Source organism: Staurois parvus, unplaced genomic scaffold (assembly GCF_062004578.1).
Source record: "Staurois parvus isolate SC_StPar_1 unplaced genomic scaffold, SC_StPar_1.0 ptg000513l, whole genome shotgun sequence".
In the NCBI taxonomy this organism is placed as follows: domain Eukaryota; kingdom Metazoa; phylum Chordata; class Amphibia; order Anura; family Ranidae; genus Staurois; species Staurois parvus.
Window position 1 is genome coordinate 3,085,683 of NW_028318309.1, and position 144,179 is coordinate 3,229,861.

Here is a 144,179-nt window from a genome sequence, read left to right on the forward strand (position 1 = left end):
CCCCCCCCATGTATTGTTCCTAGAGTCACCACTGACCAGGACCATCTTTATTCCCCCTTCATTACTTGGACCTGAAATGTGTCAGGTGCTGCAGATGTGGCACCCTCCCGGACAGGTGCTAGGTTTAGATAGATAGATTTAGTTGGCATTTTGCTTGGTACATTTAGTTGTCACACTGTAGTCAGTGTGGTTGTGATTGTTTTTAGGTAAAAGCATAGTTGTGCTCTGTAATCAGAGTGCTAGTCAGGTCTGTTCTGTGTGTAGTGCTACCCCATTAAGAGCTGCTGAGTATTTTGGGTCCCCTGTCTTTTCTGAGCCTGTTTTGGAAGTACTGTCCCTGCCTGCTGACACCACTGTGAAACCTTGGCCAGGAGGACTCCCTGGTTTTGAACCATAAAATAAACACAGCTTAAGGTGAACAAATGTTCTGATTGTATTGAGGTCAGAGTTTAGGGAGTGCAAGCACAACAAGAGTGACAATAGAAGGGCATAGAAATGAAACACTCTAACAAGTTTAACAAAATACTGACGCACAGTACCACTTTAAGTAAAACTAAATGCCCTGCAAAATCAGAATTTAAATATCAATTCCAGCTTCTAAGATATCTCTCCCCAAGTGAGCTTAAGTGGATTATCAAGATGCTAAACTAACTTTTAGATTCTTAGTTGCTGAAAACTGGGTTTAACTCTTGAGATGAATTTTTATAAGCAATAATTTCCTCTTTAATATGTCATATAGGAATGGTGACAAACCTGTGTGCTTGATGGGGCCCTAGTTGGTGCACATTAAGGTTAAGATCCTTTTTTGTGTAAAAGCAAGATTTCCTCAGGATAGTACAGCAAGAGAAAGATTCCCATTAGAGTGGTGTTGGAACTGGATAAGGTCTCTTTAACTATTGAACTAAGCCCTAATTGTAAATCATCATCTTTGGCAAATAACAAATCTATACTGGACGAGGGTATGTATCCCTATGCACCATCTGGCCAACTGATGAATCTAAAATATAAAACCTTTATTCAAATATAAAAAATGTATGCTCAGCTGTAATTATTGCCTATTGGAGTTGAATAAAGGTTATATATTTTAGATTCATCAATTGGCCAGATGGTGCGTAGGGAAATGCATCCTCGTCCAGTATAGATTTAAGGTCTCTTTAACACAGAAGATAAATACAAGAACTTGCTAAAGTTGAAGGAAAGGGCGGAAGCAGACTTCAGCAGAGTTTAAACCCCTAAGGATGGTGAACTAGTCTGATGAAGCAGGTTCCTTTGGAGCTAGAAGAGGCTTGAAATGAGATACTAAGTGTATTCCTGTGTGCAGGGGGCACGTGGTGTAGCCAGATTCCTGCGGTTTCAGGATATTAGGGAGACACTAAAGCAGTAGGCCGCAGCACTGAATGGGCTAGCAAGTCTGTGTCTCAATGTGATAAACCGTGGTGTAAGATCTACTGAACTGAACCGCTGAAAATAACACAGTCACTTGCAACTTGTGATGATCTGCGTTACGGAACCCTCTCACCCAGTCTGTAGTATTGGCAGCGCCAGCGTTGGTCTCTTCTGGGGGACCCCGTGTTCTCTTGATCTCTCTGTCAAGGAAGTGATGCCGATGGCAGCACTACAATCCACTTGTCTGCAGGATTGACTGTCCAGCTCGTCAGCGATACCAGCGTTCTGCAGTCTCTCTTTCCCTCTATGCGATGCGACCCAATCCAGCCTAGATCTCCTGAGTCCCGCATGGTCTTCCCCACACTTTCATCCTCCGCCTCTCACCATCCTGTAAGTTTCCTTGGCTTTGGAATATATACGCCCCGCCCCTTTGCCAGCTCTTCTGGGAAATGTAGTCTCTTTACTCTTTATCTGACTACAGAAGTCCTTCTATCAGCATACAACTCCAACAAGGCTTTGCTTCAATAAAGTCTGAATAACTGAACACTGCTGCCGCTTGTGGTTGATTTCCATCCTGCTCCTTTGAATCTTCTCATCACTACGGTGAAAAACAACTGTCGATTTGTCCCCACTAACCATTAATAGAACCAACATTCCTGAAAATTTGCATTTTTGAGCAAAATTCTACCGATGTATGTGAAGCTTTAATCCCCAGTGGCAAAGCACCAGGATTGTACAAAGACGATGTGTGACCAAAACCTCGTTGACATCTGCATGTATTACATTTCCCAGCCGAGAGAAGCAACAAGTTCTGCAGCTTTGTAACGTGATATTTATATTATCTTCAGTAATTAGCACCATGCTAATCTGATAAATAGAAATAATGCTCCCATTGTTCCCGTCATCCCACAATTATGTGCTGTAAAGCCAGGCTGTATAAACAAACACAGCGTACAAGCTGCCTACAAGTAATGCTGAGTGCTCGGTGCAGAACTGCAATGGACAGAATACACACAGGAGGGACCGGCTATGTGTGTGTTTAGTGAAGACACACCTTGATTTGTGACCTGCGGGATGTTGAAATCGCCTCTTGTTTCCATTCCAGAGATCTCTAGTAAACACAAGCACATATGTTATATTTAATCAACTGATGGCTGACAGTTACAGTAACCCTAACACTAACCCCCTGTGACCCTACAACTAACTCTCACTGTAGCCCTAACACTAACCCCCTGTGACCCTAGAACTAACTCTCACTGTAACCCTAACACTAACCCCCTGTGATCCTAGAACTAACTCACTGTAACCCTAACACTAACCCCCTGTGACCCTACAACTAACTCACTGTAACCCTAACACTAACCCCTTGTGACCCTAGAACTAACTCACTGTAACCCTAACACTAACCCCCTGTGATCCTAGAACTAACTCTCACTGTAACCCTAACACTAACCCCCTGTGACCCTACAACTAACTCTCACTGTAACCCTAACACTAACCCCCTGTGACCCTACAACTAACTCTCACTGTAACCCTAACACTAACCCCCTGTGACCCTACAACTAACTCTCACTGTAACCCTAACACTAACCCCCTGTGACCCTACAACTAACTCTCACTGTAACCCTAACACTAACCCCCTGTGACCCTACAACTAACTCTCACTGTAACCCTAACACTAACCCCCTGTGATCCTACAACTAACTCTCACTGTAATCCTAACACTAACCCCCTGTGACCCTAGAACTAACTCTCACTGTAATCCTAACACTAACCCCCTGTGATCCTAGAACTAACTCTCACTGTAGCCCTAACACTAACCCCCTGTGACCCTACAACTAACTCTCACTGTAACCCTAACACTAACCCCCTGTGATCCTAGAACTAATTCTCACTGTAACCCTAACACTAACCCCCTGTGACCCTAGAACTAACTCTCACTGTAACCCTAACACTAACCCCCTGTGACCCTACAACTAACTCTCACTGTAACCCTTACACTAACCCCCTGTGATCCTAGAACTAACTCTCACTGTAACCCTAACACTAACCCCCTGTGACCCTACAACTAACTCTCACTGTAACCCTAACACTAACCCCCTGTGACCCTAGAACTAACTCTCACTGTAACCCTAACACTAACCCCCTGTGACCCTACAACTAACTCTCACTGTAACCCTAACACTAACCCCCTGTGATCCTAGAACTAATTCTCACTGTAACCCTAACACTAACCCCGTGTGACCCTAGAACTAACTCTCACTGTAACCCTAACACTAACCCCCTGTGATCCTAGAACTAATTCTCACTGTAACCCTAACACTAACCCCCTGTGATCCTAGAACTAATTCTCACTGTAACCCTAACACTAACCCCCTGTGATCCTAGAACTAACTCTCACTGTAACCCTAACACTAACCCCTGTGATCCTAGAACTAACTCTCACTGTAACCCTAACACTAACCCCCTGTGACCCTACAACTAACTCTCACTGTAACCCTAACACTAACCCCTTGTGATCCTAGAACTAACTCTCACTGTAACCCTAACACTAACCCCCTGTGATCCTAGAACTAATTCTCACTGTAACCCTAACACTAACCCCCTGTGATCCTAGAACTAATTCTCACTGTAATCCTAACACGAACCCCCTGTGACCCTAGAACTAACTCTCACTGTAACCCTAACACTAACCCCCTGTGACCCTAGAACTAACTCTCACTGTAACCCTAACACTAACCCCCAGTGACCCTAGAATTAACTCTCACTGTAACCCTAACACTAACCCCCTGTGACCCTACAAATAACTCTCACTGTAACCCTAACACTAACCCCCTGTGATCCTAGAACTAATTCTCACTGTAACCCTAACACTAACCCCCTGTGACCCTAGAACTGACTCTCACTGTAACCCTAACACTAACCCCCAGTGACCCTAGAATTAACTCTCACTGTAACCCTAACACTAACCCCCTGTGACCCTAGAACTAACTCTCACTGTAACCCTAACACTAACCCCCTGTGATCCTAGAACTAACTCTCACTGTAACCCTAACACTAACCCCGTGTGACCCTAGAACTAACTCTCACTGTAACCCTAACACTAACCCCCTGTGATCCTAGAACTAACTCTTACTGTAACCCTAACACTAACCCCGTGTGACCCTAGAACTAACTCTCACTGTAACCCTAACACTAACCCCATGTGACCCTAGAACTAATTCTCACTGTAACCCTAACACTAACCCCCTGTGATCCTAGAACTAACTCTCACTGTAACCCTAACACTAACCCCCTGTGATCCTAGAACTAACTCTCACTGTAATCCTAACACTAACCCCCTGTGATCCTAGAACTAACTCTCATTGTAATCCTAACACTAACCCCCTGTGACCCTACAACTAACTCTCACTGTAATCCTAACACTAACCCCCTGTGATCCTAGAACTAACTCTCACTGTTAACCTAACACTAACCCCCTGTGATCCTAGAACTAATTTTCACTGTAACCCTAACACTACCCCCTGTGATCCTAGAACTAATTCTCACTGTAATCCTAACACTAATCCCCTGTGACCCTAGAACTAATTCTCACTGTAATCCTAACACTAATCACCTGTGATCCTAGAACTAACTCTCACTGTAACCCTAACACTAACCCCCTGTGATCCTAGAACTCTCACTGTAACCCTAACACTAACCCCCTGTGATCCTAGAACTCTCACTGTAACCCTAACACTACCCCCTGTGATCCTAGAACTAACTCTCACTGTAACCCTAACACTAATCCCCTGTGATCCTACAACTAACTCTCACTGTAACCCTAACACTAACCCCCTGTGATCCTAGAACTAACTCTCACTGTAATCCTAACACTAACCCCGTGTGATCCTAGAACTAACTCCCACTGTAACCCTAACACTAACCCCCTGTGACCCTACAACTAATTCTCACTGTAACCCTAACACTAACCCCCTGTGATCCTAGAACTAACTCTCACTGTAATCCTAACACTAACCCCCTGTGACCCTACAACTAATTCTCACTGTAACCCTAACACTAACCCCCTGTGATCCTAGAACTAACTCTCACTGTAACCCTAACACTAACCCCCTGTGATCCTAGAACTAACTCTCACTGTAACACTAACCCCGTGTGACCCTAGAACTAACTCTCATTGTAACCCTAACACTTACCCTCTCTCCACCATTCCTTGTAACCATTATTACAGGTACTTTTAGAGCTTAATCAATTTAGGAAGCATTTTACATATATATTGTACATTCACACCAGTCCCTGTACTCAAGGAGCTTATACTCTAAGGTCCCTAACTCACATTCATACATACACATACTAGGGCCAATTTAGACAGGAGGCAATTAACCTACCAGCCTGTCTTTGGAGTGTGGGAGGAAACTGGAGTACCCGGAGGAAACCCACACAAGCAAAGGGAGAACATGCAAACTCCAGGCAGGTAGGTTGGGGTTCAAACCAACAACCCTAGTGCTGCTAGGTGCAAGTGCAAACCACTTAGCCACTGTGCTGCCCCAACCATAAAGTTTTGTGAAAAGGTGACCTAATCCTTTAACCCTTACCTTATTTCACACTCACCTTCTTGATAACCCTAACACTAATTCTCACACTTGCTCCCCCTGTAACCCTAACGCCAATCCTTACACTAAGTTAACCCCATTCACACACTAACCTCTTCTATAACCCTAACACTAATCCTCACAGTAACCCTCCCTGTAATAGTAAAGCCAACCCTGACGCTAACCTTCTCTGTAGCTACATTGCTAAGTTTATACTTGCATCCACTTTTTGGAAGAATAAAGGATTTTTACTTTTTAGTAAGTCTCTGGTGTGCAGCCCCTATCTCTTTTTTTGGCATCCAAACTGTCATGTATCTGAAAAGCAATCTGTGTTTGGATCACTTGTCTGAGGAGTTTGACAGGAGGTAAAGTGGTGATGTTGCACCTCCTCACCACCTGTTTTAACTCTGTAATTGCTACACCAACATGCCACAACCTTGTGCCCTGCACATAGTTGCAGGGCATTTGCACCGTTTCCCTATTCGCTTGAATGGGTCTCACTCAACAGGGTTACTGCCTGCTGAACGCAAAAGGAGCTTAAGGGGGAGCAGTTGCGGGGGTACTAAAAATTCAGCTCAATCATGCATTTTTAACATCCCTCAACCGCAAGTCTAAATGAGTCCTTAGGGTTCATTCAAGCCAGATAAGCTGGTGTGCTGTTCAGGGTTGCTGTTAGAAAACATGGGGCCCCATACAGCCAACCTGACAGCCCCCCCCCAAAAAAAAACTGTTTACAATGCTTCATCTATGAATGAACACAGTGAGTGATTGGTACTGATCACTCATTATGTTCATTCCAGAAAGAAGCTGGTAAATGTGACATATTTGCCGAAACCTTCCCCCATTCTCTATCCTGAAGGATCCTATTGTGTGTTTGCAGCTGCCAATAGAAGAGAGAGGAGGGAAGCTGGCAGCACTGTGGGGGCACACAGGTGGGCCTGGACAGCAGGGGGAATTGTACAGTGCACAGGGAGGGTGATGGGTGTGGCAGGAGGCAATTACTGGAACCGATCCCCTGTATGGCTCTCTCTGCAGCAGCTGAAAGCCAGCAGGATGGAGAGGAGAAGAAACCAGATTTCAGCTGCAGCAGAGAGAGTGGGAGTGGTTCCAGTAATTGCCCCTCCCCCCATCCCCAGCAATCCGATCACCCTCCTTGCCCACATCCAATTCACCCAGCTACCTGGGCCCTCTCTGCTAGCCTGGGCCCCGTACAGGAGGACAGGCGGTTCCCCCTTATCCACAGCCCCGGATGCATTGATCAGTGCATTTGAATGCATGTACAAAGCAATAAAATAAATAGATAACAAAAAAAAATACAAAAATAATAAATAAATTAATATGCAACAAATAAAAGTAAAACAGGAGCAGTTAATACCAGTGTGTTGTGCTGATGTGCGCTGCCCTGTGCTGAAAAAAAAAATAGTAGAACATGCCATACTTTTTTTTAGTGCAATGCGAGGCACCATGTGCAAACGGATACACACAAGACAGGAAATAAAGTGCAGCGCTATAAATAGGTATATATAAAAAATATTGCAGTCTATATTATTATACAGGATTTATATGGCGCCAACAGTTTGCTCAGCGCTTTGTATATAAATAAATCTTCATGAAGTGACAATCCGTGTGTAGAGTGCCCACTATGGCAATACTTCAGTGCTTGTGCTTTTAAAAGTGGGGTAGGAATACGCACTCACCAGATGCGTAAAGATAATATGCATATAAATCAATCATCAGAGGTCCTCTTTAAGGTAGCAGATTAAGCCAGGTACGGAGATATCCTCCTTCTGGATAGGTGGTACGTCTAGGCACTTCTGGGTGGTATGAGGATCCAATAAACCAGAGGTCCCCTTTAAGGGATGAGTGGGTGCAGCAACCTGTGTAGCAGGAACTCCCTCCTCTGTGTAATATGGTGGATCTTGATTCTAGGAGATTAATGACTCCATTCGGGAGACATAAAGGGTGCCATAGTGTAGTAATTTGAAACTCTTTATTCCAGAAGTAGTATGACAAAAATTTCAATTAAAAATGAGTATTTATTATTATTATACAGGATTTATATAGCACCAACAGTTTGCTCAGCGCTGTACATTACAATGGGAGACAGTACACGAGACAGTACAGTAACAATACAATACAATACACGAGGGGTTCGAGGGCCCTGCTCCATGGAGCTTACAATCTAGGAGGGAGGGGATAGTGGTACAGAAGGAAATAGCTGTGGGGGATGGAGTGGTAGGAAGAGTGGAGGAGATCGGCAATTAGCTGAGGGCGGGGTAGGCTTCCCTGAAGAGATGGGTTTTCAGGGTGTGCCTAAAGGAGAGGAGAGTAGGTGATAGTCTGATGGATTGGGGTAGGGAGTTCCAGAAGATGGGGGAAGCCCTGGAGAAGTCCTAGAGACGGGCATGGGAGGAGGAGACCAGAGACCTAGAGAGTAGGAGGTCTTGTGAGGAGTGGAGGGTACGTTTTGGGTGGTATTTGGATACCAGATCGGTGATGTAGTTTGGGGCAGTATTATGAACAGCTTTGTACGTCAGTGTTAGTATTTTGAATTTTATCCTTTGGGCAATCGGAAGCCAGTGGAGGGATTGGCAGAGGGGGGTGGCGGAAACGGAGCGGTTAGTAAGGTGGATGAGTCTGGCCGCAGTATTCAGGATAGACTGAAGCGGGGATAGCCTGCGGTGGGGTAAGCCGATGAGGAGGGAGTTACAGTAGTCGAGGCGTGATAAAATAAGGGAGTGAATGAGTTGCTTAGTGGTTTCCGGTGTTAGGAACGGACGTATTTTGGAGATGTTACAGAGGTGAAGTCTGCATGAGGTTGTCAGCGAATGGACCTGAGGCTGGAAGGACAGATTGGAGTCTAGGAATGCACATAGTACTCTGGCTTGAGGGGAGGGACTGATGGTGGTGTTGTTGGTCTTGATGGAGAAGTCAGGGGGGGGGGGGGCACGGGCTGGACGGGAAAACTAGGAGCTCAGTTTTGGAAAGATTTAGTTTGAGGAAGATATAACAACAAGTGCACTTTGACAAGTAAAAATGGACTAACCGTCCTGTAGTAAGATGCTAGATTGAGGAGGAGCCAATACGCCGTGACGTCACGCCGCCAGAGCCTCATGAAGGTTAAGCGGCGTGACGTTACGGTGTATTGGCTCCTCCTTAATACACACCAAGTCAAAATAATCCAAGTTTCCTTCACAACCAAAACTCAGTGAAGTGTAGAAAAAAAAAAGTATTTCAGCGCATTTTAAAACGTATGTGAATGCAAGTCAACGCATCGACCCTAAACCGAACACTAATTTATGTAAATGTAACCTGTTGTTTGCATACCTACCAGTCCCGCACACCACGATTTTAACTCTTCCTGTGCAGAAAGATACTGCAGCCAACGTTGCAGCCCCAGAATCTGATTTGGTCTGTACAGTATACGCTGCCTGTCTATTTAGCGGAATCCACATTCCCTGACATACACGCTCAGATGACACATGACTATGAAGAATGAATGACTCCAGTACAACTGACGAGTTCCTGGAAAGCCCAAGCCATCCATCAGGAAGTAACACATTGCAGCGAAAGCTATTTGGATGACAAGTCACATAATCGTGCGGTCACCACTCACACACCCTGACTATAACGCATCATATTAATGGCTTTATATGTTCCTGTCAATAGTCATCGGATGGGGTTGTAACATGTAAATTGGGCTGATAAAAAGATTGGTGCAATCTGTGACATTCAATTAGTCACAAAAGGTTGAAAACAGTCACTAAGTGCCTCGGGTGGTTGCTAATTGCAGTGTATTAAGATGCGTCTATCTTTCCTGCGTTACCATGGAGACCTTCTAGTCGCAAGGTTAAACTCGCCATAAACAACAACAGCAGCATTGTCACCTCAGGGCTAAAAAACTTAAAATGTTATCTAAAGCATGAGAAACTTATCTAGAATTTGACCCCCTTCCCTTCTGGGAGACCCATTCCTTCTGCTGCATTCTCCTTAACCACTTCCAGTCCAGACACTTTCACTCCCTTGCTGTCCAGGCCCATTTTCAGCTTTCGGCGCTATCACACTTTGAATTGCGCGGTCATGCAACACTGTACCCATAGGAATTTTTTAGCATTTTTTTGAGACAGATAAAACTTTATTTTGGTGATATTTATTAACCACTGGGATTTTTATTTTTTTTTTGCTATATAAATGAAAAATACATTTTGAAAAAAAGTGTTTTTCTTATAAACGTTTGCAAATAAATTATCCTTCTTCATAAATCTTTTTTTTTTTTTTTTTTTTTTTTTTTTCCAAAAAGTTTTATTGAAGTAAGAAAGACAAAACAGATCATAGACAGATACGGATCGCAGTCCGTGCACAACTTCGTATATGTTCTCCCGTATCGCAGACGGGAATAGGACGTTAGAATAGATTTTAGAGCAACATGCATCCAATTCCCACAATAAAGCATATGCAAAAAGTATAACCATAGTAATAATAATTACCATCTGTAATGTTCGATAAATAAGGTATACAGTAGTCTCTATGTAGAGAGAGCTCAAGCAGCAAGACTATGAGGTGCAAGACAAACGAATTATCTCAAGGCACGTATGTCTGCTATAACCGTATCCAAAAATCGTGGGTTAATTTTCTAAAGTATTATCACACTTGTACATCTAGAAGTGTTCTGATCCTTGTAAATAATATTGCTATTTAGAATATGAGAAAAAGGGTAGCTAAAACGAGAAAGAAAAGAAAAGAAAGAGACTCGAGTGGAGATGGAAAAGGAGTATGGGAAGTAAAATCAGAGTGAGGAGGAGTGGGATAAGGAAGACATATAAATAGGGGGGGAGAAAAAAAAAAAAAAAAAAAAAAAAAAGGGGGGGGGGGGGGGGGGAGTTGGGGATTAGAATTAAATAAGTATAACTAAACCAATCACATCACATAGTATCGGCCTGGTTATAACAGATGCTGTCTTAAATTAAGGTTATAATCTCTTTAAAGTCCAGTAAAGGAATTATTCCTGGGGTGAAAGATCCAGAGGTTCTCCAGTTTACCAAATCTGCTCGCTCATTCCTTCATTAAGCCATGATAAGTCTCAGTAGATAGGAAGTGAGTCCAACATGCCCATGTCTTCCTGAATCGCTCGGGGTGTTCTTTCGCCACTGAGATCAGCTCCTCCATTTCCGCGATCTTATTGATCCTAAGAATCCACTCTCGCATGGTGGGAATATGGTCTGATCGCCAATGAACAGGAATACACTGTTTAGCCGCATTTATCATGTGTAAAGCAAGCGACTTACGATAGGTCTTCACAGGAAGAGAGGAATGATGGAGTAGACATTGTGCTGGGGTAAAGTCTAGGGCGTATGTAGTGACTTGTGCGATTATGTCCAAAACATTTCTCCAGAAGGGCTGCAGTTGCGGGCACTCCCACCATATATGCAAAAGAGTGCCTGCTGCCTGGCAACCTCTCCAGCATAAGTTAGGAACACTAGGATCAAATTTATGAAGCACAGATGGAACTCTGTACCACCTGGAAAATACTTTGTAGTTGCCTTCTTGTGTAGAAACACACATGGAACCTTTATGTATGTGATCATAAATCCGGTCCCAGTCCTCTGGAGAGAGTGGGATTTGTAGATCACGTTGCCAGGCTATACAAGCCCTCTGCAAATGAGAGGTATTGGAACTTTCCAAAAAAGAATATATCTTAGATATTACATGCCGCTGAGGGGAGTCCGTAAAGCAGAGCTTCTCAAATGCAGTAAGCGATCTTGACAAATCCTGTAAATGTGGGGAGTTACGCAAAAAGTGGTGTAATTGTCTATACATCCAAGGCGTTAGAGTGATGGAGGGCCACGCCCGAGTAATGTCTTCACTAGATAAGAGCTTAGAATCTTTGAAGAGTTGACGTACTGTCAGGTTATCATCACGGTTATACCCAGCGAGAAATGTTGGAGACATCCCTGGAACAAAGTCTGGATTCATTTTGATCGGAGTGAAAGGGCTCGGAGAGGAAGAAAGTTCTTTTTTCTGGAATAATTGTGAGCTACAGCGTAATGTGGGACCTATAAGTGGATGACTCCGAAACTCAGAAGGGACGTGGGAAGTTTTCAGCCATGGGGAGGTAGAAAGAGGTGTCTGAGAAAAATCAGCCTCCAAACCAACCCAGACCTTAGGAATGTGATTCGTGGTCCAGTCTACTAACCTGGCTAGGTGGCAAGCTCTGTAATAACGGTTATTATCTGGTAATCCAATACCTCCATTCTGCTTGGGCATAGTGAGTTGGGCATAGCTAATTCTTGGACGTTTATTATACCACAAAAAGGAGGAGCAGAGCGTTTTATACGATTGAAAGAACGAATTTGGCAATTGAATTGGTATTGTCTGTAGTAAATATAATATTCTGGGGAGCACGTTCATCTTAAGAATTGCTGCTCTACCAAACCACGAGAACCAAGGTTTGTTCCATGTCTGGAGGTCTTTGGAGATGTTACGTAAGAGGGGAAGAAAATTTTTTGTATACAGTTCTGTAAGATGGGATGGTAGTTGGATACCTAAGTAAGTGATAGCTTCACGTTGCCAGGTAAAGGGAAAATTTAGTGTCGCCTGTCTAATCACATCTGGAGTCAATGATATATTAAGCGCTTGGGATTTAGAAAAGTTGATTTTAAAATTAGTCAAATACTGAAATAATTTGAAATCTTGTAACAGATTAGGTATCGTGATATGTGGGTCAGTCAAGAAAAGTAACACGTCATCAGCAAAGGCTGCCACTTTATGCATTTTGCCATTGATCAAAATCCCCTTAATGTTATCATTATCTTTTATGCAGTTCAAGAAAGGTTCCAGAGTAAGAATGAATAAGAGTGGTGATAGTGGGCATCCCTGTCTAGTCCCATTGCTGATTGAAAAGGAATCCGAAAGGCAGCCATTCACTCGCACTCGTGCTGTGGGGGCATTATATAAAGACAGAATAAATGACAAAAAACGCAAAGGCAGTCCAATGCCAATCAGAACTGCCTCTAGGTAATCCCATGCTAGTCTGTCAAACGCCTTTTCGGCGTCTAACGAGAGAAAGAATCCAGATCGTTGATTTTGGGTTAACCAATGATGTATATTCACGGCCCTTATAGTGTTATCTCTGGCCTCTCTCCCTGGAACAAAGCCCACCTGGTCCGGTGATATGATGGAATCTATTACCTGTTGCAAACGGGTAGCCAGAATCTTGGCAAAAATCTTTAGATCAACATTCAACAGAGAGATCGGACGATAATTTGCAGGTGATGTATGGTCCTTATTCTCTTTGGGTATAACCGTGATGTGAGCCTCGGAAAGATGGCGCATAGACTGCCCTGGCGTGTCTAGTGAGTTGAAGGCCTGTAGAAATGGAAGCCCCAAGACGTCAAGAAAAGACTTGTAGTAAGAATTGGTAAAACCGTCAGGTCCTGGACTTTTACCCGGTTTCAATTGCGCAATAGCTTGTTGAAGTTCATGCGACGTCAGAGCTCCCTCTAAATCCTTCACTTGTGATCTAGATATCGATTTAGGAAGATATTGTTTAAGGAATTGCTGTATAATGGTCTTACGTGGCCTAGTATCACCGGTTGGTTTGGATGGTAGGGGTAAGTTATAAAGGTTAAAATAATACTCCTCAAATTCCTTCGCAATATCCGACGACAATTTCAGTGAGTTACCAAATTTAGAATGGAGCAGATATACGTGCCGAGCAGCTTTTTTAGATTGTAAAGCCCGGGCAAGAAATTTTCCACTCTTATTGCCATGTTCATAGAAAAGTTTTTGTTGTAGAGTAAAATTGCGTTTCGTTTTCTTTTCCACTAACTCGCGGAGTTGTTTACGTGCGTGCTCTAGCTCAGTAGCGCATCTCAAGGCCATTGATCGTTTATGAGAGCACTCAAGTGTACGAACTTTATGCAATAAAGAGTTGAACGATGCTAGAGCCTGACGTTTTCGTGTTGCTGAGATAGACATTAGAAGACCACGTATCACACATTTGTGTGCTTCCCACCGTATGAGAGGGGACGTTTCCATGGATGTGTTTTCCTGAAAATAGTTTTTCAGGGCATCACGGATCTGGGGGACAACCGATGCATCCGTAAGGAGAAATGGGTCCAGTCTCCATATTTTGGAAATACCTGGTGTATCCGGAAATTGCAAGGTTATCATAATTGGATGATGATCCGAAAGGATCTTTGGTTCGATCGAGGCAGACGTCAGGGTATATAGATCGTTTTGCGAGATGAAGAAATAGTCTATTCTAGAATAGCGGTCGTGAGGAGCAGAGTAAAATGTATAGTCTTTGCCCGATGGGTGAAGAGTACGCCAGGTATCATGTAGGAGAAGATCTTTCAGTTCAATTTTTATTTGTTTAAGTGCTTTGAATGGAATGGATGAGACCCCTGAGGAGGTATCTTCCAATGGATTCAGCGCTACATTAAAATCGCCACCAAAAATCAAGATACCTGATTGAAACGTAGCAAGTAACTTGGCGATTTTACGAAAAAAACATACCTGTGCTGTATTGGGACTGTAAATGTTGACTAAGGTAAGTGGTTTATTAAAGAGGGTGCCTTTGAGAAAAAGGAACCTCCCCTCAGGATCCTCGAGCGATTCAGTAAGTTCAAACGGGAGCGTTTTAGAGAATAAAATGGATACCCCTTTGGCCTTCACCTCCGCATTAGCTGAATGATATGCCGTGGGATAGTGAATATTTGAGAATCTAGGGACTTGGTCTGCCCGAAAATGAGTTTCTTGGATAAAGAGCACATCTGCATGAAGGCTTTTCATATAAGTGAGAAGTTGCGAACGTTTTTCAGGTATATTTAGGCCCCTCGCATTAAGAGAGGCCACGGAGAGTGTACGAGTCGACCGATTAGATACGTGGTTAGTAGTCATCATGTCATTTACCCAAAAGGGTTGCTTAAGGGCTATAAGTATACCAGATGAGTCTCACAGCAGCAGGGAGAGAAAAAAAAAAGGGGGGGGGGGGAAGGGAGGGGGGTATAGAGGGGGGTGGGTTAAGGGAGGACAGGGAAGGTGATGAGGAGGGGAAAGAGACTAGTATACAGAATAGAAAAAGGCTAGTAGAAAGTTTCAGAATGTTGGAGAAGAGGAGAAGTTATTACGGGAAAGAGTCAAGGAATGTGGCAAAGAAGAAGAGAAGTGTCAGGTGTATGTCATATAAACCCATATACATGTATTGAGCTATCTTCTTTCAATTTCCTGTAAAGACTAGAATCCAGAGGCAGAATAGTCCAGCTATTCTTTCTCATAATACAACTCCCAATACTTAGTTGTTAGCAATATGATAGCTGGGAGTCTGAAATTACAGTCGGAGAAGTGTCAAACCCAGAGACGGCCGAATTGGCAATGTTAAGTACAATCTGAAAGAGGCCAAACTCTCCTGAATAAAAAGGTGTAGAGGGGAAATAATCCAACATGAGGCGTCCTTGACACATATACGTAGGTGGGAAGTAGCTAATTTGTATCGAGAGATGAGAGGTGTGTAACAGGGGGAGTATGCAGACTAGAAGTAAAAGAAGTAACAGCCTATTAAGCAAAATATTATAGGTAAGCACCTAGACCACATCAAGGCTCATAAACAAAGACGTGTAATGTTAGGTACGGTAGAGAGTGCATATCTAAGGAGAAGACCTGTACGTTATGGATATACATCAGAAAATTTTGGCCAGCTCCAGAAAATGGAAAGTTCAGTTACGTGAACCATAAATTTAAGTATTGATAAGTTATGTCATCAGTTAACCATAAAGTAATCTCTAAACTGTCTTAACCTGAAAGGTACATTAAACCGTGCCTATTAAGTAAGTGAGTCACTTGAAAGTGGTCATCCTAGGCCATATGCATTTCAACTACTAATATTTACGTTACATGAAACAGTGCATAACAGTAGCAATAACATCACTTATGATTGTTCTAGGAAGTCGGTCACCGACCAAACATTGTCAGTCACCCTTTCCCAGATACAATGTAGATCTTAGTTCCAAACGAGGAAACTTGTTTAGTGCCTCACTCTCCACCACCCACGAAACATAGATAGGTTAGTAGAGGGGAAGAGTCCACGATCCGTGACCCAACACAAGCTCCCAGTCAAAACAGGTAACTGTGTAGGGCCAAGTTAGACCCGTCTACATAGTGAACTATAAACGAGAATATCAAATAGAACGATCCCAAATTTCAAATCTAAAACACCATCATAATCATAGCTAGATAGAGGGTATGTAACCTGTCAGAAACCACATTGGCAATTAAGGTATTCCAAATGCTATGTAGGGAGAGAACAATTTAGGAAGAGCGAAGGAATAGTGCGAGTATCAAACGAATACTTTGTCTACAGTGATCCAACTATAAGAGAAGGGTCAGGGGAAGGTTTGTATAATGGTACAAAAAAAAAAAAAAAAAAAAATGGCATTGAGTCCTATGAATCAACCCCATTATATCATCTCTCAAGGCACAGCTGGAGCGAGAGACACAACATATTACGAGAATGATCTGCGTAAGCCAATATCCCCTGCCACCTTAAGGATAGGTAAAATAAATGTAAAGGCTAGTCCGGAAATCTCAATGCTCCCATAGAATCTGTTTCCAAGATCATGACAAGGAACATTGCGGAACCATGATCCTAAGAAACATAAAACCTAGGATCCCAGAGACTCCCCATCCAAGTGCACCATGTACCCCTACAATGGGACTTGGAGAGGAAGGCAACAATCCAAAAGAGGGCCTAGCCCATGTCCCCGGAACTCAAGCCTAACTTCACTCCTGTAACCGGCAGGGTTCGTAAGGAAATGTGGTAGACCCTTACCGACCAAGCAGATAATCGTTAACACCCCTAGGTGCACAATCAAGGCCACCAGAAAACTTATCCCCACCTCGTTCTTTTTTATCACACAATAGGATACCTTAGCTGATATATGCCAACAAAACCAACATTTACCACAGATAGACAGCATACATATAAAAGTTGACAATGTGATGCGATACACATACCCTTAAGTCCAGGCTTCAGAAGTATGAATGATGTCAAATAAAGCGTATAATGGAACCTTGGCTAAAATCAACAGAAATGAGAAAGAAAGAGAAAACAACTAAAAAAAAAACAACAAGTCTTTCTTTTCTCCTTTTTCTTTCCCCTAAACGCATACGATCCACCAGTAGAGCAGCTTCAGGGTACGGGGGAGTGTTTACTCAGAAGCATTGAGAAGTGATAACAAGGAGAAGTCATTCATGACGTGCCTTGCGGTGCGCAGGTGAAGATGGTAGACTGTCGCCGGTAATGAGCCTTCTACATACCGGAGAAGTTGAGGTTTGGTGAGATGATTTGCGTCGTCTGTCTCCGGTAGAGAGGCCATTAGACTGTGCCTCCATGGGGCCTTCATCTAGTTGCACTTGTCGAATAGGGTCATTGGACCAATTAGGTATGACCGGTAGTGGGATATTCATGGTTTCACAGAATGGTGCAAGATCTTCCGGAAATCTCATGAGAGCAGATCTCCCTAAATGTGTTGCAGAGAGGCCAAACGGGAACTTCCAACGGTAGGCAATACCTTTAGAGCGAAGTATATCTAGAAGCGGGCGCAGGTCTTTCCTGCGTTGCAGGGTGAGATGGGAGAGATCTTGAAACAATTTGATTTCAACGTCTTGGTAGAGCAAGCGTTGTTTGTCTCGAGCTCTGCGTAAAATATCCTCTTTAAGGCGGAAGTCGACGAGACAGCAAACTATATCTCTCGGTGGGTCAAAATCCCTGCCTTTAGGCCGCAAAGCCCTGTGTAGGCGCTCGAACTCAATTGGAGATTCATGCGGCCTTTCTAAAAGATCATTAAAGATAGATAAAATAGCTTGGGTTACTTGGCTAGGCTCGATTGCTTCAGGCACACCGCGCACTCTTAAGTTATGTCGTCTACCCCTATTGTCCAGGTCTTCAATGTGACGATCGAGCTCCCTTAAGTGCGAGGTGTGCGAGTCAACCTGCGTGCGCATATCATGAAAAGCAAGACCTTGCATATGAACTGTGTCTTCTACTGCGTCCAGTCTGTGAGCCACTGCCTGCATGTCGATATGTAACTCAGCTATCGCCGCAGAAAGGGTCCCTTTAATATCTGATGCAATCGCTTTCAAATCCCCCATGGTGAGAGGGGGAGGATCAGAGCGTCCAGGTGCAGTAGCTGTTGACAAGCTCATTGGCTGCGAGGGAATTTCTTTTGCAGGCGAATGTAGTGGGGAGGCAAGGGTGGAAGAATCTGTTTGATCCGGAGTGAGAGAACGGAATAATTCCGGGATGCCTCGATTAGCAGGACCACCTGTACGGCGTGGGGATCTGGAGCGAGGAGCGTTAGCTTTCCTGTCTGCTTTCCCCATTTTAGCAGCGATTCCTTGTCATGTACGCGTAGCCCCACCTACGTGTGTCAAGGCTCAGGGTATTAAGTTGCCATTTTCTTTGGGGTCATGCTGGAACCCCCAAAACAGGAAAATGAAGATGTGGGTAGGTAGATGCAAACACGCCCTAATTCGCACTGAAAACCTCCACGGGCTGGGGAGGATAGGCAAAGCAGGAGAGACACTGAAAATTGCTGTGTGGATATAGTGATTATCACTGTCGTCTCTCTATATGAATCTACAGGGGAAGAATCTTCAGTAGGCCTAACCTCAGCACAGCTCCCTGCTGTGTGGGCTATAGCAAGGCCTCTACCATGTGCCGGTGGTCCCTGGGTTTGTGTGGGGGCTGCCCCGATGGGCCCTGGACTAGTGACAGAAGACTTTGGGAGGAGGTATAGGTGCCTGGGTAGTGCGCTGACCGTGATTGGGATCACCTTCAATCTGTGCTCTGGTGGTGAAGGATCTGTGCTCACTGGGCCGCACTAGGCCTCACCACCCCTGTGTCACTGATGGGGGGGAGGGAGGAAGATGATGATGCCCCTCCGGCGCGGATCGCCAGAACCAGAGGGGAGACAAGTAAGCTGCTCCCTGCACGCGCGGAAGGGGGGGTGACCAGCCGTCCCCCTTCCCGCTCCCGACTCACCACCACCAGCTGATCCGAAGGAGGATGCCGCGGCTGCACCTAGCCGCAGCAGGCCGCACCGGGTCGTCACCGCAGGACGGCGCCCGAAGCGCTCAAGACTTCTCAACCGCACTGCAGCAGGGACGGGTGAGTAACCCGCTCGCCCCCGCCCTCCTATACGACCTGGATGCCTGATGATGGAGAGGAATCCCGCCGGAGCTCCCTGTCATGCGACTCGTCCGGTCGCCATCTTGGACACGCCCCCTTCTTCATAAATCTTGGCCAAAATGTATTCAGTTATCTTTTTAGTAAAAAAAAAAATAACCCAAATTAGTTTATAACCAAAAATTATAATTTTTCTAAATTTTCTTTTACATTTTTATTTTATTTTTTTATATTATTATTTATTTATTTTTATTTTTTTACATACTTTCACCCTAGCAGTACAGTGTCACCATAGTGACCAAAGTGACACTGTACTACTTGTGGGGGGTTATAAAGATTTTTTTTTTTTTTACACTGATTGCTTTTACACCCGGAAAGGCTGTAAAAGCAATCATTTCTCCTTCTCTCTGGTTGCATTCTTGCAGCCATTGAGAAATACTGTTATTAGCTGTGATTGGTCACAGCTTGTCACATGGCACACGGCTGTTGTGAATAGCCTTGTACCTTGTGACCTCTGTGATCATTCACAGATTTCACACGTAGTAAGCAATGATGCCAGAAGTGACATCTTGTTTACTACTATTCATGTGATCACTGATTGGCCAATCAGTGATCACATGATCGGGACCTCATGCAGAGGTCCCATACAACAATCGGTGTTCCACTGTGTCCCGAGCACACAGCGGGCACCGGATCGCGGTGCTGCGCGCTCCCAGGGAGCGCACACAAGCAGAGAGTGGGGAGGCCGTTTATAAATGGCCACCTGCCCCTGCACTGCTCCTGTCTGGCCGTTTATATACATGGGCCGGACGGGAAGTGGTTAAAAGAAGAAAAATACAAATTTTGCAATAAATATTTATATAGTATATACAGTGTGTGTGTATATAAATATACAGTGGGGATCGAAAGTTTGGGCACCCCAGCTAAAAATTTGTATTAAATGTGCATAAAGAAGCCAAGGAAAGATGTAAAAATCTCCAAAAGGCATCAAATTACAGATTAGACATTCTTATAATATGTCAACAAAAGTTAGATTTTATTTCCATCATTTACACTTTCAAAATAACAGAAAACAAAAAAATGGCGTCTGCAAAAGTTTGGGCACCCGGCAGAGTTAATATCTTGTACTGCCCCCTTTGGCAAGTATCACAGCTTGTAAACGCTTTTTGTAGCCAGCCAAGAGTCTTTCAATTCTTGTTTGAGGTATCTTTGCCCATTCTTCCTTACAAAAGTCTTCCAGTTCTTTGAGATTTCTGGGCTGTCTGTCACGCACTGCTCTTTTAAGGTCTATCCATAGATTTTCAATTATGTTGAGGTCAGGAGATTGTGAAGGCCATGGCAAAACCTTCAGTTTACGCCTCTTGATGTAATCCCCCGTGGATTTCGAGGTGTGTTTAGGATCATTATCCATTTGTAGAAGCCATCCTCTCTTTAACTTCAGCTTTTTCACAGATGGCATCAAGTTACCATCCAAAATTTGCTGAAATTTTATTGAATCCATTTTTCCTTCTACTCGTGAGATGTTCCCTGTGCCACTGGCTGCAACACAACCCCAAAGCATGATTGATCCAACCCCATGCTTAACAGTTGGACAGAGGTTCTTTTCATTAAATTCTGTGCCCCTTCTTCTCCAAACGTACCTTTGCTCATTCCGGCCAAAAAGTTTAATTTTAACCTCATCGGTCCACAGAACTTGTTTCCAAAATGCATCAGGCTTGTCTATATGTTCATTTGCAAAGTTCAAACGATGATTTTTGTGGTGAGGACGTAGAAGAGGTTTTCTTCTGATGACTCTTCCATGAAGACCATATTTGTACAAGTATCTCTTTATAGTGGAATAGTGTACCACAACTCCAGTGTCTGCCAGATCTTTCTGGAGGGATCGTGCAGTCAAACGTGGGTTTTGAATTGTTTTTCTCACAATCCTGCGAGCTGTTCTGTCTGATATTTTTCTTGGTCTTCCAGATCTTGCTTTAACTTCCACTGTTCCTGATGACTGCTATTTCTTAATTACATTCCGAACAGAGGATATTGACATCTGAAAACGCTTTGCTATCTTCTTATAGCCTTCTCCAGCTTTGTGAGCGTCAACTATTTTCAGTTTCAGTTTTCTAGACAACTGCTTAGAAGAACCCATGGTGCTGATTGTTGGGGCAAGGTCAGATGAGTCTGGGCATTTAAAACCTTTGAGATTGACATCACCTGGTCTTCCCAGACGATGATTGAGAACAATCCATGACACTGGCAGGTCTCAGCTTTGCAAAGGGGGCAGTGCATGCTATAAATTCTGCAGGGTGCCCAAACTTTTGCAGACGCCATTTTTTTGTTTTCTGTTATTTTGAAAGTGTAAATGATGGAAATAAAATCGAACTTTTGTTGACATATTATAAGAATGTCTAATCTGTAATTTGATGCCTTTTGGAGATTTTTCCATCTTTCCTTGGCTTCTTTATGCACATTAATACTAATTTTTAACTGGGGTGCCCAAACTTTCGATCCCCACTGTATATATATATATATATATATATATATATATATATATATATATACGTAGCACAACCTCCCCTAGGAGTTGCCAAGTCCTGCGTTCTCCCCCATAGTTTTAGGCAATACGCATTTTTCCACACTGACTTGCACCCAGGAGACCAGTCTTTGAGCTTGTTTTTTGGGGATTTTATTAAGGGTATTGAACTTAGATGGGGTAAGGGATGTATGAGATGCCCAAAGGCAATGGCAACCGAGGAAAATCTCCCTGGAACTATGTACGTCTTTTTGGACAGCAAAAATTCTCTTCTGGAGAGCTAGCCAGCATCTCCTGATGTACCAACCCAGACCCCAGATACTCCTTTATCCAGCTGTACTGGATGAATCCTTGGGCAGGGGATCCAGTGCCTGTCACTTTGAATAAAAGACAGTCCCGGGTAGTAAGCTATTCCAGTTTCCCACTAGAGTGCTCCTTCCCCTTTCTGGCCCAGGGGGTGCAGGTCTACTCAGTCAGTCCTCTGTCTGTGAGCTGGTGGGTCAGTGGCTGCTCTCAGGCCTTCTGCTAGGCTGCTCCTTCCCTACTCCACAGATGGTCCTCACTCTGGAGGCCGATGAGTTCCTGCGCTTTCCAACTTTCCACCTCCTCTGACTATAGATGAGCCCCTTCCCATCTGAGCCCTCTCCCAGGGTCCTGCTCTCCAGCCTTACTTCTCCATCTTCCACCCGAACTCTCTTGCTGCTGAGCAGGCTCTGTGACATTTGAGAGCTGCTTTGGCCCCATTTGGCCTCCTGCTTGGGGATTGGCCAAGGTCCTCCAAGTGTGCATACCAGCCCCTCCTCCACCCCACCCACTGCTTCTAGAATCGTCTTCAAGATTTCAGAGCAGGGGGAGGTATCAGGGAAATGACCTGCAGAGCCTCTCAGCTCTGATCGAAACTTGACCTTCCTCTGACTATCACCACAGGCTGCTACTCAGCCTCTGACTAACAATTGAACACAATCTCCCCCTAGCTATCTAGGAGGGTGGGTGCCACATAAAATGTCTAGTTTTTTACTGCCCTTATAACCACTCCCCCTTAACCTCTTCCTGTCCACCCATTGCATATAGATGGCGGACGGAAAGCTTTGCCTTCACAGAGCACGCACCCAGGAGCCCGGTGATCGCTATATCACCTGGAAACAGCAGATCACATTACCGTTTTGTCCGGACTATTACATGGTGTTTTACCATGTGACTGCTGTGACCAATCACAGCACTCACATTGTAAACACTGGAAAGTGAAACTAAAGATCGCTTCTCATGCTGCATGTACACACAAACTGCAGTGCCAGCCACCCCAGTGTCCCAGTTTAGTGCCTCTGTGTGCCTGATCACTGCTCACTATATCCACAATAAATAATGCAGGGAGGACCTGTCACCTGTCCCAGTGTGCACAAAAACACCCCCATACACCATAGCAATGTCCTGATCACCGCCATACCAGTGATATGATCACTGCCATACCTCATACCAAGGCCCTGACCACCACCATACCCCATACCAGCATCCTGATCACTGCCATGCCAACACCCTGATCACTGCCAACCACCATACCAGCACCCTGATCACCGCCATACCCTATATCAGCACCCTGGCACCCTCATTTTAGGGTCTCAGCTGATTAATTTTCAAATATATATCCTATAGTTTGTAGACTATAACTTTCACACAAACTAAATAATATACACTGTTAGTTTTACCCCGAAAATGTAGCAGAATACATTTAGACCTACATTTATGAAAACAAATTATTTATTTGCAAAATTTTATTTAAAAAAAAAAATTTTTTTTTTAAATGTTTAGTATTTTTTCATTTATATACCAAAAGAAAGCTCAATCTGTCTCAAAAAAGGATAACAATTTCATATGGGTACAGTGTTGCATGAGTGAGTAATAGTCACTCCAAAGTGTGACAGCGCTGAAAGCTGAAAATTGGCCTGGACAGGAAGGGGGTGAAAGTGTCCGGACTGGAAGTGGTTAAGCTGCAAAGGCAGTGGACGGGGTAAACTCATGCCATGGCAGGAATTAAATCCCCTGTTGCATTCAGAAAGCACTACCATCCACTGAAAGCGACCCTTCTAAGTTGTTGCGCGGTGCTGCAACATTTAAAGGGTTAAAATAGCTTATCACTTACTCACCACCTGTCAAATGCCTCTGAAAAGAAAAGAAAATGTAAAGCATATTTCAGAGGTGCGCTAATTCTTGCTGTATGTGTAAACGAGCGCATGAATCAGTTTATGATGCAACTTGTTGCGATTCAGTTAAAACTGAAATGTGTACATTATATGCTTTCTGGAAGCAGAGACCCTAGAGAATAAAATGGTGGTAGTTCCAATTTTTTTGTGATGTGATATTCGCAGTTTGTCACGTGCGTTTCAGTAAAAATTACACTAAATATTAGGTCACTTTAGGGCAATTTTAGGTGATGTAGTCTAACACTAACTATATTTAAATCTACTCCCACCCCCATTCTAAGCCTACCCTATCTACTTACCACACTTATCATACTTACCTAGGCTGAGGTTGCTCTGGTTTCGTCACATGCACTCAGTGATAAGGAGAGAGCCCCAACAATGGCTGCAGAATCTGGGCGATTATCTCACCCATGAACTTACTATGGGGCATCCAGTGTTGGCTGTCCTTCCTCTACACTGAAGGTGACATTGGGGGCCAATCATCCCATATGGAAGAAAAATATATTTGAAATATATTTTAAAAATATTCTTCCCAAATATATTGACATATATTTGAAATGCTACAATTTTGGACATATTCAATATATTTCAATATATATATTCTGTATGTTGAAATGCGTGGCCCAGGTCTCTCGGCGCTTCTTAACATTGGTGGAATGTACCAGAGACTCCCGTTCTTCCATTCAGCAAATTCACAGGAACAGCTACTCAACAATCACTTCAACGGCCCCTATACTTTCCCTGGCTTTTCCACATATGCCCTCTTTTGAAACTGCCTGCTACCCAGGTCTATTGGGGCCTGTAGTTCACAGGCTCCGCTATTACACTGTAACCTTATGGCCTGGACTACATCTTCTAACATTTCCAGGGTTCTGAACTGTGATCCTTAGATCCGAGATTAATATGCTCAAAGCCTCTCCCTGGTGGCTGAAGAAAGGAATTATTCCACTAGTCAACTTACATCAAAAAGAAGTAAATAAAGGTAAAGCCTTTCTAATATATTGTAGTAGCGTGCTTGGCTACATAGGAAAGCTGCTTCTGAAGAATCTAAAGCCACCATTCATTTTTGTTGATAACATAAGAAGTCCTGGGATATTTTGCTGTTTTGGAGTATCCTGTACTCCTAACCCTCTCTCCACTAGTTGTCTGAGAAAATAAACTGCAAAAAACAAAACAAAAGTGAGACAATAGACTAAAACAATTGCCACTGATGTTCCGGTGCATTGCTGAGCAGAACTGAGAACAGCAGGAGAACCCATTGTAAACCAGTAGCTCCTTCAGGAGTGAGTACTATTTATTTCAGGTACTTACATAGCCCCACCAATTTTACACATATATCTATATATACATTCACATCAGTCCCTAACCCTCAAGGGGCGTACAATCTAAGGTCCCTAACTTACATTCATACATACACATATTAGGGCCAATTTAGACAGGATCCAATTAACCTACCAGCATGTCTTTGGAGTGTGGGAGGAAACCAAAACACCCAGAGGAAACCCACGCAAGCACAGGGAGAACATGCAAACTCCATGCAGGAGGCACCATGGTCAGGAATCGAACCCATGACCCATTTACTGCAAGGCAGACGTGCTAACCACTAAGCCACTGTGCCGCCCAGTACTACAGAAATAACTGCCGAGTGCAGAAGTTTAAATCTTTGTTGCTGTGTGTAGTCAGCCCTCCTCAGTAAAATACAACAGAGAATCCCAGAATCAGTAAAAAAACCCCCACAAATGAAACAATAAAGTGGGAACTTTCCATGCTCTACCCCTGAGTGTTGCTATCAGTCAATATGATGCATTGATGTAAAGAGGCACAGATACTTATTATTTGAACCTAGAGTGAATTTCAGCATAGGCCACATTTCACAGGCAAGCAAAGCAAAATATGTTAATTTATCATTTTGTATTTTTTGGCAATTTCACCCCCTTTTAGTTTAAAAATCACATCCCTTGAACTAAACTTTGGTATAGTTATGACCAATGCATGCTCACACATTGAATTTATATAAAAATTCCACAGGCATTTCAGACTTTAGACGTGTTTAATTGGAGGACCTCCCATGTTCTGTTGCTTTGAGTCACCCAGGAATCCTAAATTAATGGTTTTTATGGCTGTAAAATATTTACGGTGATAATGAGCATGCAATCTGCCATAAATCTAAACTGCACGTAATCAATTCATTTTATGTACAACTACCTGTCATCACAGCTCATTGTATAGTGTCAGAGCTTGCTGTGACATTGGATTGTGTAATTCATGAGACTGAAAATACTGTATATGAAATAACGGGGATTGGAAAATATCTGAAAACAATAGTGACAGTTTAGAGCTGTTGCAGTTATCATACAACGCTTGTCATTATTATTGATTTTCTTGTCTGCTGCTGTTACACTTTACTGAATGACTTGCATTTATTTTTTTCTAAGAATAATGTTTTGAGTTATGAGATTATACTGTACTGAAACTGGCCATTGGCAGTGCCAGGTCACCTGGGCTGTAGCCAGTGGTGTATTTAGGTTTTGTGCTGCCCTAGGCAACACAAAAAATGGTGCCCCCCGCAGAGAGAGCCTGACATTGACCAACAACACCCCTGCCTCCCACCCGAGAGAGCCTTCCACTACAACCGCCCCCCATACACCAGCCACCATCCCCCATGGCGAGAGAGAGAGATACTCATCTTAACAGCTCCAGACATCCCTGGGAACGAGAGTCGGCTTGTGCATACACTCATGAAACTCACAGCCTCTCTCAGAACCCACCAGGTCCCCATGCCACGTGTGTCCCTTCTTCCATCCCTTCTTCCGAGGGGCAGTGCTGCCCCCCCTGAAAAATGCCGCCCTAGGCAAATGCCTTGTTTGCCTTGTGGTAAATACACCCCTGGCTGTAGCAGCAGCTACTACTGTCCAAGCTGGAAACAATTCTTCACTATCCTAGATGAACAAGATTGTTTCTAAGAGGTCGACCTAGAGATGTTCTTTCACCACTGTAACTTCTGCACCACCTTTCACCACTGTACCATCTTCCACCTATGAACTACCTTTCACCACTGCACTACCTTCCATTTCTGCACCCCCTTCCCACCATTGCCCCCCTTCCACCTCTATACCCCCTTTCATCACTGCACCCCCCTCCAACTCTGTACCCCCTTTCACCACTGTAACCTCTGCACCTCCTTTCACCACTGTACCATCTTCCACCTATGAACTACCTTTCACCACTGCACTACCTTCCATTTCTGCACCCCCTTCCCACCATTGCCCCCCTTCCACCTCTATACCCCCTTTCATCACTGCACCCCCCTCCAACTCTGTACCCCCTTTCACCACTGTAACCTCTGCACCTCCTTTCACCACTGTACCATCTTCCACCTATGAACTACCTTTCACCATTGCACTACCTTCCACTTCTGCACCCCCTTCCCATCATTGCATCCCTTCCACCTCTATACCTCCTTTCATCACTGCACCCTCCTCCAACTCTTTACCCACCTACTCCACTGTAAGCTCTTCCACCTTTGCACCCCCTTTCACCAATGCAGTCTTTCTTCCACCATTGCAGCTCCCTTTACCTCTGCAACCCATTTCACTTCTGTGCTCAGACAGGCAGTCATGGCTTTGGCACCTGGGCACCCAGGAAGAGATGCGGGCACGGGCTCAGGGTGTGCAGCACTAGCTACCCCTATGGCTAATGCCTGGCTAACGCAGATACTTTTGGAGAGGACGGTTGAACCCCCTTATTCCCTCTGTATCTATGCCCAAATAAGCAGGCCACTAGTGAGATGGTGAATTAGGCATCATGCCCAATGCATCTGCTTGGAGATTTCCATATGACTTCAACAACTGTGTTTTTTTTATGTCACCAGTAACAACATATGGCACATATCATCACATTCATTTATATTATAATAATTCTGATTATCGGGGGAGCAGTTTATATATTTATTTTTAATGTGCAGAATGCAAATGTTGTTCTGATTGAATATTTTGAATCTGTATGCGGCAGGCAAGGATTGAATTGTACAAACGGTGATGTGTTTCCTCCTCCTAGTCCTAGAAGGTTGGGAGGTATGTATGAGGTTATTGTGTTACACCATAGGCTCACCTGCTCACAGTGGCCACACCTGCAGGGGAGAGGAGGGAACTGGCTATGGAAATCAGTGTCATGTATTTTATCAGTGACACCAGTCTGATGTCACCCATTCTATAGGGAAGGTGCTCTATACACAACGAATAGGTGGAAGTAAACCTGACCGATACTGGAGAGACAGAGGAGGAAGAACTGCTGAACTTTGCCCAGGGCTGCCTGGCTGTGCTGGGAGTGGTTGTCTCACCTGAGCTCTGCTTTACCTGGATGATAGATGTGAAGAGACCTGGAGGGAAGATGCATTGCCCTGCTGCGGAGCTCAACAGGTAGGCAGCAAATATGTTATTTGTATGTCAGAAGCAGGAAAGCGATGGCTCTACAGCTGTAGGGGGAACTACAAGTCCCAGGATGCCAAAGCTTGCTGAAAGGGGAGATAATCCAACAGCGCTAGAAGCACGGCTTGTTATTTTAAGTAGATAACTTCAGAATTTTTAATGGGGTAGAAACAGCTGTTATTTTGTGTCCAGGTGAGAATCACAAAATGCTTCTATCAGAAGCTTTTCACATAGGTGTTAGAATTCCTGAACTTTCTACATTTCCGTGGGCATCAATGAACCAGCTAGGGAAACACCAAGTTCTATCAATGCCTCAAGTCACAGACGTGTGATATGTGTGTGTTAAATATTATATATGCTTTCCTACAAACTGAGACAGCTCCTTAAAGTGTTATTAAACCCACAACAGTAAAATCAGTCTGTGTATGTAGTAAAGCATGCTTGTTATACTCACTGTGGAACCTAAGGGGTTAATCCTCCACATTGTGTAAAAAGACTGCTTGATCCTGACTTCTCTGATCCTCCCCTTCTTCTGCTGTTCCCAATCCATCTGCTGATAGTACAGAGCTCTAGGAGTCACTCTGCACATGCTCAGTTTGGAGTTTATGGCTAGAGCATTTTTTTTTTCTTTGGGAGGGTGCATGTAACCACCACAGGGCCAATCAGCACTGTCCAGACAGAGGGTCAGGGGTTATGCAGCCTTATTGGACAGTCAAGCAGAATGAAAACTCCTCCTACAAGATTAACCAGTGCTCAGCTGGACACTGATAGAAGTCACAAGACTGCTATATACTGCTGAAGAGAAAAGATTTAGCAGTTTATATTTACTAAAATAATTGCATTTCCATGTTCTATGTACTGTGGGAGACCAGATATAGTGAATGCAGAGTCCGGAGAGATCAGATATAGTGAATGCAGGGTCCGGGGAGACCAGATATAGTGAATGCAGGGTCCTGGCTTTAGAAACACTTTAAGCCCAGGTTCCTACGGTATATGTGCGGGCCGTGTTTGAAGGAGCGATTTAGCCCCCTCCAGTGCAACTTTGTTCAGCGGTTCAGGTGCAAATTGTCAAAGTGTGTGACAATGGAAATCACACCTGAACTGGGCTCAAAATCATACCACACTCGTTTTGAAAACATGCCATGGCCGGCCCACATACAATATATTGCGAAAAGTATTGGGCCAGCCCTCCAAATCATTGGATTCAGGTGTTCCAATCCCCTCCATGGCCACAGGTGTATAAAATCATCACCCAGACTGCTTCTACAAACATTTGTGAAAGAATGGGTCGCTCTCAGGAGCTCAGTGACTCCAAGCGTGGTACCGTGATAGGTTGTCACCTGTGCAATAAGTCCATCCGTGACATTTCCTTGCCACTAAATATTTCACAGTTGACTGTTAGTGGTATTATAACAAAGTGGAAGCAACTGGGAACCACAGTAACTCAGCCACCAAGTGGTATAACAGAGCGAGGTCAGCTGTGCTGAAGCGCACAGTGCGCAGAAGTCACCACCTGTCTACAGAGTGAATAGCTAAAGACCTCCAAGCTTCATGTGGCCTTCAGATTAGTACAACAACAGTGCATAGAGAGCTTCATGGAATGGGTTTCCATGGCCGAGCAGCTGCATCCAAGCCTTACATCACCAAGTGCAATGCAAAGCATTGGATGCCATGGTGTAAAGCACGCCACCACTGGAGTCTAGAGCAGTGGAGATGTGTTCTCTGGAGTGACCAATCTGATGGACGTGTCTGGGTTTGGCGGTTGCCAGGAGAACGGTACTTTCCTGACTGCATTGTGCCAAGTATATAGTTTGGTGGAAGGGGATTATGGTGTGGGGTTGTTTTTCAGGAGTTATGCTTGGCCACCTAGTTCCAGTGAAGGGAACTCTTAAGGCATCAGCAAACCAAGACATTTTGGACAATTTCATGCTCCCAACTTTGTGGGAACAGTTTGTGCATGACTTCTACATGACTGCACACCAGTGCACAAAGCAAGTTCCATAAAGACATAGATGAGCGAGTTCAGGGTGGAGGAACTTGACTGGCCTGCACAGAGTCCTGACCTCAACCCAATAGAACACCTTTTGGGATGAATTAGAGCGGATACTGTGAGCCAGGCCTTCTCGTCCAACATCAGTGCCTGACCTCACAAATGCTTCTGGAAGAATGGTCAAACCTTCCCATAGACACCCTCCTAAACCTTGTGGACGGCCTTCCCAGAAGAGTTGAAGCTGTTATAGCTGCAAAGGGCGGGGCCAACTCAATACTGACTAAGACTGCGATGCCATTAAAGTTCATATGCGTGTAAAGGTCAGTGTCCCAATACTTTTGGCAATATAGTGTATATCTGAACCAGCTCCATTGAAAAGGCTTCAGGTTCACATGTCATGCAAATCGAATGCGATTCAAAACACATCCAATTAGCATATATGTGAACTGGGGCTTAACTGGATCCATATAAACCTAAATATGGTTAGAAAAAAAGGTTTAATACATTTTAAACCTTCCTAGCTACACCTTGAATTTTTCACCGGCATACGATGTGTATTGATCCTGTAGCTTCGTGGTGTCATTTGTTCCCCTGTACACACAGCCTATGGGAGAGTAAATCTTCATATTTCGCTGTCTTCACATTTCGATGCCATACAATGTGATTTCCTGAATTTTGTTTTTAAATTCTGTCTCTGAGTGGGAGTGCACCTACAATGTTAATTTCAGACCCCTCCATGATTTCTAAGTGGGAGAACTTGCAAAATTGCAGGATGTTCAAATACTTCTGTTCCTCACTGTATGTTGAAATGCGTTTTTATTAAAAAATATATGAAAAATATTTTTAAAAATGCATTTCAAATATACCATATGTCTTTAAAAATAAGAATCTACATTTTTGGAATGCATTTACAAATATATGTAAAAATATATGTTAAAATGACTTTTTTTAGATGTAAAAAAAAAATCTGAAGAATATATTTAAAAAAATATATTCAACATGCATAGTATGTGTGTGTATGTATATATATATGTATGTGTATATATATATATATATATATATATATATATATATATATATATATATACTTTTTTTTTATTGAATTATATTTTGAAATATATTGAATATGGCCAAAATTCTAGTATTTCAAATATATGTCAATATATTTGGGAAGAATATTTTTAAAATATATTTCAAATATATTTTTCTTCCATGTGGGTCTGTGTCAGGGTTAGCATACAGGAGCAATAACCCTTAACGCCTGTAGTGTCACCCCCGAAGGAGCCACTTGGTAATTTTGGGTAATTTTTCTTGCCTAAACTCCAAGAACAACCTCAGCCCCTCTGGCATGCCTGGTTAGGTAAAACACTGCTAGAGGCAAGTAACAAAATGAGTATAAAATACCTTTCTCCTGGCTGTGGGGTAGTGCCAATAAATAAACACACCCCAGTTTAGTGGTAAACACGCTTATTCTATTGATGCAGATTAGCATAAATGGCAGTTAGAACAGGACTGGGCACACAGCAGGCAAGTTATAGGCAAGGTATACCCAAGTTATAGAAGGAAAGCAAATATCTATGTATTGATAGCTCTATCTCACTAATCACAATCCATACGTAAATTAGTGAGTCAGCAATGAACAATACAACTGAACCTTAAACGCGTCTAGAATGATAGCAGATCTATACTGGTTTTGAGAGCACTCAAATGAATGGACAAGGGTATGGTGCCACTTTAACTAGCAAATGAACTTGGGTCTTGGGGCAGTTATGATTAGGGCCAGTCTTTAGTCCTAAATCTTCACCGGCTAAACTTTGGAGGTCAATGTTTCAGCAGTCAGTAAGGCCTGCAGGCAATATTAGGGCTATAGGATAGCAGGTTAGGCAGTTCCTAATGACTCCGTCTATAGCAATGGTAGCAAGTAATGAGCGTAAGGCCCTCTCACCAGACCTGAGGACACAAAAATCACAATTTCCTCCGCCAGATGTCCACTACCACAGGGTTGTCAGGGTGACTCCACTCTGTGGTGCAGCACCCATGTACCTTGACAGTGGCTCCAGCTCTTGGCTTCTGATGGTGCTTTGGCAGCATGGCTCTCTCTTTGGTATCCTTCAGCACAGTCCTCTCTCTCCTCTGTCCCCTGTAGCTCCGGTCCCTTGAGCTCTTTTCCCAGGCTCCTGGCTCTCACCTCGTAGAGCAGAGCATGCTGGACTTGTAGTTTTTGTCCTTGTAAAATAGGACTGTTCCTCTCCCAGGACTACATGATGGTCCCATCATGCTCCCCTGGTCTCACTGTTGCCAATAGGGAGAAGGACAGAGCGGGCAGTGAGCTGGGTGGTGAGCCTGATGAGAGTCGTACTGCTTGCTGTATGAGGAGAAGGAGCCCACAGCCGTGCTCTCTCTGTCCTGCTATATCTTCTCCCCGCACTGTGACAGGAGAAGGGAGAGGGGCAGGCAGGGAGAGCAGGATACAGAGCGGAAGGTATGATATCCATTTCAGAGATAGCGATTACTCCTCAAGATGTTTCACAGGAATCTGTGCCTGCGTCTTCAGGAGGACAAAAGCCGCTACTAAACCAATGAAGAGAAAAATATGCACATAAGTCAAAACCATATACATGATACATAAACACACTAGTAAGTTGTGTGGAACTTGATACATACATACATTTGTATACAAATAAAAATAAATAAATATTAAAATTGACCCTGTGCAGGTGTAAAGAAGTTTTTAAACTTTAAAAAATTAGAATTTACTTTTTTGGTTGATTTTCTCTCACTTGCTGTGTGGTTAGAATGGCAGGAAGTGTTGAGAAATCTCATTAATAAGACGGCTATAGAAAAAAGGGTCATAGAAAGGTCCTGATCTTCCCCAGTCTGTGCAAGGGTATTTAGTTACATAGTTACATAGTCTGGCTGAAAAAAGAAAAAAGTCCATCCAGTTCAACCTTAAAAAAAAAAAAGTTATAATCCTACATCCACAGTTGATCCAGAGGAAGGCAAAAAACCCAGCAAATCATGATCCAATTTGCTCCTGCAGGGAAAAAAATTCCCTCCTGATCCCCCGAGAGGCAATCGGATATTCCCTGGATCAACTTTACCTATAAATGTTATATCCAGTTATATTCTGTGTATCTAGGAAAGAATCCAGGACTTTTTAAAAACAATCCACTGAGCTGGCCAGAACCAACTCTTGAGGGAGTCTATTCCACATTTTCACAGCTCTCACTGTGAACAAACCTTTCCGTGTTTGGAGATGAAATTTCTAGGTTAAAAAAAATGTAACTGGAGTTCCACATTACAAGTGTAGCACTACCACCCTAGGAGTTGCTGTGTTTTGGGTCCCCCTTATAGTCCTGCACAGCCAGGCAACATGCATTTTCTTCAGACCTTGCACATAGGAGACCGTAAACAGTTCTTGAGCTTTTTATTTTTTACTAGTTTTATTAAGTGATATTGAACTTGGATGGGGTGAAGGAGGGGCAGACTGGCAACTCATGGGGCCCCCGGGTAATAGGGGATCATGGGGCCCCTGTGTTCTTGCCCACACTCAAACCACACCCAAAAAAGGTAACAGGGGCATCTCATGGGGCCCCCTACTGACCCCGGGCCCTCGGGCAGTGCCTGAGTTTCCGAATGGTCAGTCTGCCCCTGGGTTGAAGGGTATATGGGATGCCCAAGGGAACTGTGAACTGAGAATGACTCCTTAACAACTATGTACAAGCCATTAGACAGCAAAGTCTCTTTGTTGGAATTGCTTTCCAACCCTCCAGGTATACCACCTCAGACCCCAGATGAATTCTCCTCTTCACCCAGCTGCTTGAGAGAATCTCTGAGTAAGGGAATCCAGAAGCTGCCACTTTAACATTTGCAGTCCCGGGTGAGGAGCTAGTCAGATTTCCCACCAGAATGCCCTCTCCCCTTACCTGGCCCGGGGGAGGGGGAGGATTACTCAGTCTCTCCTATAAGCTTATGGGTGCTTTGGTGGCTGCCATAAAGCCTTACTCTGGGCTGGCTCCTTCCCTACTTCCCCTGACTGTCCTCTTTCAGGGGCAGCTGAGAGATCCTCCTGTCCACAAACCCTGCCTGTAGGTAGACCCCTCCCTGAGCCCCCTCCCAGGCTTCTGCTTTCCAGCCTCTCACTCCACTCCATCTTTTACCTGAACTCTCCTGCTCACTCGGCACAGCCCGCACCGTGAATGTGTAGATTTTAAAGTGTGTAAAAGATTCAAAAATTTTCCTGGTAGACAAGTGGGTAAATTACTGTAATGCAATTAACACTGCACTGAAATGTAATGGGCCCTTAAAGCAGATTACACGTCTGTATGCCACTTATGTTTTTAGCAGTCTTTTCCCCTGTTTTGTGTGAGGTGAGGGATTCCCCTATGATTGCCTCCATGGGTGAAGATCTTGATTTTTCAGTTAACAGTGCCCATGCCTTCGTATCATTGGACTATTGTTACTTCAATACATTTTAATGGCTCCTAGGCTTTTACTAAAGGAGTGGAGGATTCACTTATCTCAATCAGTTTTTGTTCAGTTTAACTTGTCCCCACCCTGCGAATAGCAGAATGATGGCCGAGCCGGACTCTTGTCAATCCATGTGGGCATCATATGATGTCCTTCCCGGATTGCGCCTCGCATGTGCCTGTGGGGCCACACTGTGGCAAGATCTGTCATTGGCTGTGTACCTTGGACACATGTGACCTGCTGTGATCATCACATGACAATTGTAAAAAATGGATGGCTTCATTCATGCCATCCATTGTATACTAGTGTGTCTAGCTGTGAATGGTCACAGGGATCACATGCAAAAGCTGCGCCAATCACAGCCCAGCTGTGTCATGTGATTAGCCATGGCCAAATCACAGCTAAGCACAAAAAAAAAAAAACCCTGAATGAATCCTTGTCATTGTATACAGTTGTGTCACAGTGATTGATCACAGTGATCACATGTACAGTCTGGGCCAATCACAGCCCATTTGTGTCATGTGATTAGCCATGGCCAATCACAGCTAATCGCAACAAAAAAACCTGAATTAATCAATTTCATTCAGTTAAATGCTTGCTTATAGCAAATAAAATCTTTCTAATAAGCAATCATAATATGTAAAAAAAAAAAATACTTATCACTTCCCCAAAGTAGTACAATGTTACTGGTCACAGTGTATTATGAAAAAAAATCTTTTAAAAAAAAGTAATTTCTTCATTTTCCACAAAATTATGACAACAATTTACAATTTTAAAAAACTCGCCATGATTCCTACTAAACACCTCGGACTGTCTACTGCAAAAAGGGGTCATTTGGGGGATACATGTAATGTGCTGACATTTTTGGGCCTCAAGAAATTAGATTGGCCGTCAGTACTTCAGGATTGATCAATTTTCAGATCTATACCATAGTTTGTGAACTCTATAACTTTCCTACAGACTAAGTAATAAATACTGATTTGGATTATTTTCACCAAAGACATGTAGCAGAATACATTTTGGCCTAAATTTATGAAGAACAATAATTTATTTGCAAAATTTTATAACAGAAACAAAGAAAACCGTGGGGGTTTTTTTCAAAATTTTCAGACTTTTTTCGTTCATTTAGCAATAAATAAAAACCCCAGTGGTGATTAAATGCCACCAAAAGAAAGCTCTAGTTGTGTGAAGAAAATGATAAAAATTAGTTTGGGTACAGCGATGCATGACCGCGCAATTGTCATTCAAAGTGTGAGAACGCTGCAAGCTGAAAATTGGCCTGGGCAGGAAGGGGGTAAAAGTGTCCAGTAGTTAAAGTAAACCTGTGCTCAGACTATGCTCACCGTTCTGAGCATTCATCCCTGGGTATGTACCGCCCTAAGCTGTTGTACCGTTAGGTACCCCGTCCAGCCGCAGCAGCTGCCAGCCTCTTATAGATGGGCAGGATGGGGCATCTGATGGGGCATTTCCTCCACCCCAAGCTAAATGCAGGAGCCCCTTGCATCAGGCTAAATGCCCAATGTGTGGGGCCTAGAATATTACCATCACAGAGGGTTTTCCATTTCAGAGATGGAGAGGAAGGTATTAAATAACAATCAGGCTTGGAAGGGATGTCTATAAGAGTTAACACAGGAGTAACAAAATGAGGATATTGATTTTCACCGATAGATGTGAGTCACTGGCGGGGGGTGGAGTCAGCTGTCAAAATCAATGGACAGTGATGGATGACTTTAATCACCTAGCTAACCTAGGGACTGCAGGAATGATGTTTGGTGCAGCACGGACTACTTGTTGGGATTGACAGGCTGTAAGTAAAAGATTAGCCTGGCGCCGTGTGGTTTTCTTTTTATGGGATTTGACTAGTTTGAGTATTTCTTGCGATCATTTGGTTACGTAGAGGTTAACAAGCATGCAATAATCAGCTCTTGAATGATCACCACCATTCGCAGATATTTTATCGCATGAATAAGTCCTCATGCACACTGGATGTTTTTACAGCGGCTGTTTTTGGCTTTTGACATTTTTTTCTACAGCTAGTAACCCCCCAGCATGTTATCGTATGTGTCCATACACACATACACTGTAATCAATGTTTTTTGGCTGGAAAAAAAACCCAGGACTAGCGGGTTTCTAGAGGAGTTTTTTAGCTGTAAAAACACTCTAACGCTGAAAAACACGGCAAAATGCCACAACCAGCATTTTAGGATTTTTTTACCATTAAAAAAAAAGCTAAAAAATACAAACGCGGGAAAACACCATTAAACGTGGCAAAACACCACTTAATGCTAATGCAAAAAAGCTAAAAAAATCTGAAAAACTCACGTTTTTAACGCAACTTTACACAGCTAACGTTACCAACGTCCCGTGTGCGTGAGGGCTAAGAGTGAGCTGTATCCTATGCTTGCGACTGCCCCTACACTCCTGCAGGACAGCTTGGTTCATGACCCCAACATGGCCTAAACTATTTGTAAGCAGGTTCAAGTTCAGGAACTCAACCACTTGCCCTCCTAAGGATTTACCCCCTTCCTGACCAGGCAATTTGTTTACGTTACGGCGCTGCGTTACTTTGACTGACAAATGCGCGGTCATGCAACGCTGCACCCAAATAACATTTACGTTCTATTTTCCCACAAATGGTGCTTTAATTTGGTGGTATTTGATCGCTTGTGCATTTTTTATTTTTTGCGCTTTAAAAAAAAAAAAGACCGACAATTTTGAGAAAAAAACCCCAACATTTTAGACTTTTTGCTATTAAACATGTCCAGTAAAAAAATTTAAAAAATCAAATTTCATCATAAATTTAGGCCAAAATGTATTCTGCGACATGTCTTTACTAAACAAAAATCCCAATGCTTGTAAATTAAAGTTATAGCGTTTACAAATAGATAACGGGATTTTTTTTTTCCTTTTTACTAATAATGGCGGCAATCAGCGACTTATAGAGGGACTGCGGAATTCTGGGGGGAACTGACTTGGTGTAACTGACATTTCCAGTGACACCAATACAGTGATCAGTGCTGCAGAGGCGTCCCTAGCGTAGGTGTAACCCGGTGCGGTAACACTCTGTGACATTCCCTCTGACGATCCCCGCAGAATGGATTGGATCTGCGGATTGAGCATAATGGATCGGACTCTGATCCATTATGCTCAATCTGCAGATCCGATGCATCCTGCGGGGATCGTCGGCTTTCTTTATAACTTACCTTTTTGTGGAGCGGGTCCGGTGTCACCCCGTGCGGTCGGTGTCACCCGGTGTGGACCGCACCCCCCACACCTGCCTCCGGACGCTACTGCAGTGCTGTACTAGTGACACTGTACTAATGGCACTGGGCAGGAAGGGGTTAACATGTGTGCTATTTTACTTTGTGCTGTGTGTGTGCTTTTCACTGTAAGCAGAAGCTGACAGGGGAGAGATCTGTATTGTATACTTACAGCTCTCTCCCTCTGCTGGTAATGCTCCGCTATCACTGGGTGCAGGTGAGTAATCACCGGCCGGGACCTGGTGATTGACAGCCGAGGCCTCGAACAGCAGCGCGGGTAGGGCACCTGTGTGCGCCCTCTACCTGGAAATGCAAAATCACGTATATATACAGTTGTGTTCAAAATAATAGCAGTCAGACATCACTAACCTGATCAATCACTGTTTTTGGTAGAAATGATATTTCTACATGGCAAATAATTTACTAGCAGGTGTAGTAGAGTAATAGAAATCCAACAGACCCAACAGTCATGACATGCATGCTGCTGATTCTGTGTAATTGAATCACTAATTGAAAGGGGCATGTTCAAATAATAGCAGTGTGGAGTTCTATTAGTGAGGTCATTCATTCTTTGAAAAACAGGTGGCAATTATTGCCCTTATTTAAGGAAGGAAGGCAGCAAATGTTGTACATGCTGGTTACAGTGCATTTCTCTCTGAAATTTTGAGGAAAATGGGTAATTCCAGACATTGTTCAGAAGAACAGCGTACCTTGATTAAAAAGTTGATTGGAGAAAGGAAAACATATAAAGAAGTGCAGAAAATGATAGGCTGCTCAGCTAAAATGATCACAAATGCTTTAAAATGGCAACCAAAACCTGAAAGACGTGGAAGAAAGCGAAAACCTACCATTCGAATGGATAGAAGAATAGCCAAAATAGCAAGGACTCAGCCAACAATCAGCTCCAGGAAGATGAAAGAAGGTGTGACGTTCCCTTTGAGGACTGTTACAATTAGAAGACGCCTATGTGAAGCCAAGCTATCTGCAAGAAGCCCCCGAAAAGTCCCATTGTTGGAAAAAAGACATGTGCTGAAGAGGTTACAATTTGCCAAAGAGCACATTGACTGGCCTAAAGAGAAATGGCGCAACATTTTGTGGACTGATGAAAGTAAGATTGTTCTTTTTGGGTCTAGTGGCCGGAGACAGTTTGTCAGACGACCCCCAAACACTGAATTCAAGCCACAGTACACTGTGAGGACAGTGAAGCATGGTGGTGCAAGCATCATGATATGGGGATGTTTCTCATACTACGGTGTTGGGCCTATTTATCGCATACCAGGGATCATGGATCAGTTTGAATACATCAGAATACTTGAAGAGGTCATGCTGCCTTATGCTGAAGAGGAAATGCCCTTGAAATGGGTGTTCCAACAAGACAACGACCCCAAACACACCAGTAAACGTGCAACATCTTGGTTCCAGACCGACAAGATTGGCGTTATGGAGTGGCCAGCCCAATCTCCGGATCTTAATCCAATAGAAAACTTGGGGGGTGACATCAAAAATGCAGTTTCTGAGGCAAAACCAAGAAATAGAGAACTGTGGAATGTAGTCCAATCATCCTGGGCTGGAATACCTGATCACAGGTGCCAGAAGTTGGGTGACTCCATGCAACACAGATGTACAGCAGTTCTCAGAAACAGTGCGACTACAACCAAATATTCATGAAGTGATTCAAAGGAAAGTAAAATCTTCAAACATTTTTCAGTTTATATAGTGAATATTTGAGTTTGTAAAGAAGAATACAAACACTGCGATTTTTTTTGAACAGTCTAATATTCACTTTTCTTCAATTTTTTTAGAGGAACAACACAAATTTGATCTATTTTTCTTCATGTTTTGATTTAGAATAGAATGTGTAGTGTTCCCAATGCATTTGTGTGGATGGAAATAAAAGCTGTTAGAAGGATTTTGAGCTTTATTCACTTTTTTCAACACACTGCTATTATTTTGAACACAACTGTACGTGGTTTTGCACACCCCGGCCGCCCTGTAGCAGTATATCTGCTATAGGGCGGCGGGAAAGCGGTTAACCAGAGTTTCATGGAGCCCCAAGGTTCCTCCAGAGGTTGCTAGGGGTTCCTTGAGCTGTGGCGGATTGATCTCCCAATTGATGGTGTCTACATAATTCTGGGGTCAACATCACTTGACAGTGCTAATTTGGTATAACATGAAACAGTCACATGCCCCAACCCCTCACTTTCTTAAATTGTGGTGTGCTTTCTTCCTGTTGATTTTTTAATTTAACTCAGCTATATGTGGCATTGCCCGCACAGCCATCTTACCCAATTACAGATCCATTCAACAGAGGGACTCGAAGACTGAGCTGGCTCATGTGCCATGATGTCCATTCTTGTGTTCTGTTTCAAATGCAGCTTTATGCATTGACCCAGTCTGTCTGGACAGTATGGTCACCTGCTGACTTGGCACCATCCATAGGCAGCTTAACTCTTCAGTAAGACACAGAAGTTAAATTCAACACAATTTTACTTCAGATAAGTGCAGTACAAAGGATATGTTTCCAGTCCTTTGAAGTGTAAGAAGACAATGATTCTCCTAAGCCCTGACTGAGCGAACATGGGAGAAAAAGGGAAGGTTTAGCAGCAATAAACAAACTAGCATTAAACAGGAGGGGAAGACAGAGGGCAATACCAAAATACATAAGCAAACAAGTAGTAGTGACCGTAAACTGCCATTAGATATCAATATACTACAAACAATAGCAACTTGGTACAGTTCAATAAAACAGAAAAAAAATAGGTGGAACAGAACAGTTTGCTTCCTCCAAACCCCTACCAGACATTGGTACCTCCATACAGACCTGGAGCTGGAATTAACACTGCAGGACCCTGTACACTGTGCCTGCTAAACCGAGGTTGCCGTTTCTATACTCTGTGGGCTTCAGAGAAAAAAAAAATTAATTCAGGTGTAGCACAGAGCCATTTGGTCCAAGGTTCCATTCCTTGATAGGTATACAGCAGCCAGGCACATGGTATTTCCCAATCACTCGAGTCAGAGAACAAGCTAACTACTGAATGGCAATCACAGTGATCAGTCACTGTGAAGCCCACCCCTGTGTTTTTTCTCTCTGAATGGAGGAGAGAGATACATTGTATCTCTCTTTCCTTGCAGAGAGAAAAAAAAACAACTGTTGGTAAAAAAATTAAATTGAATATTAAAAAATAAAGAAACAATACCTAGGTCAACATTTTGATCTAGGTCAGTGCCAGGGTAATGTTGGGGGTCAAAGGTCAGAGTCAGTATATTTTGGGCACGATTTTTAGGTAGGATTTAAAAAAAAAAAAATGTGCACCATTGTTTCTGGGCTGTATTGCAGGTACATACAACTAACATACACATATGTGCTATCACTGCCATTGTCCGGAGCAGGAGAATTTATTTTAGGTTGTTCTTTGGTGGTTAGGTATAGTAGTAGCAAGAAATAGACATTTTTTACATTTTTTTTCTACTATTTGTTACCATTTAGCGCCAAATGAAAGCCCATTTTATCCTAAAAAAATTGCGGTATAATCCACCTGGGTACACAAAGTAGCTGTGATGATATGTACAGTTTTACTAACACATCATGTTAAAGTTGCAAAATTGTGCTTGGGCATTAACATTTGTTTTACCCTGAGGAGGAAAGGAGTAAAAAAAAAGGAATACAAAAAAAAAAAGACACTTAATCTGAACTATTCCTTCAGGGTGAAGGCACCCCCTTTACAGTGAAGGTAAAATGGTACTAAACAGGGGCTCCTCAGCAGAAGTATAGTCCAAAGGAAAACCTCTCCCAAAAGAGGCCAAAGAAAGTCTCTAGGTCCAGAAGGCTGGTACTTGTTGTGTCCTCAATACTGTGTAGCTGCATGACCTGATCCTTAGAAGAACTCTCTGCAACAGGGGCGGACTGACCATTTGGAAACGAGATGCCCCTGGTACCTTTTTCATAGGCTTTTTTGAGTTTGGACAAGGACACACGGGCCCCATGATCCCCTATTGCCCGGGGGCCCCATGAGTTGTCAGTCCGCCCCTGCTCTGCAATATTCAGGAGCGAACACAAACACACTGTTGACAGGGGATTCCCTCCCACAGAGCTTTTGTGTTTTCAGTGACATTGTGAAGACAGTGATTATTGCTAGCAGCCATAACAGCGGCTAGCTATAATCGCATGTAAAATCCAGAAGGCTGGTTGTGATCAAGTTGATCGATTGATCAATTTGGTTACATTCAGCCTGCTCATACATGGTTCAAATCTTGGCTGGTTCCTGCTGAACTGGCCATGTTTCACACCGTCTATTGTCAGATTTATCTCAAACATTACTAATGTAAACATACAAAAACTGGTCCACGCTCACTGATTGGTTTCTAGAGGTTACTGCACATCATTACAGACCACTGATTGGTTGCTAGAAGTTACTGCACATCCTTACCAGTCACTGATTGGTTGCTAGAGGTTACTGCACATCATTAACACTCACCCATTGGTTTCCAGAAGTTACTGCACATCATTACAACTCACTGATTGGTTGCTGGAGGTCCAGTCCTGCTGCTCCAGTCCTGCTGCTGCTTTATTAATTTCCCCCGATGCTGACAGGAGAAGGGTGAGGGAGAGGAATCCACAGACACAGCCTGCTCTGTGTGTTTGATCTCTGCGCTGCTGATTGGAAAACGGGAGGGGGGGTGAGTGGGGGAACTCATTCCCTGTCACAACTGCTCAGGCCCTACCATCCTGACAGAGGGAAAAGAAAGACAAGCACGTTCTACCACATGCAGCCCACAGCTGTGCCTCTCCTCTGTCACAGTGTGGGTACCTGAATTAACTCAACTGGAGAGCATGTGGGGGGTCAGCTGCACCTGTTACACATGGAAAAATATTTCTGGGTAGCGTGGGCTCAAGGGGCAGCTGTTTTGGGCCCCACAACAATGACAGGACTCAGTACAGCTGCCCCTTTTGCACCGTGTTAAAGACAAACCTACTCCCCCAAAAACATTAGACCCTCTGTTCTGTTCAGCCTTTTTAACACCTTTCAACCCCCTGCTGGTCATTCACTTATTTGACCAGGGATTGGCTGGAGAGGCATTCATATGCAAGCCAGGGTCTGTATTCTTTTACTATGTCCCAATACTCCATGGGATACAGGGGAAAGCAAATGAGCCTGCACCAACAGAACCCAGAACAGACTTAAAGCAGAACTCCACCCAAAAGGGGAAGTTCTGTTTTAAGGTCTCCTCCCTGGCCCCTCTTTGACATATGGCATTTTTTTTTGGGGGGGGGGCAGATTTTTGGTTTTGACAGGTAAGTGCTCTCACTTCTTTGCCCTCCTACCCTGCAGTCTTCTGGGACATATCAAAGGTCCCAGAAGACTATGGGACTATACACAATGTGCAGTGTGGCTTGCGCATGCACGGTGGGTACCCGACTATGAAGCCACAAGCTGTCACAGCTGGGTGCCTGAGGACCAAACGCTGTCCCTGGTGCCCCCTCAGGTGAGAACATTGCTAGACCCTGGTACAGGTAAGTATCTGATTATTAAAAGTCAGCAGCTACAGTTTTTTTATTTTCAGAAAACTGACTGGAGCTGCTCTTTAACCAAACAATGAATGCTCTCCCTGGCAACAGAGAGGCCAAAAACCAAATTTAAACACTAGTTGCCTATTAGGGCACATCACAGGTTTTATATAAAAGTTTAATTAGCACGTTAAAGAGTATGAGGGAAGAACCAGGGAAGGCAAAATATCAGCAGATAAAACTTTAGCATAGTTAAAGCTGTACATAGGAAGCCTGAATAACATGCTGTAACCTGTCTTTGATGTTTTCTTTTTTTATATTAATATTCTGGCAGTCATTGGTTTTGCTGAGTGCTTGCATGTATTATTACATTCTAATACTGGAACCAGGAAGAATTTGGCAGATGTTGGCAAAGCACGTCACCCCCTTTATTGTGCTGCCAAAATTTGTAAATGTTTTTGTTATACTCTTTGTCATCTTTAGGTAGCACTACTCCCTTAGGGGCCCCAGGAATACTGTCCAGGTCTTTCCCACAAGCTTTACCCCGCAGCCTGGCACACAGACTCATTCACACGTCTCTTCAATGACCAGTCTAGCGGTGGTGTTTTTATTTTTGGAGAACTTGGATAGGGATAACAATTAGTTGGGATACTCCAAAGAAAAGAACTATGTACACTTGAGGACTTAGGTGTTCATCAGGACAAGCTATAATAAGGTCTGTGCTTGTAGAAAATAGTAGACTTCAGCTTTAACCACTTGCCGCCCTGCCACTGTATATATACGTGTGCAGGGTGGCACTCAGGCGCAAAACCACGTTTTAAAACTGGTTCCGCGCTCCCGCCGTTGTCGCCGGCAGGGGGTGCACGCGCTCCCACCGACCCGTGGGTGACACTATTCGATCCCGGAGGGATCAATCATTAGATTTCAGCCAGTGATGTCTGGCTGAAATCAGATGATCGGTCCCTGTCCTATCCTGTCCTGTGTTGACATTTACACAGGACAGGATATGATGTCATTCTTCTCTGCCTGGACACATTCCATTCCAGACAGAGAAGAAGACACAGTAAAAGTGAGTACAAAGCACTACACTAACAGTTAGAACACTCTAGGTCACATTTAACCCCCTGATCGCCCCCCCCCTAGTTAACCCCTTCACTGCCCTGTCACCAGTGTCACTGATCAGTGAACCGATTTTTACTGATCACTGTATCAGTGTCGCTGGCGACTTCCAATAGTGCTAGCGCCCCTCCCAGATAGCGCCAGATTGCCCGCCAGTACACCAGTAATCCCGTTTAACCCCTTGATCGCCCCCCCCTGTTAACCCCTTCACTGCCCTGTCACCAGTGTCACTGATCAGTGAACCGACTTTTACTGATCACTGTATCAGTGTCACTGGCGACTTCCGATACTGTTAGCGCCCCTCCCAGATAGCGCCAGTTTGCCCGCTAATGCACCAGAAATCCCATTTAACCCCTTGATCGCCCCCCTCCCCCCCCCCAGTTAACCCCTTCACTGCCCTGTCACCAGTGTCATTGATTACAGTGAACAGATTTTTACTGATCACTGTATTAGTGTCACTGGTGACTTCCGATAGTGTTAGCGCCCCTCCCAGATAGCGCCAGTTTGCCCGCTAATGCACGGGATTTTTTTACCAAAAACATGTAGCAGAATACATTTTGGCTTAAATGTATGACTAACTTTGAGTTTACGATATATTTTTTTATAGCTGAAAGTAGAAAATATTGTGTTTTTTCAAAATTTATTTTTTTTTTTTTATTATAGCGCAAAAAATAAAAAGCGCACAGGTGATCAAATACCACCAAAAGAAAGCTCTATTTGTGTGAAAAAAAGGACGTAAATTTCGTTTGGGTGCAGCATTGCATGACAGCGCAATTATCATTTGAATTAGTGCAGCACTGTATAGCAAAAAAAGGCATAAATTACAGTATCTATACCATAGTTTGTAGACGCTATAACTTTCACACAAAGCAATCAATATACACTTATTGGGATTTTTTTACCAAAAACATGTAGCAGAATACATTTTGGCTTAAATTTATGACTAACTTTGAGTTTATGATATATTTTTTATAGCTGAAAGTAGAAAATATTGTTTTTTTTCAAAATTTTCGTGGTTTTTTTGTTTATAGCGCAAAAAATAAAGAGCGCACAGGTGATAAAATACCACCAAAAGAAAGCTCTATTTGTGTGAAAAAAGGGACGTAAATTTTGTTTGGGTACAGCATTGCATGACCGCGCAATTATCATTTGAATTAGTGCAGCGCCAAACAGCAAAAAAAGGCCTGGTCATTAAGGGGGGTAAATTCTCAGGTGCTCAAGTGGTTAAGGTAGTAATAATAGTAGTAGTTAACTGTAAATCTCTTTCTTAGAGCCACAAGAGCAGAGTACCTTTTAATTAGATTAGATGGACAAAGCTCTTCAGGGCATCAGCTGATGTCCACTTTAACCAGACCCACAGATAACTCTCTAGCACCAGGGCCTGCAAAGGCACAAAGGTCCCCAAGATCATTCAGAAACCTCTGTACTCTTCAAAGTTCTTTTCAACTTTCCCTTACGGTACTTGTCCGCCCGCGGTCTTGTGCCCATGTTTAGCCTTAGATGGAGTTCACCACCCGCTTTGGGCTGCATTCCCAAACAACCAGACTCCAGGGAGGCCGTGTCCCGCCATGCTGGGGGCCGCTACCGGCCTAACACCGTCCTCGGGCTGGGTCTCGATCAGAAGGACTTGGGCCCCCGGAACAGGGTGGGTCCAGCCAGGGATTCAACGCTAGGCTCAAACATTTATAGGTAAAGTTGATCCAGGGAATATGCGATTGCCTCTCGGGGGATCAGGAAGGAGTTTTTTTCCCTGCAGGAGCAAATTGGATCGTGCTTTGCTGGGTTTTTTTTGCCTTCCTCTGGATCAACTGTGGGTATAGGATTATAACTTTTCTTTTTTGTTGTTATGGTTGAACTGGATGGACTTTTGTCTTTTTTCAGCCAGACTAACTATTATTACTACGAGTTTATATAGCGCCAAAGGGTTTGTTCAGCGCTGTACAATAGGGGGGACAATACATGGCACAGTACAACAACAACAAACAACGTACGAGGGGTAAGAGGGCCCTACTCTTACGAGCTTACAACCTAGGAGGGAGGGGGTAGTGGTACAGTAGGAAGTGGCTGAGGGGGATGAAGTGGTGGGAGGAATGAGGGAGGATGGCCGTTAGGTGAAGGGGGGGTAGGCTTCCCTGAAGAGATGGGTTTTGAGGGAGCGCCTGAATGTGAATAGGGAAGGCGACAGTCTGATGGATTGGGGCAGTGAGTTCCAGAGGATGGGGGAGGACCTGGAGAAGTCCTGCAGTCGTGCATGGGAGGAGGAGACCAGGGAGCAGGATAGAAGGAGGTCCTGTGAGGAGCGAAGGGTACAGGTAGGGTGGTACTTGGTGATCAGGTTGGTGAGGTAGTCAGGGGCAGTGTTGTGAACGGCTTTGTAGGTCAGGGTTAGGAGTTTAAATTTGATGCGTTGGGCAATCGGGAGCCAGTGGAGGGAGAGGCAGAGGGGGGTGGCAGAGGTGGAGCGGGTGGTGAGGTGGATGAGTCTGGCAGCTGAGTTCAGGATGGTCTGGAGCGGGGAGAGCCTGCACTTGGGTAGGCCAGTGAGGAGGGAGTTGCAGTAGTCAAGGCGTGAGATGATGAGGGAGTGTACTAGAAGTTTGGTGGTGTCTGGGGTGAGGAAGGAGCGTATCTTGGCAATGTTGCGAAGATGGAGCCTGCATATGTTTGTGAGTGATTTGACATGCGGTTGGAGGGAGAGGTTCGCGTCAAGAATGACGCCAAGGACTTTGGCTTGCGGGGCGGGAGTGATAGTGGAGTTGTTGGTGATGATGGATAGGATGGGGGGGGGGGGGGTGTTGGCAGGGGGAAAGATGAGGAGCTCGGTTTTGGAGAGGTTGAGCTTGAGGAAATGTAGCGACATCCAGTCTGAGATGTCATTTAGGAGGTGAGTGATGCGGGCGGAGATAGTGGGGGTGAGGTGAGGGGTGGAGAGGTAGATTTGGGTGTCGTCAGCATAGAGGTGATAGTTGAAGCCGTGAGATTGTATGAGTTTGCCCAGGGAGGAGGTGTAGATGGAGAAGAGAAGGGGTCCAAGGACAGAGCCTTGGGGGACCCCAACAGAGAGGGGGAGGGAGGGGGAGGTGGCACCATTGTAGGTGACACTGAAGGAGCGTCGGGATAGGTAGGATGAGAACCAAGAGAGAGCAGTATCTCCTATGCCAAGGGAGAGTAGTTTATTAAGGAGGAGGGGGTGGTCAACTGTGTCGAAGGCCGCAGAGAGGTCCAGGAGAAGGAGGACAGAGTAGTCGCCCTTGGCTTTGGCGTTGAGTAGGTCGTTAGTGATTTTGAGGAGGGCAGTTTCAGTGGAGTGTAGGGGACGGAAGCCGGACTGTAGAGGGTCAAGGAGGTTATTGTCTGTAAGGTGGGCGCTTAGGCGATCGTAGACTATGCGTTCAAGGAGCTTGGAGGTGAGTGGCAGCAGGGAGATGGGTCTGAGGTTGTTGGGGTCCGCGGGATCCAGGGAGGGCTTTTTGAGGATGGGGGTGATATGCGCGTGCTTTAGGGGGGAGGGGAATACGCCAGTAGAGAGGGAGAGATTGAAGATGTGGGTGAGGGAGCGGATGAGGGAAGAGGGGGGTGACCGGAGGAGTTGAGAGGGGATAGGGTCCAGGGGGCAGGTAGTGAGGCGGGCTTTAGAGAGGACTTTGGCGACTTCCTCAGTAGTGACAGGGCTGAGGGAGTGCAGTGCGGGGGGGTTATGGTGGGCGGGGCATTGGGAGAGGAGGGGGGCAGTGCGGTTGTGAGGGCAGAGGAGGGGGGAGATGAAGGGGTGACGGGGGCGAGGAGGCTAGGTGGGGAGGTAGATTGCAAGTTGACGATGTCCTTACGGATAGCGTCAATCTTGTTGTGGAAATGGGTGGCAATCTCGTGGGCGGTGAGAGAGGTACTGAGTGGAGGAGGGGGGGGGAGAGCAGGGAGTTGAAGGTGGAGAAGAGTCGGCGGGGGCAGGAGGAGAGGGTGTTTATTAGGTTAACAAAGTAGGCCTGCTTGGCGGCGTGGAGGGAGGAGGTGTAGATAAGAAATGCAGATTTGTAGAGGGAGAAAGTATGAGGGGACCTGGTTTTGCGCCACAGTCTCTCCAGTGCGCGACTGCGACGTTTGAGGCGTTTAGTGCTGTCGGTCTGCCAGGGTTGAAGCGGTCTGGGTTTGATGATGCGTGTGGTTAGGGGTGCTATGTACTCAAACAAGGCCCAAGGACAGCCGGTTAACTCCTTCCAACTTCCAAGCGTCACCTTCACTCCGGCAATACCAGACCAGATCTTCAGCAGACCCCCCCTTCCACAGTCAGCTTTCTTTAGTTCCAGGGTCTCAGCATCCAGGCCCTCAAGCCACCTTCTTCGCGACAGCAGACATAACCGCATTGCCTGGAAGGACAGCGTGCCCCTTCCAGGCTAGACTAACCCTCTCCAGGAAAAGACCCTGAGCTCAATGTGCTTATCAAATATATACAGTCTCCCAGCATGCCATCAGAGATGCCTCTCTGGGATAGGCCAGGACTGTATTAATATTCATTCTGCCATGTGCACAGCTCCACACCTATCATCCAGAAACCTCTCAAGCTCTCTGGATGCAGAGGTAGCTATCAGCCTGGTAGCAACTGAACACACTGAGCAGACCTGACTAGCAGAATGCAGCTTCAATGAGTACAGAGATCAAACTATCCTTTTACCTAACAAACAATCACAGCCATACTAACTACAGTGTGGTGACTAAATTTACCAATCAAAGCACATATTAAATCTGTCTATCTAAACCCAGCACCCATCTATGAGGGCCAGGGGCAGACTGACCATTTGGAAAATCGGGAACTGCCCGAGGGCCCAGGGTCAGTAGGGGGCCCCATGAGATGCCCCTGGTACCCTTTTCATAGGCTTTTTTGAGTTTGGGCAAGGACACAGGGGCCCCATGATCCCCTATTGCCCGGGGGCCCCATGAGTTGTCAGTCCGCCCCTGATGAGGGCGCTACATCTATATCAGCAAAGTGGTGGCACATTTTTTTTCGACTTCTTTAATATACGGGACCTCTGTGCGAGGTCCTGATCATGTGATCACTGATTGGCCAATCAGTGATCACATGCAAAGAAGTAAGCAAGATGTCACTTCTGACATCATTGCTTACTACGTGTGAAATCTGTGAATGATCACAGAGGTCACATGGTACAAGGCTATTCATAACAGCCTTGTACCATGTGACAAGCTGTGACCAATCACAGCTCACACAGTATTTCTCAATGGCTGTAAAAATGCAGCCAGAGAGAAGGAGAAATGATTGCTTTTACAGCCTTAAGTGTAAAAGCAATTATTGTAAAAAAAAAAAAAAAAAAATCTTCATCACCCCCACAAGTAGTACAGTGTCACCATGGTGACACTGTACTGCTAGGGTGACAGTATGTTAAAAAAAAAAAAAACCTAAATAATAATATAAAAAATTAATAAAAATTAAAAAAAAAATTTAACAAATTTATACTTTTTGGTTATAAACTAATTTGGGTTATATGTTTTTTTTATTAAAAGATAACAGAATACATTTTGGCCAAGATTTATGATGAAATATTATTTATTTGCAAAATTTTATAAGAAAAACACTTTTTTTTTCAAAATTTTTGGACATTTTCATTTATATAGCAAAAAAAAAAATAAAAATCCCAGTGGTGAATAAATACCACCAAAATAAAGCTTTATCTATCTCAAAAAAATGCTAAAAAATTCATATGGGTACAGTGTTGCATGACTGCGCAATTGTCATTCAAAGTGTGATAGCACTGAAAGCTGAAAATTGGCCTGGACAGGAAGGGGGTAAAAGTGTCCGGACTGGAAGTGGTTAATGACATTTGATAAAAAAACAAAAATGCCGCACGAGCCATAAGGGAGCAATCATAATCTATTTATCACTACTGCAACTTCCTGAAATTGGGCAATATAACAATAAAGTCCATTTTCTATTCGTCATGGTATCAGTCAATGCTGTGTCCCTGCTGCAGGTGTGGTCATGTCATGTTTATCTGGTCTAACCTGCAGGTAGGTCTGACGGGGTCAGTAGGTTACACTGAAGTGTATACATGAGGCCTCAGTTTCCACAGAGGATTAAAGTGACATTTTTGACAGTGAGAATATTTGTTTTTATATGATGGTGTGAGATGTCATTTTGTCACATTGTTGCCTCCTCTTTGTATGGCACACAACTTAACGTGAATAATATCTGTACCCATCTACAGACATCAGTACACAACAGTGCTGTTCCCAAGCTGGATTTTTTTTCATTAACTTTTGAATTAGGATGTAAAAAGAACACTTATAAATTCAGCTACATATTCATTAACCGCTTCCTGACCGCCCTATAGCAGATATACTGCTACAGGGCTGCACAGGTGCGCAAAATCACATACATATACGTGATTTTGCATTTCTGTGTAGGTGCGAACGTGCCCTACCCACACCACCATTCGCAGCCGCAGCTGTCAATCACTGGGTCCCAGCTGGTGATTACTTGCCGGCGCTCGGTGATTGCCAAGCATCTCCAATGGGGAGAACTGTATGTAAACAAGCACAGCCATCCAAAGCAGTGTGATTACAATGAAGCACTAACACACAGAGTGCCAGTTAACCCTTTGATCGCCCCTCATGTTAACCCCTTCCTGCCCAGTGCCATTAGTACAGTGTCAGTGCTTTTTTTTTAGCACTGATCACTGTATTGGTGTCACTGGGGATGTCAGTATGTCAGTAACACCAAGTCAGTTCCTCCCAATGTCAGAATGCCCACCGCAGTCCCACTATAAGTCTCTGATTGCCGCCATTACTAGTAAAAAAAAAATCCCAGTATTTATCCCACCATTTGTAAACGCTATAACTTTCACGTAAACCAATGAATTTACATGTATTGGGATTTTTTTTTTTTGCAAAGACATGGAGCAAAATACATTTTGGCCTAAATTTATGGCAAAATTTGATTTTTTTATTTTTTTTTACTGGACATGTTTAATAGCAAAAAGTAAAACATATATTTTTTTTTCAAAATTGTCGGTGTTTTTTTTATAGCGCAAAAAATAAAAAACACATAGACGATCATATACCATCGAAGGAAAGCTCAATTTGTAGGAAAAAAAGGACCTAAATTTCATTTGGGTGCAGCATTGCATGACTGCGCAATTGTCAGTTAAAGTAACACAGCGCCGTAACGTAAAAAATGGCCTGGTCAGGAAGGGGGGTAAATCCTCTGAAGGGCAAGTGGTTAAGAAATAATTTTAGCAAATCTGTCACGAAACTGTGTAGCAGGCACCCCCTGATGTCTAAACTCATCCTTATCGGTACTGCCTCACACTCCACCACTTATGTGGCAACACTCTGATCTGGCAATTGACAGTTGTCACTGGGGCAGGAAGACTGTAAGGTTCTAAACCTTCCAAATTTTTGTAAAAAAAAAGTGTTTTGTTGCAGTCTGTGGGGATGGGGGGGGGGGGGGGAGTTCAATAAAGTAATAAATGGCTTGAGCCAAATTCATGAAAGCTGTGCACCAGTTTCAGGACCAGTATTGAAACATGCATCAAATTCAAGTAGTTCTTGCTACCACCATTTTTACAATCTGTCACTATGGTCTACAAGGATTACTATCAGTTCACAGATAAGCAACCAGGCAGTAATTGAGTCCAGCTCTGATCTGATGTATAGAGAGACATCAGTTGGACATATGGCAGAGATTCCTGTACAGGAATAAAGTTTGCTATGATGCTGGTGGATCCTGGCTTCCTAGCAACCAATAATTCATCCCTGGTCCCATTCATCTGCTGGCCAAGATATTTCCAATTGGACAAGGGTATGGAAATGCTGGTGACATCATTGTCCAAATACGTGATGGCAATACCCATATTTGCACAATGATACTGAAAGGGCCCTCCCGAATAAACAGTTTACAGTGGTTCAGTTATGAATGAACACAGTGAGTGATTGGAACAGATCACTCATTGTGTTCATTCAGGAAAGGAAGTAGCTGGTAAATTTGCCATACTTACCAGATCCTTCCCCCACTCTCCATCCTGAAGGATCCTATTGTGTTCTTACAGTTGCTGGTGGGAAGGAGAGGAGGGAATACGGCAACACTGTGGGGATGGGGGGGGGGAGCACACAGGGGGCCTGAGCAGCAAGGGAAAACATATGGTGCACAGGGAGAGTGATGGGTGTGGTGGGAGGGAGAGGAGAAAAAACAGCCTTTAGCTGCTGCAGAGAGAGCCATACAAGAGATCAGTTCCAGTAACCCACATGGAAGAAAAATATATTTGAAATACTACAATATTGGCTGTATTCAATATATTTCAATACATACATATAGATACATATATATATATATATATATACACTGCATGTTGAAATGCGTTTTTTATATATTACAAAATATATGAAAAATATTTTTAAAAATATATATATTTTCTAAATATATTCTTCAGATTTTTTTTTAACATATAAAAAAAAGTAATTTTAACATATATTTTTACATATACTTGTAAATGCATTCCACAAATGTAGATAAAATGTATTTTTAAAGACATACAGTATATTTGAAAATGTATTTTTAAAAATATTTTTCATATATATTGGAATAAAAACACATTTCAGCATACAGTTATGTGTGTGTGTGTGTGTATATATATATATATATATATATATATATATATATATATATATATATATATATATATATAATATTTTTTTTTTTTAAATATATTGAATACGGACAAAATTGTAGTATTTCAAATATATGTCAATATATTTGGGAATAATATTTTTAAAATATATTTCAAATATATTTTTCTTCCATGTGGGAATTGCCCCCCCCCCCACCACCATGTTGGTTACAATCCTTGCCCACATCCGCCGGCTAGTATGGGCCCCGTACAGGAGAACAGGTGGTACCCCCTTATCCACAACCCTGGTTGAGCCAAATGATTGTGACAATGAAGTCCTATCTTGGTATGTGTGGAAGCTATACAATGATTTGTTGGGAAGACAAATCAAAACACGTGTACTGAGAATGTCCTTGTCCCTTTAATCCCTCTGTTTATCTACCAGTTCTGAGTCTTGTGCCTCAGGACAACATTTGTTTCTGCTCAAACAATGAACAATTCTGGGTATGAGGTCATACGGCACTGTTGATGAGCCAGCTCTGCAAGCCGCTACAATAAGCTGCATTCATTGTTATTGTATCTCATAGAGAGCTGTGAAGGATGTTCTGCTAGAGTGGAGATAAAAAGGTTTCTAAGATTTTCCATACACCAGACTCTGGTATGTGAGGTCATTCCACTAAGTGCCTCTCTTTGTGTATAACTTCATATCTGTACTGATTGTATCGTCCTGAGTGGCTTCAGGTATAAAGTACAACAATTTCATTGCTAAGGCTATGCAGGGAATACTGTAGCTATGGTTTGAATCTACTGCAGCTAGAGTCAGGAGGCTTTACATGCTGCTTCTGGGTAGGTCTGCAGCTTCTTGTTACTTGATTCTGCATTGTGAAACCTCTTCTTCAAAACAAGAGGTAGTAGGGTTCATGTAGATAGATGCTGTTTGGCACACAACAAAAACTATGGGTGTATTTATGTGCTTGGGATGGCTCTAGCCATTCTTGGTGACTGGTAAGAGAAGCTTTAGAGATGGGAATCCTTCAGATCAGAGGTGTTTAAACTCAACTTCATCGCAGGCCACATCAGCATTATGGCTGCCCTCAAAGGGCTGGTTGTATCTGAAAGGCTAGATGTCCAGAGCATCCCCCTTACATCAGATGTCAAGTCCCCCACCCTCCCTTACATCACAGTGCATCCCCCAGTACCTTGTGCTGCTGCCAGGAAGATGCGGGGGGGGGGGGGGGGCGGAGCTGGGAAGCAGAAAATGCAGGGTCTGGAGGAGGAGCACAGGAGGGCTGAAGTAAGCTGCCAGTGTCTGCTGCGTGCTGAGACCAGGAGAGACAGAGATGGGGGAAAGGGGCTGCGGCTGCACAAAAAGGCACAGGATCCATAGGGAGCAGCTCTGTCCTCTCTGTTGCTGACTGCTGGGACAAGGTGGGAGCAGAGGGGAGGGGATGCCGCAGCCAACCATAGTAATGACTGTACAGTGGGGATCGAAAGTTTGGGCACCCCAGCTAAAAATTTGTATTAATGTGCATAAAGAAGCCAAGGAAAGATGGAAAAATCTCCAAAAGGCATCAAATTACAGATTAGACATTCTTATAATATGTCAACAAAAGTTAGATTTTATTTCCATCATTTACACTTTCAAAATAACAGAAAACAAAAAAATGGCGTCTGCAAAAGTTTGGGCACCCTGCAGAATTTCTAGCATGTACTGCCCCCTTTGCCAAGCTGATACCTGCCAGTGTCATGGATTGTTCTCAATCATCGTCTGGGAAGACCAGGTGATGTCAATCTCAAAGGTTTTAAATGCCCAGACTCATCTGACCTTGCCCCAACAATCAGCACCATGGGTTCTTCTAAGCAGTTGTCTAGAAAACTGAAAATGAAAATAGTTGACGCTCACAAAGCTGGAGAAGGCTATAAGAAGATAGCAAAGCATTTTCAGATGTCAATATCCTCTGTAAGGAATGTAATTAAGAAATGGCAGTCATCAGGAACAGTGGAAGTTAAAGCAAGATCTGGAAGACCAAGAAAAATATCAGACAGAACAGCTCGCAGGATTGTGAGAAAAACAATTCAAAACCCACGTTTGACTGCACGATCCCTCCAGAAAGATCTGGCAGACACTGGATTTGTGGTACACTATTCCACTATAAAGAGATACTTGTACAAATATGGTCTTCATGGAAGAGTCATCAGAAGAAAACCTCTTCTACGTCCTCATCACAAAAATCATCGTTTGAACTTTGCAAATGAACATATAGACAAGCCTGATGCATTTTGGAAACAAGTTCTGTGGACCGATGAGGTTAAAATTGAACTTTTTGGCCGGAATGAGCAAAGGTACGTTTGGAGAAGAAGGGGCACAGAATTTAATGAAAAGAACCTCTGTCCAACTGTTAAGCATGGGGTTGGATCAATCATGCTTTGGGGTTGTGTTGCAGCCAGTGGCACAGGGAACATCTCACGAGTAGAAGGAAAAATGGATTCAATAAAATTTCAGCAAATTTTGGATGGTAACTTGATGCCATCTGTGAAAAAGCTGAAGTTAAAGAGAGGATGGCTTCTTCAAATGGATAAGGATCCTAAACACACCTCGAAATCTGCGGGGGATTACATCAAGAGGCGTAAACTGAAGGTTTTCCCATGACCTTCACAATCTCCTGACCTCAACATAATTGAAAATCTATGGATAGACCTTAAAAGAGCAGTGCGTGACAAACAGCCCAGAAATCTCAAAGAACTGGAAGACTTTTGTAAGGAAGAATGGGCAAAGATACCTCAAACAAGAATTGAAAGACTCTTGGCTGGCTACAAAAAGCGTTTACAAGCTGTGATACTTGCCAAAGGGGGCAGTACAAGATATTAACTCTGCAGGGTGCCCAAACTTTTGCAGACGCCATTTTTTTGTTTTCTGTTATTTTGAAAGTGTAAATGATGGAAATAAAATCTAACTTTTGTTGACATATTATAAGAATGTCTAATCCGTAATTTGATGACTTTTGGAGATTTTTCCATCTTTCTTTGGCTTCTTTATGCACATTAATACAAATTTTTAGCTGGGGTGCCCAAACTTTCGATCCCCACTGTATGTGGCTATACACGGGTTTATGGCACTACTCGTGTAAACCCACATACACTTAATTTCATATGACCTTAGACATGGAGTATCGGCACCCAGAGTTGTATGTATATAAGCATGCACAGATTTACACAAGAAGCGCAGAACCCGTGTATAGCTGCGTACATCAAATCATTATTGTGGTCAGCTGTACCTGGCAGTTGTGTACTCTAGGCGTGGAAATGTGGGCAGCACAGTAGCTAAATGGTTAGCACTTCTGCCTGGCAGTACTAGGGTCATTGGTTCGAATCCCAACCATGGCACCACCTGCATGGAGTTTGCATGTTACAAATTATTTTTTAATGCATTTACAAATTATTTTTTAATGCATTTACAAATTATTTTTTAATCATGTCCCTGTACAGTATTTATGCCTTTAAAGTGCACTTTATAAAGAGTTTTGAACAGATAAAATACTTTTTTTTTACTTTTTTTCTGACCTCTGGAACAGATTAATTGATTTTCAATGCATGCCTATGGGAACCGCGTTTCGGTTTACGAATTTTTCACAATATGAAAAGTCCCGCAGAACGCATTAAATTCGTAAACCGAGGTACGCCTGTAATATATATGTGTGTGTATATATATATATATATATATATATATATATATATATATATATACAGTATATATGTAAAGCACCGGCATGCTGCTTTGTATTGCTCTGCATAGCAGAGCAATGCAAAGCAGCATGTTTCTCTAGTAAAACACACACAGCACACACAGTAATACAGCACACTGTTAGCCCTTTGATCTCCCCAGATATTAACCCCTTTCTGCCCAGTGTCATTAGTACAGTGTCAGTTCTATTTTATTAGCAGGGATCACTGTATTAGTGTCATTGGGATGTCATTGGCAGTTAGTCGGTCCCCCCCCCCCCCCAGTGTCAGAATGCCCTCCGCAGTCCCGCTGTCCTGCTATAAGTCACTGATTACCGCCATTGCTAGTATAAAAAAAATATTGTTTGGGTTTTTTTTCAAAATTGTCAATCTTTTTTTGTTTAAAGCACAAAAAATAAAAAACGCACAGGCAATCAAATACCACCTGAAGAAAACTTCATTTGTGGGAAAAAAAAGACATACATTTACTTTGGGTGCAACTGTCAGTTAAAGTAACGCAGCGCCGTATCGCAAAAAATGGCCTGCTCAGGAAAGGGATAAATCCTCTGGAGGGCAAGTGGTTAAAGAACTATGTCATCTAGTAACATCTCTTTTAAATAAACATCAAATGGATTGCTGGCTTCAAATAAATGTGATGTTTAATTAAGGTAACCAATCACAGGGTAATATAACAAACCATATGCAAAAGATAATATAACAAACCATATGCAAACACAGTTCAGTCATTAAATATCCTAGATTTAGAAGCTCAGGCTAACAATTGTCAGAATAAATAAACTATGACTAGCTAGCTCCCTCCAGCACTCATGTAGCACTACCCCCTCAGGAGTCGCTGAAGTTTGGGTTCCCCTATAGTCCTGCACAGCCAGGCAACACACATTTCCCTCAGTCAAACTTGCATTCAGGAGACAGTAACCAGTCTTTGAGCTTGTTTTGAATTTTTATTAGGGGATTGAACTTGGACGGGGTAAGGGCTGTATGGGAATGACCAAGGATAATGGCAACAGGGGACAAACTCTTAGCAACTATGTACAAGTTTTTACAGTAACAATTATCTTCTGGAGAGGTAGCCAGGATCTCCTATAGTACTGCCCCAGACCCTAGATGAATCCTCTCCTCATCCAGCTGTACTGGATGAATCCCTGGGCAGGGGATCCAGTGCCTGCAATTGCAGTGTGAACAGTCCCAAGTAAACAGCTAATTCATTTTTCCGCCAGAGTGCCTCTTTTCCCTAACTGGCCCAGGGGGTGCAGGTTTACTCACTCAGTTCTTCTCCTGTGCTGCTGGTGGGTCAGTGGCTGCTACCAAGCCTTCTAGCTGGGCAGGTGGTCTTTGCTTTGGGGGCCAGAGAAGTCCTGAGCTTTCCTCCCTCCAAAGGTCCTCTGCCTGTAGGTGAGCCCCTCTCAATCTGGGCCCCCACTCTCCAGCCTCACTTCCTCTCCATCTTCCACTCAAACTCTTCTGCTACTGAGCAGGCACAGTTACCCTTAAGGGCTGTACTGACCCCAAGCCAAGCCTCCTGTTGGAGATTGACCAGGATCCCCTAAGAGTACAAACCAGCCATTCCTTACCTCTGCCCACTGCGTCTAGATCTTTATCCAATATTCCAGAGCAGGGGGGAGTCTCTGAGAGCTGGTCTGCAGAGCCCCTTAGCCCTGATCAAAATTTGACCTCCCTCTGACAATTGCATAGGCTGCTACTCAGCCTCTGACTAACAATTAGAGATAGAACTCCACATAGCTGACTAGGAGGGTGTTACACTAAGCTGGTTGACTAGCCCTACTAATCAAGCAAACAAGAAAATCCAAGGGCTGGGAAGGTGCGCAAGATACACATTGCTGCTCCGGTCAGGAAGGCACCTCAGCTGGGCCGCAGTGGAGATGGAAATACAAGACAGCAGCCACAGACCCAATGCTCTCAAAACTCCACCAAGGCTCCTCACCACAACTGGCCAAAAGGAGCAATGCCCACAAAATACACTGCTCAAAAGAATTAAAGGAACATTTTGAAAACACATCAGATCTCAATGAGGAAAAATATCATGCTGGATATCTAAACTGATATGGACTGGGCAATGTGTTAGGAACATAAGGATGCCCTATTGTTTGCTGGAAATGAAAATCATCATCCTACAGAAGACTGAATTCAAAGACACCCCAAAAATCAAAGTGAAAAAATAACGCAGCAGGCTAGTCCTTTTTTTGCTGAAATTTCATTTCAGCAACTCAAAATGGTACTCAGTAGTTTGTATGGCCCCCACGTGCTTGTATGCATGCCTCGGGGCATGCTCCTAATGAGATGACAGATGGTGTCCTGGGGTATTCACTGACCTCCTGGACAGTCTGAGGTGCAACCTGGTGGTGTCAGATGGACCAAAACATGATATCCCAGAGGTGTTCTATTGGATTTAAGTTAGGCGAGCGTGGGGGCCATTCAATGGTATCAATTCCTTCATCCTCCAGGAACTGCCTGCATACTCTCGCCACATGAGGTCAGGCATTGTCGTGCACCAGGAGGAACCCAGGACCCACTGCACCAGCGTAGGGTCTGACAATGGGTCCAAGGATTTCATCCCGATACCTAATGGCAGTCAGGGTGCCATTGTCTAGCCTGTAGAGGTCTGTGTGTCCCTCCATGGATATGCCTCCCTAGACCATCACTTCCCCACCACCAAAACGGTCATGCTGAACAATGTTACAGGCAGCAAAACGTTCTCCACTGCTTCTCCAGACCCTTTCACATCTGTCACATGTGCTCAGGGTGAATCTGATCTCATCTGTGAAAAGCACAGGGCGCCAGTGGTGGACCTGCTAATTCAGGTGTTCAATGGGAAATGCCAATCGAGCTCTATGGTGCCGGGCAGTGAGCACAGGGCCCACTAGAGGATATCGGGCCTTCGGGCCACCCTCATAAAGTCTGTTTCTGATTGTTTGGTCACAGACATTCACTCCAGCCTGCTGGAGGTCATTTTGTAGCACTGGCAGTGCTCATCATGTTCCTCCTTGCACAAAGGAGCAGACACCAGTCCTGCTGGTGGGTTAAGGACCTTCTACGGTCCTGTTCAGCTCTCCTAGAGTAACTGCCTGTTTCCTAGAATATCCTCCATGCTTTTGAGACTGTGCTAGGAGACACAGCAAACTTTCTGGCAATGGCAGGTATTGATGTGCCATCCTGGAGGAGTTGGACTACCTATGCAAACTCTGTAAGGTCCAGGTGTTGCCTCAAGCCACCAGTAGTGACACTGACCCTAGCCAAATTAAAAACTAGTGAAAAATAGTCAGAAAAAATGAGTAGGGAAATAAATGTCAGTGGCATTCAACTTGTAAAATCATTCCTGTTTTGGGGGTAATTTCATTGTTGCCCATCTAGTGCACCTATTGTTAATGTCATTAACACCAAAGCAGCTGAAACTAATTAACAACCCCCTCTGCTACTTAACTGACCGGATCAATATCCCAGGAGTTTAATTGACTTGATGCTATACTCTGATTGAAAAGTGTTCCTTTAATTTTTTTGAGCAGTGTAGACAAGGTTGGTGGCATAAGGGTCAACCAATTATGGGCCTCCTTAATAACTACAACTCCTTTCTTTACAGTAATACTCATCAATATTTATGTCTGCCAAAACTGCTTTTATAATTCTGGCAAGAAGAGTACGGAAGATACTAAAAAGCATAATACATTTCTTCTCAGTACTGGAAGTTTGGGGCTGGTAGTTTTCAGTAGCCAGCAATGAGTGGACACAATGCTTCCAACTGTGCCTCATTTGGAACCAAATTCCTTTGTTTCTCTTTCCTCCTCAGTTGTCCCTCTTTTATGTCTTACATACACAATGCCACTGTGTAAAGAGGATTTGATGTTACCCAGGAATCTTACCCATGCAGATGAGGTGCTCCAGGATGTGTGTTTAATATGGAGGAAACAGGATTTTCAGTTTTCTCCAGGGTTGGCAAACCCTGGTTAGCGTTCTAGAGCCCAGAGGCTTTCTGAGGATTCGGTGGGATGAAGCCTCCAGCCCTATATCTACTTTTATTTTCTTTTTTTTTAGAATACCTTTATTTAGCAAAGGTTAGTCAGGTCACAAAGGTAGACTTGATACAAGCAATTTAACTGAAAACATAATGTTTCGTCATGTATAAAGACAATAGCATCTAGGTAAATATTAGAGTAACCAAATTTCAAGAAATAGTATAGTACTGGAACGTATCCAGGTAACAATTGCTAAGAAAGAACTTTGCCATGAGTTGTAGGCCTAGATCAGTATCCCATTTGGTGAGGAAGGACGGTACAAAGTCTTCTCCTAGATGCTCCAATCAAGGATGAAAAAATCTGAGAGAGGGAATGGCATACACAGGTTCCCCCCTATGACACAAGGTCTCGAGACCAGTGAGGGGTCGAGAGATGCCACGAATGCCTATGTCTACTTTTTACTAACAACCAATGCAAAGTGTGCACAAGCACCATATTAAAGAAGAACTTCACCCTTATTGTAACAATTACGACAAAGGCACATATAGAAATATTTAGTAATGGCAATTTAACCACTTGCCTACTGGGCACTTTTACCCCCTTCCTGCACAGGCCAATTTTCAGCTTTCAGTGTTGTCGTACTTTGAATGGCAATTGTGCGGTCATGCAACACTGTACACAAACAAAATTTTTATCATCTTTTTTGAGACAGATATAACTTTCTTTTGGTGGTATTTAATCACCACTGGGGTTTTTATTTGTTGCTAAACAAACTGAAAAATCCTGAAAATTTTGAAAACAAAAAAAATGTTTTTTTTAGTTTCTGTTATAAAATTTTGTAAATATGTAATTTTTCTTCTTCACTGATGTGCGCTAATGAGGCTGCAGCGATGGGCCCTGATAGGCTGCACGGATTGGCAGCACTGATGAGGAGGTACTGATGGGCATTGACAGGCATCACTGGTGAGCATTGACAGGCATCACTGATGGGCACTGAAGGGCAGCACTCATATATGGCACTATTAGACGGAACTGACTGACAGTGGTAGGCGGCACTAACTGACAGTGATAGGCGGTACTGACTGGCACTGATAGGTGGCACTGATTGGCACTGATAGGCAGCACTGAAAGGCAACTGATATGTGGCATTGATGTGCGCAGATATGTAGAATTGATGTGCACTGATGGGTACTTTTATGTGGCATTGATGGGCACTGACAGGTGGCAATTATGGGCACTGATGGGGCTACACTGATCAGTGCCCTGATGATCAGTGTACATGTCCCACTGGGGAGTGCCATTTACCCGCTCTCCTCTTCTCGCACTCTGTCAGCGTGAGGAGAAGACTGCCGATAACAGGCATTTCCTATTTACATATGATCAGCTGTGATTGGACACAGCTGATCACATGATAGACCCTACATCATCGGCTTCTTACTGCGATCGGTTATTCGCTGTGTCCCAGGGACACTACTCACCACCAATCACCGCGTGCCCTCGTGGGCGCACATGCGCAGCTAGAGTGGGAGGACGTCATATGACGGCCTCCCAGGACAAGAGAACCGCCACCCTCCTGTCAATTCCTTATATGGCGGGTGGGAGGCCGTTAAAAACATATACTTACAGATAATTGCAGGCTTTTAATTCTTTTCATACCTTATTTTTCTTTTCCTCCCCATTCTTCTCTCAGTGGCTATTTTCAGTGATGACAGATAAATCCATCTCCGTTTATTACCTGAAACATCATCTGAGTAATAAAGAACTGGTGATGTAGGCTTCCCAGGAGTCCCCATTTACCAGTGCCTCACCAAACCATAAAGTAAAAAACAGTAATTGTAAGTAAAAGCAAAAATATTTAATGAATGTAAGATTATTTCATATCAACATGCAGAACTGCATCCTGATGTGATTTCTAGAGAAAGAAGGTCCGCTTTGAAGGTACTGTTGAAGTTCAGGGATCTACCCGGGAGACACAGAAGGGCTCCTCCAGGAGACAAATGGTTTCACAAGCAGTGTGGATGTGTGAACAGTGTTTAATCTGACCAGGCCAAGGTCTGTGAGCTTGGGTCCTTATGGAGACAGACTGGTCTGAAAAGAAAACTAGCAAGGAGACCAAAAGCATTGAGTTTGTTGTTAGGTGTTATGGTAAATTTCCTGTGTGGGCAACCTTTTTTCCTGTACTGTTGAACAAAAACAGGCAAAGAGACCTTAAATGTACTTTACTGGTTGGAATGGAGTTCTTGAAAAGTTCAACATTTGAACTGAACCCATACAACGTTTATAAAAACGTATTCTTAACTACCAATAATATTATAGAACACTATACTTTTTATTCAACCACTATATTATCGCACGTTATTTTGAAGAGCTTAGTGATGAAAAAGGCACTTGTGAATTTATGCAGTAATTTTTTCATTATTAGTTCTTTATGGTCCATGTAACTGGGTCTGTGGAAGGGGTGAGTCATTTTCCTACACTGTTTGTTCTATAATTTGTCCCATTTCTCCATCTCAGAATGTTGGGAGGTATGATGATAGGTGTGGGAAGCCTTTACTAAGACATATGTGTATCTCTAGACAGGATGGGGCTGGCCCTTGTTTTTGAGTTTCATCAGCCCATTTTATGTGTGTTTTTAATTCTCTAGCCAGCACATGTCATGTAGAAGGTTAAAGTCTTGTAAACATCATAAAACTTGGCGTGGCTGATCTTTTCATATTCATCCATCCTTCCCCTCCAGTATAAAAAGGAATCTTCATATTAACATGTCTCAGCCTAGGGTTCCACGTAAATTTAGTGCCAACTGACATGCTGTGGGATTTGGCATATTTCCAGAATATCTTGTGAGTGTTGAGCCCACATTTACTTGATGAAATCATCATTAGCTGAAAAGCTGATGGGAGCTGTATTGGCTTGTTTTATTGTTTCTAACACCACTGAAATATGGTTGACATTTATTAGATGCACTGGGTCTCATTTTGAGTTGAGATCATTTGCAATGCTAGAACATCTCATGTGAAGCCTGAGGCACTTCAATATGCCCATAGTGTTCCTAAAATTGTAATTGGGTTTGGTTTCCATGTTGCACTATTGGTTGGCAAGGTAGCCCATCACAGGAATGGTCCATTTTTGAAGAATGGATGTGGGAGGGCCTAAGCAAGATGTCGCAATTCAAACCTAATACAGAAAAATTACTTTTGGTCTGCCTGTCCCCCCACGCTGCCTGAAAAACCTACTAAAAATACTCAACTCTCCCCTGGAACCTTCTTTTCCAAGGTCTAAAATTCTGGTAATTCCCTGGTACTTCCATACAAATGCCATTGGGGTCATGGACAGACAAATGATTTGTGCAGAATGTACAGCTGCACAAGAGGTCCTTGAGGTCCATTTATATTAGATGTAGGATAGGAAGGTACTGGGACCCCTCCTTCTGTCACACAGACCTGGAAACGTATATAGGATCCAACACCAGGGTAAACCCCAAATACTAATTATCTACCATAGATGAATAAAATGCATAAAATCAATAAACACATCCACATGACATAGAATTCCCGGTCGCTAAGGTATTACTTCCTCTGTAGGAAGTCAAGAAATAAACTGTTGCTCAGCATCCAAATTAAATCAAAAAGTTATTGGACTCATTCTGTAAACTCATATGGTAAGTTCTTATTCTTCTAGAATCACCATGGATATCTACAGTACTTGCTCAATTCCTATATCTCCAAGATGATGTGGTCCTCTTCGTCTTTTTCAAAGTATTACCCCTCAAAAAAAATTAAATAAACCACACATAGTGCATTATCTCATTCACATGTCAAAAATCAAAATTAAGTTAAACTCACATAAAAGTGCACAAATAATGTCATAACTTCTCCAAGTGCAACCGTACTTAATTTGTACTTCCTACTCTTACCCTCTTATCCAAACTTCTTTGCTTTATATAGGGAGATCAATCTTGTGAATTCCTCCTTAGATGTTTACTCTTCTTATATGATGAATGACTTTCCAAAGTTTCTTCAAGTAATAGCCTTGAATACAAACAATCGCTGCAACGATTCTGACCACCATCACTCTTAACAAAATTCCATTTCCATGACATCCTTTGACAAAGTCGTAATGAGGAAACACATCAGGAAGTGACATCAGATGCTAACCGGAAGTCCAGCGGTGGCCATCTTGGTTGAGGTCCGAGCTAGGAACTGCACAATACGCTGATGTACATCAATTTACTTGTAAGCGCTTTTTACATTTAATAAATTCATTTATCTGGTTTGTTAAACTATGGTTGCCTACTTTGCTTTGATTATATGTACCAGCATGGAAATGGAATATTGGCAAGAGTGATGGTGGTCAGAATCATTGCAGTGATTGTTTGTTTATATTCAAGGCTATTACATGAAGAAACTTTGGAGAGTTATTTATCACATAAGAATAGCAAACGTCTAAGGAGGATTTCATATGATTTATCTCCCTATATAAAGCAAAGAATTTTGGATAAGAGGGTAATAGTAGGAATTACAGATTAAGTACAGTGGCACTTGGCGAAGTTTTGATACTATTTGAGCACTTTTATGTGAGTTTAACTTAATTTCGAATTTTGACATGTGAAAAAAGATAATGTACTATGTGCGATTTGTTTAATTTTTTTTGAGGGGTAATACTTTGAAAAAGATCTTGCAGATCTAGTAACTGAGCATGGTGATCCTGGCAGAATAACACTTGAATGGACACTTGTCATCAAGTGAGAACTGGGAGGCATTCTTCATAATGACCTAACTGTTCTACTAGAATAAAAAATCTACATGGTATTGGCCAACAAGTACTTCACATCTTGCTTGGGCAGCAATGAGACATACAGATTGCTTCTCCCATTTGACACCATTGGAGCTGGAAGTGAAGGGGCTGTCTGGTGTCTGACCTAAGCTGCTTATTATGGAACCTGACAGTGCGGTGATCGGAAAATTATAACGATATTGTGTAGCCCAGGATTCTCAACAAGGCAGGTTGAGTGGCTCCAGTGTGCTTGCTTAATTTGGAGAAGACTGTGTTTTCAGTTTTCTTGGTGCTTGGTAAAAGTCTGTTTGAGATCTGGAGCCCGGAGACTTTTTAATGATCTGGTGGGAGGAAATCTCCAATCCTTGGACCATGTTTTAGGAATGGCCAGGACACTGGTTATGCAGGTGGGCTCTGAGCTTTTTGTAGAGTCAGGATGAGGGTTTGTGGGTTCCACTCTCCTGAGGATTCCAGGTGTGTGCAAGGGAGAAGCCAGAGGGGTGCATCTGTGCACTGGAAAGGACAGAATGCCAAGCCTGAGGACCAGAGCAGCAAAGGGGCTGCCGGCTGTGTGGACAGTGTTGGCAAGGAAGTGGTCTGTGGGAGACAGACGGGGCCTGAAGTGGAAGGCCTTAGCAAAACAGCTATATGTGTAAGCCAAGAGGCTGAATTTGCCATTTCTGTGTTGATGGAGGAACCCCCTTGTGTGGGCAATGGTTACTGGACATTTTGTTTTCTTTAATAAAAGTCAGCTAACAAGGCCTTAAATGATGATTTCCGGTGTGGACTAAAGAAAACCTGGTGCTTTCGGGATAAAACAGGTTTTATTTATTCAATTAAAGCGAGTATATGCTTTGACTGTGGTAACTCATAGCTTACAGAAGGCTTACCTTTTTCTCCTGGCATCTGAATAAAGCAGTGGAGGAATGAAAGGAAGGTACAGGGAAGGTCTACCTACATTGGCAAAACACAGATCCATTTGGACAATGGTTTAGGTGAATTTCCTAGATTTCTTTTTTAACCACTTCAGGATTTTAAACATAGAAGTCCTAAAAAAAAAAGTCAAAAATGTATCTAGGATGTAATGTATGTCTGTCCTACACTCCGTTTCTCTTCCCCTGCCGCTGCTCCTTTTGCTGTTATTGCAAAAATTATTGTTTTTCAAATGACAGCCAGGAGTTACTAAGTATTACATGGTAGGGGTGGCTGTCAAAATGCAGCTATTCTAGTGTAAAATGACACTTGCAGAAAGTCTGCAAGTGTCATTGAATAAACACTATAAAAATGTATTGTTGCATTGTCTTTACCATTTCATTCACATGTAGATCAAACATGTGACCTTTGCTATTCATGTGACATTAGTTAAGACATCTTACAATTAAACAAATAATAATAGCATTTATTTCCATTTAACCCCTTATTCAACCCTTAGTTAATCATCCCTAAAAACTCCTTCTTCTGCTTATCCTCATGTATTCTTCTCTGCTGATTTCTACCTTTTTTTTTTTTTTTTTTTTTACAGTTTGTTTATTCATTTTTTTGTTTATTTGATTATTTTTTTTCAGCCTCTCATAAATGTGCAAACTGAAAAAAAAATTTTTTTTGCATATAACTTCCCCATGCTTTGTACCTGAAACATAATTTTAGAGTAATTTTAGATTGCACAAATTATAAAATAAAATGTATGCTTTTTATTTACAGTAAACCTACATTTGCAAATGTAAAATAACACAAAAAGGTCAAAATACATTTTTTCCCAAAAACCCACATTTTTGGTTGTTTTTTTTTAAATGTCTTTTGTCTCTAGATTACATTTAAAAATATTTTTTTCAAAACAATATTGCCAAAAGATAGTCTAGGTTGTCACAAAAAAAATATGCATTACTTTATCTTAAGTAGTGACATAATTATAACAATAAAAGGCCCATAGCAGAAATGTAAAAATTGCTCTAGTAGTCCATTAGGGGTTGAAAGGTATGAGACAATGTTGCCAACCTCCCGCAGCATTTTTAACTGACAAACCATGAAAAAAGTACTGGCAAGGCACATTTTTTACTGACTATCTGAATAATAACAGAGCTCCTAGTAAAGACTAAAATAAAAACAAAATAAATAAACAGTATAAACACAATATGGAGACACTAAGAATACCCATAACAAGTAAATTGCTTGGTTTACACTTAACCACTTTCCCTCCAGAGGATTTACCCTCCTTCCTGACAAGCCCATTTTTTGCAATACGGCACTGTGTTAATTTAACTGACAACTGAGCGGTCATGCAACACTGTACATAAATGAAATTTGTGTTATTTTTTTTCCCCACAAGTAGAGCTTTAATTCATAGGTATTTGATCACCTGTGCTTTTTCTATTTTTTGTGCTATAAACAAAAAAGACCGACAATTTTGAAAAAAATATTTTTTTTTTACTTTTTGCTATAAAACATCCAGTTAAAAAATTTAAAAAAATCTAAATTTCTTCATAAATTTAGGCCAAAATGTATTCCGCTACGTCTTTGCTAAATAAAAAATCCCAATATGTGTAAATTAAGTGGTTTACGTGAAAGTTATATAGTCTACAAATGGTGGTATGTACAGTATACTGGAATTTTTTTTTTACACTGATAATGGCCGCGATCAGCAACTGCGGGTGCACTAGCAGCCAATGGCGGAGCGGGTAGGGCAGCGTGCGCTCCCTACCCTGAAGTGCAAATCACATATATAATTGTGATTTCACTCAGCCCTGCCACCCTGCTACAGCAGTTCTACTAGAGGATGGTGGGAAAGCGGTTAAAAGAAAAGTCAATACAGCCTGACAAATTATCAGCCCTTGATATTTACAGTTTTAAAAATTACTGATTTTTAAAAACTGTCCATAAATTTACTGATGGTTGGCAATCCTGGCACGAGAGCTGAAGTGGTTAAACACCCCATAAAGTGCAGCTGCTGGATAGGGAGGTTGCTATTTTTTGTCTCTTTTATACATACAGTGGGGCAAAAAAGTATTTAGTCAGCCAATTGTACAAGTTCTCCCACTTAAAAAGATGAGAGAGGCCTGTATTTGGCATCATAGGTAGACCTCAACTATGAGAGACAAAATGAGAAATAAAATCCAGACAATCACATTGGCTGATTTGGAAAGAATTTATTTGCAAATTATGGTGGAAAATAAGTATTTGGTCAATATCAAAAGTTCATCTCAATACTTTGTTATATATCCTTTGTTGGCAATGACAGAGGTCAAACGTTTCCTGTAAGTCTTCACAAGGTTGGCACACACTGTTGCTGGTATGTTGGCCCATTCCTCCATGCAGATCTCCTCTAGAGCAGTGATGTTTTGGGGCTGTCGCTGGGCAACACGGACTTTAAACTCCCTCCAAAGGTTTTCTATGGGGTTGAGATCTGGAGACTGGCTAGGCCACTCCAGGACCTTGAAATGCTTCTTACAAAGCCATTCCTTCGTTGCCCGGGCGGTATGTTTGGGATCATTGTCATGTTGAAAGACCCAGCCACGTTTCATCTTCAATGCCCTTGCTGATGGAAGAAGGTTTGCACTCAAAATCTCACAATACATGGCCCCATTCATTCTGTCCTGTACATGGATCAGTCGTCCTGGTCCCTTTGCTGAGAAACAGTCCCAAAGCATGATGTTGCCACCCCCATGCTTCACAGTAGGTATGGTGTTCTTTGGATGCAACTCAGCATTTTCTCTCCTCCAAACACGACGAGTTGTGTTTCTACCAAACAATTCTATTTTGGTTTCATCTGACCATATGACATTCTCCCAATCCTCTTCTGGATTATCCAAATGCTCTCTAGCAAACTTCAGACGGGCCCGGACATGTACTGGCTTCAGCAGGGGGACACGTCTGGCACTGCAGGATCTGAGTCCCTGGCGGCGTAGTGTGTTACTGATGGTAGCCTTTGTTACGTTGGTCCCAGCTGTCTGCAGGTCATTCACTAGGTCCCCCTGTGGGGTCCTGGGATTTTTGCTCACCGTTCTTGTGATCATTTTGACCACAGGTTGAGATCTTGCGTGGAGCCCCAGATCAAGGGAGATTATCAGTGGTCTTGTATGTCTTCCATTTTCTAATTATTGCTCCCACAGTTGATTTGTTCACACCAAGCTGCTTGCCTATTGCAGATTCAGTCTTCCCAGCCTGGGGCAGGTCTACAATTTTGTTTCTGGTGTCCTTCGACAGCTCTTTGGTCTTCACCATAGTGGAGTTTGGAGTGTGACTTTTTGAGGTTGTGGACAGGTGTCTTTTATACTGATAACAATTTCAAACAGGTGCCATTGATACAGGTAATGAGTGCAGGACAGAGGAGCCTCTTAAAGAAAAAGGTTCAGGTCTGTGAGAGCCAGAAATCTTGCTTGTTTGTAGGTGACCAAATACTTATTTTCCACCATAATTTGCAAATAAATTATTTCCAAATCAGCCAATGTGATTATCTGGATTTTGTTTCTCATTTTGTCTCTCATAGTTCTACCTATGATGCCAATTACAGGCCTCTCTCATCTTTTTAAGTGGGAGAACTTGCACAATTGGTGGCTGACTAAATACTTTTTTGCCCCACTGTACATATGTTTTGCACAAACAAAAAGGGGTGGAAATTATGTTTTGTTTTACATTTTATGGACATATGGCCATATTAGATCAATGTCATCATGAGCATTCCTGCCTCTCTGGGTATGTGCAGCTGCAGGGAAGGTCTGGTATGCCCTGGCTGGAACTGATTGGGCCACCAGGAATGTAATCAGGTAATAGTTTCTCAGTGGTTTGGTGCAAACCCATCTCATCCCTAGTGGTGACTAGACCTTTGCAATCTGCTTGCCTTTTTTTGGTCACAGCTTCCAGGGTTCAGTTTCTCTTTAAATACTTAAGATACAAATAATTCTTGATTATCAGAGTTTTTCTATAAAACAAGTTATTTTTATATTAATAGTTATTATATTATTATTGTAGAAATCTTTAGGACCCACTATTACAATGACTTTGATTCCATCTACTGAAAGGACTTATCTGAAAAGAATTGATGAGAGTCACACGGAAGATGACATTTTCTACATGTATGGATCCACAGCTGCCCATATCACAGAGGAAACCGAATATGTACGCAAGGTGAGTTCACAAACCAGAAGCTGTCAACTTCACAACCGGATTGTAGAATCTCCTAAGTTCTAATAGTTCAAGTAGGAACACCAGCTCCTTCATTTGTCTCAATTGTACTGCTGTATAGTTGGTTGCAGTACATTCGTGGTGTGTAAAATGGGCTCTGTATTCAACAACCGATGTACCTACTGAACTCATAGCAACTATGTGCAGATGTCTGTGATAACTTTAGGGTTAGGGGTTAGGTGTTGGGGTTGAGGGTTAAAGTTAGGGGTTAGAGGTTGGGGTTAGGGGTACATTTTTGTAATCATTTTCTTCTGATTATTTACTTATTTGTTAGGGTGTTCGTTTATTTATTTATTTGTATTATTATTTTTATTTATTTTTATAATTTTTTGGGGGGTTAGGGGGTAAAGGTTAGGGATTACTTATTTTTTATTATTACATTTTTTTAAATTTATTTATGATGATATATTTATTTAACATTTATTTATTCATTAATTAATCTTTATTTGTAATTTTGTCATTTGAGCAGAAAAACGCTCCAAAAAACGCACAACAAAACACGTGCAAATGCTCAACAGCGCGCAAATCACTTGTTTCTATGCATGTCTATGGGGAAAAAAAGGCTTCAAAACGCACCAATCTGCCTTAATCGAGCTAAAAAATTGGCTGCAAACTTTTTGGAGCTTCAGGCGACTTGGAGTGGAGATGTGAACCATCTCTATCTTCGAGCTTCGAGTTTCGCGCTACAAAATGCTCAGGTGTGAATGTTTACTGTTTATCAGAAACATGTAAATACTTGAATGTGCATTGCCTGGCTGCAGGTTAATTTTGAGCAGATAAAAAGGAACCACATGCCTTAAAGCAAAAAAATAAATAAACAATAAACAGCTAAATGTTTCACCTAAACATTTGTATAACACAACACACAGTCTGTCTTAGGTAACTGGTTTCTATTTTTTCATCCAGATTCGGGCAACATTAGAGAAGATTCAAAGTCAGCTCTTTAAAGATGAAAATAATGGGAAAACAGCACTGGATGGGGCAAGTATACATGTACATATAGATCATGGGGTCAGCAATTCTCCCCCTTAGAATCAAGCGTTAAAGGAAACGCCGCTTTCGTTAAAAATGTATATAATATAATAATAATATAATTGCTTTTGAAGTTTTGTAACTATTTAAAAAAAATGGATAAGTTGACTTCTTGCATTTAGACTGCTTGTGTGAGTAGATCACTGCTTATCTCAGAATTGGGTCTCTGTCACATAAAGGAATTGTTTGTCACCTGACCCACAAAACCAACCAGACTTGCCCTGTGCTGGTTGATCATGAGCCCGGTGCTGTAGATGGGGAAATCCCCCCTCTCATTGGTCTGGAAGGTTACCACAATTGATTGCAGCCTGTTAGGCTGGGGAGGAGTCCTCTGTACTCTTTTGGTTTAGGAGACTTGGTATCTAGAATCCTGTTTAGCGATCAATATTCTGGAGCTCAGAGGTATTTGGTTATCTCTTTATTACTAGACCACTCATATACAAAGTCATCTGACCAGGATGCAGTTGGACAACTCCATGGTAGTGATCTACATCAACCATCGGGAAGGAACCAGAAATCTCGAAGCTCAAAGAGAAGCAGGTCTGATTCTTGCTTTGGCAGAACATTACGTTCTAGCCCTGTCTGCCTTGCACATCCCAGGTGTGGAAAATTGGCAAGTGACTCCATCATTTTTAAACCTCTGGATCCCAGAGAGTAATCTCTCCACCCCAAGGCATTTCAGCACATCTGTCACAGGACGTAGACTTTCTGGCTTCCAGACTCAGTGACTTGAGCAGGTTAGACTCCAGGTCCACGGATCCTCTAACCTTCACAGTGGATGCCTTAGGGGCTCAGTGGAATCAGTTCAACCTGATCTATGCCTTTCCTCCTCTAAAACCCCTTCATTGGCTACCCCACAGAATCAAGACAAAAGTAATTCAGGTGATTCTTCACTTTTAACTAGCCCAGGCAGATGTAGTACTTGGGTCCTGTCAGGCTCCTGGCAGACTCTCTTTGGGCCCTCTCAGATCATCCAGATCTTCCATCTCAGGGAATGGTTTACAACCCTGCTTCTTGGTCACTGACATTAACAACCTGACTGTTAATTCCAAGTTCTAAGGTATACTGTCCTGTTTGTTATCCCTACACTTTTGAAGGGGGAGAAATAAACTTCTTGTAAATTCACAGCTGGAAAGCATATTTCTCAAGAAATGTTCATCCCATGATGTACTTATTCTGTATGTAAGAGGAATTTTATTTCCTCAATGTTGGTCTGAAGAAACACTTGACCTTGTACCATCAAGGGTCAAATTTCAACCTTGGGGATTTCTTTCAAAAATGCTTGCCGTTCACCCTCTAGTGAGCCCCTTTGTGCAGAGTGTTGCTCATATTGCTTCCTCAGTATGTACCCCTGTGACTCCATAGTATCCCTACTTGGTACTGCAGATTTTCCCCAAACTGTCTGAACCTGTCTGGGATATTTCCTCATCTAATCTCACTACAAGTTGACTACTTTGCGGCCATGACTTTTGCAAGACGAGTTTGAGGCTTTATCCTGTAAGGAGCCTTTTCTTGTGCTACACAAGGTTGTGTTGAAGCCTAAGACCTATTTTCTCCCTAAGGTGGTTTCCTGCTTCTACCTTATTCTGGAATCTCTTCTCAATGCCCTGCTTCCAAACATCCAAAAGAGGTTTCACTCCTGTAAGGAGCCTTTTCTTGTGCTACACAAGGTTGTGTTGAAGCCTAAGACCTATTTTCTCCGTAAGGTGGTTTCCTGCTTCTACCTCAGTCTGGAATCTCTTCTCAGTGCCCTGCTTCCAAACATCCAAAAGAGGTTTCACTCCATTGTCTAGTTGTTGGATAGCTCTGTTTGAGCCTGTATTATGCCTACATCTTCCTTCAGACAATATGACACTCTGTCATTTTTGAGTGTCTCCGCAAGGGACAAACGTCTTCTCATTTCACTGTATTCAGGTGGATTCAGAAGCTCATTTATCTGGCGTATGGATTGAATTGTAATGTTCCACCTTTTAAAGTGAATTTCACTAGATAAATTGGTGCTTCTTGAGCTTTTCAGCATCAGAAATCCATTTCTCAGATTTGCAAGGCTGCCAACTGAGCTACTGTTCATATGTTGAAGTTTTACCAGGTGGATGTTCAGGCCTCCTCTATTGGCAGATTCAGTCATAAGGTTCTTGATCATGTTCAGTGAGCTCTGTTGTGTCCCTTCTGTTCTCCAGTTGTTTACATGGGCCATGTTGTTGTTTGCTGTGTTGCCCACCCCTCAGTTGCACTGATTTTGGATATCCCAAACTACATGAATATTTGTGTTCCTCAACGTACAATTATGGAAATAGTATTTTTGTTTTACCTGTAAAATCCTTTTCTTTGAGTACATTAAGGGACACGGGTCCATCCTTCTGTCCTTATGATCCATTCCTACTATTGCTTGCTAACAAAACTGGCATGTTGGGAATGGGATGGGTTATACCGAGCTGTCTTACAACTCTATTTGCCAGTGTGGAATCTCCTGTAGGCAGTTACATATAACTCAATGTATTTGAATGCTCTTGTGTTATACAGGTAAGACAAAAATCATTTTTATTACCTGATGATCTTAGCCTTATATATATCATTTCTGCTTTTTTTAACAGGGTGAAAACGCTAACTATTCTGCAATGAAATCACACAGCAGTGTTGTTGACCTCAAAACAGAGTAGTCTTAGGCAGGCCATAGATGTGTTTTTTTTATTCAACTAGTGCAGGGGTCTCCAAACTTTCTAAACATAGGGTGAGTTTCCTATCTATCAGACCTTCAGGGGGCTGGATTATTGCCATTGGAAGTAGAAATTGTTCCGGCATCAGTGGGAGTAAACAATGTATCTTTGTTTATAGGGGGAGGAATAGCACCCCTTCATTGGTGTAAGTGGGAGGAATAGCGCCCAGTTGTTGGTGTCAGCAGGAGGAATAGTGCCCAGTTGTGTCAGTGAGAGGAATAGTGCCCCTTCGTTGGTGTCAGTTTGAGGAATAGTGTCCTATTGTTGTCATCGAGGGGAAATAGTGCCATATTGTTGGTGTCGGTGGCAGGAATAGTGTCCCATCATTGGTATCATTGGGAGGAATAGTATTCTATTGTTGGTGTCAGTGGGGGGAAATAGTGCTCCATCAATGATGTCAGTTGGAGGAATAGTGCCCCATCGGTGTCAGTGGGAGATATTGTGCCTCACTGTTGACATCAGTAGGAGTAATTATGCCCCATTGTTGGTGGGAGGAAAGAAACAGTTTCTTGTATCAGTGGGAGGAAAAGTGCCCCGAGGGCCAGATAAAGGCAAGCAAAGGGCCACATCCAGCCCCTGGGACGCAGTTTGGAGACCATTGAACTAGTGAGTTGAATTATAAAAAAAAAAGGACTTGATTCCCACATCAACACATTTTAAATTAATGGGGGAATCCTCCCACTATGCCTTTGTATCTGACAGGATGAAGACTTCCCCGACGTCAGAATACACCGGCCAGTATTGCCAGCGGCACTAATCGAGCATCCAAAATCCAAGGGGGCGGGTGTTCAGAAGTCGATCAGTCTATCCTGCCCATACATAAATCAAAGTTCAGCGCTGAACTGGTTGAATTTTGATCCATGCATTGCTAGCCTTTAGATTGACGTATCGTTTTTAAAATAAATTTGACAGACAAATTAAAGCCCAATTTCAGATAACATCTTTTAAATCGTTACATTAATGACTTTTTTTTTATTTTGCGGAAAAACCTGACTGTTGTAAACACCCCTGCAGGGGATGTCCAAACCCCTGTAACTGTCGGAAAGTGGAAAAATAAAGTATCTACAAATGGAGGTGTGTGTGTGTGTGTGTGGGGGGGGGGGGTAGTATTAGAAGATTAGGGGAAAAGTTTTGAATGGAGTTTTGCGAAATAAAAAAATCTAGATCAAGGGTCCCTACCATAGAGCGGCTCTTATACTCACCTCTGCAGCAGCCAATGTTCCCTTCATTCCAACCTTCTGCCTTTGGAAATCCCTTCGGCTTTCATCACGTCTGGGAACTCTATGTAACTACAGGATTCAGTAGTGACGCATAACTCCCAACTGTCCCTGATTTCAAGGGACTGTCTCTGATTTGGAACAAAGTCCCTCTGCCTTTCCTCCTTATTTGTTCCTCATTTTGCTCTGATCTATATATCTTTTTATATATTTCAAAAAGTGCTTTACCTTTCATCCAATTTCTAAATTGTTGCATTTTTAAATTCCAAAGCCAGTATAAAGAAATAGTAGTATTATAAAAAGCACTTATGGGTTTAACAAACTTTTTTTGGACAATTCTCCTTTAAGGAGGTGTGGCAGGGGGTGTGTCCTATGCCAACATACTTTTGCTAATAGCTTTCTCTCATTCCCATCCAACACTCCTGGGTCACAGGTATCTTTGATACAATTTGTTTTTTTAACTGCCAGGCTTGTTTTAAAAAACATATAAAGGAGAACAACAATCACGGTTTGTCTTTGAGAACATAAAAACCTCTGGCTGTGGGCTACTACCAGAAAATTGTCACACCCATTTACTGGTAGATGCATGCAATATATTGATATGGACTAGAAATGGTGGTTTGAACATAAATGAGCACACAACTAGTTAATTTAGACACAATCTGCTAGACAGAGTAATACTTACTAAGATCAGGTTCTATCCCATATGGAAGAAAAATATATTTGAAATATATTGTAAGAATATTCTTCCCAAATGTATTGACATATATTTGAAATACTACAATTTTGACCGTATTCAATATATTTCTATGTACTGTATGTATACTGTACATATATATATATATATATATATATATATATATATATATATATGGTCAAAATTGTAGTATTTCAATCAAATATATATATATATATATATATATATATATATAATATGGTCAAAATTGTAGTATTTCAATCAAATATATATATATATATATATATATATATATATATATATATATATATATATATATATATATATATATATATATAAAACATTTTATATATATTTATATTATATAGTACAAAATATATGAAAAATATTTTTAAAAATACATTTCAAATATACTGTGTGTCTTTAAAAATACAAATCTACGTTTTTGGAATGCATTTACAAATATATATAAACATATATGTTAAAATGACTTTTTCACATGTTAAAATCTGAAGAATATATTTTTTAAAATATATTCTTCAGATTTTTTTTAACATATAAAGTCATTTCAACATATATTTTTACATATATTTGTAAATGTGGGGCAGCACAGTGGCTAAATAGTTAGCACTTCCACCTGGCAGTTCTAGGGTCGTCAGTTCAAATCCCATCCACAGCACCACCTGTCTGGAGTTTGCATGTTCTCCCTGTGCCTGCATGGGTTTCCTCCGGGTACTCCGGTTTCCTCCCACACTCCAAAGACATGCTGGTAGGTTAACTGGCTCCTGTCTAAATTGGCCCTAGTATGCGTATGTATGAATGTACATTAGGGACTTTAGATTGTACGCCCCTTGAGGGTTAGGGACTAATGTGAATGTACAATATGTATGTAAAGCACTGCGTAAATTGACAGCACTATATAAGTACCTGAAATAAATAAATGCATTCCAAAAATGTAGATTTGCATTTTTAAAGACATACAGTATATTTGAAAATGTATTTTTAAACATATTTTTCATATATTTTGTAATAAAAACTAATTTCAGCATACAGTATATATATTATATATATATATTTATTGAAATATATTTTGAAATATTTTGAATATGGCCAAAATTGTAGTATTTCAAATATATGTCAATATATTTAGAAGAATATAAATATATTTCAAATATATTTTTCTATCATGTGGGATACCATTAAAGTGAAATTACTACGTGAATCAGAAAATCCGCAGTAAACGGTGCACATAAACGTTAATTTCAATATTAATAACAATATTACACAAGAATAGAGTGCACTCTAAAGGGTTGACTAGTATATGGCATGGCGTCTCCTGAGAGGTAACTCTTCAACCAAGCAAAGAGGCAAAGGTCTCTGGGTGGCAACTGTTAAGGGGCAGCCTTTAGAAAAGCCTCTTGACTCATAATATGGCAACTGTTGGGGCCCAGTAACCTATGTTGGTGCACTTGGAGACAGTTAACAAGGCCCGTAGTTAGTAATGAAGCTATAAAGTAGCTAGGTAGATACCTCCTAACGGCTCACTCTTTAATGATGGCAACAACTTATGGCTGCAAGGTCCTTTCACCAGACCCAGTGACATGACAGCAGTGATCCATGTGATTAGGTGTCAGCTCACTCTAGTTGCCTCCAGTCTGTAGTACAACAAAATCTGTATCCTAGCATTGCTTGGCCATAGTTTGGTAGCCCAGTCCAGCCTTGTGTAGGTCTACAATCTTGTCCCTGACAGCCTCGGACAGCTCTTTGGTCTTTGCCATGGTGGAGAGTTTGGAATCTGATGGTTTGATTGCTCCTGTGGACAGGTGTCTTTTATACAGGTAACAAAATGAGATTAGCAGCACTCCATTTAAGAGACTGCTTCTAATCTCAGCTTGTTACCTGTATGAAAGACACCTGGTAGCCAGAAATCCTGTTGAATGATAGGGGGATCAAATACTTATTTCCCTCATGAACATGCAAATCAGTGCATCATTTGTTAGACATGCATTTCTTTTGAATTTTTTGTTGCTATTCTGTCTCTCAGTGTTACAATACACCGAACATTCGATTTTTAGACTGATCATTTCTTTGTGAGTGGGCAAACATTCAAAATCAGCAGGGGATCAAATACTTATTTCCTTCACTGTATATATGTTAAAAAAAGTGGAAACAGTGTACAGTATGTATACAGTCTATATAGAGAGAATGCAATTAACTACTGTACACTAGAACACACGTATGCGCAGCTTTAATATGCAATAGGGATTATTTGCTAAAATTGGAGAGTGTAAATAGTACATGGGAGCCAATCAGCCTCTAATTTCAGCTTGTTCAATTAAGCTTTGACAAAAATCCTGGAAGCTGATTGGTTTCTATGCACAGCTGCACCAGATTTTGCACTCTCCAGTTTTAGTAAATCAACCCCAATGTATAATTGGCTGCAATCTGCACATAGCTTTGGATTTTCTCTTTCTTCAGTGATCATAGAAAGATTTGGTAACTCCAACATCGTTTGGGGTTTTTCAATTCTTCTCTTTATTGTTTACTTTGCACATACTTTGTTTCCTGTGGTTGTTTGCTTTAAACTGTCATTGGGTTGGTGAAACTAGATGTGTTTTGTATTATTGACATACGGTGTGTATTAACTGGGTGTATATGTCTTTCCAGCCCTGCTATAGCTTTGTCCTGTTTTTAATGGATGGTGATAAGTAACAGATTTGATAGTATTTTACGACTTTGTTTCTGGGTGTCATTTTAAAAAGGAAACTAGATTGGTTTCGGGTGAATTTTAGGTGAGCATTGTTAGGTTTATAGCTGTTTTTTTTTAAAGTGTATAAAATCTTCATTTGACAAAAGCCATTTCTTAACGTACAGTCAGGTCCATAAATATTGGGACATCGACACAATTATAACATTTGTGGCTCTATACACCACCACAATGGATTTGAAATGAAACGAACAAGATGTGCTTTAACTGCAGACTGTCATCTTTAATTTGAGGGTATTTACATCCAAATCAGGTGAACGGTGTAGGAATTACAACAGTTTGCATATGTGCCTCCCACTTATTAAGGGACCAAAAGTAATGGGACAGAATAATAATCATAAATCAAACTTTCACTTTTTAATACTTGGTTGCAAATCCTTTGCAGTCAATTACAGCCTGAAGTCTGGAACGCATAGACATCACCAGACGCTGGGTTTCATCCCTGGTGATGCTCTGCCAGGCCTCTACTGCAACTGTCTTTAGTTCCTGCTTTTTCTTGGGGCATTTTCCCTTCAGTTTTGTCTTCAGCAAGTGAAATGCATGCTCAATCGGATTCAGGTCAGGTGATTGACTTGGCCATTGCATAACATTCCACTTCTTTCCCTTAAAAAACTCTTTGGTTGCTTTTGCAGTATGCTTTGTGTCATTGTCCATCTGCACTGTGAAGCGTCCAATGAGTTGTGAAGCATTTGGCTGAATATGAGCAGATAATATTGCCCGAAACACTTCAGAATTCATCCGGCTGCTTTTGTCAGCAGTCACATCATCAATAAATACAAGAGAACCAGTTCCATTGGCAGCCATACATGCCCACGCCATGACACTACCACCACCATGCTTCACTGATGAGGTGGTATGCTTAGGATCATGAGCAATTCCTTTCCTTCTCCATACTCTTCTCTTCCCATCACTCTGGTACAAGTTGATCTTGGTCTCATCTGTCCATAGGATGTTGTTCCAGAACTGTGAAGGCTTTTTTAGATGTCGTTTGGCAAACTCTAATCTGGCCTTCCTGTTTTTGAGGCTCACCAATGGTTTACATCTTGTGGTGAACCCTCTGTATTCACTCTGGTGAAGTCTTCTCTTGATTGTTGACTTTGACACACATACACCTACCTCCTGGAGAGTGTTCTTGATCTGGCCAACTGTTGTGAAGGGTGTTTTCTACACCAGGGAAAGAATTCTTCGGTCATCCACCACAGTTGTTTTCCGTGGTCTTCCGGGTCTTTTGGTGTTGCTGAGCTCACCGATGTGTTCCTTCCTTTTAAGAATGTTCCAAACAGTTGTTTTGGCCACGCCTAATGTTTTTGCTATCTCTCTGATGGGTTTGTTTTGTTTTTTCAGCCTAATGATGGCTTGCTTCACTGATAGTGACAGCTCTTTGGATCTCATCTTGAGAGTTGACAGCAACAGATTCCAAATGCAAATAGCACACTTGAAATGAACTCTGGACCTTTTATCTGCTCATTGTAATTGGGATAATGAGGGAATAACACACACCTGGCCATGAAACAGCTGAGAAGCCAATTGTCCCATTACTTTTGGTCCCTTAAAAAGTGAGAGGCACATAAGCAAACTGTTGTAATTCCTACACCATTCACCTGATTTGGATGTAAATACCCTCAAATTAAAGCTGACAGTCTGCAGTTAAAGCACACCTTGTTTGTTTCATTTTAAATCCATTGTGGTGGTATATAGAGCCAAAAATGTCAGAATTGTGTCGATGTCCCAATATTTATGGACCTGACTGTATATATCCATGACACAAGATTCACATAGAGTCAGGGGCGGACTGACCATTTGTAAACTCAGGCACTGCCCGAGGGCCCGGGGTCAGTAGAGGGCTCCATGATATGCCCCTGGTACCTTTTTCACAGGCTTTTTTGAGTTTGGGCAAGGACACAGGGACCCCATGATCCCCTATTGCCCGGGGGCCCCATGAGTTGTCAGTCCGCCCCTGCATAGAGTTATGAGTTTTCTTGAAGTGAACAGTCTATGAAACTGAAAAGTTCACTTTACTCAGACTCAATCCCTCCCTAATACCAATGACTTAAAAAAATTGAAAAATACATTTTCTACAGAACAAATCTAAAAAATACTTAATTTGGGTCCAGCTTTAACCACTTCCAGGAGGTATTGGAGATGCCACCATATCTCACTGCTTCTGCCTGGAAGAGCTGGGACTTTGAAATCCTGCAAGAATACAAGGACTCAAAAAATATATTTTTGTTATAAAATCATGAAGCATATCAAGAAATTCAGGCATAGCTCTACAGAGAACATAAAGCAAATACTTAAATACATTTTTAGAAAAAGGCATTATATATTAAAAAAGTCATTAAATTAGTCAGCCACCAATTGTGCAAGTTCTCCCACTTAAAAAGATGAGAGAGGCCTGTAATTGGCATCATAGGTAGACCTCAACTATGAGAGACAAAATGAGAAAAAAAAGTGGTCTTGTATGTCTTCCATTTTCTAATTATTGCTCCCACAGTTGATTTGTTCACACCAAGCTGCTTGCCTATTGCAGATTCAGTCTTACCAGCCTGGTGCAGGTCTACAATTTTGTTTCTGGTTTCCTTCGACAGCTCTTTGGTCTTCACCATATTGGAGTTTGGAGTGTGACTGTTTGAGGTTGTGGACAGGTGTCTTTTATACTGATAACAAGTTCAAACAGGTGCCATTGATACAGGTAATGAGTGCAGGACAGAGGAGCCTCTTAAAGAAGAAGGTACAGGTCTGTGAGAGCCAGAAATCTTGCTTGTTTGTAGGTGACCAAATACTTATTTTCCACCATAATTTGCAAATAAATTCTTTCCAAATCAGCCAATGTGATTGTCTGGATTTTTTTTCTCATTTTGTCTCTCATAGTTAAGGTCTACCTATGATGCCAATTACAGGCCTCTCTCATCTTTTTAAGTGGGAGAACTTGCACAATTGGTGGCTGACTAAATACTTTTTTGCCCGACTGTATTAGATGCTGATACCCAGCAATGCCAGAAGGTGAGTACATTTTATCTACAGATTTTAGAAAGCCTCAAGATGGGGGGAGAATAGGAATGACTCCACAAACTGCTTGTACTAGGCAATCCTATAATCCTATGATGAGTTGGTTGTGGGTTGCCTTCATTTAATCGTTAACTTCCATGGGAGGCACAGCGAATACAGTCGCACCTCTTGAGAGTGTGGGAAGCTGGGCCCAGCTAAGCATTTGATTTTATTATTTTTTATTTTATTATATTTTACATTTTTTTTTCAGTTAAAATTTAAATGGCTTTAAATTTTGTTTGTATTTAGTAGAGGGCTAAAATTAAAGCCAACCTTTTCATTTTCATGGATTTGCCTTCAGATTATGACTTATGATTATGTAGATTAACCAAAATTTAATTTGGAGCCCGCCTTTGCAAGCAGTAAGAATAAATGAGGAGTCATTGCAATGATTTATTGAGTTTTGTGTTTAAAGAGAGCCTTTTATATCTCTAAGGAATTCCAACCATCAGATCTCAGCTGAATGTAGGAGCTCTTCTCATCCAATCTAGTCATTCGTGTTTTTTATCCTCCCCCTCTTTCCAGTGCTGCAGCCTCTGTCAGTGTCTTCTGAATTCACAACTGAAAATGTGGGATCCTTGTGTCCCCTACTTCCCACCATTGCCCCTTCTTCTGACCTTCACCTGCATTCAGGCATATCCAAAATTCTTTTTGAGTGTTTCCTTTACGTCCAGTTGTGTCCAGAGGAAGAATGGTCTCACTCTAGTCTACCTCCATCCATCTCCTCCTGTGCCTTTCGTTTGACCACCATCACTAAACAAAGTCAGAGCACCTCAGGTGTTGAGGTTTGGAACTAATCTTTTCCTGGGATGCTGCACCAGGAAAGGTGAAAACACAACTTTGCTGCAAACGGTTTCAGCTTTCAGTCATCAATCTCTAAATTCATTGGTAGGGTTTGTGATACTGCTGATGAATATTTTAATTCTTGAAACTATATGATAAAGCGGTATTAAACTCTCAGTGTTTTTTCATTGTAACACATTGAGCACACTAAAAATAAACATTCCCTAGTAAACTATTTGTAAAAATTCTGTTTTCCTTTTAGAATGTATTTCATGTACAGCAAAATGGCTACACACAACAAGAGGACAATTCATTTAGCTCACGGTACAAGAGAATTGTTGAAAAGCTAAAGGACCAGGACCTGGAGCTTGAAGATGTGCACAGGAAAAATGAGGATCTGCAGATAAAGGTACCACCAGCCACTAACCAGCAGCCTTAAACTGGCCAGAGATGGTTCGCATCTCGGCTGGCGCAGCAGGGACTGTACCAGGGGCGGACTGACAACTCATGGGGCCCCCGGGCAATAGGGGATCATGGGGCCCCTTTGTCCTTGCCCAAACTCAAAAAAGCCTATGAAAAAGGTACCAGGGGCATCTCATGAGGCTCCCTACAGACCCCGAGCCCTCGGGCAGGGTCCGAGTTTCCAAATGGTCAGTCCGCCCCTGGACTGTACCCAATTTTTCTAACATGTTTCTCACTGAGGTTGGGGTTTGCATTGGTGCCTGTCGATCTAGATAGATGGATTGGGGTATGATCATCTCATGTCTATATCCAGCTTTCTTGTTTTGAGATTGGGTGTCTAATGTGACTGATAACTGAGATAAGCAGCAGGGTAGAATGTTCTGTTAACTGTACAATGCAAACATTTTTAGTTGAGGGTTACACTTTTTTTTTTTTTTCTTTTTAAATTGGGAATAGATTTCCAGTGTTGGTGGGGAGTCATTCAACAGTAAACTAACTTGTTGTGCCAGCTGCTTCCTTTTTATTTGTTTTTTGCACTCATCATTTATATATTTTTCACTAGTAAATTAACTTATGATAAAGATAGGCCTATACCCAGATTATATAAAAAGTTTAAAAAGGATAAAAACAAGTAAACCCTAAAAAAAGCGCAGACTCAATGGACCACTTAGACTTTTTCTGGAGTTAACATTTTTCTAAACTTTAGAGGTAATCTAGAAAAACAGAAAGACAAGCTTACGTAACCACAGCTATCAAGTTGTGTTGAAGTATAAGGGCAAAACTTTTTTTAGTTTTGAATAAAAGAGAGAGGTATTAGAACAGCTGTCATATTGGTATTAACGTCTGCCCATACCCCTGTTAGGGAGATTCATCCTCTCTGTTTTTCCTGAGAAAAGAAAAAAAATTGTAAAATTTTGGGTTGTCACCAGAACTAGTTGTGATGGTCCTGGTGCCAACCAGGGATTTCCCCTCAGTTACTGTTGTGGCTATGGGACAGGAAGTGAAGGCAAATCACCAAACGGGACTGGGATAGCAAACAAAAAACTGATGGGTACTCTATCCAAAATGGAGGAAAAAGTTTTGCCTAGTTCTACTTCAAAGCACTTTCAGTGAACTAATAATAATAATAATAATAATAATAATAATAATAAATCCCCCATTTTACCTATATGAAGAGTGCATTTTTAAGTTCTACATGTTCTAGAGATATATACTTTGCAGCCCTGCCATTATAATGATGTCTCCATCTGCTCTTCTGAGTGCACATAGCCTCATCTATTGATGGGTAAGCAGTATTCCAGCTTGTTCTCAAGCTCTGTCTTCGATCATATGATGCATTACATCTTCTTCCCTTTGCGATGATATGCAAGCAGAGGGCAGGCCCTTGATTCCCTGAGCTTAGATGAAGCCTAGCTTTAATCAACCCAGGGATTTTTTTAAGTCCTGTTGGAATTTCCATTTTATTATTTTTAAGTGCTATTACAAATTTATGAACCAGACCCAATGTGCTTGCAACAAAACAATGGGATCACCAACAATTAGTTTTACTGCAAAATTTTAAAAGTTGGCAACATATTGAGTTCACACTAGTAGAGGCACCCTGATACTGATTTGTGTAATTTATATACTTTCAAACGTATGCAACTTTTATTGTAAGGTACAATAAACAGAATATTTGCATATATTAAAATGATTAGAAACATATTTTTCACTTGGGTTTGCATAAAATATGACTGGAAGAATACATATACCGAATGACTAAACATTAATGGGCACCAGACCATCACACCTACTGGAGCTTGTTGGACATCACATTGGAAATCCATGGCCATTATTATGATGTTTTCCTCCTTGTGGCTTCTGGGAAGGCTCTCTTTAAAATGTTTGTGTGTCTGTAGGAATTTGTGACCCAGAGGAACCCCTAAATAATTTTTTAGGTCTTTGTGAACCCTTAGTAACACAAATTCATAAGTGGTCAATTCCCTTATGTTGGTGGTCGGTAGGAAGAATACAAACCTTACAGTGGTACTCAAAGTGCCAGCATTACAGACAGCTGAAAAGGTAATTGGGAAACTCCAATGGCCTATTCAAGTGGCATTGTCTTTAAGATTGTGCAGATACAATCAGATAGGCGGTCAATTGGACACAGCTCAGGGATCTCTTAGAAACCTCTGAAGGAACCATGAGTGAGAATGACTAGTCTGAAAGGTCTTTGTATTCTGTAGTATTGACAGTACCCTTCACTGGAAACACCTGAACTCAATCATTTGGAGGGATAGTAAAGTACAAGTGTGTGTTGACTTCTTTTAATAAATTAACCCCAATGTTTCATTTATAAATCCTGCATATTTTAGGTTTTCAAAAAAATTACTGACCACAATACAGCAGAGGATAAACATCAAAGCAATTGAATGTTCATTAGATATCTCTGATTTTATGATGCCTTGTTTCTGCTATAGCTGGAAGCGTCACGTGAAGCTGGGGCAGGAGCATTAAGAGACGCTACACGTAAACTGTACGAAAACTATAGCAAACAGTCTGAGCAGATACGGAAGCGCCACGAAGAAGAAAAACAGACATTGCAGGTAAATGGTGATTACTACAGTGATTATATCAGGTAATATTATTATTATATTATTATACAGGATTTATAGTGCCAACAGTTTGCTCAGCACTTTACAATATAACGGGAGACAATACAGCAACAATACAGTTCAAAACAAGAGGGATAGGAGGGCCCTGCTCCTTGGAGCTTACAATCTAGGAGGGAGGGGCTAGTGGTACAAAAGGTAGTAACTATGGGGGATGGACTGGTTGAAAGAGTAGAAGATTCCATTATTAGCTGAGGGCAGGATAGGCTTCCCTGAAGAGATAGCTTTTCAGAGATCGCCTAAAAGTGAGCAGAGTAGGTGATAGTCTGATGAATAGGGGTAGAGAGTTCCAGAGGATGGGTGAAGCTCCGGAAAAGTCCTGGAGACAAGCATGGGAGGAGGAGACAAGGGAGCTAGAGAGCAGGAGGTCTTGTGAGGAGTGGAGAGTACGGTTTGGGTGATATTTAGAGACAAGATCGGTGATGTAATTTGGGGCAGAGTTATAAATGGCTTTATACGTTATTGTCAATGTTTTGAATTTTATCTGTTGGGCAATGGGAAGCCAATGGAGGGATTGGCAGAGAGGGTTGGCGGATACAGAGCGGTTAGTAAGGTGGATGATTCTGGCAGCAGCATTCATGATCGAGTGAAGAGGGAATATCCTGTGATGAGGTCGGCAAATGAGGAGGGAGTTACAATAGTCAAGGCGAGATATAACAAGGGAGTGAATAAGTTGCTTAGTGGTTTCCGAGGTTAGGGACGGGCGCATCTTGGAGATGTTGCGGAGGTGAAGTCTACAAGATTTGGATAGTGATTGGATTTGGGGGTTAAAGGACAGAGTCTAGGATTACACCTAGTACCCTGGCAATAGGGCCAATCCACTTAAAACTAATATTTATGATAAAGCTGCACTCCAGGTGTAAACTTTCAACAGCTTCTAACACTTACGGAATCTCATTCCAACTAACCTGGACATGTTCTTAGCTTAGTTACAGCTTTCCAGATTCCTTCAGTTAATTCATAGAAAATGTACGAATTGCTGCGGTCCACAGGGTATAGATAGGTGCGGGAACTGAAGAAATGTGAAAGTAACTTGAAAAACTGATTTAAGTGATAGATTTTCATTTTCACATTTTTGGCAGATTGCTGCAGTTGAACATGAAGATCAATTTATGAAAAGTGTTCAGAAACTGAATGAGGTGGCTGAGAAGATAGAAGAAAAACATGAACGAATCCTTGAATTGGAGAATTTGATGGACAGAATGGAAGCCGTGAGTACTGGTGTTTTTTGTGGGATTCTAAAAAGGGTTTTCTCACTTCCACTTCCAGCTCACCCTGAAACTGAACTTTGTTTACTGGTCATGGTTTAAGAGGTCAGCCCCCAAATTAGGCTTTAGTCATGTAGAGCTACCTCCGGAGTAGCTTTCAGGCAGGTGTAGTCTTTGTTCTTAACTGTAGGTGGCGCCCAGCCAGAGCGGTACCACAGCTAGAGAGGAAGTCAAGAGAAACCTAGTTTCTCGATGGTTACTTTGGTCCTTTGGACAGTGTTCCAGTTGGCTATGCTGCTTCCAGGTGATCTTGGGTCAGCAGAGCCTTTTTAGTGCCAGCCCTAGGTTTTGGCATGACTTTTGGAGAGTGGATAGTGCAGAGACAGTTCACCCGTCTGTCCCGGAGAGTGAATAGCGGTAAGGAAAGATTACAGATGAGTATGGAAAGGATAGGAACACACCATCCTGCATTGGAATCCTCCCCTTTGGGCTCAGACTGACCAGGCCACATTCCACCCTCAGAGACAGATGTTGTCGGTACATCAAAACCTGCTCCAACCTACAAGGTTTCACAGAACTGTGAGTGTTCCCAGCAGGGATTCCTTCTGCTGGGTTGTTTGTACCCTAGACCCTTTTTGTCAATACAAGTTTTGTTTGCAATCGGTGTGTTTACTGCCTCGTACCATGCTGTACCTACCTACAAGCAGCTGGATTGTTTGGGTCCTTCTATCCTTCTCCAGTAATGACCTGTCCAGAACTGACCAAGGACTTAGCGATGCACCGTGTGGCTTGCAAAGGGCTTTATTAAAAAGTTAAAATCCCTGTAGGAAAATAACCAAATAGCAAACAACAATAATATGTTTGTCGCAGCTGCTTTCCCCTCTCAGCCCCCTTGCTCTGTCCCTGCTCTCTCTGCCGTCTCTTATCCGTGCCCCTCTCCCCTCATGCAAAGATGAAAGGCATTCCTAAGACAAGGTGGAGCCACGCCAGCTCCGGGCCCCCCCCCGGTTGCCTAGGTGACTAGGTGGTCAGACATAAGTTTTAAGAAGCTGATGCCAGAGCTCCCAAGGTATTCACCGCTGTGTAGCTGACAGAAGGAGCCCAGGTTGCGGCTGGGACTTTTCGTGGCCAGGCTCGGCAGAGACCCAAGGCTGCCTAGGACCCCCCTTCTCCTAGAGCTGGGGAAGACTGTCTGCTAGACACCAGAGATCCGTGAGTACATGCTCTCTGTCTGCTTCACTTGCACTGTTCTTGTGCTGACCTCACACCAACCCACCCTGTTGGATTACTTGCTACAGAGACTCACACCAAACCCCCTGTTGGATTACTTGCTACAGAGACTCACACCAAACCCCATTGGATTACTTGCTACAGAGACTCACACCAAACCCCTGTTGGATTACTTGCTACAGAGACTCACACCAAAGCCCCTGCTGGATTACTTACTACAGAGACTCACACCACCCCCCTGTTGGATTACTTGCTACAGAGACTCTCCCTTGGCTCTCGGTGTTGGACTTTAAGTGTGTTGGTCCTTCCGTGTCGCCCTGTACTGGCGTATTCACCCTCCCTGCGAACTCCCCTATTCGGTGACTGTCATCTGTTTGCCTCAATAAAGCTTTGTGCGTTTGCCATCTACTCTGTGTGTTCTGTCCTGCCTACGCTCCGTCACAATGAGACAATAGTACAATGGTTGCAATGAACAAATGCAATAACACTGTAAATATATGTAACAGTTATGAAGCATGCCAATATATTATGAGGCCTGACTAAAGATGAAAGAGACCTTAAATAACCCACTGGCCAGTGGAACATTATCTTGGTCCTGCTGGCGCTGGGGCCTTTAGTCTTTGGATGGACAGCTTTTTTTGCTGTAGTATTTTTTTCTCGCTCCCAAAGAGAAAGGTTCAGGGGTAATCTCCGAAGAATACCACAGTGTAGAGAAACCAGAGGATAATGATAGCCAAGAGGCCTCTCAAAACTGGAAGAGCTTAGTTCCCTTGGTGGCCAGATGAAAAGTCTTGCAGTTCTCAAGTTGATGTCTAGCAGCACTAGGTAGCCCATTCCTCAATGATTTAGGAACAGCTCCAGTCTCTCATATAGCCAAGTGTATAGCACTCTGGAACACTGTGTAGCAAGCCAAGATGGCAACTCAGTCTCTATCAGCTACACAGATCTCTGCTCTGGGGTTCCGGTCTCACCAGGACAGTACTGCAGCATGTAGAACACTTGTCCCCAGCACTGTCTCTCAGTAGCCAGGTCCCTTCACAGGCAAAACAACACAGGACACGGTGTCCACAGCAGTCCCTAGGCAGCCCAGTACAGTTCTCTGCTCAGCTCCACATGGCTATGGGGTTTTCTAAGTGGCAGGCAGTCTCTTCCAGTGACAGCTCGATCTGTAGCACAGTCCACTTTGCTCACACATACCTCTGGGCAGCACAATGCAGGTCCCGGCTCAGTACAGCTCCCTCGTCCAGCCACTGCCAACCAGCTCTTACTTTCCCTCTCAAAGCATGGGCTGTCTCTCCTTAGCTACTCCTAGGCACCTGGGAGATGCAATTCCACTCACCCTTCCTATCATTGGGGATTTGGGGATTACACTGCCCTGCAGCCCCTCCAGTCTCTTGTAGGTGGGACTTTGGGCAGTAGCAGCAGTGAATTATAACCCTCCACTCTCTTCCAGCAGCTACAGAGTCCCATGGTGGCCAGGGTGAGGAAGACTCTGCAGTGTGGGTGCACAGTACTCATCCAATCATGCTCAAAATGAATTTCTTTTTTCAATAGGAAAAGGCAGCATTGATGGAAAAGAAGCATTTACTGGAGAATGAACTTTTCAAACGAACCGGAGATGCATCCAACAAGAACGGGTCAGTAATCTGAGATTTTACACAATGTGGACAAAAGGTTCAATTCACACAGCTAACACACCATAATAAGGATCTTCATTTAAAAAAAAAATGACAGTTTCAGCCGAGAGCCAATAAGAGTTAAAAAATGGAATTCTAGGCAAAATAAAAAAATTACATTCATAATGCCTTCTTTCAGTAGCGTTAACAAAGGAAATTTAGCTTTTCTGAGTTTCCCTGTAACATAGTTTTATTATGGGGTAATCCTGCCAGTAGATCTATTGTTCTTACACTTTTCTTAGCAGGCCAAGCTGACCAGCAAATATGGCAGTTACAGGGGTTAGGGGTCAGCTTTCATTGATATTTAAAGTATAACTAAAGGCAGCACTTTGTTTTTTAGGTTTGGATGGAGTGGAGATTAGAACCCCTCTTAGTTTTTATTGCTGTCTATGTCACCGTTAGGGAGATTCACCCTATTTGTCCTGTTTACCATTATCATCAAAAGTGAGAGTAAAAGAAACCCCACATTGTGGGTTGTTGTAGGGTACCTGTAACAGGTTTAGTCCAGAGTGGAGCTTTAACTGGGGATTAAGGCGTTAGCGTAGTCAGGCCGGCCAGGTCAGCCACAAATCTTGACAGCAAGATACAAAGTCAGAATCCAGAAGCATGGTCGGAGGCAGGCAGGTTCAATTGTGGGCACCAATTCACACAGAGAACATTAGGGAACTGGAGAAAGTACAGAGAAGGGCAACCAAACTGATAAGAGGCATGGAGGAGATCAGCTATGAGGAAAGATTAGAGGAACTGAATTTATTCTCTCTTGAGAAGAGGAGATTAAGGGGGGATATGATCACCATGTATAATACATAAGGGGGGATATGATCACCATGTATAATACATAAGGGGGGGATATGATCTCCATGTATAATACATAAGGGGGGGATATGATCTCCATGTATAATACATAAGGGGGATATGATCTCCATGTATAATACATAAGGGGGGATATGATCTCCATGTATAATACATAAGGGGGGATATGATCACCATGTATAATACATAAGGGGGGATATGATCTCCATGTATAATACATAAGGGGGATATGATCTCCATGTATAATACATAACGGGGGATATGATCTCCATGTATAATACATAAGGAGGGATATGGTCACCATGTATAATACATAAGGGGGGATATGATCTCCATGTATAATACATAAGGGGGATATAATCTCCATGTATAATACATAAGGGGGGATATGATCTCCATGTATAATACATAAGGGGGGGATATGATCACCATGTATAATACATAAGGGGGATATGATCTCCATGTATAATACATAAGGGCGATATGATCACCATGTATAATACATAAGGGGGGATATGATCTCCATGTATAATACATAAGGGGGGATATGATCTCCATGTATAAATACATCAGTGGTTCATATAGTGAACTCGGTGTAGAGCTATTCATCCTGAGGTCATCACAGAGGACAAGGGGGTGCTCTTTACGTCTGGAGGAAATGAAATGTAATCTCCAAACACGGAAAGGTTTCTTTACAGTGAGAGCTGTGAAAATGTGGAATAGACTCCCAATAGAGTTGGTTCTGGCCAGCTCAGTGGATTGCTTTAAAAAAGGTCTGAATTATTTCTTGGATTCACAGAATATAACTGAATACTAACATTTGTAGGTAAAGTTGATCCAGGGAATATCCGATTGCCTCTCGGGGGATCAGGAAGGATTTTTTTCCCCTGCAGGAGCAAATTGGATCATGCTTTGCTGGGGGTTTTTTTTGCCTTCCTCTGGATCAATTGTGGGTGTAGGATTATAGCTTTTTTTTTTAATTGAACTGGATGGACTTTTGTCTTTTTTTAGCCAGACTAACTATGTAACTATACAGGGTCATAGACAGACTGGCAGAGTACAGTCGAATCGTCAGGCAAAGAGAGTATCCAGGAATCAGGCAGAGGTCAAAGTCCAGAGATTCAGTAGCTCAGCAGTATAGCACACACCCAGGAAAACAGAGCCAACAAATGGGCACAGTCCATAGGAAGCCCTGCAATTTAAGCTGGTCTGATTGTGGATTGATTTCAGCTGGAAGACAGGTGGGGATAGAGATAAATGCAGACCATACATGGGTCAAATTCCGAACAAATTTTGTTTAGAAAATTGGAAATTTTGTGCATTTTGTAATCCGATGGTGCCAGCATTGATTTTAAAATTTGGCCAACCAAGCCTTTATTTCACCAAATGTTGCTACAGAAAATAATTTTTGTGGCCAATAATTTTCTTTTCTTTCCAGGTCACAGCTCATGCTCATTTCTTTTTTGATTACATTTCTCACACGATTCTCCCATCGTTGAATCGAAGTTTGTTTTTAACCCCTTCGCGCTGGCGCCTCCCGACCCTTTAAGGGTTTCAGAAGCCGGGAGTTGGGGCGGGGTTTAGGGTCATGTGACCGCCATGACACGCCGTCACGACGGTCACATGATTGAGAAAGGTCCCAATCGAAAGAGGAGATCAGGACCTTTCTGTGAGTACCGGACATGTGTGCTGGGAGCGCGCAGAGCGTGCGCTCTCAGCACATATGTTCTTTTTTAATAGAACGCAAATGTGCAGCCGCTCAGTGTCTAGGCCCAGACTTGCGTTCGGCCGGCATGAAGAGGTGAAAAAAATTTCCAACATGCCCAATCACTCAAATTTGATGGCCGCTCAAAAATTGGCCATTGTTGTGGCCGACTAATAGTGCAAAATTTGAATGAAAATTCGTAAAAAAGATTTTCGAAAGAAAATTCTTTCGGAATTCGACCCATGTATGGCCAGCTTAATAGGAGCAGATGTACAATTCAAGGTGTATACTGCAAGACTCAGGTTTCCCAGTAGCAGAGCAAACAGAGCCGCAGCCCAAAGACCGACCCAAGTTCAATCCAAGGCAAATGACAGTTATCCCCAGAAAAGTAATATAGGGGAAATCTTCCAATGGGGATACTAGTTCTGGTGACCTGTGGGTTCCCAAGGGGTTCCCTTAATTGGGACACAGATGGCAAAAAAATAAACTGACAGGGGTCATAACCCTCCTTAACTCTATCCAAAATGAAAACAAAACGTTTTGCCTATAGTTCTACTTAAACCTTCTTTTTTTTTCTTTTTTTAATTTTTTTACAAAAGAAGAAATGATAATAACTGCTTGAAAAGTGTTCTCTGGATGTGGACTTTTTTTTTTGACACTCACTTAAAGGCATTGCTCACGTTTACCACAAAACTGCCTATGTAGGTAAGAGGTGTCTGTAAATAAATACAAACTGTGCAGCTTTTGACCAAAAAGGAACAATTCCCTTGCTATAGGTGTAGGCAGGCCATTTACAAAGAGTTACTGCATCAGGGGGAGAGAAAAAATATGTGAGGAGGTTTGCATCAGAGAAAGAGCCCACTGGGGTTGTAAGCCTGAAGATTCCAATGTCGCTGTATAATTCACAAAGATAAAGAAAATCCTGCAATCTCCTTTGTTTCAGTTGTGTGGCAATGCAGACAGAAGTCTCTACAGTACAAGAGCAGATTGACCACCTGCAGCAGCTCATGATGTCACAGCACCAACATCTCCGGGCTCTGATCCAGGAGGTGAGAGGTTCTTATCCTGTTCTTTATCCTGGCCTGTATTCAGCATGAGTAGGCATGGCTAATATCTAGGGCGCTGCTTTGCTGCCCCCTTTACAAGTATCCAAAATCTCAATGCACTCCAGTCTAAAATGAATGAAAAACTTGAGCCTGGGACAATGCACACTACCGCCTTGAGAAAATTAAGCTCACATCAAAAGCCCCCATTAGCATCAGAGGTCCCCCATCACATCACAGCTCCTTTCACATTAGAGGCCCCTCTTTACAACAGAGTGCCCCCATCACATTAGACATCCCCTATGGCACATAGCAGAATGCCCCCATCACATCAGACATCCCCCCATTGCACATAGCGAAGTGCCCCCATCACATCAGACATCCCCCCATGGCACATAGCAGAGTGCCCCCATCACATCAGACATCCCCCCATGGCACATAGCAGAGTGCCCCCATCATATCAGACATCCCCCATGGCACATAGCAGAGTGCCCCCATCACATCAGACATCCCCCATGGCACATAGCAGAGTGCCCCCATCACATCAGACATCCCGACTGGGAGCATAGCAGAGTGCCCCCATCACATCAGACATCCCCCCATGGCACATAGCAGAGAGTCACCATCACATCAGGCATCCCCCATGGCACATAGCAGAGTGCCCCCATCACATCAGACATCCCCCATGGCACATAGCAGAGAGTCCCCATCACATCAGACATCCCCCATGGTACATAGCAGAGTATCCCCATCACATCAGACATCCCCCATGGCACATAGCAGAGTATCCCCATCACATCAGACATCCCCCATGGCACATAGCAGAGTGCCCCATCACATCAGACATCCCCCCATGGCACATAGCAAAGTGCCCCCATCACATCAGATATCCCCCATGGCACATAGCAGAGTGCCCCCATCACATCAGATATCCCCCATGGCACATAGCAGAGTGCCCCCATCACATCAGATATCCCCCATGGCACATAGCAGAGTGCCCCCATCACATCAGACATCCCCCATGGCACATAGCAGAGTGCCCCCATCACATCAGACATCCCCCATGGCACATAACAGAGTGCCCCCATCACATCAGACATCCCCCCATGGCACATAGCAGACTGCCCCCTGTCTCAGATCCCCCTAATCACATAGTCCCCTTATCACAGGGCCCCCCAATCACATAATCTCCCCCATCACAGAAGCCTCTATCACACAGTCCCCTCTTCAAAATGAGATTCCTGGCCCAAGCAAGATTGCTTGCAAAGAGAAAGTGGGAAACCCCATATGCAATGCTGGGCTTTCTTATATAATAAACACATCATACTTAACTGCTGTATGCAGTGGTTTTGCACAGAGCAGCCCCAATCCTCCACTTACTTCTTGGTTCCCCCCCCTGCTCCCTCCCGAGTCAGCTCTGTGTGTCTATGGGACATACAGTGTGGCTCAGTCCCGCCCCTGCTCCCTTCTCACCCGCTGTGATTGACAGCCAATCAGGACAGAGAGACCAGGGAGAGCCACTGCTTCCGTGCACATCGCTGTATTGAGATCAGGCTCAGGTAAGTGTTAGGGGGGCTGGGGGGGGAGAGCTACACACTAAAGAATTTATAACTTACTGCATAGAATGCATGAGCATATTCAGCCTTTATTATTTATTTCAGGTACTTATATAGCGCCATCAATTTATGCAGCACTTTACATATATATTGTACATTCACATCAGTCCCTAACCCTCAAGGGGCGTACAATCTAAGGTCCCTAACTCACATTCATACATACACATACTAGGGACAATTTAGACAGGAGCCAATTCACCTACCAGCATGTCTTTGGAGTGTGGGAGGAAACTGGAGTACCCGGAGGAAAACCACGCAGGTGCAGGGAGAACATGCAAACTCCAGGTAGGTGGTGTCGTGGTTGGGATTTGAACCAACGACCCTAGTACTGCCAGGTGGATGTGCTAACTATTTAGCCACTGTGCTGCCCATATACCATTTTAATGTCATGGATGCACCCTTTAATATATGTATATTTGCTATTGGTTAAATAAAGTAAATAAAAATGATATAACAGATTGTAAAAAAGTGTGCGCAAAAAAAATTACCGAAAAAATGACAGTTCTGCTTTAGGGGTTTATCAGTTGATTACACAGCCATTCCAAGCTTGGTTTTCTTTCTGCGCCATCTTCTGGTGACTGGAGTAATTACAACTGCAGTTATTCTCCCACATCCTCTAAGAGCGTCACCATGGGCATCGGTGGCAATGGGTCATCTTTTGTTTAAAATGGAAGTTTCTAGCAAAAGATTGTTGCAATGGAAATGATATTTTAACTTGATTTTTATATTCTTAAGTTTACAGTATACTTTTTATTTATACGCACCGACCAAGCAATTTATCAGGCTAAGTTTAGATGTGCGGCAGACTTTGCAGCCCTTCTGGAAAGCGGGGGTTTACTTTTTCAGAGGCGTTTGATATGTCGCTCCTCACTGCCTGTTTTAACCCTGTAAATATTGCACCACCGCACCACACTGCATTGCACACATTGTGGTGCAGCCCTGTTCATTGTTATGGGCAGTGTTCAGCAACAGTACTGCCCACTGAATGCAACAGGGGGTAAAATGATTGCTGCAAAGCAAAGCATTGCAGCCACATAATTTGTACACCCCTGTCCAGCTACTTTGCAGCTTAAAGTGTTACTAAACCCACAACAGTACAATCAGTCTGTATATGCAGTAAAGCATGCTTGTTATACTCACTGTGGAACCTAAGGGGTTAATCCTCCGCATTGTGTAAAAAGGCTGTTTGATCCTGTGTTCTCTGCTCTTCCTCTTGTTCAAATGTCCACGCTGATAAGACAGACTGAATCTGTAGCCCTTGTGCACATGCTCAGTTTAGTGTGTATTGCTAGAGAGATTTTTTTTTTCTTGGGATACTGCATGTGATCAGCACAGGGCCAATCAGCATTGTCCAGACAGAGGTCAGGGGTCCTACATCCTCCTAGAGCAGAAAGAAAAATCCTCCTACAAGCTTTAACCAGTGCTCTGCTGAAGTCACAAGACTCCTCCAACTGTTGATGAGAAAAGGTATTTTACAGTTTATATTTACTAAAATAATTGCATTTCCATGTTCTGTGTACTGTGGGAGACCGGATATAGTGAATGCAGGGTCCTGGGAGACTACATATAGTGAATGCAGGGTCCGGGGAGACCGGATATAGTGAATGCAAGGTCCGGGGAGACCGGATATAGTGAATGCAGGGTCCGGGGAGACCAGATATAGTGACTACAGGGTCCGGGGAGACCAAATATAGTGACTGCAGGGTCCAGGAAGAGCGGATATAGTGAATGTGGGGTCCGGGGAAACCGGATATAGTGAATGCAGGGTCCGGGAGACCAGATATAGTGAATGCAGGTCCGGGAGACCAGACATAGTGAATGCAGGGTTCGGGGAGACCAGATATAGTGAATGCAGGGTCCGGGGAGACCGGAGATAGTGAATGCAGGGTCCGGGGAGACCGGATATAGTGAATGCAGGGTCCAGGGAGACCAAATATAGTGCAACTTATAACCATCAACTTAATCACATTTAAATAATCCCCCATAAATAAAAATAACCAAATGCTCATAAATCATTAATTAGTGATTAATATAAATCCAAATATCATCAAAATTATAGTCCCATTGAATAAAAAATATATAGGGACTTGGTGCTTGTTGTTCTTCAATTAGTGACTTTTGTGAATTCTTCAAATAGTGAAGATGTGCGCTCACCTCCTTTAATGCCTGCAATTAGGCTATACACGCTTTCGGTTCACTTCCCCTGGAACCTGCTAGACCAGCAATGGGCAAACTACGGCCCGCGGGCCGTATTCGGCTCGGCGGACCTTTTAATCCGGCCCGCGGAGCTAGGCTCCCGCTAGGCTCCTCTCACAGTCCGCCCTGAAGACCGGTGTAGCATGAAAATCTGTCTCCTATGAGGATCTGTCCTCCTCGACGTATCTGCGCATGTGCCGGAGATCGCCGATCGGCTGCTAATGCCTGAAACTGGCACATGCGCAGATACGTCGAGGGGGACAGATCCTCATAGGAGACAGATTTTCATGCTACACCGGAACGGCGCGGGAACACGGCGAGAGGAACGAGAGGAGCAAAGGTAAGTGAATTGACACAGGGGGGACTTGGGGACTTAATATGGGGGATGAATTAATATGGGGAATGAATTACTATAGGGGGGATGAATTACTATATGGGGGATGAATTACTATATGGGGGGTGAATTACTATGGGGGATGAATTACTATATGGGGGATGAATTACTATGGGGGTTGAATTACTATATGGGGGATGAATTACTATATGGGGGATGAATTACTATATGGGGGATGAATTACTATGGGGGATGAATTACTATATGGGGGATTAATTACTATGCTTACTATGGGGGAATATTACTATACTTACTATGGATGACACATACACATCATTCATCTACTCTTGGTCCGGCCCCCGGGTCCAATATATGAACCCATTGCGGCCCTCAAGTCAAAAAGTTTGCCCACCCCTGTGCTAGACATATACTTTTGCTGGTTAAATTGGGAGATCCTTCCTTTAGGAGTAATAGATATATCCTCTGATGGCTGATAATCCCCTCAGGGATTACTCACTCCTTTTGTTATCCCAGACCTCCTAATTATCCTCTCCTTATGTTTCTCCGCATGCAAGAAGAAATTGAAGACATAGTGCTTTACCTTTTAAAACTTTTTATTCCCACCATCCAAGTATTAAACTCACATTGCACAGGTTTAAGTATCGCAATATCTCATTAGAAATCCTCTGCTGGCCTCTGATAACAATCCCCTGATGAAGCCACGTGACTGGTGGCGTAACGCGTAGGGGAGGGGCTACGTCATCACTCGGGAGGAGCCGCACAACACGATAGACGGCAGGTGTATGACTCAGAGGCCAGCAGAGGATTTCTAATGAGATATTGCGATTATCACCCATCAGAGGATATATCTATTACTCCTAAAGGAAGGATCTCCCTATTTAACCAGCAAAAGTATATGTCTAGCAGGTTCCAGGGGAAGTGAACCGAAAGCGTGTATAGCCTAATTGCAGGCATCAAAGGAGGTGAGCGCACATCTTCACTATTTGAAGGATTCACAAAAGTCACTAATTGAAGAACAACAAGCACCAAGTCCCTATATATTTTTTATTCAATGGGACTATAATTTTGATGATATTTGGATTCATATTAATCACTAATTAATGATTTATGAGCATTTGTTTATTTTTATTTATGGGGGATTATTTAAATGTGATTAAGTTGATTGGTTATAAGTTGGTTTACATTTTTTAATTAAATTAAATGAGGGTATTATGTATTTAAATGAAATTGAGGGTATTAGTAAGTATAATATGTCACTAATTGATGATTAATGAGCACTTGATCATTTTTTTAGAGGAGTATATCATTTGGAATTAATTTAAAATTGATTTGAAGGTGATTGATTAGTTTTAAAATTATTTAAATATTTTTTGGTATTCATACACTCTTATTAGTTGTTGCATCATGAATTTGAATTCATTTAATGGTATCAATTTAATTATTATTTATTGAGAAATATTCAGGAGCGCAACATATATTTGCAGATATTTTTATACACAGTTGTAGTTATGTGTTTCATGTATGTGATCCTGTAGAAATTGTCACACTTGTGGCTCGCAAGTTATTCCAATTTATTTATGCCATCCCTAGCTGCCATTGACAGCGCAGATAGGGCGGTGTGCGCACCCCTACCCGAAAATGCAAATCACGTATATATACTCCTAGATTGTAAGCTCCCAGGAGCAGGGCCCTCCTATCCCTTTTGTATTGAACTGCACTGTTGCTGTATTGTCTTCCTTTATACTGTAAAGTGCTGAGCAAACTGTTGGTGCTATATAAATCCTGTATAATAATAATGATAACTAGAAAATCTACAATTTCTGGGGAAATTGTGTGAAGTGTTCTTGCCTCCAACACTAACCAAGTGATTGATGAAATGTAAACAGTGCACATGGCAAGCTTGAAGAAATGCATTTGAACTTTTATTTTGCAGCTCGCACTGTAGCTTTGGTCACTCTGCTTCCTGGTGACTCACCTTCGGTTGCTATGGCAACTCACTCAGTCAGAGCAAGCTGAGAGGGGCTTTTATAAACAAACTGCTCCAACTTGCTCACTTCACTGGCGGTTGCCATCTTCAAACGGTTGTAGTTTTAAAAGTATAAATCCTACAGCAAAGAGCTTTATATTGTGAGACTCACAAGACCCAGACCTACACGTTGATGCATAGTATGTCTCTGAAATATTAAAAATGAAGGCACAGTCGCAGTTTAGAAATGACCCTTCAAATTTCAGGTGGCTGCGAGTGAAGTTTCAATTAAAGTCAATGGGCGGCGTGTGTTGCAAACAAATTTTCATATTGTAAAAACTATCAGGACTATGGCTTAGCCGTGGACATTTTTAGTGACAGCAGGGATAGCTGAACGTTTTGATATAAGATATGTGTAGGTGGGCTTGAAAATGAGGGAGTGATGACAGTTTAGAAATCATGTCCTGATTTTTCAGCTCACACTCTAGTTTTGAACATTCCGCCATTCATTCCTATGGGACCAATTTCACCACAAAAACCGCGATATTTCGTGAACCATTCGGCGAAACGTTCCACAAAGTGATAGCACACCAATCGGGAACAATCCGCACGTTTCGGTATATTACTTGTCTATGTAGTGTAAAAACTGTGGGAGGAGTTAGGGCGGTAAATTTGTCTATAATAATAATAAGAATCTATATGTGAGATAACAGTAAGGGGTCTCAAATGCAAAAACACCTAAAAATGAGAGGCCTGGGGAACCACCATCAAGCTCAGCTTCCAAGTGTTTCCGGAATGGGGTTCTAGGCTCAGAGAAGTTTTTATTGCCTGCCTCAGTGTCACTGAACTTCTCCTGTGACATCCTCATATGTCAGTATCATTGAACTTCATTAGATCAGATCCTCTTCATTATATGTCCGTATTGCTGAGCTCCCCAGAGAGATCCTTTTGTTGGTATCACTCCTGTCAGTAATCACTGAACTTCCCTCAGATAGATCCTCGCATCAGTATCAATGAACTTCCACTCAGAGGAATCTTCACCTCAGTGTCACTGAGTTATCCCCAGAGAGATCCTTCACCTGGTCGCTGAGCTTTCCCAACCTCTCCAACTACCATGTAACCTCGACTCTTTTTAAACCGCCCAAACTACCAAAATATCAACCTATGGAGAGTCAAATTTGAATTTAGCATTAAAATCTTTCTTTTGGCTTGTATGTTCACATCCAAATCTTTCTGGCTCTATAAACCATCTAAAAACACAAATAATTCAGATTTGATCAACCCTGAGGTGGCAAAACCCATTTCCCAGAATCCTTTGCAAAGATATGCAAATGAGCAGGTTCAGCCAGTAACATTCAAATCATGCCTCTGCTGATAACTGTCACCAGTGTGCTTATGAGAGCTCTCAACTGAATTTTCCTGCCATAGCTGGACACAGGAGCAGGACCACGGCAACCGCCTGTAAAATGACAGCTTTCCTAACTACAAAGGTTGGGGGGGGGGGGGGATTCTGCTTTAACAAAGCCTTCATTTTTCCTTCATGTAATCCTCCCAGCACTTTGTTATGTGGCAATTTAGGTGTCTGCTGTCATCTCAGGAGGTAGCTGGTGCAGCCTCTCCATATATACAAGTATAGAATCGAAATTCAAGAAACCTCCAGGTGGTAATGTTGTGTTATTAACCCCTCGCCTACAGGGCACCTATACCCCCTTCCTGCCTACAGGGCACGTCTACCCCCTTCATGCCTACAGGGCACGTCTACCCCCTTCCTGCCTACAGGGCACGTCTACCCCCTTCCTGCCTACAGGGCACCTATACCCCCTTCCTGCCTACAGGGCACGTCTACCCCCTTCCTGCCTACAGGGCACGTCTACCCCCTTCCTGCCTACAGGGCATCTATACCCCCTTCCTGCCTACAGGGCACTTCTACCCCCTTCCTGCCCAGGCCAATTTCCAGCTTTCAGCGCTGTCACATTTTGAATGACAATTGCGCAGTCATGCAACACTGTACCCATATGAAATTTTTATCATTTTTTTGTGACAAATAGAGCTTTATTTTGGTGGTATTTAATCACCTCTGGGTTTTTTATTTTTTCTTAAACAAACCAAAAACCACTGAAAATTTTGAAAAAAAAAATGTTTTTTCTTAATTTTGTTATAAAATTTTGTAAATAAGTGATTTTTCTCCTTCACTGATGTGCACTAATGAGGCTGCACTGATGGGCACTGATAGGCTGTACTGATGGACACTGATAGGTGGCACTGATGGGCACTGATGAGGAGGCACTGGTAGGTGGCACTGATGGGCATTGACAGGCATCACTGTTGGGCGCTGAAAGGCAGCACTGATACATGGCACTGATAGGCAGCACTGATAGGTGGCACTGACTGGCACTGTTAGGCGGCACTGACTGGCACTGTTAGGCGGCACTGACAGGCACTGATAGGCGGCACTGATGCACACTGATAGGCAGCACTGACTGGCACTGATAGGTGGCACTGACTGGCACTGATTAACATTGATAGGTGGCACTGACTGGCACTGATGGGTGACACTGAAAGGCAGCTCAGGTGGGCACTGATATGTGGCATTGATGTGCACTGGTAGGCACTGATATCTGGCATTGATGTGCACTGGTAGGCACTGATATGTGGCACTGATGTGGCACTGATGGGCACTGGCGGACACTGACAGGTGGCACTGCTGGGGCTACATTGATCATCAGTGCCCTGATGATCAGTGTACATGTCCCCTCCGTGGAAAGCCGATTTCTGGCTCTCCCCTCAAGCTGTCAGCGTGACAGCTCGAGAGGAGAGAAATGCCGATAACCGGCATTTCCCTGTTTACATGTGATCAGCTGTGATTGGACACAGCTGATCACATGACCGAGCCGACATCTTCGGCTCTTTCCGTGATCGGTGATCCGCTGATCCGAAGGACACAGCGCACCGCCGATCGCCACGCTGCGCGCTCCCTGAGCCGCGCATGCGCAGTGAGAATGGAAGGACGTCATCCCAGAACGAGAGAACCACCTTGCGCCTGTCATATTACTATATGGCGGGCGGGAGGTGGTTAATATGGGTTTGGATTTTTCAAAATTCTAACCGTTATGCTGGTCATTCACAGTTTGAATTTTGGGAAATTCCTGCTTAATGGGTTGAACTTTGGGATAAGCAGACATTTAGATTTACTAAAACTGGAGCACTTACAATCTAGTGCAGCTGTACATGGGAGCCAATCAGCTTCTAACTTCAGCTTGTTCAGTTAAGCTTTGACAATAAGGCTCCATGTACACGGGGAATTTGGAAAACACTTCTGAACGATGGAAACTGACTGCTAGAAAACGTAGGTTAAAAAACGTCTGTTAGCTGCGTTTGCATACTGCGTTTATGTGCGTTTGCATTTAGAAGCGTTTTTTTAAGATAACTTCAGGAGACCTTCCAAAATGCCCAGAATGCACTGAAAAATAGTAAAAAATTAACTATTTCAGACATTTTAGGAGAAATAAAGAGAGCAGAAGCAGAGAGTGTAGTATGTGTTGAGATGACCTGTCTTTTCTGGTTGTCTTCACTATGGATCCCATCATGAACATAATGCAGCACATTCTACCATTTTTTTCCTTCACGCAAAACCTGGAACTGACTGCGCTGGTGTACCGGGTCTATTTGAATACATGGAAAACACTTTGCATGCATTTCTGATGATGAAAAAAGGCTCTGGGCAGCATCTGATCATGGAACAGTTAAAAAAACGCTTCTAAACGCAAACGCGGTTAAATGCGTTTACATACGTTTACAAGCATTTGAAATGCTGATAAAATCTACTCCTGAACACAAGTTTGGTGCATTAAAAACAACAGCTGTAAACTCAACTGCCTGTAAACAATATAGTGTACATGGACACATAGGAAACATTAGGGAGAGTTCAGGGGCTGCTGAAAAAAATGCAGAAAAGTTCCTAAACGTGAGTTTATCAGCTGCAGTGTAAATGAACCCTAAAACCTGGAAGCTGATTGGTTACTATGCAGAGCTGCACCAGATTTTGCACTCTCCAGTTTTAGTAAATAGCCCCATTGTCCACAGGAGCCATGCAATTTTTATTTGAATCTTGGTGTGCAAAGGCATTTGGTGCACTCAAAGTAGATTTACATCTTGTATGGCTAGGAATATATTTAAATGAGTTTTTGGTACTTGGAGTTCAGATTTAGTCCTCATGCACACGGGATGTTTTTACAGCGGCTGTTTTTGGCATTTGACATTTTTTTCTACAGCCAGTAAACCCCCCAGCATGTTATCCTATGTGTCCATACACACATAGACTGGAATCAACGTTTTTTTTAGCTGGAAAAAAATCCCAGGACTAGTGGGTTTCTAGAGACGATTTTTAGCTGTAAAAATGCTCTAAATGCTGAAAAATATGGCAAAACGCGGTAAACTTCCGCAAACTGGTGTTTTTTGGACTTTTTTGACCCAAAAAATTTTTTTTTTTATAAAAATGCAAATGTGGCAAAACTTCGCTAAATGCTAATGCAAAAATGCTTAAAGCTGAAAAACACACATTTTTAATGTGACTTTACACCGTTAACGTTACCAGCCTTCTGAAAACGTCCAGTGTGCATGAGGACTTAAATTTGTATTTATTGGGCAAAATTCTGACAGATGTGGAATGAAGCCACAGAAACCATATTAAATTTGGAGGACAATACTAAACTAGAAAAGCTACAATTTCAGGGGAAATTGTGTGAAGTGTTCTTGCCTCCACCAGTAGTCTACAACTGGAGTGGGTGGAGTACCTGGGTGGAGTGGGCGGAGTAACTATTGTGTGGGTGGAGTGGCTGGAGTAACTGTGAAAAGGTTGGACTGGGCAGAGTATCTTTATGGAGTGAGCAGAGTAACTGTGTGGAGTGTTTGGAGTGAGTAAAGATAGTGAACATTACACTAACCAATTGATCAAATTTAAAAAGTGCACATGGCAAGCCTGATAGAGTGAGAAATGTATTTCAACTTTTATTTTTCAGCTCACACTCTCGCTTTTGTCACTCTGCTGCCTGATCACACACACCTGGGTTCCTATGGCAACTCACTCTACAGCAAGGGCAGAGAAGAGCGGTTAAAAACAAACTGCTCCAACTTGCTCACTTCACTGGCGGTTGCCATCTTCAAACGGTTGTAGTTTAAAAAGTATAAATCCTACACTGAAGAGCATTATATTGTGAGAATCACAAGACCCAGACCTACATTTTGATGCATAGTATGTCTCTGAAATATTACAAATGAAGGCACAGTCGCAGTTTAGAAATTGCCCTTCAAATTTGAGGTGGCTAGAGTGGAGTTTCAATGAATGTCAATGGGCGGCGTGAGCTGCAAACAAATGGTCATATTGTGAAAACTATCAGGACTATGGCTTAGCCGATTAGTGGCAGCAGGGACAGCTGAATGTTTTGATATAAGATTTGTGTAGGTGGGCTTGGAAATGAGGGAGTGGTGGCAGTTTACAAATCATGTCCTGATTTTATCAGCTCACACTCTAGTTTTGAACATTCTGCCATTCATTCCTATGGGAAAAGTTCACCACAAAAATGGCGATATTTTGTGAACCGTTCGGCGAAATGTTCCACAAAGTAACAGCACACCAATCGGGAACAATCCGCACGTTTCGATATATTACTGTTTATGTAGTGTAAAAACTGTGGGAGGAGTTAGGGCGGTAAATTTGGCTATAATAATAATACGAATATATATGTGAGACTAGAAAATCTACAATTTCTGGGGAAATTGTGTGAAGTGTTCTTGCCTCCAACACTAACCAAGTGATTGATGAAATGTAAACAGTGCACATGGCAAGCTTGAAGAAATGCATTTGAACTTTTATTTTGCAGCTCACACTGTAGCCTTGGTCACTCTGCTTCCTGGTGACTCACCTTCGGTTGCTATGGCAACTCACTCAGTCAGAGCAAGCTGAGAGGGGCTTTTATAAACAAACTGCTCCAACTTGCTCACTTCACTGGCGGTTGCCATCTTCAAACGGTTGTAGTTTTAAAAGTATAAATCCTACAGCATAGAATCACAAGATCCAGACCTACATTTTGATGCATAGTATGTCTCTGAAATATTAAAAATGAAGGTACAGTCGCAGTTTAAAAATGGCCCCTGAAATTGTTGGTTATGTGTTATAGAAGACACTGGTAGTGATAGCAGAATTCAGACTTTACTTGTGTGGCTTAAGTTACAAACACACAGAGCACATTTCAGCAGACTTATTACTTCCTGAAGATAGAGAAGAGAGAGGAAGAGAGAGAACCATATGTACAACTAGTGACCTTAGTGTACAGTGCCATCTACTGGTCAAGTGATATTAACACACAATACTATATAGTACATTATAGTACATGCTGTTGCATTCCCAACAGAAATTTCAGGTGGCTGCGAGTGAAGATTCAATGAATGTCAATGGGTGGCGTGAGTTGCAAACAAATGGTCATATTGTGAAAACTATCAGGACTATGGCTTAGCCGTGAACATTTTTAGTGGCAGCAGGGATAGCTGAACGTGATATAAGATATGTGTAGGTGGGCTTGAAAATGAGGGAGTGATGACAGTTTAGAAATCATGTCCTGATTTTTCCTTCCACACTCTAGCCTTGTCAGCTCCCACTCTAGTTGCGCCATTCATTCCTATGGGACAAATTTCATCACAAAAATGGCGATATTTTGTGAACCATTCGGCGAAACGTTCCACAAAGTAATAGCGCACCAATCGGGAACAATCCGCACGTTTCGGTATATTACTGTGTCTATAGTGTAAAAACTGTGGGAGGAGTTAGGGTGGTAAATATGGCTATAATAATAAGAATCTATATGTGAGATAACAATACGTGTTCTTGCAAGAACACTTAATAATAATATACGCGATTTTGTGCAGCCCTCTGCTATAGGGCGCAAGGCAAGCGGTTAAACTAGGACTAATCCTACAGCGCTCTCTAAGAGTTGTGGAATTACCGCCAGCCTACATTTAGTGATTTTATTTATTATCCATTCTACTATTCCACCCATACAATGATGACATCACATGGACAGTTGTACCAAAGTATCACATATGGAAAAAATACTTTGGCAGAATTTGGTTGTAAATACTATGGATCTGCTCACTGGATGGTCAGCATCTAATAATGACTCCCATAGTAATTCCTCATATATGTGGACAGCACAGTGGCTAAATGGTTAGCACTTCCACCTGGCAGTACTCGGGTCATTGGTTCGAATCCCAACCACGGCACCCACTGCCTGGAGTTTGCACGTTCTCCCTGTGCCTGTGTGGGTTTCCTCCGGGTACTCTAGTTTCCTCCCACACTCCAAAGACATGCTGGTAGGTGAATTGGCTGCTGTCTAAATTGGCCCTAGTATGTGTATGTATGAATGTGAATTAGGGACCTTAGATCGTACGCCCCTTGAGATTTAGAGACTGATGTGAATGTACAATATATATGTAAAGTGCTGCGTAAATTGATGGTGCTATATAAGTACCTGAAATAAATAATAATATACTGGCTGACTCTGGTGTACTCTGTATATATTGGTGATTAAAGTGTAATCTGAGGATGGTCCTACTCACAATTTAGTAAATTCATCAACTGTCAAAGCTGATAGAAAACGAATCTCTATTGTACGAAGTGACGCGGCTTTGATCTCTTGTTAATGCCCTATTATGTGATGAGCTCTATTGACTGCAGGGGCGGACTGACCATTGGAGCACTCGGGCACTGCCCGAGGGCCCGGGGTCAGTAAGGGGCCCCATGAAATGCCCCTGATGCTTTTTATAGGCTTTTTTGGGTGAGCTTTGAGTGTGGGCAAGGACACAGGGGCCCCATGATCCCCTATTGCCCGGGGGCCCCATGAGTTGTCAGTCCGCCCCTGATTGACTGTTTATTATTGTAATGACAGCGGGAAGATTTAAAGAACCATCTGAAGGAGCAGGACACCACCATTGGGGAATTAAAGGAGAAAGTCCATTTACTGGAATGTCAGGTAATGTCATGTGATCAACGGTACGGTATTATTGGATAGGTTACATCTGTTATATTGTTTATTTTATTTGTTATTTCATGTATTCATTTGTACTTTAATTGTATCCTTTATATCAGGGGTCTCCAAACTTTTTAAACAAAGAGTCAATTTACTGTCCCTCAGGTTTTACGGGGGCCAGACTGTGGTCATCGGGAATAGATATTGTCCTGGCATCAGAGGGAGTAAACAATGCATCTTTGGTATTATGGGGAGGAATAGCACCCCACCGTTGGTGTCACTGGAAAGAATAGTGCTCAATGATTGGTTTCAATGAAAGGAATAGAACCCCATCATTGGTGTCAGTGGGATGAATAGTGCCCCATTGTAGGTGTCGGAGGAATAGTGCCCCATGATTGGTGTCAGTGGGAGGAATAGTGCCCCATCATTGATGTCAGTGGGAGGAATAGTGCCCCATCATTGGTCTCAGTGGGAGGAATAGTGCCCCATGATTGGTACCAGAGGGAGGAATATTGCCCCATCATTGGTATCAGTGGGAGGAATAGTGCCCCATCATTGGTATCAGTGGGAGGAATAGTGCCCCATCATTGGTGTCAGTGGGAGGAATAGTGCCCCATCATTGGTGTCAGTGGGAGGAATAGTGCCCCATCATTGGTGTCAGTGGGAGGAATAGTGCCCCATCATTGGTGTCAGTGGGAGGAATAGTGCCCCATCATTGGTGTCAGTGGGAGGAATAGTGCCCCATCATTGGTGTCAGTGGGAGGAATAGTGCCCCATCATTGGTGTCAGTGGGAGGAATAGTGCCCCATCATTGGTGTCAGTGGGAGGAATAGTGCCCCATTGTAGGTGTCAGTGGGAGGAATAGTGCCCCATCATTGGTGTCAGTGGGAGGGATAGTGCCCAGTTGTTGATATCAATAGCAGAAATTATGCCCCATTGTTGGTATCAGTGTGAAGAATAGTGTCTTATATCAGTGGGAGGGAAAGTGTCCCAGGGGCCAGATAAAAGCAAGCAAAGGGCCACAGTTTGGAGACCACTACTTTATATTGATAGCAATTTTTTAAAAGATGACCTAAAGTGTACCTACCCCTCATCTGTTCTACAAACATTCATACTAATCTTTAGTATTCTGCAAAACAATCTAAAACCAGGGCAGGTATCAAAACCAAATGGAAAGTCATTCTTTGCATCTTTCATGACAGATTTTATCAATGTGAATATCTGTTATTTGGTGGCCTATTAAATCTCAGCCAGGGGCGGACTGACCATTTGGAAACTCGGGAACTGCCCGAGGGCCCGGGGTCAGTAGGGGGCCCCATGAGATGCCCCTGGTACCTTTTTCATAGGTTTTTTTGAGTTTGGGCAAGGACACAGGGGCCCCATGATCCCCTATTGCCCGGGGGCCCCATGATCCTCTATTGCCCGGGGGCCCCATGATCCTCTATTGCCCGGGGGCCCCATGAGTTGTCAATCCACCCCTGATCTCAGCGCCTTCTGTGCAAATCTGCCTAGAACATGAACACAAGTTTTAGAAAGATGAACACACTTACAGTATATTTGAACCCTCCCCTTGAAAAACAACCCGCTGAGTTTAACATAGAAATGAAAGGCAAAACATTTTTGTATACATATAAAAAAAACTTATAAAATGCCTTTTTTTTATCATTCTTTTATTTGTGGAAATGACACTCAGTAAAAACCAGAAAGGATGTTCACCAAAATACAGAGGATAGCAGTACAAATGTCACAGCAGAACATGAAATAATTAAACTGGACCCAATGGGTTTCATCCAATCATCATGAGGAGTCAACAGACCAAGAACAAATGAATGCTTTCTTTTAACCTTTTTTTTTATAAGTGATCCCATGCCCTCTGTTTTCAGCTGCTTAACCACTTACCTGACGGGTACTTATACCCCCTTCTTGCCCAGGCCACTTTTGCAGCTTTCAGCGCTGTCACACTTTGAATTACAATTGTGCAGTCATGCAACACTGTACCCATATGAAATTTTTATCATTTTTTTCACACAAATAAAGCATTCATTTGGTGGTATTTAATCGCCACTGGGTGTTTTATTTTTTGCGCTATAAACAAAAAAGTGAAAAAAAAGTGAAAAAAAAAGTTTTTCTTTGTATCTATTATAAAATTTTTCAAACAGGTAATTTTTCTCCTTCACTGATGTGTGTTGATGAGACTGCACGGATAGGCAGCACTGATGGGCACGGATAGGCAGCACTGATGGGCACGGATAGGCAGCACTGATGGGCACGGATAGGCAGCACTGATGGGCACGGATAGGCAGCCCTGATGGGCACTGATGAGTTGGCACAGATACGCTGTACTGATAGGCGGCACTGTTGAGCTGGCACTGATGAGGCTGCGCTGATATGCAGCAATGATGGGCACTGACGGGCGGCACTGACTGGTGGCACTGCTGGGCACTGACTGGCAGCACTGCTGGGCACCACTGATAGTGGCATTGATGGGGGGGGCACTGCTTGGCACTTGTGGGTGGCATTGCTGGGCACTGATCATCAGGGCACTGATCATCAGTGCCCTGATGATCAGTGCCGATCTGTTCTCTGACAATTGCTGGTTATCGGCAGTACTTTCCTCATGCTGCGACAGCGTGAGGAAAGTGCAGCTGATAACCGGCAACTGCATTTACCAGGTGATCTGCTGTGGGTTGGACACAGCTAATCATGTGGTAAAAGGACGCTGTGATTGGCCTTTTATCACATCATGTGATCAGCTGTGTCCGTAGGACACAGCAATCATGGAGATCGCCGGGTGCGCGCTGCTGGGGTCACATGGCAGGGCGAGTTCTGGGAAAACATCGTTTGACGCCCTCCCAGAACTGGACAACCACGCTGTTATTCACAGGCTTTCTTTGGGGTGACAATTTGAATTTGCATTTGTCCCTTAAAGCTGTCCCAGTGATATTGTAATGGGGAGGTAGTGCTGTTTTCTGTTACTAATGATCGATTTCTTTCTGTGATTGATTTTCTCCCAGAACAAAGAGCTGAAGTACAAAGCAGATCACTGGTCCAGTCCAAGCAAGTTCAAAATCTCTAAAGGAACATCTGTAAAGTAAGAATTGTGTTTTATTTTTCTATTTTTGAGGTCTCTGATTGGAGAGTTTATACCTTTAGAATAAATAAAATCCATCCATTAGGAGGTGCAGGAGCAACCAATCAGCTTTAGGCCTCATGTACACAAGACGATTATTAAATTCTCCTAGAAGCCAGCAGCGCTTTTGCAGTAAAAATGCCTGATGCTTGTAAAAGTGTTTAAAACTTTTAGAAGCTTTTCCAGGCATCAAGCTTATGGGCGCTAATTCATTTCATTGGCCAGAATAAATCATTTATTCTGGTCATTGAAATGAATTAATGCTCAAGCACTAGCGTTTAGGCACTTTTAGCAGCTTTTAGAAGCTTCTAGCAGCTTTTAGTAGCTTCAAGTATTTTTTGTTCCCAAACCCTGCTGCTCCTGGACGCACTGGTGGTGGGGTTTTTTTCCTGCCTCTAAGGGCTCGTTCACACTTGGCTGTTTTACCAACACTTGCCAAACGCCCCTATAGTGTTTATGGTGCCGGCCGGGCGTTTGCGGAGCGGCACCATAGACCAGGAAAGGAGGCTTCAATGCCTCCTGACTCGACCAGAGGCGTCCGTTTTGCCGCGACGCAACACAAATGCTCCCGTTAGAACAGCACCATGTGCTGTAATGTGCAGAATTGTCCGAGGCGTTTGGGAAGCGTTTTTACCACTTCCGAAACGCCTCGGACAATTCTGCACATTACAAAGCGTTTGCGTTGCGTCGTGGCAAAACGGACGCCTCTGGTCGAGTCAGGAGGCATTGAAGCCTCCTATTCGACTCTATGGTGCCGCTCCGCAAACGCCGGCAGGGTTGTGACGCAGTTGCGGGGCGTTTGCGGAGCGGTAACACCATTCAAACTGCATTATAGGCCTTTGTGGGGCGTTTTTAATGCTCGGCAAACGCCTGGCAACCGCCGCTAAACCGTGCATGCGGCGTTTGCGAAGCGTTTGCCGAACGTTAAAAACCGCTCCGCAAACGCCGGACCAACGCTTGCCAAACGCTATAGGGGCGTTTGCGTCGCGGCAAAACGGACGCCTCTCTGCCGCCTGCACACAACGCTAGTGTGAACGTAGCCTTAGGCTCCATGTACACTGCCGCTGATAGACTCACGTTTAGGAGCTTTTCTGCGTTTTTTTCAGCAGCCCCTGAACTCTCCCTAATGTTTTTCTATGTGTCCATGTACACATCTTCATTTACAGTTGTTTACAGGCAGTTGAGTTTACAGTCATTTTTTTGTGAACGCACCCAGGGGTGGACTGTTCATTTGGAAACTTGGGCACTGTCCGAGGGCCCGGGGTCAGTAGGGGGCCCCATGAGATGCCCCTGGTACCTTTTTCATAGGCTTTTTTGAGTTTGGGCAAGGACACAGGGGCCCCATGATCCCCTATTACCCGGGGGCCCCATGAGTTGTCAGTCCGCCCCTGAACGCACCAAACCTGCGCTCAGGAGTAGATTTTATCAGCTTTTCAAATGCTTGTAAGCACTTGTAAACGCGGCTTAATGCTGCTAACCGCATTTGGAAACGTTTGCGTTTGGAAAATTTTTTTTAACTCTTCCATTTCCAGATGCTGTCCAGAGCCTTTTTTCATCTTGAAAAATGCATGCAAAGCGTTTTCCCGCTACTCAAATGGACCCGGTACAGCATACTTTGAGGTTTCGCATGAAAAAAAATATGTTAGACACTGCTGCAATAATCTCTGCACAGAAATGAGCCGGAACACATCCAAACACCACAAAAAAAAAAGACAGCTAATCTCAACACATACTGCTCTCTCTGCTTCTGCTCTCTCTATTTCTCTCAAAATGTCTGAAATAGTTAATTTTCTACTGTTTTCAGTGCATTCTGGGCATTTTGGAAGGTCTTCTGAGGTTATCTTTAAAAAAATGCTTCCAAACGCAAACGCTCATAAACGCGCATAAACACGTTATGCAAACGCGGCTAAACAGACATTTTTTAACCTACGTTTTCCAGCAGTCAGTTTCCATTGTTCAGAAGTGTCCCGTATACATGGAGCCTAAAAGCCTCTAAAATCTCCTGCCACTAAATGCTGCTAAAAGCCTGTGTCCGTGGACACAAATGGCTAACATGGAGGGGCGTTTAGAGGCAGGAAAATAAAACGTCACATGTGCCTAGAAGCAGCTGTAAAAACATCCTGTGTGCATGAGGCCTTGGATTTCCATTGTGCAGCTGCAGAATGCGGGAAGACCTGGAACACCTAAAGGCTTCAACAAAGGGGGTGTGGCCAGAATATGGGTGTGGTATAACCCTTTCGTTTCCAGAGCCATGTTTGCTTTTTTGGACACATGTTTAAAAAATTATTTCAGGTCCGAAGATTGCACAAACCACCCAAACATTATTATACATACACTTTCTGAAAGCAGGCACCCTAGAGAATAAAAAAGTGGTAGTTCCAATTTATGTCACATGAGGAAACTCAAAATTTCAGTAAAAAACGCACTAAAGTGCATTTTAGGGCAACAAATTACCCACATTTTTAGTAAAATACAAAAGATGAGGTTGTGCCGAATAAATAGATACTCCTTAAATTTGCGTGCGCCTATGAAATGGCGACAAACTTCAGTACTGTATATTTTTTCTAGGCGATGCTTCAAAATCCCCTATAGGTCATCAGTTTAGCATTTCGGAGGAGGTCTTGTGCTAGAACTATTGCTCTCACTCCGGCGCGCACGGTATATGTAACATGTTTATCACAATCAACGTTGTCATGTGTAGGAGCCCCGACATGTGAATTTTTGTTTGTGGGTACATATGTGTGGGGGTGAGGTGCCTTAAGATTTTTTTTTTGGGGGGGGTGTTATTTGCTTGGGTGTAACTTTATTTTTTTGCAATAAAAACACATTTTTCAACTTTTTTTTTTTTCATCACATACGGGGCACAAAGTCCCCTATGTGATGATTTTTAGGTGACAGGCTCTCTTTATTGAGACATGCAGGGTCTTAAATTTTCCTCTGGTCTGCACTAGGTGTATTGTAATGCAAATCGCATTGCAATACATGTGTCTCCAGCTAGAATACAACAGCCATGACCTAGCAGTGATGTCCTCTCTCCCCTCCACCTGCCGACACCCACCACGGTGCTCCCCAGGCTCGCAGATGGGCAAGCAGGGCCCGGATACATGGCAGGAGCATGCGCATGGTGAGGTACTGGTACCGGGGGCTGTGGAACCGATCGGGCAGCTGCGCAGCTGCCCAACTGCTTCCACCTGGCAGGAGTCTGCCTGTCAGTATTATACACAATCCCGATGGCTGTAAAGGGTCGGTTGCAAAGGGCCTTTTTGGTCAGACCAAAAACCAAGAGTTCCCTAAGTGAGGCTATTCCCCTGGAGGCAGGGGCGTATTTACCGCAAGGCAAACAAGGCATTTGCCTAGGGTGGCATTTTTCAGAGGGGCGGCACTGAGGATGGGGAGCAGTTGATGCACAGTAGTGCAGGCTGTGTGCTGCTGAATGGTGTCCGACTCTCGTTCTCGGATCATTTTCAGATGATTTCAGCACAGAAGGAAGATGTCAAGCTTCCCTGACCATGGCTCCTGGGGTGGCAGGCAGGTGAGTGCTGGAATCTCTCTCCCCATCCCCCCCCCATGGAGAGGGGTGTGTGATTTTGCTCTTGCCTAGGGCAGTACTGCCTGGCTTGAGGTTTTGGGGAGAGGTGTACCTAGGGAGGAGGTGTCTACAGAAAGCCCAGTGTGGACATTCCTTCCTTGAGATATAAAGGTCAATGGTCCGGAATGTTGTGTAGAGGCCTCAGGCATGGAGTGGGTACAAAATGGCGGGGGGGGGGGGGTTCAGCGTCAGCAGAACAGATAGTGTTCCAGCAAAAGGACAGGGACTTGTGCTTTGGCATCAACATCCAGCTAGTTACAAAGCCATTCAAAGTACTGAATTTATAAAGCTTGTCTGAGAGTTCAGAAAAAGTGAGAAGAGCTCTGAGAGCTAATTGGAGGGAAGAGACACACCCTCCTCCCCACAACTTACAGGAACAGCGCTGAGGCTGTCAAACTACAGGAGGTCCCTCCCCTGTCACCATTTTTCTCCTGGTGTCAGGAAAACTTGTTAGAAGTGATTCATGCAGATAGCAGAGGAAGGTGGCAGCAGACAGATATGACACTTAGTGCTCTTATCTGAGACAAGTACACACTATAGAGGGATATGCTTTGTTCAGAATTCATGTCTGAGGTTTACAACCACTTTAAGTACAGTTAGGTCTACATGATGCACCGAGGATGACACCATTGCTGTTCTAAAGGTTCAGATATGCTGCTGAAAGCATATTTCTTTAATGAATTGCTTTTCTTTTCCAGCGAATCAATGTTTGTCACCCACTCCCCTTACTTCATGCTGCTGCAACACAAGAAACCTATGGGGAGCAGCTGATACCCTCATCTACCGGACTTACTACTTGATGGAATTTCATTTCAACATCTGGGCCACCATCGCCTCTTTTCAGCTTTGTGGTTAGCTGTCCATGCACAGGGTGACATCTTGCAGCGGAAAGTCTACTTTATTGTTTGCCGGACTGAGGAGAGGAAGAGAGAGAAGTGCTTACTAAGGGTTTGATGTTATCTGAGAAATCGATAACTCTAGAGTGCAATCTCATTTCTTTATGTTGTTGAAGAGGAGCTCCAGGCAACTCATCAATTCAATCGCTGAACTGCTGATGCTATTTGAGAAGAGTTAAAACTGCGATAAAGTCAAATGGTGTCATCACCGTCTTGTTTCCAGTATGTGTGGGCAAGATTGTGGTGGGCTAAGGAGAGGGCAGTAGCTGGAGACAGGGGCAAGCTCAATCGTGCATTCTCAGTTCTGGACAATCAGAAGTTTAGAAGATGGACAACTTCAGAGATTTGGTTTCTTAGGTAGCCAGGTGTACAACATTTCAAGATGGAAACTAGAACAAGAAGTTGGTATCTTCTGTACGAGTCTGTAGGCAACATTCTCATGTTTAAAAAGACTCTTTTCTGTTTGCCCATTTATAGCTCCACGCACACTGGACGTTTATTCCCGGTACATGGGGCTCTAGCACTTAGCGGCAGGCGGAGGGCACAAGTGCCCCAAATTCAGACTTCTTGCGTTCTGGGCATTTAGCCCTAGGTACGAACTGCCCCAGACATTTGGACCAATAGATGCACCATCCACATTCCACAAAGAAAACATGCTCTACTGCTACTTGCCTGGGAGACTAGTAACCAGTACTCTGGCCCAAATGCCTTTGAATGTTTCAATAATCTTCTGATACAATGAAGCCGGCTACTCGGTAACATCCATTGGAACAGGGACGGACTGACAACTCTTGGGGCCCCCGGGCAATAGGAGATCATGGGGCCCCTGTGTCCTTCCCCAAACTCAAAAAAGCCTATGAAAAAGTTAACAGGAGCATCTCATGGGGCCCCCTACTGACCCCGGGCCCTCGGGCAGTGCCCGAGTTTCCAAATGATTAGTCCGCCCCTGCATTGGAACAATTCTTTATTGGCTATATAGCAGGATGCAGCAGTAAAATACTAACACGTTTCAGCCGAAACCATACTAAGCCTGAGTAAGGCTGCAGCCAAAACACATTAGCATGTTACTGCTGCTTCCTGCTATATAGCCAATAAAGAATTGTTCCAATGGATGTTACCGAGTAGCCGGCTTCATTGTATCAGAAGATGCACCATCCATCCCTGTCCCAACCACAGCAGCTGTCAGCATCTCATAAATTTGACAGTGGGGACAGCTGAAGAGGATATGTGTAGAACTTAAGGAAAAGCTTCTTTTGGATAGAGTAAGGGGGTTATAACCCCTATCATTTTGTTTTTCCCTCTGTGTCCCATTGGGGAGATTCACCTTCACTTCTTGTTCCATTGCTAAAACAGGAAGTGAGAGAGAATCTCTCCAAAGTGAGGAAATCCCATCTTGTCACCATGGTCACCAGAACTAGTGCCCCCATTCCTCTGTATTGCTTCTTTGATGACAACCCAATATTTGGGATTTTCTTTAACTTTCACTGATAATGGTAAACGGAACAAACAGAGAGGGTAAATCTCTCTAATGTGGGTACAGACAACGAATAAAAACCTGACAATGGTTCTAATTCCTCCTCACTGTATCCAAAAACAAAAAAAAAAATTGCTTTTTGTTCTTTTATAACATAATAAGATTACAAAAAAATACTCACCTTGGTTGTGGCTTCTGGGAGATACGGGTGACTCCACAGTGGCTTACCATCACCTTCTGGTTTAGCTGGACTCTCGAAATCCCATAGTGAGGCCTCCCAGCTCATTGCAGCTGTACATTCTCCCTGGCTTTCAAGTGGCCAGAAGGCAGCAGTGAGGCACTGTGATGCCACCTGGACCTCCAGATAGGCAGGACCATGGTGAGTAGTTTTTTTACTTATGTAGCACTACCCCCTTAGGAATTGCTGAAGAATTTGAGGTCTCCTATAGACCTGCACAGCTAGTCACTTAGCATTTTCCACACAGCTTTAATCCACAGACGGAAATCAGGCCTTGAACGTTGGTTTTGTTTTATTGAGGTGATCAAACTTTGATAGGGTAGATACAAGGGAACTGAAATCTGAGGACCACTTCCTGAACTAGTCACAGCTTTTCTTCTCTGATGCAAACTCTGTTGGAGTGCTAACCAGCGGCTCCAGTTGTGCTACCCCAGACCCTAGATGAACTCCTCTTCACCCAGCAAGAGACTCTCTTGCTGAACAGGGAATCTGACTCCCGTTCCTATAAATGGGTAATAGTCACTAGTAGGGGGCTAATCTGGTTTCCCACCAGAGTGCTACTTCCCCTGTCTGCCCAGGGGGTGCAGGTGTACTCACTCAGATCCTCTCCTGTATAGCTTGTGGAATGGCTGCTGGTACCCAGGCCTATCAGCTGGGCTGCTCCTTTCATGCTATACAGGTGGTCCTCTCTCAGGGGGCCAGTGAGAATTAAGTTTTCCTCCTTTCCAGCTGCAGGCTTGCAGGTAGGCCCCATCTCACTGCTAGCATTTCATCTCAACCTCACACCTTCCTCTTTCCTTCTTCCAACTATCTCTCCTCCTGCTGAGCAGGCTCCAACATTTTTTTTAAGGGAGTCCAGCCCATTGCCAAACCTTCTGTCAGGGATTGGCTAAGGTCCCCCAACAGTGCAGCCAACCACTCCTCGAATCCACCCACTGCCTTCAAGGCCCTCCTCTGAAAGCTTCAGAATGGGGAAACTCCAGAGGGGCTGGCCTGCAGAGTCTCTCAGTCCTCACCAGAATTGAACCCCTCTGACTATCTCACCTGAGCTGCTAATCAGCTTCTTTATAGCCATTAGGGTCTAGCTCCCCCTAGCTAAACTAGGAGGTTGCTACACTAATTTTCTTGTGAAATCTTTATTGTTGAAGTTTAATTTACAGCTTATTTGTTTGGTCAGCAGAGGGCTAGCAGGGAAGAAGACCTTGTATTTGCATGGAAGGTCTTCTTTAAGGTCACTCCTTGCCACCTTTGTGAAGTGTTCCGTGGTGGATATTCTTTCAGAGGAGTAGAGGAGTGGCTGCCAGGCATTCAGGAGGTGATACTCCTGCCTCCTGCATGGCCTTTTTTTGCCCGCCGAATTATTTGACTTACAGTTGTAGTCAGGCACCATACACTTGAATGGGTCACATGCCTGCCATACCCGACATAGGGTATACTTTTTGCTGCAAAGGAAAGCATCACGGGCAAGACATGTAAGACCCTGAGTGGCTGCATGTTATCTTTTTAGGGGGGAGTTTATTGCCCCCGGGTGCCCTTGTGAATGTGGACTTACACTGTCAAGTGAGGGAGGGATGTAAGCTCTGACACCATCTGACAAAGAACGTATACAGGGTTTGACTCTTGGCTCCGATGGAGGAAAGAAGTTGCAGGGAAACTTACTAAATTTACTTGCACTATGCAGTTCAAGGAATAATGATTCACTTCAGATGAATGCATTTTCAATAAGCTTGTATATACTTATTTAATTTGTGAAATAAAAGACTCTGCATTAATACTTTGGGTGATGTGTGGTTTTTTTAACCACTTGCCTACCAGGCACTTATTTACCAGGCCAATTTTCAGCTTTCAGCGCTGCCGCACTTTGACAATTGCGCAGTCATGCAACATTGTACCCATATGAAATTTTGATCATTTTTTTCTCACAAATAGAGCTTTCTTTTGGTGGTATTTAATCGCCACTGGGCCCTTTACTTTTTGCGCTATAAATAAAAAAAGTGCAAAAAATTTGAAAAAAAAAAAAAAGTTTCTTTGTTTCTATTATAAAATTTTTCAAACAGGTATTTTTTCTCCTTCACTGATGTGCGTTGATGAGGCAGCACTGATGGGCACTGATAGGCAGCACTGATGGGCACTGATAGGCAGCACTAAAGGGCACTGATAGGCAGTACTAATGAGGTGGCACGGATAGGCGGCACTGATAGACAGCACTAATGAGGTGTCACGGATAGGCGGCACTAATATGCAGCACTGATAGGCGGCACTGATAGGTGACACTGATGATGGGTACTGATAGACGGCACTGACTGGCATCACTGCTGGGCACTGAGTGGCACAACCCCTGGGCACTGACTGGCAGCACTGCTGGGCTGCACTGGTGGGTGGCACTGGTGGGTGGGCACAGGTGGGTGGCACTGGTGGGCACAGGTAGGTGGCACTTCTGGGCACAGGTGTGTGACACTGCAGAGTGGCACAGGTGGGTGCACTGCTGGGCACAGGTGGGTGCACTGCTGGGCACAGGTGGGTGATCTGCTGGGCACAGGTGGGCGGAGCTAGTGGGCGCACTGCTGGGCACAGGTGAGCGGAACGTGCGGGTGGCACTGCTGGGCACCGATCATCAGGGCACTGATCATCAGTGCCCTGATGATCGGTGCCAATCCCCGCTCTGACAACTGCCGGTTCTCAGCAGTACTTTCCTCACGATCTGACAGCGTGAGGAAAGTGCAGCCGAGAACCGGCACTTGCATTTCCCTCTGATCAGCGTGTCATTGGACACCGCTGATCACATGGTAAAAGGCCGCTGTGATTGGCCTTTTACCACATCACGTGATCAGCTGTGTCCATAGGACACAGCGATCACGGAGATCGCCAGGTACGCGCCCCCTGGGGCGCGCAGGAGAGCGCGTTCTGGGAGGACGTCATATGCTGTCCACTCAGAACTGGCCGGCCGCAGTGCAGCCGTCATTCGGCTATCTGCTGTCGGCAGGTAGTTAAAGAGCATGGAGAGAACTGTGGAGCTGTCAACTCAACAGGCTTTGGTTTAAAGGTCTTTTCCTTGGATATTAGTATAGAACTCCAGACATGCTCAATTGTTTGTAACCCTCCCCAGAGGTTCTGAAGCCCCGCTTGCAAAACTTAAAGCATAGCTGTACTAAAGAAGACAAAGTTTTAGTGCCTTCCACCCCAAAACAAACTGCTACTACAGACCTCCAATGGAGTGAGGACCTGATTTCTACTGACTTTAACCCTCTGCCGTACTCAACAAAATTTAAGTCTGTGAGGAGCTTGGTGCTTCTTCTGTAGAGTGGAGGTATGGCTCAGAGCCATAGACATGAAAGAGAGATCTATATACCTAGTAGACTTTATAGCCAAAAGCTGTGCCACAGAATAGGTGCCATCGCCATACAAGCTGTTAACACTGACAAAGGTGAATGAAAGGGCCGTAGTGTTAAATTAAGTTTTACCGTGCATAACTACAGTGTGTATGTGTGAATTGGCCATTAAAGTGGACCTTGCAGTAAAATGCAAGGTCTGCTTTCACTGTCAAGGCTCCCTCTCCCTTACAATTCACCTACTATTAGTAGGTGTCAAATGAACCTGTAAAAAAAATCTAGGCAAGAATGATGTCCCAATGTCACAGTCCATCTGGCTAGATCATGGGGAATACAGGGCAACTCAAATCTTACAAGGAGATGCTCTTGAAATGTCTTCTCATGAGATTTTGGAAAGTATAAAACTTTTTTTTTCCAAGGTACAATTTACACCTCTTCCATGGTGCTCCACCACTAGGATGAGACTTAAATCTGCTTACCAGACTCCATTGACTCTCAAAGTCAATATGCGCTTTTATTCAGAATCTATGTGGAACATCACCGCTGCTCTTCAGATGTCACCTTTTCAAGGATAAGGCCCCTCTCCACCAGGCAACTCCTCCGCACCACCCGCCAGACAAGGGATCCGTGTGTGCAGGTAAGAACCCAGAAAGAGAAAGTCACACGGGTTATTTATTGTGGTTTTTTTGCATTAAAATTAAAAAAGTGAAAAACCCCTGCACAACTGCCGTTGCCATAATTTTTTTCTCCAGGGCCTCTGCTTTAAAAAAAATATATAATGTTTGGGGGTTTCTAAGTAATTTTATAGCAAAAAATGATTATTACATGTAAACAATAAGTGCCAGAAAAAGCCTGGTCCTTAAGTAGCTAAGAGCCAGGTCCAGATTGGGGCAAAAAATAGGCCTGGGCATTTTGAACTGAGCAGCCCCAAGCCCGGCGACCCTTTCCTCAGAGGCCAGTGGCGGAACGCCAGGGCCCAGTCGCAAGAGCGACCTTTGCGACCCTGGTAGCTACACCACTAGTGTCAGTAGGTTTTTATTTTTGTTTAATTTTTTACAATTTTATATTTTATTTTTTTACATTTTTTAGTAGGAGAGAAAGAAGAAAGAAAGAGAGAGAAGGAAAGAAAGAGGAAGGAAGGAGGGGAAGAGGGAGAGAAGAAAGGAAGGAGGGCAAGAAGGAAGGAAAGTAGGAAGAAGGAGGAGGGAAGGAAGGAAGGAAAGTAGGAAGAAGGAGGAGGGAAGGAAGAAGGAAGGAAGGAAGGAAAGTAGGAAGAAGGAGGAGGGAAGGAAGAAGGAAGAAAGGAAGAAAAGAAGGAAGGACATGTTTGGTATATACAGTGGGGATCGAAAGTTTGGGCACCCCAGCTAAAAATTTATATTAATGTGCATAAAGAAGCCAAGGAAAGATGGAAAAATCTCCAAAAGGCATCAAATTACAGATTAGACATTCTTATAATATGTCAACAAAAGTTAGATTTTATTTCCATCATTTACACTTTCAAAATAACAGAAAACAAAAAAATGGTGTCTGCAAAAGTTTGGGCACCCTGCAAAGTTAATATTTTGTACTGCCCCCTTTGGCAAGTATCACAGCTTGTAAACACTTTTTGTAGCCAGCCAAGAGTCTTTCAATTCTTGTTTGAGGTATCTTTGCCCATTCTTCCTTACAAAAGTCTTCCAGTTCTTTGAGATTTCTGGGCTGTCTGTCACGCACTGCTCTTTTAAGGTCTATCCATAGATTTTCAATTATGTTGAGGTCAGGAGATTGTGAAGGCCATGGCAAAACCTTCAGTTTACGCCTCTTGATGTAATCCCCCGTGGATTTCGAGGTGTGTTTAGGATCATTATCCATTTGTAGAAGCCATCCTCTCTTTAACTTCAGCTTTTTCACAGATGGCATCAAGTTACCATCCAAAATTTGCTGAAATTTTATTGAATCCTTCTACTCGTGAGATGTTCCCAGTGCCACTGGCTGCAACACAACCCCAAAGAATGATTGATCCAACCCCATGCTTAACAGTTGGACCGAGGTTCTTTTCATTAAATTCTGTGCCCCTTCTTCTCCAAACGTACCTTTGCTCATTCCGGCCCAAAAGTTCAATTTTAACCTCATCGGTCCACAGAACTTGTTTCCAAAATGCATCAGGCTTGTCTATATGTTCATTTGCAAACGATGATTTTTGTGGTGAGGACGTAGAAGAGGTTTTCTTCTGATGACTCTTCCATGAAGACCATATTTGTACAAGTATGTCTTTATAGTGGAATAGTGTACCACAACTCCAGTGTCTGCCAGATCTTTCTGGAGGGATCGTGCAGTCAAACGTGGGTTTTGAATTGTTTTTCTCACAATCCTGCGAGCTGTTCTGTCTGATATTTTTTTGGTCTTCCAGATCTTGCTTTAACTTCCACTGTTCCTGATGACTGCCATTTCTTAATTACATTCCAAACAGAGGATATTGACATCTGAAAACGCTTTGCTATCTTCTTATAGCCTTCTCCAGCTTTGTGAGCGTCAACTATTTTCAGTTTCAGTTTTCTAGACAACTGCTTAGAAGAACCCATGGTGCTGATTGTTGGGGCAAGGTTAGATGAGTCTGGGCATTTAAAACCTTTGAGATTGACATCACCTGGTCTTCCCAGACGATGACTGAGAACAATCCATGACACTGGCAGGTCTCAGCTTGGCAAAGGGGGCAGTGCATGCTATAAATTCTGCAGGGTGCCAGACACCATTTTTTTGTTTTCTGTTATTTTGAAAGTGTAAATGATGGAAATAAAATCTAACTTTTGTTGACATATTATAAGAATGTCTAATCTGTAATTTGATGCCTTTTGGAGATTTTTCCATCTTTCCTTGGCTTCTTTATGCACATTAATACACATTTTTAGCTGGGGTGCCCAAACTTTCGATCCCCACTGTATCTACTCAGCGTAACATCATACTTTATATTTTACAAAGAATGTTGGGTTATGTATTGTGTTTTTTTGCATTAAAATTCTAAAAGTGAAAAACCACTGTACAACTACCATGTGACATAAATGCAAAACCAGCCAATTTATTCTCCAGGGCCTCTACTTTAAAAAATATATAATGTTTAGGGTTCTAAGTAAGTTTATAGCAAGAAATGGTTGTTACATGTAAACAAAAAGTGACAGAAAAAACCCAGTACTTAAGTGGCTAAGAGCTGATTGGAGGGAAGGGACAACACCCCCCCCCCCCTTCACACAGCATACAGGAACAGATCTGAGGCTGTAAATTACAGGCTGTGCCCTCCCCTGTCACCAATTGTCTCTTTGTGTCAGGAAAACTTGCCAGAAGTGATTCATGCTGATAGAAGAGGAACAAGGCAGCGGACAGAAATGACACTTAGTGCTCTATATCAAGGGCGGACTGATAACTCATGGGGCCCCCGGGCAATAGGGGATCATGGGGCCCCTGTGTCCTTGCCCAAACTCAAAACCCCTATGAAATAGGTACCAGGGGCATCGCATGGGGCCCCCTACTGACCCCTACTGACCCCGGGCCCTCGTTTCCAAATGGTCAGTCCGCCCCTGCTCTATACACACTATAGAGGCATATGATTTGTTCATATTTCATGTCTGATGTTTACAACCACTTTAAGAGCTATTAAATGACACTAAACTGTAACCTAATTCTCCAAAAACAATCCATATACATCTGTTACATAATGGACCTGTAATCTGTTTTTCATTACATTGTTTCTTACTGTGCTTTTCTGCCTCTTTATATCATCCTCTGTGAGCGCCTGAACTTCTCCTTTCCCCCTCACTTCTATTAGTTGTGGTCATGCACACTGGTCTATGTACACTACACATGCCATAGTCCATCTTGGAAGCAAACAAGAGAGGGTGGCTACACTCCTACATGGGACCATGGAGAATGAACGTAGTCACCCTCTAACAGAAAGTCACATAATGCAGTGATTTTCCAGGAACCCGAAGGTGCCAGCAGTTTAGCACTTTTGTTACTTTAAAAATGTCCCTGGTCAGGACAGGTTCACTTTAAAGCACCATTATGTATACACGTGAAAAGCCCTTCGATAGAAGTCACTAGTACAAGTTGTATGTTGTTAACAGCTTTGATTCATTACTCGCTAAGCATAACCGAACCGAAATTCCGTGTAAACATTTTGAAGATGAGATCGGACGCGCGCCAGCGAATCAGATGAAAACTACCGCTGTGACTCTCCGCCAGATTGTCTTTTATTAATGTGTAATTAGTCTGCCATAATATATTCATTAAAACAGTCTCTCACCGACTAATTTGATTGGATTACTACGGGCTTTTAGCAACCGAAAGTTTTTAGGCTTTGATTAAAAAAGACGTGTAAGGAATTTAAATCCAAAGAAGCTAATGAATCTGTTCTTTCTAACCACACATTCGGCTTGCACATTTTAGCAGCATACTGTTAGAATTTACAGGAGACTGATGGGAATAAAACAACGCGGTAGCAGGGCTGGTGCTAGACTATTTTGCACCCTAAGCATGACTAGCTACTTGCACCCCCCCAAACAATAAATAAATAATTTTAAAAACAGAAGATATTAAATCAACAAAACATGAAACTGCTACATTTCGTTTAACCACTTGCCTACCAGGCACTTATACCCCCTTATTTACCAGGCCAATTTTCAGCTTTCAGCGCTGCCGCACTTTGATTGACAATTGCGCGGTCATGCAACATTGTACCCATATGAAATTTTGATCATTTTTTTCTCACAAGTAGAGCTTTCTTTTGGTGGTATTTAATCGCTGCTGGGCACTTTACTTTTTGCGCTATAAATTAAAAAACTGCAAAAAAATTTGAGAAAAAAAAAAAGTTTCTTTGTTTCTATTATAAAATTTTTCAAACAGGTATTTTTTCTCCTTCACTGATGTGCGTTGATGAGGCAGCACTGATGGGCACTGATAGGCGGCACTGATGGGCACTGATAGGCAGCACTAAAGGGCACTGATAGACAGCACTAATGAGGTGTCACGGATAGGCGGCACTAATATGCAGCACTGATAGGTGACACTGATGATGGGTACTGATAGACGGCACTGACTGGCATCACTGCTGGGCACTGACTGGCGGCACTGACTGGCACAACCCCTGGGCGCTGACTAGTGGCACTGACTGGCAGCACTGCTGGGCTGCACTGGTGGGTGGCACTGGTGGGTGGGCACAGGTGGGTGGCACTGGTGGGCACAGGTGGGTGGGCACAGGTGGGTGGCACTGCTGGGCACAGGTAGGTGGCACTTCTGGGCACAGGTGTGTGACACTGCAGAGTGGCACAGGTGGGTGCACTGCTGGGCACAGGTGGGTGATCTGCTGGGCACAGGTGGGCGGAGCTAGTGGGCGCACTGCTGGGCACAGGTGGGCGGAACTTGCGGGTGGCATTGCTGGGCACCGATCATCAGGGCACTGATCATCAGTGCCCTGATGATCGGTGCCGATCCCCGCTCTGACAACTGCCGGTTCTTGGCAGTACTTTCCTCACGATCTGACAGCGTGAGGAAAGTGCAGCCGAGAACCGGGACTTGCATTTCCCTGTGATCAGCGTGTCATTGGACACCGCTGATCACGTGGTAAAAGGCCGGTATGATTGGCCTTTTACCACATCACGTGATCAGCTGTGTCCGTAGGACACAGCGATCACGGAGATCGCCGGGTGCGCGCCCCCTGGGGCGCGCAGGAGAGCGCGTTCTGGGAGGACGTCATATGATGTCCACTCAGAACTGGCCGGCCACAGTTTAGCCGTCATTCGGCTATCTGCGGTTGGCAACTAGTTAATTTGCAAAAATAAGTTCCATAAGACGCCACCAGCACCAATATTAAAGACAAAACAGTATCACGGATGGACTGTATCTGTGGCTGGCAGTGGCAGGGTGACAGTTGCAGTGAGTGAAGGATGATGGATCCACACTGACAGATCCCAGGCTGGAATTACCCAGGCAATGGGGGGCGATAAAATGCTGGGACAGCAGGCAGCTGATCTGAGCGATCCCACACAGTGACAGATTGACACAACACACCACCACCAACACTGACACAGATCAGCAGGCACTAGAAGAGCAGGCTGTGGGATCGTGATGATGTCATCACTCACCGACACATGTGATGGATGTTCGACCAGCCGGGTCACACTTACACAGACACGAGACATCAGAGTCAGACATTACCTTCCTCCGCAGACACAACTCCGCGTCCGCTGATGAAAAGGAAGAGAAGGGCTGGGACTCCACAGTGATCAGCAGCCATCAGCCGGCTTGCAGTAAGGGACTGAGTCTAAGAGGAACACTGTAAGGAGCAGCAGCTTAGCTGCTACACTGGCCCCAGACACTCGGCATCTTCCTCTGTCCTTTCTTCCTCCTCTCTGCTGCCCCTCCTCTCAGCTGAAGGATCATTCATGACGTGGTGGCGTCCCACACACAGAGAAAGTGCTGGCCTGTGCTGCACCTAGGGCACCCCTAGGTGGCAGTGCATTCTAGGCAGCTGTCTAGTTTGCCTAGTGGAAGCACGAGCCCTGCACATTAGATCTACAGCTTTACCTGGGGATAAGTAATAATCATGGGGCCATATAGCAAAATTTTGATGGGGGGTCCCTGGCGACCTCTCTCTGTGACACAAGCAGGGGCGACTGACCGTTTGGGAACTCAGGCACTGCCCGAGGGCCCGGGGTCAGTAGGGGGCCCCATGAGATGCCCCTGGTACCTTTCATAGGCTTTTTTGGGTGTGGTTTGAGTGTGGGGGAGGACACAGGGGGCCCATGATCCCCTATTGCCCAGGGGCTCCATTAGTTGTCAGTCTGCCCCTGGACACAAGTATTGATCAGCCGAGACAGTGCTGTCTTCGATGTAATTGTAAAGTCACTACAAGGTGTAGGGACCCAGCTTTAGTTGTTTTATTGATTTCCAGTATACCACTTAACCTCCCTGGCGGTATGATTATTTCAGATTTTTGGTGCTGAAAGCGGTACCATTTTTTTGCATGGAAATATGTATTTTTTTTATTGTAGGCTGTAATTTTTAGGAAAAACTCACTGAAATCTGTCCGAACAAAAATCTAGTAAACATCCCGGGTATGATAAAATTTTAAACACAAAATCATAAATTATAATTTAATAAATAATCATAAAAATAATATAAAAATAATAAAAAATTTAATTCAATAATATAATCAAACCAAAAACACTGAAATGTGAAATAGAGCGCCAAGTTCGCACATTGCTGAGCTCAGTCGCAAAATCGTTTTCAGTTTCTGATGACGAATTTCCCCCACGAATCATTATCACTCAATTCTGTAAGTGGTTCTGATTTACTATCGCTGTTCTCTAGCTGATCTAAACCGCTTTTGACCTAAAGGGACACTTTTTGGACGCCATGGACTTTTCTCAGTTTCCAGGCAGAAAGAACAGACAAAATGCAGGCAGGGCGCAGGACAAAGAACTAGGGACAATATGTATGTGAAATAGGTTGAAACAGCAATGTTTTACTGTGTAAAATGTAAAAAAAAAAAATGACATTTTTTAAAATTTTTAAATTTCCCGCCGCCGGCGGCGGCGCCCGTACGTCCCGACGTCACAGGGACAGGACACAGAAGCCGGATGCCGGCATCGGCCGGAGGAGATGGCCGGGGACGCTGCAGGGGACACATCGTGGGAGCGCAGGGTAAGGTAAGTAAAGAACACTTGCCGGAGCAGTGCCGCAGGGTAAGCCCGAGTGTAGCTCGGGGTTACCGCTTTTGGTACTGAAATGTTACCCCGAGCTACACTCGGGAATACCGCCAGGGAGGTTAAGGACCATGCCTATCCTGATATTCTCCTACATGTAAAAATCTGTATTTTTTTGCTAGAAAAATACTTAGAACCCCTTAACATTATATGTTTTAGCAGAGGCCCTAGAGGACAAAATGACAGTTGTTACTGTTACACGGTATTTGTGCAGCACTTTTTCAAACTTTTTTTTTTTTTTAAAATACACCATATAAAAATTTTTTAAAAACGCAATATATAACCCAATTTTTTTGTAAAATGTGAAAGATGATGTTACACCAAGTAAATAGATACCTAACATATCATGCTTTAAAATTACTCACGCTCGTGGAATGGCGCCAAACTATGGTACTTAAAAATCTCCATAGCCAACGCTTTATAAATGTTTACAGGTTACCAGTTTGGAGTTAGAGAGGAGGTCTGGTGCTAGAATTATTGCTCTCGCTACAACGTTTTCATCGATACCTCACATGTGTGGTGCGACCTCTGTTTACATATGTGGGCGTGGCCTATCATCAGGAAACTTTCTGGTGCTTTGTGATGTCGCAATTCCACGCAATGCATTGAGGACTGGCCACTGTCGTCCTTTCCGGTCCCTTCTACACGTCGCTTACGGTGATTGGTTCTGACTTGTGGAACAGCTGTAATAGAGCGAACGGCAGGGAGTAGTGTCTGTTATTCGATCTGTGCCTCATTTTGTTGCCTGGGGGCCACAACATCATGTAAGTGCAATATTTGTATGTATTGTATTCATTCCATTAAACATATCACACTATGGGAGCGATTTGTTCCTCTTCGTTTTTTGAGAGTACATGGGGTTGATACCCCTCTTTGTATCGTCAGAGCATTGCAAGATCTTCTGCTGATTTTTCCATTCCCCTTCAATATGATGATGTTATGAGAATACTGAACACGCTGGTTATGATGGGTAAGTACACGTGATGAAGGACATTGGATCTCCTGCATTGCATGTGGTTTTTGGGCACATGGGAAAGGAGTCCTCTATCAACACATCGCAGCATTGATTATCACTTAACCTCCCTGGCGGTATGATTCTTTCCGATTTTTGGTGCTGAAAGCGGTACCATTTTTTTGCATGGAAATATGTATTTTTTTTATTGTAGGCCTGTAATTCTTAGGAATAACTCACTGAAATCTGTCCGAACAAGAGTCTAGTAAACATCCCGGGTATGATAAAATGTGAAACACGAAATCATAAATTATAATTTAATAAATAATCATAAAAAATAATAATATAATAATAATACATTTAATTCAATAATATAATCAAACCAAAAACACTGAAATGTGAAATATAGCGCCAAGTTCGCACATCGCTGAGCAAAGTCGCAAAATCGTTTTCAGTGTCTGATGACGAATTTCCCCCACGAATCATTATCACTCAATTCTGCAAGTGGTTCTGATTTACTATCGCTGTTCTCTAGCTGATCTAAACCACTTTTGACCTAAAGGGACGCTTTTTGGATGCCATGGACTTTTCTAAGTTTCCAGGCAGAAAGAACACTGAAAATGCAGGCAGGGCGCCGGACAAAGCATTAGGGACAAGATGTATGTGAAATAGGTTGAAACAGCAATGTTTTACTATGTAAAATGTAAAAAAAAAAAGACACAGGGACAGGACACAGAAGCCGGATGCCGGCATCAGCCGGAGGAGATGGCCGGGGACGCTGCAGAGGACACATCGCGGGAGCGCAGGGTAAGGTAAGTGAAGAACAAATGCCAGAGCAGTGCCGCATCGTATTCCCGAGTGTAGCTCGGGGTTACCGTTTGTGGTACTGAAATGTTACCCCGAGCTACACTCGGGAATACCGCCAAGGAGGTTAATGGACACTTCAACTTAATGTTGATAAATGTAAGGTTCTGCACTTGGGGGCTATGAATATGCATGCATCATACATACTAGGGGGGGTACAACTGGGGGAATCAATGGTGGAGAAGGATCTGGGGGTTCTGGTAGATCACAAGCTTAATAATGGCATGCAATGCCAAGCTGTGGTTTCTAAAGCGAGCAAAATCCTCTCTTGTATTGAAAGAGGTATAGACTCCAGAGAGAGAGATATCATTTCCCCCGGTACAAATCATTAGTAAGACCTCATATGGAATATGCAGTTCAGTTCTGGTCACCAATTCACAAAAAGAACATTGGGGAACTGGAGAAAGTACAGAGAAGGGCAACCAAACTGATAAGAGGCATGGAGGAGCTCAGCTATGAGGAAAGATTAGAGGAACTGAATTTATTCTCTCTTGAGAAGAGGAGATTAAGGGGGATATGATCAACATGTATAATACATAAGGGGGGATATGATCTCCATGTATAATACATAAGGGGGGATATGATCACCATGTATAATACATAAGGGGGGATATGATCACCATGTATAATACATAAGGGGGGATATGATCTCCATGTATAATACATAAGGGGGGGGGTATGATCTCCATGTATAATACATAAGGGGGGGATGTGATCTCCATGTCTAATACATAAGGGGGATGTGATCACCATGTCTAATACGTAAGGAGGGATATGATCACCATGTATAATACATAAGGGGGATATGATCTCCATGTATAATACATAAGGGGGGGATATGACCTCCATGTATAATACATAAGGGGGGATATGATCTCCATGTATAATACATAAGGGGGGATATGATCTCCATGTATAATACATAATGGGGGATATGATCTCCATGTATAATACATAAGGGGGATATGATCTCCATGTATAATACATAAGGGGGGATATGATCTCCATGTATAATACATAAGGGGGGATATGATCTCCATGTATAATACATAAGGGGGGGATATGATCTCCATGTATAATACATAAGGGGGATATGATCTCCATGTATAATACATAAGGGGGGATATGATCACCATGTATAATACATAAGGGGGGGATATGATCTCCATGTATAATACATAAGGGGGGATATGATCTCCATGTATAATACATAAGGGGGGATATGATCACCATGTATAATACATAAGGGGGGGATGTGATCTCCATGTCTAATACGTAAGGGGGATGTGATCACCATGTCTAATACGTAAGGAGGGATATGATCACCATGTATAATACATAAGGGGGATATGATCTCCATGTATAATACATAAGGGGGGGATATGATCTCCATGTATAATACATAAGGGGGGATATGATCTCCATGTATAATACATAAGGGGGGATATGATCTCCATGTATAATACATAAGGGGGGGATATGATCTCCGTGTATAATACATAAGGGGGGATATGATCTCCATGTATAATACATAAGGGGGGATATGATCTCCATGTATAATACATAAGGGGGGATATGATCTCCATGTATAATACATAAGGGGGGGATATGATCACCATGTATAATACATAAGGGGGGATATGATCTCCATGTATAATACATAAGGGGGGATATGATCTCCATGTATAATACATAAGGGGGGATATGATCTCCATGTATAATACATAAGGGGGGATATGATCACCATGTATAATACATAAGGGGGGATATGATCTCCATGTATAATACATAAGGGGGGATATGATCTCCATGTATAATACATAAGGGGGGGATATGATCTCCATGTATAATACATAAGGGGGGATATGATCTCCATGTATAATACATAAGGGGGGATATGATCTCCATGTATAATACATAAGGGGGGATATGATCTCCATGTATAATACATAAGGGGGGATATGATCTCCATGTATAATACATAAGGGGGATATGATCTCCATGTATAATACATAAGGGGGATATGATCTCCATGTATAATACATAAGGGGGGATATGATCTCCATGTATAATACATAAGGGGGATATGATCTCCATGTATAATACATAAGGGGGGATATGATCTCCATGTATAAATACATCAGTGGTTCATATAGTGAACTCGGTGTAGAGTTATTCACCCTGAGGTCATCACAGAGGACAAGGGGGCACTATTTACTCCTGAATGAAAAGAAATGTAATCTCCAAACACGGAAAGGTTTCTTCACAGTAAGAGCTGTGAAAATGTGAAATAGACTCCCTCGTAAATTGGTTCTGGCCAGCTCAGTGGATTGCTTTAAAAAAGGCCTGGATTATTTCTTGGATACACAGAATATAACTGGATACTAACATTTTATAGGTAAAGTTGATCCAGGGAATATCTGATTGCCTCTCGGGGGAACAGGAAGGAATTTTTTCCCTGCAGGAGCAAATTGAATCATGCTTTGCTGTTTCTTCCTCTGGATCAACTGTGGGTGTAGGATTATAAGGTTTTTTTTTAATGGTTGAACTGGGTGGACTTTTGTCTTTTTTCAGCCAGACTAACTATGTCACTTCACTTATTTACTTTATGTAATTATAGTTTATTTATTGATTTGTTTGGTTCATTCACGTGAAGTGGATATATACAGTATGATGTCTATGCATGTATTCCACATTATTTAGAGATTGCAATATTCATGACGTATCACATTTTTACAATTTTGTACTATTAATTTATCCACATTTTATTGAGCTTGTGAGTGCACATTAATCGGAAATAGCACTTTTGTTTGTATTTGATATTGATTTAAAGTGACTCACACTTTGAAGAGCTGCTGTCCTTCTTTTATCACTTATTTTGATTGGGGTCAGCTCCCCTGTTTTTGTTTTTTACTGTACTTATGTGTTTGCCACTGCGAGTGAGCATGTGGGTGCTTTAAATTTTTTTTCAATTATAATTTATTTTATTACTTTTTATTTTTACACCGTCCCTTTTATTTTTTTAATTTTTTTGCTTGTTTGATTACTTTTATTGCTATCACAAGAAATGTAAATATTCCTTGTGATAACAATAAGTCCTCATGCACATTAGGCGTTTTTGCAGCTGCTGATTTTAGCTTTTGGCATTTTTTGTCTACAGCCTGTAAACTCCCCATCCTGTATCCCTGTCATATTTGTGATATATGCTATAAAAAGAAAGGTGATATTACTGGATGTGCGGCCATTGGATGTACTGTATGTCATGCTTTAGGCTCCATGCACATATAGGCTGTAATCAGCTTTTTTTTTGGCAGGGGTGTTTTTTGGCTGGAAAAAATGACAGGGAAACAGGATTCCAGCTAACGTGTTTCACGCTCCACTAGCTCTTAGTCATAGCTCCAACAAAGCATGACAGGTCCTCTTTACGGCGACATGTGGGATCTATAAGACCCCATGTTTCCCCACTACAATAGAAAGCATCAGATTGAAAAAAAACAAAAAAATATTGATCTAATGTTTTCCCTCCCAAAAATGTCCTTGTTTACATCGACCGTGAACTAGAAGTGATGCCATGACACTAAGTCATAGAACTGAACGGAGGCCATCTTTCCTCTGTTCATCTCTATAGCTAGTTGCCGCAACCGCTGGATCAGTTCCCAGGCTTTCCCATGAGACAAGTAACCAAAGATCCATTATCTCCTGCGCTCAAGGACTCAGATCAAACAGGCGTTAGTGACAAGCAGCGTGTTGTGTATTCATCCACTGGTGATCAGAGGTTGTGCAGCTCTATCATGAAGCTGGGGAACCTTAATAAAACTGTAGAGGAAGATGAAAGAAAGCCTCCATTAGCCTTCACCCCCCCCCCCTTTTTGATTTACCTGTAACCCTGTTTGGATTATGGTTACTTATGCCTGTTATACAATCATTTTGTGAGTATATTTCCTTATTAATAAAATTAGTCACTATTATTGAGGTAATGCGCAAGGTTTGCGCGCTCTTTCTTTCATCTTCCCATGAGACAAGTAAGCCTGAGAACCACCATAAAGTGGCGGAAGGGGGGCGACCCCTCCCACCTCTTCTAAAAGTGTTCCAGCAGCTAATCAGCCACTCTGATCACTTTTAGCTGAAATTGTATTACCGGGGTTATGGCATCCAGCTGAAGCCATAACCCCAGGAAACCACTTCAAAACTACAACATATGTTTACCATTAGGCAATCTTCAAGTGGCTTAAGGTGTTACTAAACCCCAGACCCTGCATTCACTATATCTGGTCTCCCCGGCCCCTGCATTCACTATATCTGGTCTCCCCGGACCCTGCATTCACTATATCTGGTCTCCCCGGACCCTGCATTCACTATATCTGGTCTCCCCAGACCCTGCATTCACTATATCTGGTCTCCACGGACCCTGCATTCACTATATCTGGTCTCCCTGGACCCTGCATTCACTATATCTGGTCTCCCGGACCCTGCATTCACTATATCTGGTCTCCCCGGACCCTACATTCACTATATCTGGTCTCCCCAGACCCTGCATTCACTATATCTGGTCTCCCGGACCCTGCATTCACTATATCTGGTCTCCCCGGACCCTGCATTCACTATATCTGGTCTCCCCGAACCCTGCATTCACTATGTCTGGTCTCCCGGACCCTGCATTCACTATATTTGGTCTCCCAGGACCCTGCATTCACTATATCTGGTCTCCCCGGACCCTGCATTCACTATATCTGATCTCCCCGGACCCTGCATTCACTATATCTGGTCTCCCCGAACCCTGCATTCACTATGTCTGGTCTCCCGGACCCTGCATTCACTATATCTGGTCTCCCGGACCCTGCATTCACTATATCCGGTTTCCCCGGACCCCACATTCACTATATCCGCTCTTCCTGGACCCTGCAGTCACTATATTTGGTCTCCCCGGACCCTGTAGTCACTATATCTGGTCTCCCCGGCCCCTGCATTCACTATATCTGGTCTCCCCGGACCCTGCATTCACTATATCTGGTCTCCCCAAACCCTGCATTCACTATATCTGGTCTCCCCGGACCCTGCATTCACTATATCCGGTCTCCCCGGACCCTGCATTCACTATATCTGGTCTCCCTGGACCCTGCATTCACTATATCTGGTCTCCCCGGACCCTGCATTCACTATATCTGGTCTCCCCGGACCCTGAATTCACTATATCCAGACTCCCACAGTACACACAACATGAAAACGCAGTTATTTTAGTAAATGTAAACTGCTAAATACCTTTTCTCATCAGCAGTTAGAGCAGTTTTGTGACTATTATCAGTGTCCAGCCAAGCACTAGTTAAAGCTTGTAGGAGGAGTTCTCATTTTTCTCTGGGAAGATGCAGAATCCCTGACCTCTGCCTGGACAGTGCTGATTGGCCTTGTACTGATCACATGCACCCTCCAAAAGAAAAAAGAACTCTCTAGCAAGACATACCAAACTGAACATGGGTTTTCTTCCGTTCAAAAAAACGATGTTAACCACTTCAAATCTGGACACTTTTACCCCCTTCCTGTCCAGGCCAATTTTCAGCTTTCAGCGCTATCACACTTTGACAATTGCACGGTCATGCAACACTGTACCCAAATTTTTTACATTTTTATTTTTTTTTTTATTTTTTTTTTCTACATACTGTCACACTTTGAATGACAATTGCGCAGTCATGCAACACTGTACCCATAGGAATTTTTTAGCATTTTTTTGAGACAGATAACATTTTATTTTGGTGGTATCTATTCACCACTGGAATTTTTTTTTTCTGCTATATAAATGAAAAATAAATTTTGAAAAAAAATGTTTTTCTTATAAACGTTTGCAAATAAATTATCCTTCTTCATAAATCTTGGCCAAAATTTATTCAGTTATCTTTTTAATAAAAAAAAAAACCAAATTAGTATATAACCAAAAATTATAATTTTTCAAAATTTTTTTTTACATTTTTATTTTATTTTTTATATTATTTTTTTTTTCTACATGGTGACACTACCATGGTGACACTGTACTACTTGTGGGGGGTGATGAAGATTTTTTTTTTTTTTTTTTACACTGATTGCTTTTACAACCATAAAGGCTGTAAAAGCAATCATTTCTCCTTCTCTCTGGCTGCATTCTTACAGCCATTGAGAAATACTGTTACAGTACTGAAATACTGATTGGTCACAGCTTGTCACATGGTACAAGGCTGTTGTAAATAGCCTAGTACCATGTCTCTGTGATCATTCACAGATTTCACACGTAGTAAGCAATGATGTCAGAAGTGACATCTTGCTTACTACTCTGCATGTGATCACTGATTGGCCAATCAATGATCACATGATCGGAACCCCCGCACAGAGGTCCCGTACAAAGATCGGTGTTCCATTGTGTCTGGAGGACACAGCAGGCACTGGATCATGGTGCTGCGTGCTCCCAGGGAGTGCGCACCAGGGGCGGACTGACCATTTGGAAACTCGGGCACTGCCCGAGGGCCCGGGGTCAGTAGGGGACCCCATGAGATGCCCCTGGTACCTTTTTCATAGGCTTTTTTGAGTTTGGGGAAGGACACAGGGGCCCCATGATCCCCTATTGCCCGGGAGCCCCATGAGTTGTCAGTCCACCCCTGGCGCGCATAGTCCATAATGGCGGGTGCCGTTTACCTGCCCCTGGAGTGCCACGTCCGGCCGTTTATAAACAGCGGCCAGACGGCAAGTGGTTAACAGATGCAAACATTAATGGATACAAATTGGTGGTCATCCGTTTACATCCGCTAGTCCATAGAAATACATGGGTGTCTGTATTTCATCCGTAAACGGACAGTTGAAAATCGGACATACAGAATTCCCGTGTGAAAGGGGCCTAAGACTGAAAAAATACTCGTTCTCTGGCTGGCCATGAAACGGGAGAGAAGTGCTGACCTGATTACCTTCGCTGATTGGCTGTTATAGGCAACCCAGCCACTACCTCCCATAATCCCTTGCATCTTATCCAATACAATTAAACTGAACAGCGATTAGGAATAGATTATTTTTTTTTTCCGTCCGACTCAGGGCTGATGATTCCAGGACTGGGAGCTCACAGGGAGAAATGAGTTTGACAGACTGAACAAGATGTGAAACTCGGAGAAAACCACAATAATGATGTCTCCATTTAATTAGCACCTGCGGGAAGGAAGGTCAGTGAATGACATCTATTAAGGACGTCTTTCAGGCGTTGCGATTGCCGCGTGTCCTTTTCAGAAATTTGGTAATTGCGTGTCAAACTTTCTTCCTCTCTTTACGGGAATTACAGGCGGGGTGAAGTCAGCAATGGACTCAGATCACGTCAGCTCATACGTACTTGCTGCTAATGTCATTTTTTAATGTGAGTAGAGATCAGCGAAATTGAGAGTTTTCATTTCCCCAACATTTCCACGTAAAATGAAGGTTTTTTTGTTAAATGCCCTGTGGTCTATAGGAAAGGTGAAATGAAAGTGTATGGAAACACTAGCAAGCAGACGTGTGCAGAACAAAAACATTTGTTTCGTTTTGCTTCATTCTTTAAATAATTTTGTTTTGTAAATTCATTGATTACTTTTCAGAAATCATTTCGGTTCACTTTTCCAAATTCGGTCGAATTGAATTCAACATGACTGAATCGAAAACATCAATTTCACATTTATTCTATTTGAAATTCGAATTTCGGAAGACGCTAAGATTCTTTTTATTTATTTTATTCTATTGTTTTTTCTATTCTATTCTTTTATTTTCTATTCTTTTCTATTCTATTCTATCCAAATTTTCAGAAGATGGTTATTTTCCTTCTATTTTATTGTTTTTACTATTCTTTTCTATTCTATTTTATGCCTTTATTTTCTATTCTAATCTAATCTATTCTATCTTTTCTATTCCTTTATTTAATATTCTGTTATGTTTTACTCTATTATTTTTTATTCTATTCTCTATTTTATTTTCTTCTATTCTTTTATTTTCTATTATGTTCTGTTTTACTTTATATTTTCTATTCTATTCTTTTGACTATTCTATTCTTTTCTATTCTAATCTATCCGAATTTCTAAAAAAAGACTGAAAATTTTGAAAGAAAAAAGTTTTTTCTTAGTTTCTGTTATAAAATTTTATTGATAAGTAATTTTTCTCCTTTGCTGATGTGCGCTAATGAGGCTGCAGTAATGGGCACTGATAGGTGGCACTGATAGGTGGCACTGATGGGCATTGACAGGCATTACTGATGGGCACTGAAAGGCAGCACTCATATATGGCACTGATAGGTGGCACTGATAGGCAGCACTGATTGGAACCGTTAGGCAGCACTGATGGGCACTGATAGGCGGCACTGACTGGCTTTGTCAGGTTGGCGGTATGGGACCCCATGATTTCTAACAGTAGCCCTGGGTGCATGCATATATTAGCGCTCTTAGAAATGAGCATAGGCTTGCGCATGCGTGCAGGAATGCAAACATGTGTGCACACACATGGGAGCGTGCCCACAGTTTCTGGCACCAGATGGACTATTTAAGGGATGCTCTTGCTCACTTTCAGTGTTGTCTGGTCTTCAGCTGTTCCCTGTGTCCTGCGTTCTTCCAGTGTGTCCCTTGTTATTGACCTAGCTTGTTCCTGACCTGATCTCGGACCCTGCTCTTGACTTGTCGCCAGTTCCTGACGCAGCTTGTTCCTGACCTGATCTCAGACTCTGCTCTTGACTTGTCGCCAGTTCCTGACCCGGCTTGTTCCTGACCTGATCTCGGACTCTGCTATTGACTTGTCGCCAGTTCCTGACCCGGCTTGTTCCTGACCTGATCTCGGACTCTGCTCTTGACTTGTCGCCAGTTCTTGACCTGCCTTGTTCCTGACCTGATCTCGGACTCTGCTCTTGACTTGTCGCCAGTTCTTGACCTGGCTTGTTTCTGACCTGATCTCGGACTCTGCTCTTGACTTGTCGCCAGTTCCTGACCCGGCTTGTTCCTGACCTGATCTCAGACTCTGCTCTTGACTTTTTGCCAGTTCCTGACCCGGCTTGTTCCTGACCTGATCTCAGACTCTGCTCTTGACTTGTCGCCAGTTCCTGACCTGGCTTGTTCCTGACCTGATCTCAGACTCTGCTCTTGACTTGTCGCCAGTTTCTGACCCGACTTGTTCCTGACCTGATCTCAGACTCTGCTTTTGACTTGTCGCCAGTTCCTGACCCGGCTTGTTCCTGACCTGATCTCGGACTCTGCTGTTGACTTGTCGCCAGTTCCTGACCCGGCTTGTTTCTGATCTAATCTATGACTTTGCTTTTGACTTGTCGCCAATTCCTGACCCGGCTTGTTCCTGATCTGATCTCGGACTCTGCTCTTGACTTGTCGCCAGTTCCTGACCCGGCTTGTTCCTGACTTCAGCTCTGTTCATGATTTGGTATCTTGCTGCCTGCCTGTGGCAAATCCTGTGACCTAATGTCTGTCTCTGATCTTGGTTTCCAAACCTGTTCAAGTGCCTGCCCGGCTGTCTGCTGTTGCAGCTCAGTGCAGCGCTGAGTTTTCCTGACACCAATCTGCTGAAAGCTCTGACAAGCCACACATCCTTGGCCTGCAGCACAAATGGAGTGCCCATTTAACCTCAGCAGGACTCCTGACCTGATGGTTCACCAGTCTCCTTTGGACCGCATCTCCTGCTGCACATTCTCCTATCAACATCTGCTGGTAGTTGTGTTCCTCCTGTCCCTCTGCACCTTCTGTTCCACTCTCACTGAAGCCTGGGTTGGAGATACAAGAGAGGTCGACCTCGTCATTTCTGTCTCCTCTCTGGTACGTGACATTTGCTCTGGTCAGTCCTGTTGCCATTAGGAGATTTTTCACATTCCCACCCTAACCTTCACTCTGATTTACATAAATATAATATCAAAATTGTTTTGTTATATCTGTTTGATATTTAAAAAAAAAAACAACAACTGTTGATCATGGCAGAAATTCAAAGCTGTCGTGCCATGTGCACACGTCTTATGTTGTCTCAATGAGTCTAATTAGCCCTTTTAACTCTTGGTGTTCTGTCCTCACCACACATTTCCCTGTGTGTAACTTGACATGCAACTAAACACTCCTATTCTGCAGTAAGCCAGACTGAATGTGTTCTTGAAGCTTTATTTACAAAACAGGGTGGGGTGAAGCTATAAAGAAAAAACAGATACAAAGTACATATAATCAATGTAAGAACACACAGAAAACACATTGAATAGTTAGGCTGTAGATGGCAGAACGTCCAAGCCTACCAGCGATGCTGCCTAGGGGATACAAAGAGATGCAAGTTCCAGTCCAACATGTGCTCTGATAGCTGACTCATTCTTTCCTGCTCTCTAAGATGGAGTCTGAGCTCCCAAGATGTATCTCTTTTCTTTCTCTAGCTCAGAATTATGGGAATTTTTATTATCTCTTTACTCCTATCTAAACACTGTCTAGTTTCTGTAAAACAGTCAGTGTATTACCAGCTCCATCTAGTGGTCAAATTTGATATTGCAGGCAGGACAGACATAATACAGTATATTCCCCTGCTGGAGGCAGAACACGTATCCTGGAAATAGAGATTGATTCATCTCTATGCTGTGGAGAATAAGACAGAGGTAGTTGAAGAGGAACTTCACTGTCTATCATTACGTGTTTGTTTAGTTCTTTTCAAAATACATACCTGCCCAGTGGATCCGTTTTTTTCCTGCAGCGATCCACTATTTAGCTGTCTGTGCTTGTGTTTCTGTGTCTTGGTCCCACTCAGCCAGCTGTCCCTTGCAGTTCAGGAAGCATGAAATTCAGCTCTGATCTCTGGCTGCTCCATGAATGGGCTTGGATATGTGACAGGGACATCCCAAGAGGTAGCAGGAGAAAGACAAGTCATTCTCGTGTTGGCAGAAATGGTGGTGAAAGAAATAGCCCCCCCCCCCCTCAAAAAAAAGGCTATTATTATTGCAGAGGTGGGGCAAAGACGGAAACTTTAAGTCACATTTCAGAGTGAAGCAAAAGGAAACTGGGCAGGGCTGACACCATTCAGTCCTTAAAGTGTTACTAAACCCATAACATTAAGATCAGTCTGTATATGCTTGCTTGCTTGCTATAGTCACTGTGGAACCTAAGCGTTAATCCTCTGCATTGTGTAAAAATGCTGTTTGATCCTGTCTTCTTTGATCCTCCCTTTCTTCTACTGTCCCCTATCCATCTGCTGATAGAACAGAGCCTTGGGAGCAAGATTCATTGCTGGTAGCAGGAGCAAGGGGAGGAGAGCTGCTAAGTCACTGCTAGGAGAGGCGCAGCTGAGCTGCTGAATAAATACGGGGAAGTTGAAGCAGAAGGAGCTGAGCTGCTGAGTCACTGCTGGGAGAAGAAGCATGGGGAGCTAAGCTGCTACACACTACTGGGAGGGGGAGCAAAGCTGCCAAGTCAATGCTGGAAGGGGAAGCAAGGGGGAGCTGTGTTGGTGAGTCACTGATAGGAAGGAGAATAGAGAAAGCTAAGATGCTGAGTCACTGCCAGAAGAGAGAACAATTTGAATGACAGCAGTTTTCTTTTTCTGTAAACTTTGAGGATTAACTGCTACACAGTACCTGTAGCCACAGAGGTCACTGAGGGCTTTTTAAAGATCATTTGATTAAGATTATTTAAATACTTGTATGAATGTTCATATCCTGGCCACAGGTTCACTTTTAGGCTGCACTCACATGGCCAAGTTCCCCTCTCCCCCCACTGGTCTGCACTTACACTAGGCTATAAGCAAGTGTTTCTGGGCACACTTACCTCTGCCAAACAAGACCACACTGATTCCTGCTTCAGTGCTCACAAGTAAAGTGAACGGTAACAGACTTCAAATGAACTCTACCTGGGCCAATCTCTTCCAAGTGGTCCCAGGCACAGTACGCTTAACTGTTCTCGAGTACGGTTCGAAGTAATTCTCAAAGGAACTGGACTAAGGTGGGGTAACCATGCCTGGTTAAAACTGCCAATGTGAGTGCACTCTTAAGCATTCAGGAAGCATCAGATTTAATATTCCCTCTGACAGTTGGCAGCATCTGAGAGTACCTTCTGCTTACCTTTCACGTCACTCCCATGGGGATGCAATCGCCTACAGGAGCACGGAGAAGAAGCTTTGTGTGAGACCCAAGTGGATCGTAGCCAAAGCTTACACAGGGCTGAGAGCTTTCTCACCACCCCATGTGCCACACCTGGATGCCTGAGTAGCCAATCACCAAGCACCAGCCCTGACATGTGGAACAGTTGGGAGTGAGTCATATGTTTCCCCATATCCAGAAGTACTGGGTATTACTTTTTATATCTCTTGGAGAACAAAGTGAAGGGAGGGGACAAAGATGCGTATAAGCAGCTGCAGGGGCTGGCATTAAAGTAAACCTGTGCTTTTTCCTGCATTAAGAATTTTACAATTTTTGAAAATTGTAGTTGCTCTGACTTTGTCTAAGCTTTGTTTTCAATCGCCATGAAGCAGTGGGAGGCAGAAGCATTTGGCGAGGGTAGAAAGACCCGGACTGCACAGTTCCTCCCCTACCCATTGCAAGGGCAGGGTTTAACATATTAAAGGGTATCTAAAGTCAAAGTACAGTGTAGACATTTTAAACCCCCTGTTGCTCTTCATTGCTGCCTTTGTAGGGGAGACCTGTCCTGGTGATCGTTGTCACTAGGATAGAATTCATGATCCAAACTTTCCCCATTGTCACCACTAGTGGAATAGAAAACTTACAATAGGATCACCAGTTTTCCCGATGACAATTGTTTGAGGCCTCCCCATGCTCACTGGAGGTTTAGTGCTGATGCATGAGATCCAGGTATTTTGGTGTGGGTGGAAGGCATAGGCAGGGCTGCTGCTAAAAACATGGGCTCCCATACAGTCAACCTGACAGACCCCCTCCGCCCAGAACAAAAACAAAAAAAAACAGTTTACTATGCTTCAGTTATGAATGAACACAGAAAGGTACCCATCACTCATTGTGGAAAAGGGGCTGGTAAATGTGACATATTTACTGAACCCTTCCCCCACTCTCCATCCTGACAGATCCTATTGTGTGCTTGCAACTGCCGGTTGGGAAGGAGAGGAGGGAAGCCGGCAGCACTGCGGGGGTGGGGAGACATGGGGGGGGGGGGCAGCAAGGGGAAACGTATGGTGCACAGGGAAGCTGATGGGTATTGAAGAGGAGAATTACTGGAACCGATCCCCTGTATAGCTCTCGCTGTAGCAGCTGAAGCCAGCGGGAGGGAGCAGAGAAGAAGCCAGCTTTCAGCTGCTGCGAAGAGAGCCATACAGGGGATCGGTTCCAGTAATTGCCCCCCCTGCTGTGCCGATCACCTTCACTGCCCACATCTGATTTACCTAGCTGCCCTGGCCCCCTTGCTGGCCTGGGCCTTGTACAGGAGGACCAGTGGTACCCCCTTATCCACGGCCCTGGGCACAGGCAGATCATCCAGGCCTGCTGTTGGCAGCCTGTAAACCCTATGAGAGGCTGAAAGCTGCTGCGGCTGGATGGTGCAACGCGTGGCAATAGCATTTAGGAAAGTATGCTCCCAGGGAACAATACCCAAGGCACTAGCAGTCTGCATTAATCCATGGCCACATACTGCTCTAAACAGTGCCACTCTGTGCATCGCCCAACCCTGTTCAGCCGCAGCAGCTTTCAGCCTCTCACAGAGGTTCACAGGCTGCCAGCAGCGAGGCTGAATGGTCTGTGTGTGCCTTCCACCCTCACCGAATCACTGGGATCTCATGCAGCAGGGCTAAATGCCCAGTGTGCATTATGTCTAAGCAGGGATTTCTCAGGGACAAGAAGTGAAGGATGGTCAACCCAAATGGACTGTAACGGTTCTAAAACCTTGAAA

The 144,179-nt window shown here is 43.2% G+C and overlaps 1 protein-coding gene across 1 annotated transcript; it reads left to right on the top strand.

Annotated features, from left to right (window-relative positions):
• The first annotated feature begins 28,099 nt into the window (after positions 1-28,099).
• CCDC68 (coiled-coil domain containing 68) lies at positions 28,100-119,232 on the top strand. Its single transcript, XM_089690088.1, has 11 exons — positions 28,100-28,301; positions 70,718-70,873; positions 71,837-71,911; positions 83,454-83,600; positions 86,113-86,238; positions 87,387-87,515; positions 90,297-90,379; positions 93,880-93,985; positions 108,053-108,136; positions 111,148-111,224; positions 115,551-119,232. Exons 2-11 carry the CDS (start codon positions 70,742-70,744, stop codon positions 115,621-115,623), a joined length of 1,032 nt encoding a protein of 343 aa, XP_089546214.1. The 5' UTR covers positions 28,100-28,301; positions 70,718-70,741; the 3' UTR covers positions 115,624-119,232.
• Positions 119,233-144,179: the final 24,947 nt, after the last annotated feature.

Coding starts and splice junctions, on each gene's coding strand:
- CCDC68 (XM_089690088.1), top strand. CDS start 70,742: ATGACTTTGATTCCATCTACTGAAAGGACTTATCTGAAAAGAATTGAT. Junction 86,239..87,386: donor AAGAAAAACAGACATTGCAG/GTAAATGGTGAT, acceptor CATTTTTGGCAG/ATTGCTGCAGTTGAACATGA. Junction 108,137..111,147: donor TCCATTTACTGGAATGTCAG/GTAATGTCATGT, acceptor ATTTTCTCCCAG/AACAAAGAGCTGAAGTACAA.